We start from the raw sequence: 110,793 nt of genomic DNA on the forward strand, positions 1-110,793 counted from the left end.
GTTGTGCTATTTTGGTGGTTGCTTTAGGGTTTACCAATACATCTTTAACCTACCATAATCTGTCTTTAACTAGCATAGTGCTTCAGGGGTAGTTGATGAACCCTAGAACAGTGTATTTTCATTTCTTCTCTCCCATCCTTTCTGTTGTCATACATTTTTTCCTACATGTTATAAAACCCTTAATACCTTATTATTTTTGCTTTAAATAGTTATCTTTTAGAGACTTAAAACATACCACCACCCCCCTCAATTTTTATATTTACTCATGTAGTTACCATTTCTGATGTCTTTCATATTTTCCCCCCATCTCTCCTCCCTTTTCAGGGACTCTCATTACACACATCTCAGGCTGCATGGAGTTGTTCTTCAGTTTACTGATGCTCTCTTCCAATTTTTTCTCAGGCTTCTTTGTGTGGTTCATTTTGGGTCGTTCCTATTGCTATGTCTTCAAGTTCACTAATCTTCCTCTGAAGTGTATAATATTGTGTTAATCCGATACAGGATATTCTCATTTCAAACATTACAGTTCTCATCTCTAGTTTGATTTGGGTCTCTTCCATGCCTCTATTTAACATGTTCAGTCTTTTTTTTTTTAGCTTCTTAAACATATACAGTTTTAATAATGATTGAAAAATTCTCGGCCACTAATTTTATCATCTGGGTCACTTCTGGATTAGTTTCAATTGATTTTTCTCCTCATTACAGATATTTCTCTTTTTGCACACTTGGTAATTTTTGATTGGATGCTGGAAATTATGAAATTTATTTTGTTGGGTACTGGGTATTTTTGTATTCCTGTAAGTTTCTTGAGCTTAGTTCTGGGATCTTACTTGGAAACGATCTTATTCATTTGGGCTTTGCTTCTAAGCTTTGTTAGATAAGAGTAGCATTTTGTTATGACTGACTTTCCCCTACTACTGAAGTAAAACCCTTCTGAGTACTCTATCTAATGCTAAGTGAATAATGTGGTTTTCCACTTTGGTTGATAGGAACCAGCACTAGTTTATGCCCTAAAGTTCTTAGGATTTTGCCTCTAATCCTTTCATGTTGCTTTTTCTCCAGACATGGGATTTCCTCACATGCATGTGCTGATCAGTCCTTAGTACTTGAGACAGTCCCTCTGCAGAGTCCAGAGCTCTCTCTGTGCAGCCCTGTCCTCTCTGATACTTTGCTGTATGAACTCAGAAAGACCACTGGGCTCTACTTGGATGCTCCTTCCCAGTGCTGTGATCTGGAAGTGTTCCCTAGGCAGGAAACTAGGGCAATTGTAGGGCTCACCTCATTTGTTTCTTGAATCTCAGGGGTCACTGTTGTTTGCTGTTTGATGTCAACTGTTTTGAAAACTGACTGCTATTTTAGTTGTTTCAGAAAGAAGGTAAATCTGATACCTACTAACTCATCTTGCTGGAAACAAAGTTACATTACTTGGAAATAAAAGAATCTGTAGGCCAGTGTCACGCATTTCCACAATTTCTGGAGGAAAAGAACTCTGAAATAACCAAGAATTAGAGGGACTGATTTTTTTTTAAAGGTATTACTGCAGCAATTTCACAAGAACACAATGATCTACCAAAAGGAAAAACCACAGTAATCCTAAAATTTATGAATTCATCCGTAAGCAGCAACTGAAAACCATGACCAATTCAAGGCAATGCTGCTCGCTGAAAAAAATCTGGTCCTCCCCCAAACTGCAAGAATTCCCACCCTCTTGAAAGGCACTCATGCAGTGGACAGTTGCACGACAGCTAGACATCTCAACAGGGACCTAGAGTTCTCCGTAGACTTTCCCCATGCTTTCAACTTGTGAATACCTAATACGGGTAACCTTTTCTAACTCAGTAAGTCATTTTCCTTGCATGTGAAGGAAACCTAAGGAATTCTGTGTTGAAGAACAGACTTCCATTTTAGATCCATAGACCCTTCTAAAGGATGTTGCCTAGAGGCTTGGGCACTTGGTCCATAGCTCTGGTGTCAGTAGCCAAGATACAGATTGAAGGAGCTTTACTTTAAGGATGAGCAGTATAAATTTTGTCTTCCTCTCTAGCCCTCTGTCCTCTCTTACCTCTCCAATCTGATATTAGTGCTAGGAAATAAACAGGAGTCATTCACTATTTGATAGTATTAATAAACTTACAAATGGCAACAGATCACCATAACATAGGTTCCCATGGTCCTGTTTCCTGTTACTAGGCAGCTAAGTCAAGTATACTTTGACTATTCTATTTGTTCTTGACAGAAGTTTAGCTTTAAGATAAAATAAACATCTTTGATTAAGAATCCAATTGGAAATTAAATTGACTTTTGGATAGAATAACTCTATCTACTCAGGCAAGTTGCCCTCATGCCCTGATCAGCATTAAATGATGAGCAGAGCTGGGGCCCCTTCTCATTCCAGATACCCCAATCCAATCACTGTGACACAAAATACTCCTTTATAGGTAAGATGAGCCACTGGAAAGAAAAATGAGTTTGAGAGAAGCCCAAGGTACATTCTGATTTTATATCCAAGAGGCAGTGGATGGACACCATCATGAAAAGGCTCATCTGTACAATAAAAATCAGACTAGAAGCTTCTTCAAAGGCAGGGTTTTAATTTCTGTGTATGTGCAGGTTCCAGTTTCAGGCCCAGAGCATTTGGAGAGACCTCACTTTAACATGGATCACTGGAAAGTGAAATCTCACCTTCATGGGTGCCATTCCATTGGGGAAAATTGTGCAGACAGGCATTTAGGGACACCCAAGAGCGATGAGGGACAGCTCTGGGTGAACTGCCTAAAGTGGGAGGAGGCAGGGTCCACTGGTTTGTACCTTTGAGCAACAGGTACCTGTGGACAAGCCAAAGTCTCAAATGGACCACGTGTTCCTGCCACCCCTTAGTCCTTCAGAGACCACAGGGACCCACGTTATAGCTAGATTCCCATGACGCGACTTTTTAAAAAAATAAATTTATTTATTTTTAATTTTTGGCTGTGTTGGGTCTTCATTGCTGTGCGCAGGCTTTCTCTAGTTGCGGCGAGCGGGGGCTACTCTTTGTTGCGGTGTGCGGGCTTCTCATTGCAGTGGCTTCTCTTGTTGTGGAGCACAGGCTCTAGGCACACGGGCTTCAGTAGTTGTGGCACACGGGCTCAGTGGTTGTGGCTCGCGGGCTCTGGAGCACAGGCTCAGTAGTTGTGGTGCACGGACTTAGTTGCTCTGCGGCATGTGGGATCTTCCCGGACCAGGACTCGAACCCGTGTCCCCTGCATTGGCAGGCGGATTCTTAACCACTGCACCACCAGGGAAGTCTCGTGACTTTCAATAATTGATTTTTATTGCATGGCTGAAAACATGAAAATAAAATGTTCACCACAAGTTTAACTGTGGATACTTTTCTTATCCAGTGAACATCTATTGCACAAGCTGAACCATCATGTGTATCTTTAAGTTGTAATGCTCTGAGCAAGATTTTACCTTTGGACAGTTGAGCTCATTTGTTTTGGAGTATAAACAGCTAACAGAGCAAGCGACTCAGATCTTGCAGCAGACCCATTTTAGCTCTTTGATTACTGCCATTATACTGAGTGCAGTAAATGAGAAGTGGGTCAGGAATGGGGAACTCAGCCTTCTGCTCTCACTCTAATAAATGATGATGATGATAATAATAACACCAGCTTTATATATGTCTCATTTAATTGTCAACAAACTTAGACAAATATATTATCATTCCCCCTTTTTACAGATGATAAAACTGGGGCTCAGAGAGGTTAAGTGACTTGCCTTAAGTCACAAAGCTAGGATGGGATTCGAGCCCAGACACACACATGACCTTAACCAATAAACTCTACTTGCTGGACTGAGTCATTTTCTTCCCTTTTTTGGGTCTGAATTCCCTTCTGTATTGAGGATAGAATCGAACAGGATCATCTTCGGCCCCCAGATTCCGGCTTCTTTGATTCCCGCTTGGGCCAGCGGGAGCGGAGGTGGAGGGAGGCCGGGAAGAGCGATGAGCTGGACTTGCTGTGACCTGCGGCCCGGGCCCGCCCCGCGCCCCCATCACCACACTGACTCACTCTCTGCAGCTGGCAGGCTAGGGCCGCGAACGACGTGGAGAATCTCTGGCCAAGGCTGTGGAATGGACGGGACTCCACTCACGAGCAGAGAGGGGCGGAACAATGGAGTAACTGCCGCCTTGGTGGGTCTGTGGCCGACCGCCTGTGGGACTCCGGAAAGCCTCAAAACCAGAGCCCGGAGGAGACGGCGGAGGAAGGAGGGGCCTGGACAGCCAGAGGGCGTGGGGCCAGCTGCTTCATCCGGGGTCTGATCGCCTTCCTCCTCCGGAAGCGGACGCGAGCCCCCATCTGTACATGGTGTGCGCCAACGCTGGCGCCACAGACTCAGCCCTGCCCCCGTCCCGCCCCCCTAGGGTTGCGGTTCAGTCGGACGGTCACGCACAAGGTTGGAGCCTCAGAACGGCGGCAACCGACTACACAACCGGCAGCGCGTTTACCATGGTCCACACCCAATGTCAGCTCCTTTCCGTGGGGGTAGACACGACAGGCATGTGAGGGGCTCGGCAGTGTCCCTGGCACAACTGGGCAGGTACTGCCTCTAGAATGAATGACCACCTTGAGGGAGGGCAATCACGAGAGCCAGTGGTGGACGGCCAGGGCCCAGCCGAGGGCAGGCGGGTGCGGTGCGGGGCAGGGCAGCAGGACCTGCCCCGGTTCCTTCTGGCTCCACCGCTGCCCGGCTTAGGACTCAGCAAACTGCTTACTCTCTTGGTCTCACTCTCATCTGGAAGATGTTAAACGTGCAGACAGTAATCATTCAACGAACTATCACTACTATTATCACTGAATACGAGAGAGAGGAATGTGTATTGGAAACACAACCTGCAGGAAGTAAATAAGCTATGCTTTTGTCCAGCGACACCGACGATGAAGCAAGGATGAGTTTCAAGGAAGCTGGCTCCAGCGGAAAGGTTCCACGGTAAAAGTATTTGGGAAATGGCAGACTATTGCATCTTATTGATTTACAAAGCAAATTTGCATATTAAAGGCTCAAAAGAGTCCGATAAAAAGATGTGTTAAATGTCATTCTGTTCATTCTTTTCCCCAACTTATCTGACCGTGGAACCCTTCTTATTTTGGCTGAGTATACAAACGTTCCATAGGAAACATTCTGAAGACAGAGGAGGTTTGGGGGCTAAAACCATCTCAGTCTAATTGCTTTTTTGTCCTCCTGTGAGTGATGAAGGAACAGACAAATCAGAGAGAACCAGGGTAGGAGGAGGAAGAGGCTGATCCTGGAAGCCCGGGGCCGGGAGGTACACCTGCCCCTGCTGTCCGCCCAGCAGGTGACACCCAGAAGCAGCAGGAGTGCCGGCCAATGCCTGGGAGCACTGGGCAGGCGCTCTGTGCAGAAACCTAGTGGGAACCCACAAGTTGACGGAACTGAAGAGAAAAGGGAAGGGTGTCAGAGCCAAGCTCAGGGGGATGCAGGACACTGCCCCTCCCCCTCCAGTACTTTGTCTGAAGCATAATGCGGCGACCAGAGACGCGGGACTGAGTCGCATCGGGAGACAGGATGAGGTCAAGGAGGGGACCTCCTCCCACCCGTTAATCGGGGAGACCTCACAGAGGCGGCGTTCAGAAGCTGCCCGAACAGGAAGGCGCTGACAGCCCACCTGTGCTTTCGTATTTCCTTTTTGAGCAGGTGCCCAAAATGCAGCTGAAACTTAAACTCAGTGCCTCTCATCAACAGTTTCAGAAAGATCCCTTACCCTGGACTCGCGGCAAAATAAACACAGCCATGGGAGTGCGGGTCTCTTTCAGATGCTCCACAGGAAGAAGATATTTATAGTTATTGCCATTAAAAGGTTTCTCTAAATGTGGACCATGGACCATCTGCGTGGGAATCACCTGTGAAGCTTATCGAAAACACAGCTTGAAGGGACCAACTCAGCTCTGCTGAGGCAGAATCTCAGACTGAAGTGGAGGCCTCCTGCGCTAGAGCTTGGTTAAGCAGGCGCCCTCCCGGGCCCATCTGCGGTCACGCTCCCTTCTCACGGGGACATGACCCTCACACTCGCGGCTGGTCTCCGTTTGCCCCTATTTGGGGAAGGCGCAGCCCCGCCGTCTCCTCCCCGGGCAGGCTGGAGCCACCGTGCATTCCCTGCCCAGCATCCTGGGAGCTTGGGTTTCAGGGGACACATGCTGGCTGCGCTCTGAGATGACCCCTGTCACCCACCAGCGAAATCGACCCCAAAAAAGGAACTGAGAGGGGCTCCCACACCAGCCATACATTCCCTGGTGGCCGCCACCCGACAGTGAGTTTGGGGGCGTTATCTGGCCGAGCTCAGCTGATACGGCCTTAGGGAGAGATGTCACATGCCACCTCGATGGAGGATTACACAGAGAATTTGAGGTCAAGGGTTTAGGCCAAACCAGCTTCTATTTATAAAAAAGAGCCTCTGGGGGGAAACATAAGCGCAGGAGATGGCTGTGTCCGGTGCCGGGCAGGAGGAGGACGCGCCGAGGCAGCTCAGCTCTTGCCTTTCAGTCCCGTTGCTGCCTTGAAGCACGGCCCTCCACCGCGAGCGCCTCCCATCAATGCTCGAATTCCTTTGTCTCAAGATGGCCCTGTGTACAAACTAGGGAGGGCACACGTGGGAGGAATGAGCCCCGTGCCTGGCCGTGTGGACATCTGGGGACTGGCTCTGTGGCTGGGGGGCCTCATATGAGAACAGGTGGAGACGGGCTCTTCAGTTCCACAAAAACCAAAAAGGGTACCCGTTAAATGACTGAAGTCCAAGCTCTCTGGAGGAGGCAGACGCCCTGATTCATGCAACAGACGAACAGACTCTCACTCTCCTCTCATCAACTGCACAGAAAACAGCATAAGTCACCCAGGGGCCCAATTCCGGTTTGGGATTCCTGAAACCCAACGTGCCGCACTAGGAGACTCCTCTTCTGATGAGCGTAACAAACTACTGCCTTCAGCCCAAGGGCGTCCAGTACCAATTTCAGCCCTACTGAATCAGAACCTGCCAGACTGGGGCTTCTGAGTCTGTACTTTACACAGAGCCCCTAGCAGAGTGAGGATGGGCAGGGCAGGCTGTGGCCCAGGGTACCTCCCCGGGGTCTATCCTCTCAACAAGCCAACAGAACCAGCCAGGTCATACTGGCTGTAATGTGACAAATTCAATCACAAGGAAAACTTTTATTAACACCTTTCAAGATACAACTTTCCAATTTATAAAAATCTAAATAACTGTCCCTTTCCAACCCTCCCCTGCTAATGACCCAAGCCAAAGCACTGTCCTATTCTGAGCCTGAAAGATAACAGATTCTTATGCCTACGCTTTGGTGCAAGGCAGTCCTTGTTTACCAGCAACTGGCTTGGACATCACAGGCCTAAGAACTAAAATATGCCGAGACCTGAAGAACACTGCATTACAAGCACTTTAATGAGACCAAAGTCACGACCTCTAGGCTACCCTAGCCAACACGTGCCTGGTGGCATCGGGCAGTAGCAACATCTTCTCAACGCCTGGGTCTACCCAAGGGTTATGTGCACTGCGGTTCATAGACAGGAGCCAGGAGTGGTCTCCAATGTCACCGTCACCTACTGGAGATAAAAGCTGTTTCTCAATCAACTGTCCACCTTGCCGCCAGAGTATAAGAAATTAGCTGTGGGACACACAGCGCCCAAGAGCCAAACGGAGAGGATGAGCGGAGGTGTTCCAAGGGCAGCACACCTGTCATCAGCACCACTGGCAGGGTTTCCACGCCTGCCTCACAGCTCCCTGCACTCTGCGGTACTAATACCTCTTCTGAAACTCAGCTAACACCTGCATAAGCGAGTTGCCTTCCCTCTACTCAGTCACCAAGACGGCACCTTGAGGGGCCTCATACTCAATAGCAAAAAGGACGTGAAGAAAAGACACCGAGTTATGGCCTCAAAAAGGCGCTGGCCAGGGCTTCCCTGGTGGCGCAGTGGCTGAGAATCTGCCTGCCAATGCAGGGGACACGGGTTCGAGCCCTGGTGTGGGAGGATCCCACATGCCGCGGAGCAACTAAGCCCGTGAGCCATGGCCGCTGAGCCTGCGCGTCTGGAGCCTGTGCTCCGCAACAAGAGAGGCCACGACAGTGAGAGGCCCGCATACCGCGATGAAGGGTGGCCCCCGCTTGCCACAACTAGAAATAGCCCTCGCACAGAAACGAAGACCCAACACAGCAAAAATAAATAAATTAATTAATAAAAGAAAGCTGTTGTATGTAGAAAACTTAAAAAAAAAAAAAAAAAAAGGCGCTGGCCAGCACTCAACCTCTTCCCCCTGGGGAGGGCCCCAGTCCGAGGAGACCAGGGGAGACTGTCTGGGAGAAGTGCCTGCCTATCCGTATCCTATGCTGGATCCTTTTGGCAGCCGTCTTTGAAGACACATGCTGCTGGCTGATGGCAGGCTGTGCAGGTTTCTCAGAGCCACAGAAATGAGGAAACCTCTCTCCGTGGCTGTGACCTGAAAAAGCCCACATACATTCTGTATGGAATCAGGCCAAACAGTTTAATAGCGGGCGGGGCGGGGGGACAACCAACACAACATATAAAACAAAACAAGCAATCAAGGATCTCTGGAGTTTGGTTTCTGCTGTTTCTTTCGGGGTGTGTATTTCAATGAGAACGTCCAGTTCAAAGGCCTGCTCCAGGGTTTCTCGGTGAAGGGGAGCTGAGAACGCAGTTGGTCACAGGAACAGAGAGGGACACCGACACCCACTCAGCTTCTCCAGCCACCAAAGCCCTGGACAGACCTGCAAGGAAGCGCCGGGAGAGGCAGATCAGCTCCTGCTCTGAGGAGGGGCTTCGGGGCTTGTATCACTCCCTGTGTTCAAAGTTCAGGACCCTGAGTTTTTAATGTCATGCAGTTCTACACAGACGCATAGAGCGAGGATCAAAAAAATAAGACTTGGTGATCGGCTTGGAGCCCAGGAAGCTCCTGAGACACGAACAGCAAAATAAGCAAAGGCATCTCTCAAGTCCTGCCTTCCAGACTGCTCATCAGAAGGCACAATCTTCTCTCTCAGGCTCAGCCCTTGAGGAGAGGCCAAGCCGGGCACCTCCTGCCACATGCCCGAGATCAGCAAGTCCACAGAACCCAAAGCCTGCTGCCAGACCACCATGCTGCTAGGACAAGCTTTTAAACCAGGAAAAATGGGCACAAAATGTACAAACAGAGCAGAAGCTAGTATTTTCACGTACCACACACTCCCCCATCCTTCGTTAATGACTCAAAATAACTGAAGATAGATACTTACGAGCTGGATGATCCAAAGCTAAATCCTGAAAAAGAGGAAAAGGGTGCAGTTAAAACACACACACACATGGGACTTCCTGTGGCGCAGTGGTTAAGAATCTGCCTGACAATGCAGGAGACACGGGTTCGAGCCCTGGTCCAGGAAGATCCCACATGCCGCGGAGCAACTAAGCCTGTGTGCCACAACTACTAAGTCTGTGCTCTAGAGCCCTCGAGCCACAACTACTGAGCCTGCATGCTGCAACTACTGAAGCCCACACCCCTAGAGCCTGTGCTCCACAACAAGAGAAGCCACCACAATGAGAAGCCCCTGCACCGCAACAAACAGTAGTCCCTGCTCGCCGCAACTAGAGAAAGCCCATGTGCAGCAACGAAGACCCAAAGACCCAACGCAGCCAAAAAAACAAACAAACAAACAAAAAAAAACAAAAAAACACCACCACACACTTGAAAGACAAAGGTGGTCTCTAGGCCGCATTCTTTCCCTCCCTTTGTCTCCCTCCTCCTGCACTGCCTGCAGGTCCAGGCGGGCAGGAAGTGCCGTGGTCTTCTGGGTATTTCAGGGTTCTTCCCTCCTCCCCGGCGGGCACCGGCAGAGGGTCTTGGGTAGGCGCCCTCTCACTGCTGCACCATGCCACACAGATCCACTGCGTCGGGAAAATATGTTTTTTCTACTTCTCCCATCCACTTGCTTCCTCTTCTTGAGGCCAGAGCAGCAAGACACTCGGGCTCTAGGCCTGGCTCTGCTGCTCACCAGCTGGCCCTTTGGGTAAACTGGTTCCTTGGAGTTTTTGTGTCATTTGTAAAATAATAACGATGCCTAACTTCTGTGTCTAGTAAGTGTGGTGCAAGGATAAAAGCAGAATGCACACACTGTACTATGTGAAGAAGCGGAGTGTCAAACAAATGAAAGACATTTTGTAAAGTCTCTATGTCTTATTTTTATTTTTTTCTATATCTTATTTTTTGAGTCTGATTTTTAAATCAAGGTTTAGTAGAACCTGATTTTTTTTTTTTTTTGTGGTACGCGGGCCTCTCACTGCTGTGGCCTCTCCCGTTGCGGAGCACAGGCTTCAGATGTGCAGGCTCAGCAGCCATGGCTCACGGGCCCAGGCGCTCTGTGGCATGTGGGATCTTCCCAGACCGGGGCACAAACCCGTGTCCCCTGCATCAGCAGGCGGACCCTCAACCACTGCGCCACCAGGGAAGCCCCTAGAACCTGATTTTTAAATCAAGGTTATTTTGGGGGGTCCTCAAATCTTGAGAGAAAAATCAGGTCAGCCATTTCTTTACTTGGTAAGAAACAGCACAGCATTACAAATCTAATTAAAACCTAAAAAGAACATTTTGTCTTTCAAGCACTTTTGGCTTTTAAAATACTACACTGAACAGCCAGGTAAAACCACTCATTCTTTTTTTTGGGGCCGGGGGTGTCCAGGCAGTTACTGAGGAGATGAAAGGAGGGACCACGGTGAGGGAAGAGGTCTGGCTGCCTACCTCCGCTGCCCGATCCGAAGGCAGAGAATCCCCCGCTCTGGGTCCCGAACGCAGAAGACTGTTGGGACAGCGATCCGAAAGTCGGGGCGTTCTGACTGGCGAGGGTGCCAAAGGACGTGGTGTTGCTGCTGCTCCCAAACCTGGGTTCCGGCGAGAAATGAGGCTGCGGTTAAGCGTGGCCACGCGGTCACTCTGCTGCCCGATGGCCTCAGTCCCCCCTCCCGAGTCTCAGGAAGTGAGACTCGCATGATTCGAGGTGACTTGCTTGGTTTAAAGTGGCAGCCTCTCCGAACAAACAGGCTAGAGCCCAGAGCCAACCTTCACCTCAGCTTCGGGAAGAAAAATAAAGGGACGCCATATGAAGCCCCTCCTTGCCCAGTGTTTGAGTTCTCCTCCACTGTCTGGAAATTCTAGGCCACTAGTCCTACTCTAATCCCACTCCTGCCTCGGGTCTCTCATGTACACCTGTGGCAACTCCTCAGATGTCAGTGGGGGTCAGATACAGTTTCCTGGCCAGGGACCTGAAAAAAGGTGACAGGCTCTTTCAGAGATTTCATACCAAAGCTGGTACTCAGCTCTGCTGGACAAAATGGAACCAGCCAGTCAGGATTTATGTGGGAGAGCCCCCAGCCAAGGCAGAATCTGATCCTTTTTTTTACTAGTGAAGAAAATAGCTGGTTTCAAATAAATAAATAAAAACCTCAAGATTCCTAGTCAACCACGAACCTTCCACCAACTTTGCAGCATTATGTGCCGGGCGGTCACTGGCGAGAACATTGTCCGTCAGAACCTGCCAGAATACTGGCTTAAGTCGATCCCAACTCTCCTTTAAAAGCTTTTCTTAACTTTAAGTCTTGGGGTTTCCTGACTTCCTGGGAGAAACTTAAAAGACCCATTGGTCTCTGCATGAAATCTAAGAAGCAATACATCAACTTGCTCACTTTCCTTGAAATTCGCCAGCACTGCTGCACCAGCATCTTTCATGGAGAGGAAAGGGTATGAATAAGAAGTCCACTTGAGTTTATTTTCAAGATAAAGATGCTTTCACCTGGCCAACCCTCCGCCCATGTACCCTGACAGTTCTCCCAGACAAGTCCCTGGCTCCACTCCCCACCTCTTTAGCTTTACACATCCTGAGCCAGTGCTGAGGACAAGGACGGCGAGAGGCCTATAAGACATTCGTCTCAGACATCCATACCTCCTTTGAAGGAGACACTTTGTAGTCATCACCACATATATTTTACTGGGAATTTGTGGTGTGGTGAAGGCTATTTTTTCCATGGGGTTTTGGTAACCAGACTGAATTTCTGGGGCCCTTAAAAGCAGATCTCTAATATGGCATTTTCAAGTGAGGATATGCACAAGGGAGTGAGAGCCGCCTTGAAGGCTGAGCAGTCGTGGAGACTCTGAAACACGCACGGGGCCCAGGCAGTGCCTAAGGAAGCTGGCCCAGGGGACTGTGCACCGAAGACCCACTCTGGGGGTCTGGAGCGGAGCAGGGGACACAAGGAGTTGTTTGATCAAGGACAATGGGTCTTCTGCGCAACAATCCCAAGAGGAAAGAATCTGATTAAAACTATTCATTCAGAGTTTCCTAACAGAAGTCACCATACAAGGGGCAATCTTGGCTGTAAAGCAGCCAAGGTGAGACTGTTTTTCCTCCTTTAACCAATCTTTTAGCTCCACCAGGAGAACAGGGATCTGCCAGCCACTACTCCACGTATCAGGGGACAGCAACACAGCTGACGTCCACCATGTACTGGACAGAGTCTGCCTTGGAAGACATGAACCTTCCCCTGGAGACAACAGGAATCCTGGAGCGACTGGTTTGCTGATTTCGAGGGAGGGGCTTTCAGCTCAGTCGAGAGTAGGGGAAACAGAAGAACTTTCTTTTCAAAGCAGCAGTACTGGGCCCCAGTGCTTCTGCTGACCTGAGCCTGTGGGTTTGCCCAGGCCTCTCTGGGGGGCTTACCCGAATCCTCCCGCGCTGGCGGCCGCGGTACCCTCTCCGAACACTTTGCCTCCCGTCGAGCCCAGAGGGCTTGTAAAGGCTGGGGCTGAACCGAATGCTGGCACCCCTCCAAACCCAGGGGATCCCCCAAAAGTAGGAGGGCTGCCAAACACTGGAGCAGCACCGAAGCCACCTGAGCAAAACAGAGGCAAACAAACAGAAACGGGGAGAAAGAAAGAAGGAGACAGGAAGAGAAGACAATGAGCAGTGAGAAACCAAATCAAAAGAGGGAGGAGAAAGGGAAAAGTACGTTAGAAACCCAAATTCAAAACACTACAGCAGATGTATACGTATAACGGATTCACTTCGTTACAAAGCAGAAACTAATACACCATTGTGAAGCAGTTATACTCCAATAAAGTTGTAAAAACAAACAAACAAAAAAACGCTATAGCAAAGGGCAACACCCTTTCTATCAGCAAAATAACAAACCCAAACCCAAACCCAGACCCAACCAAACCCGCCACCCCCTCCATTTCTAGCAGAGGGGTCTGGGGTCCACGTAGGAGAGCCCCTTGGAGTTCTAAGAATCCAGCAGACTCTGTGTTTGTCTGCGAGCTCCCTGGTCCCTCCCAGAGGCAAGCTGGACTCATCAGCTCCAAGTCTCGTGAGATCCAACAGCCACCAAGAACCAACTCCACGCACGGCAGACCCCCGCCCAGACCCTCTGCCACGTTTTGAGACTCCTCACTGAAAAGTCATGCTCAAAAGCGCCGATCCCTACCCAGCTGTCAAAGTGGTCAGAGTTTATGACTTATCATCACATGGGCAAGGCATCTCGCTTCATGGAAACACAAATTATAAAATTAGAGGCTCAAATCCCCTCTCAGGGAGAATCTGCGAGCCGGGTTACAGAGGAGATGGAGAGGCTGATGCTCAGCCAGGTGCCTTTTACTTATTTAGAACCTGAGAGCTCTCACATCTCTCACAGGAGTCTTTCTCTCCCTGTACAGAAGAATTCTTTAAAAATGCTCTCTCTCTGCAGTCAGGAACTACCCCTCAATAAAAAAGCACACCGTTTCTTGTCTGGAGGAAGGCTGCTGCATCAATGTGATAAGGCAATCAATCAGCCGGGAGGAGAGCCCTGGGTCCATGGCCCCCTGGGCAGGCTCCCAGCGCTCTCACTCACGTGGACACAGGCCTGCAGGGGTGGCACGCACGCAGGTGACCACACAGGAAGGGCCAGGCGTGCCCAGGCCACCTCCCCTGATTGCTGGATGCCCATCAGGCACGGGAAGACAGAAGGTCCTTCCCTAACTGTTCCTTCTGCTCCCGAGGAGGGTTCCCAAACCCCAAGATACTGCATACATCACTCTAGGCTATTAGCAGAGACACCTGCTGAGTATCTATTGAGCAGAACAGAGCAAAACGGTACAAGAGGTGTGCTCTAAAGGGCAGCATTTCTTACAGTGCCCATCGGCCCAGGAGCTACGGGCTGAAGGGAGGAGTGGTGGCCCAGGCAGAGCCAGGAGGCGATTTGCCCAGGGAGACGGGGACCTCATTCTCGCCCCTTCAGAAAGTGAATCCCGGTGATAGAGGGATCACTCAGGCGTTCTTACTATGAGCGTAATCACAGCACAAGCTTCGGCCACCTGCAACAGGAAAGATCAACTGCTGGACACGAAAAGCTGTCAGCTGAACGCCTTAGTTAGCTGCTACTTTGTGGTTCAATCATTTGCTTATTTACCATGAACAGCAGAAGCACAACTGAGAAGGTGCTTTCTGTGCGGGCTCACGTTTGGGTTTACATTCTGTATTTTAAAACCTTGAGTGAAATTCCAAGCCATGATAATGGAGACTGTTGGGTTACAAATATAACAGACTGGAAAAAAAAAAAAGTGCTAAAAAACCCTTGCAGTTGAATTATTTAAGACTGATCACAGATCTGGTTACACTTTCTTCCTGGACACACAGGCCTTTATCTAGTGCCTGGTACTCAATAGTGTTCAGAGTTCTTGGTGGAAGGTGAGTGAAAAATGAGAAGTCACAATGATACAGAAAGTACACTGGACAGGGAGGGGAGGAGATTAAGTGCACGCACACACGCACACACGCGTGCACACACACACAGACACACACACACACAATGCCCCCAAAACAACAAATCCATGTCACAGATACGTGAAACAGAAGAGAATGGTCACTTGGGCTTTATTTCTGGAGACAGACAACTCACTCCTGATGCTAGGGGGTTCCAATTTTATTAGATGCTTATATTTTTTCTCCTCCAGAAGAGACAGAAATTTAGTAGTACTCAATGATAATAAGATTTCTGATTTACTGAGGGCCCTCCACGTGCCAGGTGCTGTACACCAGTTTGCTTCAATCCTCCCAACAAACCTGGGACTCCCTACTTTACAGGTGAGGACCCCAAGGCTCAGAGAACATGTCTCTCATCTACGCTGAGCCAGCTGGTGAGCGGTAGAGCTGGGATGGGAACAGGGCTGAGTGACTCACAAGACTACCTATCCCCTCACCACTACTACGTGCCACGCTGCCCCCTGCCACTGCCACCAAATCCAGCAACTCCACTGACAGAGCAGTGGGGTGACCCCAGTGGACTGGGGGTGGCAGGAGGTCATTTTCAGTCTGTCTCACTTCCTGTCCTCTCCTCAAATGATCTCCAGTGGTATTATTTTCTCCTGCAACTGTACTCAAGGGAGGAAGGGCACTTTTGGGACTCCAGAGACCCACCCACACCAGCAATCTAAAAATCCCTCGAGACCCCAATCTGGGTGGATTCATGGGGCAAGTCATCAAATAGGAAAAGTATTCTGAAACGTGGGAGGACACATTTTCTCTCAGACTGCAAAAATAAAAGGGGCAAATTCTCAGATCAACTGGGACATGATCCCAGGATACGGAACAACATAGAAGATAAACATGAGAATCGAAGAAAACATGATCAGGTTCCTGAAAAAGTAAATTTAAAAGTCTTGATGATGATTAATAAACTAAAATTTCTTAGTCAAATAATATTTGCCTTGTCAAGCAGGACCAAAACCTTTGTAGCCCTTTCATTTTTAAATCATTCACTGCAGGGAAAGGTGGCGGCAGAATAGAGCTGTGATGCTCATTTCTAGTCCATTTTAAATTCTAGGAAGGACTGTAAAAAAACTAGCACTCAGGGCTTCCCTGGTGGCGCAGTGGTTGAGAGTCCGCCTGCCAATGCAGGGGACATGGGTTCGTGCCCCGGTCCGGGAAGATCCCACATACCGCAGAGCGGCTGGGCCCGTGAGCCATGGCCGCTGAGCCTGTGCGTCCGGAGCCTGTGCTCCGCAACGGGAGAGGCCACAGCAGTGAGAGGCCCGCGTACCGCAAAAAACAAAAAAACAAACAAAAAACCCCCCAAAAAACAAAACTAGCACTCATAGACTAACCCAGCCCAGGCACGGGTCTGAGTGAAGGTGCACAGTGCATTCAGAAACCACAGCAATTTTGGTTCTAAAAGGTGGGATTCCAGGTACTAATTTGGGGCAGTTCTGCTCCTCAGTCAAAGCCACCCAGGCATCTGCTCCTTGGGTTGGGTCCTTCCTCTGCAACCCCCCCATAAATTCAGAGCATCCCATACACACAAGGGAGAAGTATCCTGCCCGCTCACCTGTGGGGCATTTGCTTTATTTTAAAAAACTGCTTGCTCAGCAAACATCCTCCCCCTTTGCCCCCTGCCTTAAAAAAGTCTTTTCACACAACCTTCCACACAACAGGGCAGGTATGCACAGATCCCCTCTGTAGATCTCAGAGACAGAAACAGGATAGAGGGGCAGCTGACAGAGATGAAGTATGGTTTTGCAGGTAAACATATACTGTTCTTTAAAATTTTAAATTATAAGTGTAATAATACACGATTGTAAGAAGCCACACAGTTTATAAATGTATACTTTAAAAGTAATGCTGGGATAAAAAGTAGCATTGTTAATGTTCTTTATTCCTGACTACATGGGTATATTCCAACTGTGAAAATTAATTGAGCTGCATAGTTATGATATGTGGATACTGTATATGTATGGGAATATCAATACATTTATGTATGGTACACTCAAAAGTAAAAAAAAAAAAAGTGATTTGGGAAGGAGGACAAATGACATAGACATAAGAAATTAAAGAAATAATCTGTTTTGCCCATCACAGGTAATGGGCATCCAAGCAAATCTGACTTAGGAGGCTTTCTTGTTTATATTTCAGTTATCATGGTCCTGTATGTTCCCTCACGTTGGTTGTTAAATGCAACTAAATATTTACAATGCTTTCTTCCTAAAGAAAACATGAAGTTCTCTTCAGGGCTGCATGCTATGCATTCTGTGCTTTTTAACATGTCTCAGGAGACCTAGAACAGCGTCAGAAACGTAGTAGATGCTCAATAATTAGAAAACGAATTTGGGGGGAAAAGATCCCTTCATCCATACTCCATACTCTCCCGAGACCACCCCAGAGAGCCCTCCTTCCAGAGGTCTATGCAATGTTAAATACGCATCTAACGATAACCACGGCTAACAGGCATAGGAGTACCTGTTTTACTTGGAGTGGAAAACCCAAAGCCTTGGGAGGCCACACTTCCTCCTCCAGAGCTAAAGGTGCCAGCAGGTTTCTGGTCTCCAAATGATGAGCTGGCAAAGCCGCCAAACGTCTTGGCTCCACTGTTTCCAAAAAGGTTAGAGGTATCTGAAGAGATGAAGAACACGTATGAGGGAGATCAGAGGGAGAAAAATGTCCTTATCTGATTCTCAGAACAGAGAAGGAAGGAACCTCACTAGGTGTCTGCGGAGAAGGGAATGATAGAGAAGTCAAGGATCCAAGGTCGCTGAGTGGCAGTGAAGCAGAAACCTTCTTTGATTTGCATGCATCTTTTTTTTTTTTTTTTTTGCGGTACGCGGGCCTCTCACTGTTGTGGCCTCTCCCGTTGCGGAGCACAGGCTCCGGACGCGCAGGCTCAGCGGCCATGGCCCACGGGCCCAGCCGCTCCGTGGCACGTGGGATCCTCCCAGACCGGGACACGTGAACCCGTGTCCCCTGCATCAGCAGGTGGACTCTCAACCACTGCGCCACCAGGGAAGCCCTGCATGCATCTTGATGACAAGTTTTTAATCATTCTGGTGCTCAGGCTCAGGATTTCCTGGCGTGATTCTACAGGCACAAAACAACGGGGCTGCAACAGGTCCCAGTGAAGAGGTTCTTCTGCAGAAAGGTACCTGCATGCCCACAGGTATCACAGGTTATGTTCAACACAGAACCAACCCCGCAGCTGCACACGAGACCCTTTGCTTCTGAAGAACAGGGCTGGTTTTCATGGACCTCCTCGTATGAAGACCAACTTCAAATTTTGTCAGACTAGAGAAAACAAAGAGCGAATCCAAACCGAGCGCGGTGGCTTCCCGCGTTCTGCTGGGCAAGCTTGCCACTGCCTGATCTGTGCAGAGAACGGCAGATGAAATAGGAAAAACCCTGCTGCTCCTACCTCTGATCTGATAGGAGTTAGGCATGCCCTGAAGAATGTTAAGGGGCCAGCAAGACTTCCAGTCTAATTTCCTCTTTCTAAGAGGTTCAGTTAAGCCCTTGACCTTTCAGATGCTTATCTAGTGGGTCACTCCCGCAGCTACACACTGAATCGGCTCCAAGACTTAAAGGAAAAACGGAAATGAGGGACTTTCCTGGTGGTCCAGTGGTTAAGAATCTGCCTTCCAATGCAGGGGACATAGGCTCGATCCCTGGTCGGGGAACTAAGATCCCATGTGCCACGGGGCAACTAAGCCCGTGTGCTGCCAACTACCGAGCCCACACACTCTAGAACCTGCGAGCCACAACTAGAGAGCCTGTGTGCTGCAACTACTGAGCCCGTGCACTGCAACTAGAGAGAAGCCCACGTGCTGCAACAAAAGACCCCACATGCCGCAACAAAAGACCCCACATGCTGCAACGAAGATCCCGCGTGCCGCAACTAAACCCCACTGGAGCCACATAAATTAATTTAAAAAAAAATAAGGAAGTGAACTACTAAAAACCAAGATGGGTGAGAAGTTTTTGTTACAAGAAATGCGAATCTGACAGGCAACATATAAACAGCCAAAGTCATATACACAGAAGTGCTTGGAGAGAGTACAAACAGCACACTAAATAACAGGAATTTTTCTTTAACCCTCTTCCCGGGGGAAGAGGGGAGGGATAACTCACATATCCCCACCATCTTTGGATGCGTGCTTTACTAAAATGAGATTGCACCCACAGTAAGGCAGCAAGAAGCTCTGCTGAAATGGGATCACTGCCCAAAGCCACAGGCATGGACAGGAGGCTGAAATGACATGCTCCGGGTGGCAATGGGGCATTGACTCCATGTCACCAAGCGAGGCCTACAAACACCTGCATAGGCCAGTCTTCCCCCAAGCCCATCAGGCGCTCACAGAGAAGGTGATGGAAAGGAGGAGAGTGGAGGGCGAATAACTCTGCAAGTCGAGCCGTCTGAAGAGGTGGTCCACCACGAGCCCGTCAGCACCAGGGTCTCTCATCTCGCTCTGCTGCCAGTCCCACCCCAGTGTGAGATGTAACTCCATTGCTACTTCCGCTTGCAATGCTCTTGATCTGCAGGCCAAGAAGTGAGGAGCCTCACCTCAGGGACACAAGCACCTCAGTGTCTAGGCACCGATAACACAGAGCCTCAGACCACCGCAGGGTCACCTGCTCTGTAAAACTATTGCTGAGGGCTTCCCTGGTTGCGCAGTGGTTGAGAGTCCACCTGCCAATGCAGGGGACACGGGTTCGTGCCCCGGTCTGGGAGGATCCCACATGCTGCGGAGCGGCTGGGCCCGTGAGCCATGGCCGCTGGGCCTGCATGTCCGGAGCCTGTGCTCTGCAACGGGAGAGGCCACAACAGTGAGAGGCCCGCGTACCGCAAAAACAAAACAAAACAAAACAAAAAACAAAAAAAACCCTATTGCTGACAGTTTGGGAGCTTGGCTGTGAGTAGACCAGGCGCTGAGAGCAGGAGTGGATAACAAGTTCCTTTTCACCACCTTCATGTACGGTCGCACGGGACTATATACCCTCCTGCAGAGTCTGCAAAATGCCCTCTTGAGCAGTCTGATTCTTCCCTTAGTGAGCCGGCTGAAGGTTACATCAGATTCCCCCAATGGCAGTACAAAACCAGGCTTCTCAGCCATTCCTTTTATTTGGTATTTCAAGAACAGAGGACTGCAATTTTCTGACTTTGTTAGTGCTAACAAGGCAAGAATTCCAAATAGCAAACAAATTCAAGTACAAGATTAGAGGCTAGATCTCCTCTTGGAGAAATCAGAAATACAGAGATGAAATGATTTTACTGGGACAGTGCTGGAAGACAAATTCTAGAGAAGTCAGAGAACATTTAGAAGTCTTCGGGCTTCTTTATCCCTTTATCTCTTTAAGACTCCTTTGTCTTTAAGATGTTCACAGATATGACAGTGGAATAAATGAGTTGTGCAGTCAGCCCTGGCTTCGAAAACCTAATAACTGTGGGGCAAGGACTTAACCTTCCCGAGTCCCAGTTTCCTCATACATATAATGGGACAGCACTGTGCCCAGGGAAGGCTGCTGGGAAGACTGAATGAATTAATGTATGGAAAGCCCCTAGTCAGGCATAAGGCAGGTCCTAGAAAACAGGACTTCCCTCTCTGTTTAACTTTCCTCCTGCCAATCATGTTTCCTATCCCAATCAAGTTCAATATAATAAAACAGAGCAGGTCAGCTGTAGAAAGTTAAACCCTTTTCATTTTGCAAAGATCACTAGAATCAAGCCATTCAAGTTGTAACAGTTGTCATTTGTAGTCTCAAAAGGAGCTCTGCATGTTGAAACGTTTTAGGATTTATTTAAGCTGCTCTGAAACAAAGTGGCATTAAGTGATGGGATGTCTGCTTCTCTCTGTCTCTATGGCCAACAATGTGCTTCTCGGTTTTCTCCTAGTGGCTCCAAAATAACAGTCTCTAGCTCTTGAAAATATGGTATCTTGGTTGTTGGAACAATATTTCATTGTGGAAGAGACTTCTTCACTTGTGAACTAGCCAGTAAGAAAGCTTGTCTCTGCAGAGCCACCAGATGACCTCCACTGGGGGTTCCAAGAACGGGTCACACTGGCATCCGCTTTGGGCTTCCCCCCACTGGTGCAACGTGGATCCTCCGTGGTCTTTTATTTGGCAAAAACACTAGCAAAATCCAACATCAGGGTCTGACCCAATTTAAATTAAATGATACTTGATATAAATTTGATATAAATAACATCACAGAGACCAGGTCCCATGTCATTCTGCAGGTCTAAAGTCACTAGACGAGAATTCAACACACACTGAGAAGGTGGTTCTCAGGAAGCCCTCGTCCAGGATACCTTCCCAAGACATTCTCTTAAAGAACAGCAGTAGAAGGAACCTTGTGGGACCAAAAGATTCTCATCAAATGACTCCTTCATCCTCATACAAACATGTCTTTCAAGCCCCTGTGCAGAAAGAATGTGCTGAGAATTGTTCTCACCAGTGTCTTTAGCACAAGACTCAAGGAGGCAATAGGGCCTTACAGGTAGCAATTTACAGGACCCCCAGGGGTTAACTGTATCTATGGTAGAGTCTTGGGGAAGAGAGAGAGAAGAAACCTTTCTAGTGTGAGCTTCTGGATACAGAACACGCCAACTCCAAGCACCAGTGTTCCTAGCTTGTCTTTCTTGATCAATGCATAGTTCCAATTACTTCTCAGGCCTAGAGAGGGCAGCTCCAGGACCAGGCAGCCTGGGGCCTAAATGTCACCAAGGGAAGTGCTGGCCGCCCAATCTGTGCTCAGATATCTATCTGCAGGGGAGCGTGTTCGATGCCATGCGGAGTGATCACAAGGGCTGTCAGACAAGGCGTATGGGGAGGCGTTCCACTCCATGGCGAGGCCAGAGGATCTCAGCAGGCAACGCGGTGGACCAGAGCTCTGCACACACGCCAGGATGAAACCCTCCTTACGCCACTTAATGGCTGTTACCACTGGAAGCCCACATTCCCACTCTGAACCTACTTCCTTATTGGTAAAATGGGGACAGCCACATCTGAAAATACTGTTGTGAGAGGTGATTAGACCGCACACACTGAACAACTGGCACACAGCAGGTGATCAGTAAAGATGAGTTCCCTTCTGCTGACGGCTCGTGAAAGAACAGAGCATAAGGGCTGCAGGATTCCAGAGAGGGAGAGATCACTGTGCATCCTCGTGACCTTTCGGCCACGCTGCACAGAGGAAGACGTACATTCATGCTGAAAGGAATGGTAGGTTCAGAGGAGCAGCGTGTGGGGAGCAGTGTGAACCCTGGCATGAAGCACAGAGAAGTGAGGGGGTGTGTGTGCGCGCGCACGTGTGCGCAGGCGAAGGAATTCAAAGTCAGAAAAGTGTGTCAGGGCTCATGGAGGGCCCTGCATTATAGCCTAAGGAGTTGGTCTGGACTTTGATCTATAGTTAGTGGGACATTGCCAAAGGGTTCTGAGTAGGGAGAGTGGCAAAATAAAAGAGTTTTAAGACATTCAATTTGGCACAGATTTCCAGACCACAGTGTAGGAGACAGCGGGCAGAGAGGGGAGTGTGGAGACTCCTGTGATAACCTGGATGATAATGGGGACACACCCCACAATGACAGGGAAAGAGGAGAGGGAAAGAGCAGGGAAGGAACTGTCTGGCAGGCAGGAAGAGAGCCAGGAGCCCATCCACACAGGGCAGGAAACAGTGCTGCTCAGACGATCACACGCCACAGGGTCGCCCGAGGAGAAAGAGGCCGCCCCTGTGACCTGCAGAAAACATTCTCAGTTCTGTGGTGAGGCCAGTGTCCTCCCCAGGGGCCTTCCAGCTCCTTCTCCACTGTTCCTTCCTCTCATCCGGCACTTGGTCCTCAGGGCTACAGAAGCTCTTGTCCATTTCACTAGCAAATCACGCAGTTAGTTTTAAAAACCAAAATAATGCTAAATCTTTCCTGCATACTTTCAAATTCACTTAAACTTCCCTTAAGCGTGAAAGTAAACTGCTGGTTTATAACAGCTGACGTTTAGGAGATGAAGACCCGCAGGTGTCTGGTATCAAGAACAGATATATGTTTAATTTAAACCAGAATTAAAGAATTAGAAACAATGGTGTGCCTATGAACAACAGGTCGGGGCCGGGCGGGGGTGTCTGTCCCCGATTCTGCAGCACTGTCCAGTTACTATGGTGTAAACAACTACCCCCTGATGTCACTGAACAGGGAGCTGGGGAGAAATGTGCAAGCTGGCTCTCCCGAGCTGGTACAGGCCAGCTCCAGCCCATCACTGAGAGAAGGCCATTTTCTGCCAGGTAAGAGCCACGGCATTAAAGGTGAATCTGACAGGAGGAAAGGATTTTTTACAAAGATATGACACACCCACGTTTTAACAAAATAGGCTAGTAACACCATCTTGCAGACAATAATCTACCCATGGGACAAACCCACGTTTCTCACTAGCATGTTTTATCAAATGCCTGTTCTGTGCTAGACGCTGTGTTTGGCACCTTATGCACGATCTAGCTGAGTTCTAGGTCTGCCACTTTCTGGCTTTGTAACTAAAAATCACCTAACCATTCTGGCCTTGTTCTTGATTGGAAAAGGGAGACTGACACCTGAGGATCACGTTTTCGAAGTACGTGCTGTGGAGCCCTGCAGCTGTGTGCTGACAGCTGGGGAAAAGATGGGGAACCCACCCAGGAGTATCGCTGGTTCTTGGCCCCTGCTTCTGAACACCCTGTTTTTCTCTGTTTTATATATCAGGATTCTGCGTAAGAGTTCATCTGCAGAAACGGCTTCTGAAAACTGTTCCTAGACTTGACTTCTCAGATCCCTTCATTCTAGGGTTCTAAATTCCTCCTAGCAGAACACAAATTTCTGATTATATAATTTCACAAGTTTAAAGCTATGTGTGTCTTCACTATAATCTCTCCTTATATATTACTAGATGAACAGTGACATCAAAATAACCGATCTGTGACTCCAGGAGTCTCAGCAAAGAGTTTTGCTTTTTAACTACATGAGCCTTAATATCAAGGAAACATCTGTCCTGTCTATGGAACGCGAGCTCTCGCATTAAGGTCGCGTGTAGCACAACAGATGAGAGAAGCTTCTGGTAGAGCGTATTAAACAAGAGAAGCTAAGATGAAGGTGACAGGTGCCCGACTTCCCATCTCAGTCTCCCCTGGCAGCAGGATATATTTTTTTAGAAGATTTAAACAAACAAATTTCTTTCATTTCCAACCATGAATAGACAGCTCAACAAGGAATTAGCTGGAGAAGAAGGTGCCAGCAGAAAGATGCAGCTTCATTTGAAAATAAGACAAAAATGTAAGAGATGAGAAATAATGACGGCTTCAACTTTTGTGTGACATTTCTCTACAGTAGCTGAATTCTAAAGCAAATTCAAAGAGAGTCCAACACAAATGAAAATCCAGATGCTCCTCCAAGCACACCCAGCTTGTTCTGCTGCTCTCTTTTATGCTTGTCTGCTTGCATTCATTTCAAGTCATTTCAACCCTAAGAAACAGAGCAATTTGGGCCTTGGGAGAGAAGAGGGGAGTAGCTCAATACACAGATCCTCTCTCCCTGCAGCTCTGATGTCTTTCCATGATTATATAGGACATCTCATTAGAAAACCAAAAATAAAAAAACAAAATCAAAACAGATCACACTGCTTTGGGGTAGATATTTTAAATGGGCCTTCTAGACTTTTTCGTTCCTTTCTACACTTGTCACTGAAGCTTTGATAACACCACGAGGATGACAATGACATCAGGGGACCAAGAGACTGGGAAAACTTTCTTGACTTACTTGGGGTGGCTGTAGATCCAAAGCCCCCGCTGGCCGAGCTGAATGGGTTTTTGTTGGCTGCATCTTGGCTGGGTTTCCCTCCAAGGCCACTGAAGAAACCTCCCCCTCTTCCAGTGTTTCCAGACCCAAACACGCTGCCACTGGAAGAGGATGACTGCTAAAAAACAAAAGGGACAGGAAGCAAGATAAGATGAGAGGTCACGGTAAAATGGCAGGCCACATCCACAGAGAGGAGGCACTCACAGCTGTACCAGTGGAAGAAGCAGGAGAACGTTGATTAGTTCTGGTGCAGATGCTCTAACACCCACAAAGGAAGCTGAGCTCTGGACAGGAACACTCTCTACAATCACAAGTTCTCAAGTTCTTCTATGTGCACAGTTCTCTGAAAACATCATTTATGGTAGGTGGGAGTCTTAACAGTTCATCTGCCCTGCTGCCTGCAGTCTCTGCTGGACATGACGCCAGGGGCAGGAAAACCAAGCCCTCAAAAGCACCCCCAAATGCGAAAGTTTAAAAACATGTCTAGGTTATGATGAGCACCAATTATTTTGATTCCTCTAGTGTTTGGCTGACCTCATCAGCAACCGACGGTAAGGGATTTACAGTGTCTTTTCTCCCAATTTGCGCGCTTTTATTTCGTAATGACTTCCCCAGTACTGCAGAAATGAGCTTAAATTAGGTCCACTGTTGAAACGATGACCGCAGCTGAATCCTGTCCAAGTTTGCAAATCTTATGCTCAGAGGATGCTGGGCACGTGCTGACACAAAGCTGTATCAGGCACCACACACTGTATTTTTGTTTAGAAACTGGTTCTTTAAGGAAGACCAGTGCTAGATTTGAGGGACCATTAATGATTAGTTAAGTATGATATCTCCCTGGCTGATAATGTAGAATACGATGGGCCATTAGAAATGGGTCGCTGTGCACAGGAACCTTACAGGAGCCCCTTCAAAGGGGAGGGGGTGGGAACCAGAGAAGTGTACAAGTCCCTCTTCTTTCTGGCAAAATAAACCACCCACCTCAAAACAGTGAGTGAAATATCAATAAATGAGCTAGGAAGGTAGTGTCCTTCAGAAAAGTGCCTAAAATGTAATTTACACGCTCAAAAAATGGCTGCTGTTCAGTATTTTGACAATGACGATAATGAACCAATGACCGAGCGCTTTCTCTGTGCTAGGCACTTTTCTGCGCACTTTACAAATAATTATTTAATCCCCACAACAGTCAAACCTCTAGCAGGCTGCACCTGAAACATGCCCCAGCACACCCCTGCTCTGAGCCCCCGGACCGTGACTTTGTGCCTGGACCATAAGACAACTTCATTGACGTTCTGCTTCCCCTACAATCTGTGTTCACACAGCAGCTAGATTAATCCTTGAAAATGGCAGTGAAAACATTTCACTCCTGCTTACAAATTCTGAAAGACACACATGACTCGGCCCCATCCATCTCTTGGCATCGTCTTCTATCATCCCCCCTGCACTTGGTACAGTCACACCAGTCTTTTGTGCTTTGGACACGACAAGCTAATTTTTACCTGAGGGCAACATACTTAATGTATTGCTTGTCTCTCTCCTTTTTTTTTTCCCCTTTAAACTTCTTTAAAAACAACAGTAACTGTTTACTACAACCATTTAATGATGAGTAACAGCTTTTTAAAACTTGGAATGAAATCCAACCATAAGAGCACAGGCTTTGATAACTAGTAAACTGACTTTCAAAGGAACGAAGACGTGACAACTATGCATGCATGCGGAAAACAGAAAATACCAGGTTTCTTGGCTGACTTCCACGCATCAGGCTGAAACATAGGAAACTGCCAATATACGGACATTTTTGCCCTACAAGGAAAAAACCAAAACAAAAACCCCACCAAACCCAGCAATTTCAGATGGCTCAACTTATTTTTAAAAACATGATTTGAAAAGTAATGGATATCTGCAGAAATGAATAGAAACGGGTAGCACTTCACTGAAGTGAATGTGAATCGACAGTTATTGCATCCTCAGAAGCGGGTTAGAGTATCCCATTCATTTTAACTACAATAAATAACAATAGTTTTTAAAACTTTAAATTATGGAAAATCTCAAAAGTATCGATGGAGGAGCATAAAGAACCCATGTACCCATCACCCAGTTTCACCCATTAACTCACAGCCAGTTGAGTGTTACCTAGAGCCCCATTTTCTTCCCCTCAGCCTTTATTAGCATGAAGTAAATCCCAGACATCTCACCATTTCATCCACGGATCTTCCAGTATAAAGCTCTAAAACATAAACCATAACCATAATAACATTATCGTGTCTAAAAAATTAATTCCTTTATATCATTGAATAGAGAGCTACTGTTCAAGATCCAGCCTAATAAAATTGCCAAAAAACCCTGTGAATCTCATCCAGCCTCCAGACCCAAGCACCATGTCACAGGAAGTAACAGAGGGGACAGAGAAACAAGTTAATCGGGCGCCACACTGCGGGGATCTCCAAAGGACTGACAATCTGCTCTGTTCATCAACTGTGCTGTGAGGGAAAATAAAAGAGGGGCGGTCCTGGGAGGGCAATTTATAGATACAGAGGCTGAAGAGAACTATCAGCCAATCTCAGGGAGTGAACCTGACTTGATCCTGATTCAAAGAAACAAATGCAAAAACAGACATTTAAGAGACTTCTTCAGAAAGGCATTTCCTGACTATCGAACCTAAATCAGCTTCCCTGATTACTGCCACATCATCCCGCTTTACTGTCTTCACAGTACTGAAATTAACTATCTGACATGAAACTGTTTTAATAAAGACTGACACCCCTCCCCACCCCCCCCCAAAATGTAAGCTCTATGGACATAGCCACTTTTGTCTGTCTTACTCATTACTGAATCCCGGCATGAATGTTAAATTAATTTTCACAGTCCTGGTTCTCTACTGCCATTTGAACAACATTAAATCTTCGGATCCATAAACACAGCATGTCCTTCCATTTATTTAGATCACCTTTAATTTCTTTAAACAATGTTTCATTGTATTCAGAGCACACGTTTTGCACTTCTGTTAAATTTATTTCTAAGTATTTTACTTCTTTTCATGATATTGAAAATGAATTGTTTTCTTAATTTCAATTTCATTTTCAGACGGTTTGTTGAAAATGTACAGAAATACAATTAATTTTTATATATTGATCTTGCACCCTGCAAACTTGCTGGCCCCATTCATTAGTTCTAGTTCTGTAGTGGATTCCTTTGGGATTTCTATATACATGATGTTACCTGCAGATGCATAGTTTTACTTCCTCCTTGCCAATCTGGATGCATTTCATTTCTTGCCTAAATGACCTGGCTAGACACAACATATGCTCTTGAGAGCCATCCCTATGGTCACATGCCATCAGCCGTCCTTCCCTTCTTATTGTTGAATAGTATTCCACTGTGTGAGGACGCCAGGGTCTACTGTTCCCCTGCCCATGAACATCTGGACTGTTTCCAGGTGTGGACTATCATCAACAAAGCTGCTATGAACATTCTGATAGAAGTCTGTCTGTGAGTATATATTTTCATTTCTTTTGGGTGAATACCTAGGACTAGAATTGCTAAACCACAAAATTAGTGTATATTTAACTTACTGAGAAATTGCCAAATGGTCTTCCAAAGTGACCGCACCATTTTACCTTCCCACCAACCAGCAACGCATTAAGAGATCTAGTCACTCTAGATATTTTCCACATTTGGTCTTGTTGGTTCTTAAATTTCAGTAATTCTACAGGTATGACATAGTATCTCATGGTTTTAATCTGCATTTCTCTGATGACTAACAATGCTGAGCAAGTTTTCATGTGCTTATTGGCCATTTGCATAGCCCCCTTTGTAAAGTATCTGTCCAAGTATTTTGCTTATTTTAAAATTGAGGTGTCTTTATTTTTGAGTCATAGGAGTTCTTTATATATTCTGGACAGAAGCCCTTTAATTTATGTATTGTAAATATTTTCTCCCAGTCTATACCCTGCCTTTTCATTTTCATAAAAAAGTCTTTTGATGAGCATAAGTTTGTAATTTTAATGAAATCCAGTTTTTCAATTTCTTCTTTTATGGTTAGTGCTTTTTTGTGTTCTAAGAAATCTTTGTCTTCCTAATGGTTTCTTCACAGTGGCATTATTGACACTTTGGGCCACATAATTCTTTGTTTTGGAGGCCTGTAGGATGTTTAGCCTCTACCCATGAGATGCCAGTAGCGTCTCCCACTCATGAGGATCAAACGTGTCTCCAGACGTTGTGATTGTGAAATTCCCCCGGGGGGGCAAAATCGATACCAGTTGAGAAGCCCTGATTTACTCCAAGGTAGCAAAGATGTTCTTTTTGCCTTTTGGCTACGGTTGTCATATATTTAATACCGTGTTATTAACCGCACAATACATTGTTTCTCTTTATGTCATCAATCTTTTTTCTTCAGCTGCTTTAAAAGTTTTCTTTTTGGGGCTTCCCTGGTGGCACAGTGGTTGAGAATCTGCCTGCCAATGCAGGGGACACCGGTTCGAGCCCTGCTCTGGGAAGATCCCACATGCCGCGGAGCAGCTGGGCCCGTGAGCCACAACTACTGAGCCTGCGCGTCTGGAGCCTGTGTTCCGCAACGAGAGGCCGCGACACTGAGAGGCCCGCGCAGCGCGATGAAGAGTGGCCCCCGCTTGCCACAACTAGAGAAAGCCCTCGCACAGAAATGAAAACCCAACACAGCCTAAAATAAATAAATTTATAAAAAAAAAAAAAAAAAAAAAAAAGTTTTCTTTTTGTATTTGGTTTTCAGAAGCTTAACTAGGTTGTGTCCAGGGCTGGTTTTCTGAGGTTCACAGAGTGTCTTGGATTTGTGGATTCCTGTTCAACAAATTTGAAAAAGCTTGGCCATTGTCTCTTCAAAAATTTTTTTTCTCACCAATTCTGTCTCCTCTCATTTTGGGACTCTGATTGCATTATGTTGAATTGCCTGATACTGCTGCACAGGTCACTGATGCTCTGTCCAATTGTTTTTCAGTCTCTCGGAGCTTCATTTTAGGTAATTTCTATGGACATATTTTCAAGTTCACTGTTCTTCTGTAGTATTCACTCTGCTGTTCCACCTGTCTAATCGTTTTTTATTTTGGATATTAAACTTCAGATACAGACTGACTTTCTATTTGTTTTTGTAATTCCCATTTCTCTTCTGAGATTCCTTATTCAACCATTCTTTTATTTTCCTGTAAATCCTTGAGCACAACAGTTATTATAAAGTCTCTGCCTGTTAGTTCTAATACTGGATCATCTGTAGGTTATTTTTTGTTGATTTCTAAAGTATGACCGTAGGTCCCCCTTTTCATTTTGCTTCTTCATATGTTACATACCTTTTTTTGTTTGTTAGGTATACTGGACTTTATACAGAGGAACGGTGGTGTGGTGACTGAGGAATGCTAGCGTGTTCCCCAGAGAGTGAGAGACCACTCTCGTCTGTGTCCTAAAGTGAGGAGGCAATTATTCAGATCTCACTAAGTGTCCAGTTGATCGGGAACTGGTTCACAGATTTAGACCGAACTCACCTCTGGTTAGCCAAACTCTGTCTTTGCTTAGGGCTTAGGTTATTTGTCGTATAAGTGTTGGAGCCTGGAGCCAGGAGGCAGTTAGGCTGCAGTGCTACCTTTGGATTCAACAGTTTCAGAGAACAGGAGGTTGCAAGACTGCAAGTTCTTTTTACTTTACTTTCTTTCTCTCAGCAAAATTGGGGGAGAGGTGAATAGAGGATTTTTATACTGAACTTGCAAGTCTTTCAGACTCCAATTTGTTGTTGTTGTTGTTTTTTTAAAAGCAGCTTTACTGGGATATAATTCATATACCATACAACTCACTGATTTAAAGTATAAAATTCAGGACTTCCCTGGTGGCACAGTGGTTAAGAATCCACCTGCCAATGCAGGGGACACTGCTTCGAGCCCTGGTCCAGGAAGATCCCACATGCTGCGGAGCAACTAAGCCCATGAGCCACAACTACTGAGCCTGCGCTCTAGAGCCCACGAGCCACAACTACTGAAGCCCGCGTGCCTAGAGCCCGTGCTCCTCAACAGGAGAAGCCATCACAATGAGAGGCCCACGCACCACAACAAAGAGAGGCCCCTGCTTGCCGCAGCTAGAGAAAGCCCGCGTGTGGCAACGAAGACCCAACGCAGCCAAAAATAAATAAATAAATAAATTTATAAAGTATAAAATTCAATGGTTTTGGTATATTACATCTTTAAGTTTTAAAAAGTGTGGTAAAATATGTATGACATAAAACTTGCCCTTTTAATCATCTTTTAGTATACAATTGAGTGGCATTAATTATATTCACAATGTTGTGCAACAATTACCACTATCTCCAAAATTTTTCATCACCAAAACCGAAATTCTGTAACCACTGAACAAGACTCCCTGGTCCCTCCTCCCCCCAGTGCCTGGTAGGCTCTAATCTACTTCCCGGCTCTATGGATTTACCTATTCTAAATATTCCATACAAGTGGAATCATACAATATTTGTCCTTTTATATCTGGCTCATTTTACTTAACATAATGTATTCACGATTTATCCATGTGTAATATGAATCACAACCCTATTCCTTTTGAAGGCTGAATAATATTCCTATGTATGAACAGACCACCTTTTGTTTATCCAATCCTCTGTTGATGAACACTGGGTTGTTTCCATCTTTTGGCCACTGTGAATAATGCGGCAATGAGCAGTGGTGAGCAAGTGTCTGAGTTCTACTGCTGGGTCATATGACAGTTCTATGTTTAGCTTTTCAAGGAACCTGTTTTCCACAATGGCTGTACCATTTTCCATTCCAACCAGCAATATACGAGGGTTCCAATCTCTCCAATCTTTGTCAATACTTGTTATTCTTTGTTGTTTTTTAAAAAAATTATAGCCCTCCTAGTGGTTGTGGAGTGGTATCTCATTATGGTTTTGATTTTCATTTTCCTAATGTTTATAATACTACTGATTATCTTTTCGTGTGTTTATCGGTCATTTGTTTGCCTTCATTGTTGCCAATAGCTTCCTTTGGCTTCTCCAGCCAGTAAATTTCCTTCGGCAAGGCCTCTCTTCCACTTCCTAAACCCAGACCTGACATTTGCCCCTAAAAGCTGCTGTAACATCAAGCTCACCTACGATTAACTCCCCTGTCTGGAAATCAATTCAACAAGGCTTTCTGCCATGTTTTGATGGTCTCATTGTGACAGATTATATTTTCCAAAGATGGTCACAGTAGTATTTCTAGACCTAAATGCTCTTCTAGAGCAAGAGGTGCAGTCTATTCCCCTCCCCTTGAACCTGGGTGGGGCTTTGTCACTGCCTTGAACAAGAAGATGCAGTATACATGATGCTCTGTGACTTCTGAGGACAGCCTCTGCCTGGCTCCCTCTCTTTCTTGGAATATTCTTCTGTGGAATCCAGCCACCATGTTGTAAGGAAGCCCAGGCCATACAGAGAAGCCTCATGTAGATGTTGTAGCCAAGAGTTCCAGTTAAGGTTGGAACTAACAGCCAAGCCAACCACTGGAGAATGCTACTGAGTTTTGGGGTAATTTGTTACACAGCACTAGATAATTCTAATATCCACAGAATTAGTGTGATTTTCACACCAGCTGGATTTTTCTTGGTATTATGATGAAAATGAAGTTCTTCTATATCCTGGCCAGAATCTACCTGTATCCTTAGATTTTTCTGAGAATACCCCTACTACCTGAAAATTCATTCATTTTTACAATGCTTATCCTGTGCTAGCCACAGTCCTAAGCACTGGGGATATAGCAACAAATATAACAGATAAAGCCCCTGCCATGATAGAAAAAAAATTCATTTGAAGTTCTAGCCCCTCCAGTTGCAAATATAATTTCTGTGAAGGAAGAACATGAGGTGCAGGGCCGTAACCAACATGGAGTTTATCACAGTAAGCTTTAACTCTCTTGGCTCAAATTATTCCTGCGAGAGAGAGAAAAAATTTATGTCTGTGAAAGTCAGGCATGTAGCTCTAATTTGTTCATTTCCACAATGTAGTAACGTTCTACTAAAGAATAATGTAAGTTCATCTACCCAGTGGAATGGCCATAACCGTCTGGGTTGCTTCTAGCCCTCAGTTATTATAACATTGTACCCTGGTGCACAGGTGCATCAGTTTCTCTAAAGAACAAACTAAGAGTGGAACCACAGGGCTTTACTAGATCACACCAGACTATTTTCCAAGGTGGTGTGCCAACCTACGCCCCAGCTAAGAGTGTACATGAGTTTCTGTGGCTCTGCATATCTGCCGACATTTGGTATTGTTGGGCTTTAAAATTTTTGCTGTGTTACAGGTGTGCATCTCTTAGTGGTTTTACTTTGTGTTACTAATTAAGTTGAATATGTTTATGGTCCTCTGGCTACCCGTTTTAAAAAATGTTTTCTTATTTCTCTCTTTTTCTAAATTGTGGTAAAATATACATGAAACTTGCCATTTTAAGCTTTTTATCCCCCATGCGTCTGGGGCATGAGCCAGGCATGGGCACAAACCAAAAGCCAAGCTGGGATAAACAAGGAGTTGCTTCGTCCCTGGCTGATATGAGACAGGCACCAGCAACTAGGTGCCACTCGACCCAGGTCAGGGGCAACATTTTAAGGATTTTAAGTGTATAATTCAGTGGCATTGAGTACATTCCACAATGCTGTGTAACCAACACTATCCTTTTTTATTTTTATTTATTTATTTATTTTTTTGTGGTACGCGGGCCTCTCACTGTTGTGGCCTCTCCCGTTGCGGAGCACAGGCTCCGGATGCACAGGCTCAGCAGCCATGGCTCACGGGCCCAGCCGCTCCGCGGTATATGGGATCCTCCCAGACCGGGGCACGAACCCGTATCCCCTGCATCGGCAGGCGGACTCTCAACCACTGCGCCACCAGGGAGGCCCTATCCTTTTTTATGAAGCCTCTTGTCCTTTTTCCTTCTGTTGTGTTTTCTATTAAGTTTTCTATATACAGAGCTCAATGAATTTTGACATATAACTGTTTATGATGTTCAACTTTTTTTTTTTTTTGGCTGCGTTGGGTCTTCATTGCTCCGCGCGGGGGCTTTCTCTAGTTGTGGTGAGTGGGGGCTACTCTTCGTTGCAGTGTGCGGGCTTCTCGTTGCGGTGCCTTCTCTTGTTGTGAAGCACAAGCTCTAGGCGCGCGGGCTCAGTAGTTGTGGCACACGGGCTTAGTTACTCCGCCGCATGTGGGCTCTTCCTGTACCTGGTATTTTCAAGTTTGTCTTATATTTCTTTACGGCACGTAAAACACAGCTGTTTTATAGTCTAGGAAGTCTCTGGAAACGTGTGTCTCATGTTTATTCTGGCTCTTGATCATAGTTCCTTGTTTCCTGTTGTGATGAATTTACGTGTGGGCATCAATGTCCTTAAAAATTATCTGAGGCCTACAGTTACTTTTCTTCAGAGTGGCCTGTGCTCTTCTGCCAGACATCTGGAGACACCACCATCCTCGGATCGGGTCAAGCCGCATTCTCAGGCCGAGACCGGTGAATCTGGAGTCACAGCTTATCGTGGGGAGGGTCTCTTTTAGCCCTCCCACTTTGTACACGTCTTGGTGAATGATGTCTGCCCCTCTGCCCTTTTGGGCTTGTTAACATAGGCAATTCAGGTGCTCTCAGATTAGCAGATGCTCTCAGGGCAGAACTGGCTTCTGTGCTCCACTCACTTCTACAGGTTCCCATTTTCCCTTTAATCTGGTTTGGTTAAATACCTTGCTAGTTTATAAGTGCTTTTGAAACTATGGTTTGTACGTTTTATGTAGCCATTTTTAGCTGTTTTCAGTGGGGAACTTGAGAACCAAAAGTCCTGTTTCTCGGTCAAGGATCACTGATTAGGGCAGGGCCCATCTTCTAAGGAAAAAAGTGATAAAGAAAATCTCCTACTGAACACTTGGAAGAAACATATAATATGGCTACCAGTTCCTTAACTACTGGACAAGTACCAACCCCACCTTTACAAAGTCACAATCGTTTCCAATATATCAGAGTACCTTATGAAGTTACTATGATCTAAAAGCAGCTAGCTTTTACAACAGTAAATTTAACCCCTCTGGGTCCTCCATATCCTCATCTGTCAAATGGGGATAATAACAGCATTACCTTATACAAGTATTAATGATTCCATGACTCAGTGTGTGTATAGCACTTAAAACCACACCCAGCACACAGATAACCACTAGCTAGACAAAGTGAAACGGCTCAGGTCACCGAAAGGTCCCTGGACTATATACTGCTTCCCACAGGCGCCATATACAATTTCCGTTGCATATTCTTCTTCATCTTATTTAAACAATGACTTAAAAAAAATAAAAACTCTTAGCTCAACGGCCTTTAAAAAAAAAAAAAAAGGCCAAGGACCAGATTTAACCCATGGGCCATAGTTTGCCAATCCCTGGCCTAACAACAGGCAGAAGATTGATGGAAATCAGGCAGTGTGCTCTAAAGTGCTTCCCGAGAGGACTTTCACACAAGGATCAAAACTGTAGTGATTCTCTGAAATCAGAGGCTGAGACTTCTGCGTCCCCAAGGGAGCTACAGAAGGCAGAGCTTGAGAACAACAGGGCTGTTTGCTGGGGCTGGTGACATCCTATAGGAACGTGACTGATTACATCCTACAGGACTGGTTACATCCTACGGGAACATGACTGATTGCATCCTATAGGAACGATGCAAATGGGTTTGATACATGTTGACACGAATAGAGGCAAACATCCATATTTACCTGGCCAAAGACTGTTCCACCAGTACTGGCTGCTTGACCAAACAAAGAACCAGTGTTACTAGACCCAAAACCTGTAAAATAAAAAGAAAACCAAAGTTTAATTTGGATGAACCTTCTATAATATCAAAGTTTTGTTTTTTCTTTTTTAAATGGCATTCAGGTGTGCTAAAGTGCCTCACAATAAATCAACTCACGAAGAAAATCTGTTTTCCTACCTAGGAAATGGAGAAAATTATGAGTAAATAACTTAAAAAAACCTTTTTTTTCATTGCTAGAATTTTATAATAGTAAAAAAAGTCCCGAAGTCCCAAGGACTGAATCCTTGTCTCCTACCAAACCCCAGGTGGGTGAGGACTCTGAGTAGTTCCCCTAGACTTACAGCTGCCAAGAAGTGCTTCCAGTGACTGACTTAAAATCATGAATATTCCTACTCCCCGGTTACCTCTAATCTCAAATACCAGATTCTTTCAGGGTAGTTTATCTTTCTTCTAGGTGGCATAACGTGGTTGAGGTGCTGAGTTAACAGGGCCTTGGAAAATCAAGCAGAACTATATTTTATAATAAAAGAGCCCCAGATGAGGAGTTGGAGGACAAGAGTTCCAGGCTCATTTCTGCTACTGGTCTAGGCAGGGGAGCTCAGGCAAGTCTCAGTTCCTCAACCAGCGCTGGAGGGGGCTGCTCGGGTTATCTTTCCACCTAGCTCCTGCAGGAAAGAAGGGTTTTTCAGAGGTTCTCGTTGTACTGAAATAGTTGTGATTATACTTGTGAACGAGGATTCTCAAGTTTTGGCTGCAGAACAAAAAGATGCACTAGTGACAGCATTAACTACCCTACTCTCTTTGACCCACAGGCCTCTTCCCTGCCCGTTCTCTAGACCAACTTATCACATCTCCCGTCACTCAAACAGGCGACCAGCCTCTTCACAGGGCATCAGATGGATCCCAAAACTGTCTTGCACCACTGTGTTCTTGAAGCGGAACATAGTGGGAGCTTCACAAACATTTGTTGAAGGCAGGAAGGAAATGACTTCCTTTCTAATAAATTATGAACCAGTTTCAAATAAATTTTCACCAAAGGAATGAACACCCAGTTACTTGTAATCCTGTCCACCAAGAAATCACTGATCCTTGATTCCGCCCCCATCCCCTGAGCCTGATGGCTGAAGAAATGCCTTTCATAAGATAACCATGGAGAAAGGAAAATTAGAAAAGATATTCGAGTTATCCTGTCTACTGGTTTTAGGAGCAAAAGCAGCTGCTAAGATTGGACATGCAATAGTGAGGATTACATTTTACTTTCAAAAATAGTAAAATTTAAAGATTTGGTTTTTTAGAAGAATTACACTGGGGCTTCCCCAGTGGCGCAGTGGTTGAGAGTCCGCCTGCCGACGCAGGGGACACAGGTTTGTGCCCCGGTCCGGGAGGATCCCACTTGCCGCAGAGCGGCTGGGCCCGTGAGCCATGGCCGCTGAGCCTGCGCGTCCAGAGCCTGTGCTCCGCAACGGGAGAGGCCACAACAGTGAGAGGTCCGCGTACCGCAAAAAAAAAAAAAAAGAATTACACTGAAAATAAAAAAAATATCCAACTTCTCAAATGTCACTATTTGCCCTTCTAGAAAGCAAGGTGGTTGTCAGAGTAAATACGAAATACCGGCAGCACAGAGGACTAGGATGAGGAGCTCTGGAGTCTAGTCCTGGCTCCACTACTGGCACTAAATGACATTAGATCAGTCACCTCGAGGCTTGACAGGTTTGGACATAATGACCTCTAAAGCACCTTGCAAATGTAAAATTTCATACTTATGAGTCATTCATTACTTGCCACGACTTTACACCTGTTTCTCTCCCCCCATGAAACTGGCACTCCGGTGGCTAGGAGAGTGGAGAACTTGCTGAGAAGCAAACTGGAGCTGCAGTGATTAGACCAAAGAAATGCCCGAGACTGCCAGTGGTCAGGCTCCCTTCCGGACTTTCCAGAGCCTCTTCTGTTTTCCTTTCCTTTCTTTTAATCACCAAACTAATGCAGATTTGCTGCAAATGTTTCAAATATACAGAGGACAACAAAGTAAAAATCTTCTATAAATTCTTACCTGAAGCTTGACAAAAGCTAAACCCAGAGGATGGCGCTGTCGTGGTGGTGGCTGAGGTGCCACCGAACACAGAGCCTCCCTGCCCAAAGCCAGGACTCTGGCCAAAAGCAGGAGGGCTGCTCTGGCCAAAGAGTCCCCCTCCAGTGTTGGCAGAAGACTGTCCAAATGAGAAGGAGCTGGAGCTACTGGCGTTTGAAGATGCACCGAAGACGTTCCCACTGGTGGACGCGGGCGTGGAGGATGCGGACTGACCAAAAGCTGGCACGGAGCTGAAGCCGGGCTGAGTGAAGGAAAAGCTGCTCGCGGGGCTGCTGGTCGGCTGCCCGAAGGCCGGGGCCTGCCCGAAGCTCGTCTGTCCAAAGACCGTCGGGGTGGAGGTGCCAAACGCTGGGCTGCCGAACCCCGAGCCGCTGACCTGTGGCGCGGCAGCCGCCGTGCTGGCGATGCTGCCCGCCTGCTGCCCGAACAGGCTAGGGGCGGTGCTGGCAGCCACCTGCCCGAACATGGGGGTCGCCGAGGGGGTGGTGGCTGTGTGGCCGGTGAGCTGGCTGAAAGCCGAGCTAGAGCTGGCGGCTGGTGGCTGAGTAAAGACAGGCGAGCCCGAAGTGACCGCCCCAAACACTGCGGGCTCTGTGGCTGGGCCTGGAGCATCACTGGAAACAGTGCTGGAGGTGGCGGGAGGCCTGGATGTTTCCGGGGCCACGGGGCTGGCACCTGGGACAGCAGGTGCTGCGACGGCGATCTGCCCAGGCGCGGCCGGGGTGGGGGCAGGGGACGGCGGTTCGGTCTTGGCGTCCGGGGCCCCGGTGGCTGCCGGAGTGGCCTCCGTGGACGGCGCTAGGATGGTGGCACTGGGCGCTGCCGTACCAGGGCTGCTGGCCGCAGGCTGGGAGAGAGCAGGCTCCTTCTTCACAGAGTCAGACGTTTGAGAAGGAGCCTGGGGAAGCTGGGCGGATGGCTGCTGCCCTAGGAGGGAGGCTGTTGACACCAAGGCCTCACTACCACCTGGCTTCTCAGGCAGAGCCAATGACGTGGCTGCCTCCGTGCTTTTACCGGAGGATGTGGGCAGGGTGGGAGCAGACGGTGAACTCAGGAGGCTGCCAAACGACAAGGCAGGGAGGGACGTAGGAAGGGGTGTGGCAGCGGCAGAGGACGGCGCTGTACTACTTGTCTGCTGGCCTCCGAACGGAAAACTGGTCTTACTACCGCTTAGCGATAGCCCCCCAAAACTGATTACGCTGGAGGGTCCCGCACTGGTGAGCGGCAGGCTGCCAAAGACGCCAGTCGAGGAACTGCCGGGGCTGGGGCCGGCCGCCGCCGCCAGGGTCACTGCAGTGGCAGCCGCAGAGGAGGTCACGGGAGGCTCCGCGGGCTTCCCCAGGACCACGGGGCCGGTGAAACTAAACCCGGAGGGGACGGCCGAAGTCTTGGTGGGCTGTGCACTAGCACCAGTCCCGCCTGGGGATGAAGCCTTACTGGCTGCCTTTGTAGAGTCATCTGCTTGGCCAACCCGCAGTCCTGAAAAACTTCCTAGAGTCTCTCCAGCCAGAGAACTTGGAAACAGAAGCTCTCCCAACTTGGACGGCGGAGCTTCCAGCTTGCCAGAGGGGGTGGAAAGAGCGATTCCAGAAGGTGCCACGGGCCTGCCGCCGGACGGAGCAGGCTCCCCAGGAGACGGACCAGCGGCTCCCGTGCTACTTGACGTCGTCATTCCCGAGGCAGGTGAGCTTTCAGGAACGGCCTCGTAGAAAGGTTTGCCTGTCCCGCCAAAGGAGAATGTGTCCAGCTGGTTTGACTCTTTGCCGGGGGGTGGTGCCCCTAGCAAGAAAAAGAAATTAGGAAATGGACTGGATTTCACAAAATATGACCTATCACAGTCTCACTGACTTTTCTAAGCCAAAGCCTCCCTCCTCCCTTGATACTGTCAGGGACAGCTTGTTCTGACAGCAGCAGACAGAACAAACGCTTCTCCGCAGGAACGTTAGCTCTGAGTCATCCCACTGAGGTGGGATGAACGAACGTTCTCTTTAGGACCATTAAATCACAACAAATACACCTCGATCTAGAGTACAGGAAATTAACCTAGTGGTCCAAAAGAGAAAGAAAAGGCATCTTCCCACATTTCCCCCGTGTGCGCGCCACAATAACATTCATGGCAACAGTACTAGCCTATGGACCTCCTGAGAGACCAGGAATTGATCCTTTGGTGTTTTTTTTTGGCCGCATCGTGCGGCTTGTGGGATCTTAGTTCCCCAAACAGGGACTGAATCCAGGCCCTTGACAGTGAGAGCACGGAGTCCTAATCACTGGACCACCAGGGAATTCCTCCTTTGGTTTTATGGACAGATAAAGTGTCAATCCACAGGCAATCATTTTTACCTATAATTAAGGGCTACTTCCTAGTGCTCTCCTCACTAAGTGCTTTCACGGTGGCAGTGTGGCCACATGGTCAAGGACATGGGTGGGCTCTGAGGCTGGGGGCTCTGCCACTTGCTGGCTGTGCAACTCTGGAAAAGTTAATTGACTTCTCTGGGCTTCAATTTCTCCATTTGGAAGAAAGCGGTAATAACAGTACGTACCTCACAGAGTTGTTACGAAGATTAAATGAAATACAGGTAAAGCACTCACAAGGCCTGGTAAAAAAAACTGATCAATAAAGACTAATTTGATACTTACAAACTGAAATTGGTCTATCCAAAGTGCTGGTTGATGTTTCTAACTCCATGCTGTTTTAAAAAGTCTGTCTAGGGGCTTCCCTGGTGGCGCAGTGGTTGGGGGTCCGCCTGCCGATGCAGGGGACACGGGTTTGTGCCCCGGTTTGGGAAGATCCCACATGCCACGGAGCAGCTAGACCCGTGAGCCATGGCCACTGAGCCTGCACGTCCAGAGCCTGTGCTCCGCAACGGGAGAGGCCACAACAGTGAGAGGCCCGCGTACCGCAAAAAAAAAAAAAAAAAAGTCTGTCTATCACAAACTCCTGAGAACACTGCAAAGCCCCTACTATACACAGGTAATTTCCAGAAACCCCTCTTTGTATCACTGGTGTTGTACTGAGTTGCTTATGATTTTGGATTGTTGTCTATTCTTGTATTAATGAAAATGTTTATGGAATTACTATTGTGTTTTATTACGAATTTATTTCATTTAGGATTTTTGACAATTATTCTGTTCCTCTCCAATCTTTTTATATCATTGAGTTGTTTTTCTTCTAGAAAGTGAGGCTGGGGAGAGGGTGGGCCTCAAGGGTATTCAGCCACATCTAAGTGGGCAGAACAGTTTAAGAATCACTATTCCAGAGAGAAAGGAATGAGATCAACAACCCTTTAAGTGCCACACACAGCTCAGGTTTAGGAAGTCTGCTGTGCTTTCAGCTCCCTAATCTCCCTCTAGGAGGTTTTAGGAGATCCCTTTTTTCACTAAAAAAAACTTCTACCACTTGGGTTGACACATAGAAAGCACTCATAAAAATATGTGTTGAATGAAGAGATGAAAGATGGTCATTGTCTTATTTATCATAGGGAAAACCTGGAAAGAGCCTAAATGTCCAAAAGGTGAATAGTTAAATAAATTATGGCATATCCACAAGATAGAAATTATGTAGCCATCAAAAATGACATTTACACAAGATTTTCAATAATACTGGAAAACTCACAAGAGACTGTGTTACATGAAATGAGTGGAAGCAAAAACCCCAGAAGGAAATATAACCGAATGGCAATGGTTAAGGGTACAATGTGTGGTTCTAGAACACATCACTTTTATAATAAAATATAACAATCACTTTTATAATAAAAGCTTTCTTTTTAAAATAAAAGTAAACTTAATTACTTAAACTGAGAACTGGAAGGCACTTAAAAAGTACATCTGGTTTCCTTATAGGTCTTCAAATTCTTTTAAACATTAAAAACATGCTGGTTGGTAGATCTGTAACAACATGCATGAGACCAGTGTGTTTTCTGATAGGTTATCAAGGAAAAAAGATGAGTTCAGTCTTTGATTTCTATAGTACTAAGTCTATCTCATCCTATAAATTGATACAATTTTAAATGACATAGGAAAAAGATGGAAAAAAATTTAATTCACATGTAAACATTCACATTTAAAGCACAGCCTTGCTTTTCTAGAAGCAAATCCTTTCCTTGTACTTAATTATGAAGAGTAGAAGTCCTTCCCCACAGTTCTGTAAATCTAGCCTATTTTTAATGCATAATATCAACCCCAGGTTAATTGCAGATACTTTAGGCAAAACGCAGCAGCAAGCAAAATGTCAACACATCTGCCCCCCAAAACCTGCACTTGTTTAGGGGGAAACACAAAAGTAATGCTATGCCATGCAGAGACTGTACCTTGTGTGGCAGTGAAATTAGAAGACGGTGTTGGTGTGACTATCCCAAAATTAAAGCCAGTCCTAGGGAGGGGAAGAAAAGAAGTTAAAAATGAACAAACCCAAGGCACAACATTGCCCTTTTAATAGTACATTTTATAATTCATTCGCACAAACTGCTCTCGAGGGACTTACAATCTAGAAGATAAACATCAACAAAGTGAAAGCACGCTATCTCTGAAGCAGCAGAGCCCTCGCAAGCTCTCTAAGCGGGGAGAGGCAAGTTGTAGGTGAGGTAAGACGGGAAAAGCAGGTGAGAAGACCTTGGAGGAACGGCTGGGCTTTCCATGGTGGAGGCTGGGGTGGGGACCTATTTCAAGGAAAGCAAAGGAGTAGGAGAAACGCACTGGGAATGCTTCTGTGGGGAGAGTGGCCAGAGCAGATGGCCCACCTAGTGAGGAAGACGAGACAGGCTGGAGGACCTCTATGACCCAGACCGAGACCAAACAGCGCATCAGGACAGTGCACGCCACAGGGAGGTGATGGACAGCACGGAACAGGAGCCACTGTCTCTGCTGTTCTGACAGAATGCTTAGTTCTGGGCTGGGAAATTTGGTTCAAAAGCTTTTCTTTTCTTTTTTTTAAATTTTGGCCGCACCTCACGGCTTGCGGGATCTCAGTTCCCCAACCAGGGACTGAAGCCGGGCCGTTGGCAGTGAAAGTGCCGAATCCTAACCACTAGACCACTAGGAAACTGACCTCAAAAACTTTTCTGACTCTTTTCATCACCTCCTCTCTTTCTGTACATTTTCTTTACACCGTGAATGAAGACACCATGGCCAAAGAAGAAAACTCAGCACAAGCTGAGCCAGAACAGACTATTCACTGTGAGAAAAGTTCAAATAGCAAATTTAAAACTATACAGCTTAAAATGTAAGGGACCAAGCATACCAAATATGGTAAGTAATGGTAAATACTTAGAGTTTTAAGTATTAAGTATACTTAATATTAAGTAAGTTTTAAGTATCTGGAGTTAGAGTTTTCTTTTTAACCCATCCTTGGCTTCGTCAAATGGACCAAGACCACCTAAGAAGATGTGTTAAACATTTCATCACATCAAAAAAGAAAACAATTCTCTTTCTTTGTCTCAAACTTGGTGAAGAAATTTTATCTAATAGAGGTAAGCCATTGACCCAATGACCCAAACCTTTTCAGGTTATTTTTAAAATGGCAAGAAGACTATCAGTACACAGAAGTAAAGATTAAAAGATGCAGTAACTCCAGGGTTTCCCTGGTGGTGAAGTGGTTAAGAATCTGCCTGCCAATTCAGGGGACTTGGGTTCGAGCCCTGGTCCGGGAAGATCCCACATGCTGCAGAGCAACTAAGCCTATGCGCCACAACTACTGAGCCTGCAGCCTGTGCTCTAGAGCCGTGAGCCACAACTACTGAGCCCGTGAGCCACAGCTACTGAAGACCGCGTGCCTAGAGCCCGTGCTCCGCAACAAGAGAAACCACCGCAGTGAGAAGCCCGTGCACCGCAACAAAGAGTAGCCCCCGCTCGCCGCAACTAGAGAAAGCCCGCGCGCAGCAATGAAGACCCAACGCAGCCAAAATTAAATAAATAAAATAAATAAATTTATTAAGAAAAAAAAAAGATGCAGTAACTCCTGGCACTGACCTACTCTTTGAAATTTGCTCCAAACTACCTTTGGGAGGTAGAAAACATAACGATTGACAGTAAAATATATGTAATTTCCTCCCCTCAAATTTTATTCTAACCACCTCCTTTCTCTTCTCTTAAGGGGTTAGGTTGAAGGATGCTCAAGAAACAAATTCACGTCAGGAAAAAGAGATTGTGGTCAATATGATTCCAGTTACAAAAGCATAAACTGAAAGAGCTTTAAGAGGCTTTTCTAATGGAACTGAACGTGCAACTCTTCACAGTAAAAACAATCTTTGGATGGGTTTTTATCTCAGCCACACAGAGCCTAACTCCACCCCTGAAGGGGAAGGACGCTTTGGCGACTCTCACAGGTTTCAAGATGAGTGCCTGCAGCACAGAGAAAAGGCACTCTTCTTCCAAGGTTAATAAAAGCTCCCTTTGGAATGAGGGTTAGAAGACACTTTTGTTTTTAAAGATGACTCAACTTGACAAGTATAGCCATCATTACTTTTTAAAAAATGAAACAGAAATGTATTTCCCCACATCGATATAAAACCCAAATTTTCAAATGGCTACTGCCTTGATCTCAGAAGTTGCATATAATGTGACCTCTCAGGGCAGCAAAGCCAACCCAAACTTCTCACCCAGCCCCCAGATGGTGTCAGGATGAAAACCCCTCAGTGTGATAAACCTGATCAACCACAGACTCACTACCCAAAGAAAATGAAGCTTATCCTAAAAATCAAAACAAATAAGCAAGTATGTAATAACACATGTATAAACTTGAATCAAAAAGGGGAAACAGATTTACATTAGGACACTAAGCTACTGTCACTATTATCAAACGCATCACTGCAGTGATAAGTAGGTATATAAGTATACCTACTGATTGTAGGATTTGGGACAGCTATCTGTAAGGTTGCTGGTGATATCACAAAATTTAGTTCACTACTGACCCTGATGGAGAAAATGAGAAAGACTTGCTGAACTGCCCAACAGATGGGGTACACGTCACAGCTGTCTCTATCTTGGTTGCCACTGGTCCTGAAATTATGGAAAAAAATGAGAACATTACAAAAAACCAGTTAGAATCACCATTTTAGTTTAATTCTCTGTGGCAGCGAATGCGTGGTGCCGTGCAGAGTGCAGCCCCAGGTCACGCACTTTCTAGGACAAGTCGGTGGCCGCAGTGCTGCCTGAGTCATGCTGCCTCAAGGTCTCTGAACTTGCTCTCTGGCTCAGTCACTGTCAATTCCAAACCAGGACATGCCACACTTGCCCCTTTCCAGGAAAGAGGTCAAAATAACTGGAGTGCAGTTCAAATTTAAGGCTTTAAAAGTAGCTTTTACAATTACCGAAAAGTAATATATACCAAAGGAAAAACAAAATTCCAAAGAGAAATAGGTTAACTAAATATCTCTGAGTAGTGACTTCATGGCTATTTGCTTTCTCTCCACATTTCTGTATTTTCCATAGGCTTTTTGTATTTAAATAATAGTTCTTTTTTTTTTTAATTACAGAGGTAACATATGATTGCTGTAATATAGAGAAGTATAGAGAGTTAAAAGTGCAATCCACCATCCTCCCCACATTCAATACACTGTAACTACTTATTAATAGTCTGGGGTATTACCTACAATCTTTCCCCTATTGCTCTACTTTTAAAAGGAGGAGGGGAATGGGGGAATTACATTTAAAAAGCCCAAATCAAACCAAACCAAACAATAAGAAAAAGCACCTCCCTTTAAGTAAGTATGGGATAAATATTTGTAAAGTTATCTAACAAACCACTATAATACCATGTAATGTGTACAAGGCTGTCCAAGGCAGCCTGACTTATAATCTTGAAAAGTTAAAAACAGTCTAAACTATCTGCAGAGTACTATTAAAACTTAACAGGGTACAACTGTACAGTGAAGTCTTAGGCTACCATTAAAATGAGTGAGGTAGAGTTTTATCAGATCTGGAAAGATGAACACGATATTTACTTTAGGGGGGGCGGGGAAACAGATTACATATCAATATATACAGGATATGACTGTTTTTGTTTAAAAAACCAATACACATCAAACCCCAAGAGATACACATCAAATCGTTGAGGGCTGTTATCTCTGGAACAGGGAACTTATGGGGCAGCTTTCGTTTTCTACGTTATATAGCTCTACACCATAGACTTTTTGTGGACTTGTAATAGTTCTATAATCAGAAAAACAATGAAGGTATTTCCATTATTAAGTAATAAGGGAATTATTCTATAGAGGTTTCAGAAATGAATTTTTTTTTTTAAAGAAAGTTTTTACAAACTCTTGAATAGTACTTTTCAGGGAAATTTTCCTACTCAAAAAAAGTCTGTTTCCAGAAAGTGAGGACAGATGGAAACGCATAGCAAGGACAGAGAATATTTCACGATCATCACTGAATGATGAATCTTAGAAATTTCTTTGCAAGTCATGCTAACTGCCTAGACATGCACAAAACAAAGCCCCTTAGATGTCCTTGACTCTTAACTTCAGGAGTGACAAAAAACTCTCCAACAAAATCCTTGAAAGGGGTTAAGATACATAATCTTTCAAAAATTTTTTCTAAAATATTAGCTAGAAATGGAAACAGATTTCTTAATTTGAATCCTAAATGATTCAAAAGTCTTTGACAAATTCCACTGAAATTTCCCTTCTAACATAAAGTTTTAGCTGCTAGTTAAGAAGTGCTATATACCTCCTTCTCATGGAAGGCTTATATGATAAAAACTGTGCTCCTCCATTAATCCGAATTCTAGAATACAACTTGGGCTTACACAATGATGGTTTTCTTCTGAGTGCAAGGAATACTTCTGAAGATAAACCCAATATCCAATGAGAAAGATTTGACTACAGAGAAGTTGGGATGATGGTATGATTGTGTAGAGATTACGGAAGGCAGGCTGCTAAAGTGTGAAGTTCAGCATCTCGAGCAGAATTTATTAGCTTGAAGACCCACTGGAGAGCGTGAATCAGAATAAAAGCTAGAGTCCAGAGCATGGTGAGAACGCTGGACTGCGGGCAGCACAATCTAGCATTTTCTGGACTGTAGCAAAAAGTAACACATGTCAAATGAAGTGGACTCTAACACAGAGTCAACAAAAGGGGCTGCTGAGGAAGAGCCCACATTAAACTAGGCACTACGTGTAAGCACACTTTTATGTCAAGTGGGCTAGGGCGGCGTGGATGCCTGGTCAGAGCACTTCATGGTGACTGTAAAAACTAATTTCGGTTAAGAGTAATTACGCCTGAGTCAGTGTTGGAAGCATGTGAAGTCACAGTCTTTTAATACTGAATTTTATCTACTCTGAGATCTTATATTGTAACAGATCCATTTTACTTTCTGTGTTTTACCAGCTTTTGAATTGTCCTCGTAAACTCAGAGAGTTTTTCTTTCCTTTGTAGTAGAAGAAATAGAGTTCAATGTTCTGATCCACTCCTCTCTAAACTTTGATTATCCAGCAAGGCAGGTGCTCCTTTTTAGGAAAAACATTTAAAGGCAGGCTTTCTCCTATTGCTCTCATATTTCAGAAGTCTACAGAGCTGCTGAAGGGCTCACTAATTTCCTGGATATTCTACATCAACTGAGGCCTTTCAAATATGTCTTTACTGTACTTGATTTCACATCAAGCTGCCTTTGTGATCTACAACAATAAACTCTACTGTGGAGCATATCTTTCACCTTTATTTTCACTAAAACAAAACTGCAAACTTACCTGAAGCTTTATCACCAGATGACAATTGACTGGACACTGGTGTGGGCCCAGACGGCTTTAAGGCGTTTATCAGAGATCCCTATAACAGGAGCAAGACATTTATGTGAAACCACAAACGAGCCTTTGGAATAAAGGAACATGTAAAAGGATAACATAATTTAAAATAAGCAAGCACAAACACTTTTATTTAGTTTAATTTTGTTTTTTCCGTTTCAATTTAAGTCAGTATTTTTAAACGCTTACCACATGTAAGATCGTATCAGAGATGGGAATATTCCACAAGCACCAAGAAAACAGAGTCAAGCCTGTTTAGCTTGTGGCTATTTCCTCAGCGCCTAACACAACACTTGGCATGTAAAAGGCACTGGGATATTTGATACACAAATGAAAGAAGAAGTTAATGAATGAAATAGGTCCTGGCTCTCAATAAAACTTATAATAAGGTTAGAAAGCAAAACTGTTAAACTTTTCCATCTCCGGTCAATGTTCCTTTCCTCTTGGTAAGGCAAGAGGATTTGTGCCTTACCATGTGTCCTCCAAGGTGAACATGGAAACCTCCAGAAGGAAGACCAAATGCTAACTGCTTAAGTGTCATGTTAAGTCACGGCAAGCTAAGGAGTAGACAGCCACGTCTGAGAACTCACAATAGGCAAGTCCTGATGTTCAATCTCAAACACAATCTACAATTATTTCTAGAGGCAGAGATGAGTAGCAGAGAAACCAGGTTTTCTTAGGGAAAGTTTCAGAGACAGCTTGATCTACCTCTCAGCCATCTCCTATTATTTTCTTCTGGATTGTTTAACTGTTTATAATATAACGTATTTTTGTAAGAGACAATGTTTATCAGGCAAAAGGCTGAAAGTAGACATAACAAACATCACTGAAGATGCAAGGTCTGAAAAACAGGGATTGCAAGAGAAAGCAAGAGAAACTATCCCCTGGATGCTGATACTGAAAGGTACAATGAACAAAGCAGTGGACAGGAAGAAGTCGGAAGACTTGGGTTCCAGCTCTGGTTCCATCATTTAATAAAAACCGTGGAAGCCTGTGTTAGTCACTTGAGCCCCGGCTTCTTCATTAGTGAAACATAGCTGAACACCTGTCTTGTCTATAAGGTTGTTGTATGGGTTAACTAAGACGATGTTAAATGAAAGTAAATTTCAACTCCATACAGACACCCCATACAAATACAGAATTATGACCCAAGATTGCTAGGTGCAGAATGTCACATGGCTACAAAGACAGTATCAGGGCCTAACTGACCTACTAGGTCAGGACCGGCACAAATTGTGGGGAAAGGATCACAGGTCTCTGTCAGACTTATAGTTCATTTAAACAACATGAGGACTTAGTACAGTATTGTCTTCAGTTACAAAGACAGTCACTGCATGTCACGTCAGCAAAGCCAAAATCAGCAATTTACCTGCTTAGCTTGGTTAGCAGCCGCTGGGGTCAACATCGGGTGAGGTGTTTTGGCTGCAGAGTACGGCACTGAAGAACTGAAAAACACAAAGCAAATGCTCAAGAGAAGGGCATGACTGGGTGTAAATCACATTCATCCCTGAGCCAACCTTCTGTCCAAAAAATAATATCAATTTTGGGGTAGAATATAGATGTCTGGGACCCTAATCAAAGTCATTCGACATTTTTCGGATTGAAGACTAAATTCTTTAAATGAAAGTTGGGTCTTTAGCATAAAAGTCAAAGCAGTGACCTGCAATCCTAGGAAAAAATTATGACTATTCAGAAGTAGATCCTTTTCTTATCTGGAGACTCAGCCTTTGGCACCTCCTCCCCAACACCCACCGCCATTCCGGACCACGTGGGGAATTCCTGATTCTGTTTTCCAAGCCTGAGAAAATGTTCAACAGCATCCGTGGGATGTATATGATCTGTGGCTCAAAGAAGAGATCTCAGCTTCTCACGGCAACCAGCCCTGGGAGCCCAGCGCTCACGATGTCAGCACACAAGAGAGTCAAACATCCCACGGTTCCCTTCCCGACCTGCACTTCTGCTATGGTATGAAAAGTGCACCCAGTGTGTGTAGAAAGAGTTCTCACCATCTTTTGTTACCCCTGAACACAGTAAGCAGGGAACTGTTATTTCAATAATTACTTAGTGTTAATATGTGATGGAAAAAAATCACCCGTTTAACGCAAAGCTCTATCCTTGGCTCCTGGGAGCAATTCTTTCCATCAATCTATCTGTCCTCAGTGAACAGCTACTCTGACTAGTATATGCAGAGGAACAGCGATTGTACGACTTGGTTTTAGTTTTCAGAACTCTCCTTTAGGGAGAATTAATAATTTTCCATCGAAAGATTAACTTGGAAGAGGAAAGACAAAAATAAGCCCATGCCTCATAGAAAAAAATTATCAAACATTTTAATAATCTTACAGTCACCTCAGGAGACTCTCCTGAAATAATACAGGAACCTTCCAAACAAACTTTGTTAGATTCAGAGAGAAGAAAAAAGGCAGTTATTTTCAATGAAACAGAACCTCTTTATTTTCCTACTGAAGAGAGAAGGAGCTGTAAATGTGCGCCTCTCTGAAGAGACACACCCCTGTTCCCCTGAGATGTTCTACCAAACAGGTACGCAGGGACACTGCTCCCCTCATCTGCTGACTCTCCAACGAGAAAAGGAATGTGTGAGCGAGATGCTGGGACTGAGAAATCCCTGGGCGGACACAGCTGACTTAGGTGGAAAAATGGCGGCAGCTCAGGCAAGTCACGAGGGCAATGAAAATATTTCATGCTTTCTTAAAGATAAGCAAAAAAAAGAAACTACAAATAAAAAGAAAAGCAGCAATTCACCCAATTTTAGCATATTTTTTGCACCCTAAACTTAGTTATGACATGACGGTAAATTAAAGCATGCATGAAGCAGACTGAGTGTAATTATTGTTCTATTTACTTGTGATAATGCTATAAATCTCTTGGGTGTCCTAAATCCCCAAACACACAAAATTAGGATTCACAGTACTTACACACTGGGCCATATGACAACCCTGCAGAGAAATGCTGCTCAGTGCAATCAGTTAACAAACCTACTGACTAAATCGGACCCACCATGATCCAAGAGCACAAGCAGAAAAGAACAGTGTACTACCAAACAAGTGTGTTCAAAGACTTGTGCGTGATTGTGAACCAAAACAATGGAAATCAACAGCTAGAAATGTTCAAGAGAAGATGGAAATACTAAACTTGGAATTATCATATTTTGGATGACTGTATTCCACTTTCTAGCAGTATGGACCTGAAAAGAGATCACTGGAAATTCATTTGAAATGTTCTGTTCCACAGCTGAAAACAGAGATCAAAGGACCACAGGCAGAAAATGGCACTGTCACATATATTTACTACATGAGTCTACAAATGACATTTATACTACTGCCAACACTAGGGCACTGCTTTAGAAAGGAGAAATGGAGCTACACAGGTCACTAAGAGTAGTAAAATTAGGTTCTTGGAGAAAAACAACTGCAACAGAACTTAAGTTCTCCGACTCTCCATTACCCAGACCATCCTGATAAAAGTTAATATACAAGTGGAGGTGAACATATCAAGTATGATAAACATCAAAAAATGTCACAACAAAACCTCGTTCAAACACTGCCTTGAACACAGCAAAGCCATTTTTTTGTTTTTTTGCCACGCCCTATCAGCACTGCCTGCTGACATAGTCAGGCTAATGCACACACATTCTAGGGCTGTGTACTCTACACACAATGATAAAATTGAGTTGTTAAGATTGTGAAGCATTAAAATGTTGCCTAGGCCCTTTCTTAGTGGTCCCTTAAACTTTAATGAACTTTAACAGGGCAAATATTCATACTATTGTTGTGAAAGGGGCCAACTACTCATTCTTTTACCTATTTCAACATTTTAAAGAGCTTAAAAAACAACAGACCTGGTTATGTTTTATTTTGGTAAGTCTTAATCATTATCATGTATATCTTTTTATAAACTCACATATGACACAGTGGATCTAAACTGTGAAAGCTGCTAAAGTTAACTATTTAATGAACTATGAATTTTTTGTAATTATTTAAAGGTGAAGCAAGTAAGGAGATAGGACTACTTAACAAAAGCAACTGAAGAAATAAATCAGGAGAGAAAAAGAAAATAATAGAAGATATTGAAAACAAAATCTCTCAGTTCATTTTTTCACCTATCAGACTGTAGTAATTGTAAAGTTTGATAATCTTGGCAAAGATATGGGGAACCAGATTGTCATACACTGCCTGTGGGAAGGAGAAATTGGTATAAGCTCTACTGAGAGAAAGTTGACAACAATTATAAAAATTATATGTATGTACATACACTCACATATATGGATATCTCCTTTGCCTCAGCAGTCCTACAACTGAGAATTTATCCAACAGATATGGCTGCAAGCATGCAAAATTATCTAAGTGTCAAATTATTTTAACATTGTTGGTAACAACGTAAGAAGCACATCCCTGAATATCAGTCAGTAGAGAAAAAAAAAGTTCACTTTTAGGGGTTTCTTATGTCTTGTTACCACCAACTGTTGTCCCCTATTGGTAAATTTTATGTCTTTGAAGACTCAAATGCTTTCCAAAATATCATCTAAAAGCCTGCTAAATCAAACTGTAGTTTTTGCACGCATGTCTAGGTGTCAAGTAACTTAAATAATGCAAGTTGGAACTGTATTAGAGCTTTAAAAAAGACCTATATTAAATATGAAAACAGGATTGTTAAGAATTTATAATGACATGGAAAAATGTTAACAATTAAGTTTATTTGCCCACGCTGTGCAGCTTGCGGTATCTCAGTTCCCTGACCAGGGATTGAACCGGGCCACGGCAGTCAAAATGAGGAATCCTAGCCACTAGAGCACCAGGGAACTCCCCCCAAATTTTACTTTAAAAAACTAAATTTTCGGGCTTCCCTGGTGGCACAGTGGTTGAGAGTCCACCTGCTGGTGCAGGGGACACGGGTTCATGCCCCGGTCCGGGAAGATCCCACATGCCACGGAGCGGCTGGGCCCGTGAGCCATGGCTGCTGACCCTGCGCATCCGGAGCCTGTGCTCCGCAATGGGAGAGGCGACAACAGTGAGAGGCCCGCATACCGGAAAAAAAAAAAAAAAAATCTGTGGGATGTAGCCAAAGCAATTCTTAGAGGGAAATTTATAGCACTAAAATGCCTGTATTAGAAAAGAACAGTCTCAAATCAATGACATTAGCTTCTACCTTAAGAAACTAGAAAAAAAGAGTAAATAAAACCCAAAGTAAGTAGGAAAATGAAATAATAAAGGCCAAGTAAAAAAGTAATAGGAAAAAAATCAATGAAACCAAAAGCTGGTTCCTTTGAGATCAATAAAATTGATAAACCTCTAGCTAGACTGATGAGGTAAAAAAAGACACAAATCACCACTAACAGGAAAGAGGGAAGTGAAATCATTATGAATTCTATCCCCATTAAAAGGATGATTATCAGTGACTATTACAAAAAACGTCATGCCAATAAATTCGATAACTCAAATGAAATGAACAAATTTCTTGGAAGGCACAAACTACCAAAGTTCACTCAAGAAGTGGATAAGCTGAATAGTCCTATATCTACTAAAGAAACTGAAATTTCCAAGCCAAAATGGCTTCAGTGGTGAATTCTACCAAACACTTAAGGATGAAATAATAACAAATCTACATAAACTCTTCCAGAAAACTGAAAAGGAAGGAACACTCCCCAACTCATTCTGTAAGGCCGGCATTACTCTGATACCAGAATGAAACAATGATATTACAAAAAACCAAAATCTACAGACCAATATTGCTCATTAAGACATGAAAAAATTCTTAACAAAATTTTAGCAAATTGAATCCAACCATATATAAAAAAAGGACAATACATCATTACCAACAATTGGTTTAACATTAGAAAACCGATCAATCTGACAAGGGCACCAAGGCAATTCAAAGGGGGAAAAAAAAAGAGTCTTTTCTGCAAATGGTGCTGGGACAACTGAATATCCACATGCAAAATAAAGATGTTGAACCACAGAGTCACACTATTTACAAAAATTAACTCAGAACAGATCAAAGACCTAAATGTGAGAGCTCAAACAATAAAAGTTAGAAGAAAACACAGGAGTAAATCTTTATGATCTTGGATTAAGCAATGGTTTCTTAAACACATACCTATATGTAAGACACCTATAGCACAAGCAACAAAAGAAAAAAATAAACTGAATTTCATCAAAATTAAAAATTTTGTTGTTCCAAAGGACACTATCAAGAAAGTGAAAACTATTCAAAGAATGGGAAAACATATTCACAAATCATGTATCTGATAAGGGACTTGAATGTAGATTACATAAAGAATATGACACCTCAACAATTAAGATAAATAACCCAATTAAAAAACAGGCAAAGGATCTAAATAGACATGTCTTTAAGGAAGATACAAATGGCCAATAAGCATATGAATAGACTCCCAATTATCATTCATTAGTCATAAGGGAAATGCATATCAAAACCACAAGGAGATACCATGTAACACCCATTAGGATAGCTGTAATCAAAAAGTTGGACGATAACAAATATTAGTGAGGATGTGGAGAAATTGGAACCTCATACGTTGCTACTGGGAATCTAAAATGGTGCAGCTGCTTTGGAAAACAGTTTGAACTACATTTAGCTCAAAAAGCTAAATGCAGAATTACCATATGATCTAGCAATTCCACTCCTAAAACATTACCCCAAATAACTGAAAGCAAGGACTCCAACAGATACTTGTACAAGAAGAGGGGAAACACCGAAGTGTCAACTTACAGATGAATGGATAAGTAAAATAGGACATACGCGCACAATGGAATATTATTCAGCCATAAAAAGAATGAAATTCTGACATGCGCTACAACATGGATAAATCTCGAAAATTTGAGCGAAATAAGCCAGACACAAAAGGACAAATACTGTATGATTCTACTTATATGATGTACCTAGAACAGACAAATTCTTAGAGACAGAAAGTAGAATAAAGGCTACCAGACACTAGAGGGAAGGGGGAGTGAAGAGTTACTATTTAATGGCTACAGTTTCTGAATGAGATAATGAAAAAGTTCTGGAAACAGATAGTGGTGAAGGTTACACAACACTGTAAATGTACTTAATGTCACTATACACTTAAAATGGTTAAATTAATAAATTTTGTTATACATATATTTTACAATTAAAAAAAAATAAAGCTTCCTAACTGTTCTCCCTGTTTCTACCATTCCTCACTCCAGCCCTTTTCATCTATTCTCAATATAAGAACCAGAAGCTTCCTGCTAAAACCATAGGTCAAGAGAACTATCTGCATTTATCAAACCTCATGGACTTTTACACCAAAAAAAGGTGAATTTTACTGTGTTAATTATGCCCCAATATTTTAAAAAATTGCTAAATTGCTTTTAATAAAGGAAACATAAATCAGATCAGTTTGCTCAACATCCATTGGTCAGCCAGGTCCTGACCGAGGCTTACTAGATGTTACAAGACCTGTATCCCGGGCCCCGGCCCCGCTATCCCTCTCCCTCCAGCCACCAGTGGTTGTCTGGCTCCTTCCTGAACCTGCCAGATATGCTCTCACTACAGGCCTGGTGCTTGGGGCTTTCTTCCTTAGGATATTCATGCGACCTGCTCTCTGGTCTTCGGTCTTTATTCAAATGTTAAGTGTCAAAAGACACTGCAAGGCAAAATATTACATAAGACGGGAGAATCCAGTTTAATGGTGAAAGAAATATGGTCCGATATTTCTGAGATATTTTAGTCATTAGCCATGTATGAATAGCACCTTCCTTGTTCCTATTTAAAATTGCAACCCATGTCCACACAACAGTCCCTAAACCCCTTCTCTGCTTTAATTTTCTCCATCATACCTATCGCCACCTAAAATACTATATATTTTACGTACCATTTGTCTCTCTGTGACAAGGGCAGGGTTTGGGGGTTTTGGGGAATCTGTTTTGTTAACTGCTTTATCCCTGGCACCTAGAACAGTGTGTGGCATATAGGAAATGCTCATAAAGTATTTGTAGAAAGAATGAATAAATGAACGCCAAAATTCCTGAAAGGAATGATCTATCCGGTGTGCTTTGGAAAAAAACCCAACCAACCAAAAATCCCACCGTATTTCTAACCTCATTCGGCCCTGCTTTCTTCATCCTCCATTTCCTGCCAGGTCTCTAGACATACTGGCCTTCGTTCACCTTCACCTCAAACATGCTCTGTCCTTTCCCAGGTCTGGGCGTTTACACATCCTGCACCCTCTGTTTATAACAATCTTCTCTCCACTCTGCCTGGCAGCTTCTGGTCACTGCTCAACTTTCAGCTAAAACACCTTTTCCTTCCCAGCCTCATCAGCCCCAGATTCAACCAGATGGCCTCACTGTGTGCCTTCTTAGCACCTTGTACGTCTCCTTCATCCAACTCATACTGCAGTTAGAGAACTGTTGATGTAATGGGTCGTCTAGTGGCTAAGATCTTCTTGCTAAGATCTAAGTGCCAGGAAAGCGGGGACCTGGTATGTCTTACTCACTACTGGATCCCAAATACCCAGGGTGTTATCATGTTCATGGCAGACACCCCTTAAGAACCTGCTGAATCACGTGACTGAGCACTGGAGAGGAGTCTAGATAGCCAAGGGTTTGCTCCAGATGAACCCTCTTCCTGAAAACAGGAGATGAATATAAGGGATGAGGCCAATGAACATAAGATATACCAACGGCAGAAATGTGTAAGCTCATTTTTTTTGTTTGTTTGCTTTTGTTTTAAAATTTTTATTGGAGTACAGTTGATTTACAATGTTGTGTTAGTTTCAGGTGTAGAGGAAAGTGAATCCGTTATACATACACATACATCCACTCCTCTTTTTTTTTTTTAGATTCTTTTCCCATATAGGCCATTCCAGAGTATTGAGTAGAGTTCCCTGTGCTAGACAGCAGGTTCTTATTAGTTATCTGTTTTATATATAGTAGCGTGTATATGTCAGTCCTAGTCTCCCAATTTATCGCTCCCCCCCTTATCCCTTGGTAACCATAAGTTTTTCTACCTCCATGACTCTACTTCTGTCTTGTTAAGTTCATTTGTACCCCTTTTTTTTTAGATTCCACATATAAGTGATATCATATGATATTTGCCTTTCTGTTTCTGACTTACTTCACTCAGTATGACAATCTCTAGGTCCACCCACATTGCTACAAATGGCATTATTTTGTTCTTTTTTATGGCTGAGTAATATCCCACTGTATATATGTACCACATCTTCTTTATCCATTCCTCTGTTGATGGACATTTAGATTGCTTCCATGTCTTGGCTATTGTAAATAGTGCTTCAGTCAACACTGGGATGCATGTATCTTTTGGAATTATGGTTTTCTCCGGGTATATGCCCAGTAGTGGGATTGCTGGGTCATATGGTAGTTCTGTTTTTTAGTTTTTTAAGGAGCCTCCATACTGTTCTCCATAGTGGCTGTAACCAATTTACATTCCCACCCACAGTGTAGGAGAGTTTCCTTTTCTGCACACCCTCTCCAGCATTTATTGTTTGTAGATTTTTTGATGATGGCCATTCTGACCGTGTGAGGTGATACTTCACCGTAGTTTTGATTTGCAAGAAATGTGTAAGCTCATCTTATAATAAATCTCTTTAAGATATTACTCAGAAAAAGTTAAATGCAAAATTAAATATTTAAAATACACTTACCAAACTACTGCTTAAGAGAATCTGAAAGTAATTTTATAATGAATGTAATTCCCTCTCAAGCTTTCTTATTGGGGGAGGTGGTAAATACCAATTTCCACTTGTCAATTATGCTTAGATTCACCTATTATTCAACAAGTGGTTATTAAAAAGGAACTGCATTCCAGGCACCACTCTGGGCTTACAAGTTAAATAAGTGCACCAGAGTCTATACTCTGTGGGGAAAGGAAGAGAGTTTCTTCGATTCCTTTTTAACTTTTTTTTTTTTTTGGTGGTACGCGCGGGCCTCTCACTGTTGTGGTCTCTCCTGTTACGGAGCACAGGCTCCAGACGTGCAGGCTCAGCAGCCATGGCTCACGGGCCCAGCCGCTCCACGGCATGTGGGATCTTCCCGGACCGGGGCATGAACCCGTGTCCCCTGCATCGGCAGGCGGACTCTCAACCACTGTGCCACTAGGGAAGCCCCCTTTTTAACTCTTGTGTCTATTTTTCTTAGTCAGAAAAAAGGGAAAACTCAGCATTGCTCCTTTAACAAAGCCCTTAACAATGATTAGCTCAGATGAACCTTGGAGGGAAACAAAGCCTGAGATAAGATAAAGGAAATCACCAATAGGTGCTTCTCACACATGGTTAACAGCTAAAATACCTCAGAAATACCAGACCATATTTCTTTCACCATTAAGCTGGATTTTCCTGTCTTATGTAATATTCTGCCTTGCAGTGGCTTTTCTTTGCCTACCCTACACTAGGAATCTGGCTATAACTCCCAAACTCTAATGCATAGTTCTTTCCCTTGAGAAGTTCACAACGACCACAAATGCCATCTTGGTCTAAACAGCATACCAAAGCTTCAAGGTCACTACAAGATAGGAAAGCAAGTAGGCTTGTTTTTGGCTGTTAGTATGGCCCTGAGATAACTAAGAAATTCCTGGCAGTGTTGATAAATGGACCAATGTGGAAAGAAGAGGCCAGTGGACTAGTGCAGCAGGGCCACTCGATAAAGCCAAAACAGAATAGTGAGCAGACCTGGGGGCAGGGGAGTAGGAGAAAGCTAATGTAAACCGGAAAAAACACAGGGTCTGTGGCTGTTCTTCTCACCGCTGGGCTAGTAATGGGCACCAGACTCTAAATGCCTGAATGACACTGGTCCTCACGATCCCTACATTCAGACTGAGGAAACAGCCCTCAAGTCTTCCCTCTTCAGCCACACTGAAGAGCTCCTGGCTACAAAATACACAGGGCAACAGGGCACAAGCATATTCTATGAACCGTGCTGCCCAGAACAGTGACACGGAGTCAATGCCTTGAATTCTAAACACAGATTCAGACTTAAGAAAAGTCAGCTCTGGCAGCAATGATCTGGCCCTCAGATATGGCATGAAGACAAGCTAGAAGTCTCCAAACAGAGCTGGTGCCTTTTAAAAGATTGTTTTTTCATACAAAAGGTATGAGAAACTTGAAAGAAGAGGAACGCCTGGAGACAGGAAGGAAGGAAGGAGAGACCGTCAATCTCAGGATCATCACTGGGTTTTCAGAATCAACAGTCTGCATTAGAGTCGAAGTGCCAACTCAGGAGCCTCAAGGGTATTAAAAAACAAAAAAAATCAAAAATCAAACCGTACACCTTACCTGACTTAGTAACCGTAATGTGTATCATACGTAGACTTACACATGACAAACAGCATACTGAGTATATATCACCAAGACTCTGAAGGTTTATGAGGCAACTGTTACTGCCAGTTGAAGAGGACAATCTCCTGAAAACCCAGTTGTGTACCCAAGATTAGCTGTCCACTCCACCCCTCTTATAACCTAAAGTTCTGCAGGAAAAACAGTCACACTCTGACAATGGCAATGCTGCTCCCTGCAGGCAGTTCACCACTATTACAGAATAATTCACGGGCTTAAACACACTGAAAAGTAGTAACATACCCCATCGCTGCAGAGGGGGCTGTAGGATTATTCTTCAGTTCCTGCACATTTACCACTTGAGGGACATTCTTCAAGGTTGATTCGGTCAAAGTACTGACAGCTATTTAAATAGAGAAGAGAAAGGCACATTAATTGCAGTAAAGGATCAAAAATTCTAGCCAGCTATAAACTAGGACACAAACTCAAGCAGAATGCAAACTTATTATATACAGGAAATTTAGGTTGCTCTGCAGCACTGTGTTCAGTGGAGTGCCTGGCCTACCCCGTTCATAAAAATTATGTGGTGAAGCTTTATGCAATTTAATCAAATATACTAGTTTAGAAAAAAGGAATTCCCTAGCCAGCTTTTATACAGCAGAGATGAGATACCTGCCATATTGTTGGCTCGCCCTGCAAAAGGGCAGAAAGAGCTAGAGGATTAGCAGTGTTCGGACTAAGGGCTTCTGCCATCCATCATGCATTCATTCTTTCAATTGTTCTTTCGCATGAGCTTATTATTGTCAGACTCAGGTGCTGGGAATACAAAAAAATGTCTAAAACATAGTTCCTTGTCTAAAGAAGCTCACGCCTTAGTGAGACAGACACGATGAATAAAACGTGAAAAATGAGGCCAAGAGGGCTGAATTAAGGAACGGCAACAGGGATTGACCTGACACCTACTTAACTATCTTAGGCTTGTCAGCTTTCATATCTCCTTTTTTGTGTTTTATAATTTAAAGCTGTGGCCCAAGACAATGATATTTCATAATTAACTATTAAGAAGGCCTAAGCAAAGCTCTTAGATCTCTTCCAACTATACTTTGGGCAAAGTTGAAAGCTGTAGCCCAGGTAGGACGGTGGGTCCATGGCAGCTCACTTCACTCCCTCGTCCAGAGAGGTAACCAGGGACATCTTGCCCATGACCGCATGTATTTCATCCTTCATATTCAGAGGTGCCTACACCTTAGACATATTTGCTTCCAAAATGATAACAGATATCACACCACCTCCTGCTGAGAGTGGAATAATCCTAAATCCTGACAGACTTTAAGTTTATAAAAAACCAACTCAATCAGGTTGATTTTGGGCCTGTTCAGCACAATGCTAAGATTCTGCTTGGTCCAACCAATATTTAAAACATCAAAGGTTTCTTATTTTTTCAGACGGCTCAAAAGTGCCTTAAAAAGTTATCTGGTTTTTGCTCTTTCATATCTATTTTAGATGGCTTAATAAGGGTTTTAATATTTGAACTTTTCCTAGAAATCTTTTATTATTATATAATGGTAATTCTTTTTTGTCTAAATAAAACCATCATGTCTTTTTAGTCTTTTAAAATTTTAGTCTAAATTGGTATGTGTTCTAAGCAGTTACAGAACTAAAAAATAATTTTATTCAGCTAAAACAAAAATATTTGATTTATAGCCGAGTTTCTCAACCTTGGCACTATTGACATTTTGGGGCTGGATAATTCTTTGTTGTGGGGTTGTCTTGTGCATTTAGGATTTTTTTTGCAGCATTCCTGGCCTCTACCCACTAAATGCCAGCAACACTGCCAACTGTTGGAGGGGAGATGGGCAGGGCAAAATAGCCTCTGGCTGAGAACCACTGGCTTGTAAACATTGATAGCTAGTGATAACTGAGGTCCCGAGGCGAACTACCTATAAATCTTAAGGTAGAAAATCACGGATAGCCACAAACCACTGACAAAATGCAAAAGCTGATTAGCTTCTTAGAGTTTTCATCTGTCAAGTTTCCATCTTAAATTTGCAGTCTTAAGAGAAAAAGCTGTACTACAATACAAAGAACACAGGGTTGGAGTCTGGGTTTTGTTACGTATTGGTCAGGTGACCTTCACCTCTCCAAACCCTACATTACTCAAAAGCAAAATGGGCACACTTATACCCACCTCAGAGGGTGGCTGGGATCCTTAAGATACCATCAGACAACTCTAATGTTATTAGGTGATCTAACTGTGAAGATTAGTTTTGGGCTTAAAGAAGACATTATTCAAAACTAGGGATTAACAACTCCATCAAAAAACCCCACTGATCTCCCACTTAACTGAATGTGGCAGATAATACTGCCCCTTAAAGGGAAAGTTCCCGACTAAGTCTCTGCCTTCGCAGAACTCTCTCCCGCAAAAGGTGAAGACCTATCACATCAGCCCTCTCTTCTGAAGGGCAGCAAGGAGAGCCCGCCGTTTCCTGGCACCTGTGTCCTGGCCCGGGGCTCAGACAGCTCACCATCAGCCCCAGCAGAGATGTTCTTACCTGGCGCCTGACTGGCCATCTGCCGTCTCAGGGCTGCCGCAGCGGCCGCCTGGGGAGCAGAGATGGGGTGGGAAGGGCCAGGGGCGCCATGCTTCACGGTTTTTGTTGCAAGCATTGTGCTATCAGCCCCTTGGGGAATAATTTTGCTAGCAGGTGTAGACACTGAGGAAAAAAGATAAATTAAGTGAGACAGTGGGTCACAGAAGAAGAAAACACAAAAATTAAAATGGTAAATTCTCCATGTGTGGCTGCAGGGAAAATGTTAAGATTAAAAATCCTGAAGCATTAACATAGAAAAGTACTGGCAAACTGACAGGCTGGCGCTTTTATCTTTCAAAGATGCTGCAGGCAATTTGCCTGCCCACTTCTATTAGTGAAAATACTTCACATGATCATTTCCTCTGACACTGAGCAAGACATAACTTTTGTGCCAAAACAGAGCAATGTCCTGCTCTCCTCTCATAAAATCTCTCCATTCTGGTACCTCATGCCCGGCTCTGTCCTCTTAGAAGTCACTGTAATACAAAGTCCTGCTGCTCTGAAATGAAGGTGTGACAGCACAATACAGGTCCCATCAGCGAGCCAACACAGACAATGAGCATTCTGGCTGGTGAACTCTGAGGCACAACATGGCTACAATGGAGGGGCTGAAATGAGGTGGGACGTGAAAGGCACAAGCTGTGCTCCACAGTGAAGCAGTAACTGTGAACCCTGCAGGGTATTCTCTTCCTCAGGTCCTACCAACCACTTTCAAGGGGAACACACCTCTTGAATCTGTCCTGTAATTTCTACAATATTAACAGAAATGGGCTGGAACCCATAACTTATGGGTGTGATAATATAAAACCCAGTTACAGTTCCTCCAGGAGTTAGAGATCTCTTAGGGAAAAAAGATCATTTCCTGTCTCATTGTTTACTTACCTGAAGTTCCCATCACACCTGGCGAACCATGAATCAGGTGAGATTTAGCAAAAGGAGTCGCCTGGGGCAAAAGACTGGGCTGGATGGAAGGCGTCCGAACCACGGGAGCATGCCGGGGAACCTGGACCACTGCGTCATCATCCTTACAGGATGCCCGTGTGTCTTCACCTTCCAGAGACTGGGAAATGGATGACGTTGAGCTGACTTCATCCAAGTCTTCATAATACCTCTGAGACAGGAAAGCTGACCGAGACAGGTTGGCTACAAAGCCCAAAACAAAACGCAAAAACAAAACGCAACTTAGACGATTCAAGTCCAAAAGACAATTCAAGTCCAAAAGCTATGTAATTTTCACTGCCGCTAGAGAAATATCCAATTTATAAATCGACTTAATTATTACTTATTTTAAGTGGAAGCAGCTGCTGCTGAATGCGAACAAAGATACTTTTTGCTCAAATGGGCTTTGCAAAACCGAGCTGTGTAGGACAAGAACATTTTGACTGTTAAACAAAAAAAAAAAAAGTGAGGTGAGAGACGGGATGCATGCTGGTGTAAAAGCAGGAAGTTCACAGGCAATAACACCTTCTCAGAAAAGCAACAGACAAGCTTCCAGAGCAGAGTAAACAGTCCCCGTGCTGCCGCTGCTTTCCAACAATAAACTTCTGAGAACAGGCCTAACGCAAACTGGAAAAGACATCATGTCCTCAATGTGAGGGTCTCAAACACTGCCACATAAATCTGATCATTCTTCTGAATCAATTAGGTTAAAACAAAAAAATCACTGAAATCAATCTTCACCTTCCCTGTTTTTTTCCTTCCCTGAACTATGGGGTAATATGCCATGTTACTTTCTACCGTGAATTTCAGGAGTCATGTTACTGTCTGTATATTGGAAAAAAACCAAAACCAAACAAAAAACAGCCCTCTCTCCTCCTCAAGTTATGTAAAAGTATTGCTAATATTTACTGACTTATTTGCCCCATAGGCACATCACTCTGAAAGATTTTAGTTGTCATAATGGAACCGGAACATAAATAAATGCAAGTGAAAACCAACGCTGCGTGCTAGCACTGCTGCTAGGCTGCACTGTCAATTTGGTAGCCACCAGCCATGCGTGGCTAGATTAAAAGTAATGTAAAGTAAATAAATGAAAATTTGGAATCCTAAGTCACACCAGCCCCCTTTGAAGTGCTCAACAGCCACAGCTGAGCTGCTGTACTGGAGAGCACAGATCCAGAACACCGTCACCACTGCAGGAGGTCCTACGGGACAGCACTGTACCCAAGTGTTTTGATGCAGGTCAATGTGCAGCAGGGTCACTTAGCAAGCCCCTCCATAACCACCAGCACCACCAGTAAAACTGCAGCTAACATTTATTGAGTACTTACCTGGTACCAGGTACTGCTCAAAGCATCTAAATGAGAAATTCCTGTTATCTGTCTTTATGGTTAATGCCTAGAAAGGCTGAGTAATTTGCCCAAGGTCACGAAGTTGGTAAGTGGTAGAGCCGGAATTCAAACCTGGCGTGTATCCGACTCGAAAGACCATGTTCTTAACAATACTCTGTTATATATAAAATACCCTGTGCTAGGTAGAATTTTGACCCCACGACCCTTGCCCCCAGTGCCACACCCATGGTTATGTTCTGTTAGATGGTTATATTACATGGCCAAAGGGATTTTGCAGACACGATTAAGGTTACTAGTCAGTTGACCTTAAAACAGAGAGGTAAGCCTGGATTTTCCAGGTGGGCCCAGTATAAAATCTCAAGAGCCCTTAAAGGTAGAGAAAAGAAGCACAAGAGGAAGCAGAGAGAGTTGGCAGAAGTGGGGGCACAGAAGCATTCAATGTGCTGTTGCTGGACTGCAGACGAAGGGGGCCAGGGGCACATGCAAAGCAAAGGAGGACCTCAGTCTTATAGCTGCAAGGAACCGAATTCTGCCAACAACTCAGAAGCGGGATCTTCCCCAGAGCCTTCAGATGAGAGCTCAGACCAGGCAACACTGACTTCAGCCTGTGAGCCCCGAGCAGAGGACCCAGCAGGGCCATGCTGCACCTGGACTTCTGACACACACAACTGTGAGATCATCAACAGGTGGTGTTATAAGCCACTACATCTGTGATAATTTGTTACACAGCATCCACAGAAAACTAATATAAACTGCACACTCTCTTAGGGCCACACGGCTCACACTAATTTCTCTAAAATCCCACTTCCTGAGAGTTAATAGCAACAAGAGATGACTCAGACTCATCACCTTCAGGAACTGGATAGAAAACGGAAATAACTTTCACTCCCAAGGTCTGATACCACCTGGGGGTTCTCTCAGTTTCCTTCCTTCATCTTTCTGATGCCATTCATTGGATTTGGGTGGAGGGACACCCACCAACTGAAAAATGCAATGGCCATGCTCACTTGCAGAGGCCAGGAGCCTGGTCTGTTCAACTGTCTCAATGATGCTGCCTCCGCAGCTGACACATGCTGCTTCCTGCTGTGATCAAGGATGCAGCTACCTTCCTGGCACTAGAAAGGGGGCCCCACTGAAACCTGAAGAAACTTACTCTGCTTAAATGCTAGCTCAGATCAGGACAGGCAGAAAGCCACATTAACAGGAAGGAGAAGAGGTAGAAATCATGATCATATCAGTAGACACAGCAAACCTCATATCTTATGAGGAACTACAGAAAGTGTTCCCTTTGAGATAAAGGCAAGGATGCCTACTCGCCCCTTTTATTGGACTCTGCATTGGAGGTCCTAGCCAGTGAAATAAGGTAAGAAAATTAAATAAAAAGCAGAAACAAAAGTGTTCATATCCATGGAAGGTATAATTGTTTCCATAGAAAGTCCAAGAAATAGCTACAGACATATTATTTGAAATGAGTTAGCCAAGATGCTAGATTCAGTCAACATACCAAAAAATCTAGTACATTTCTATATACTATATCTAACATAAAATCAAACATAAAGTGAAATTTAAGGAAAAAAACCCCATCATTATAAAAGCATCAAAAATATCAAACTTAGGAATAAATCTAACAAAAGATGTGCACATCCTCCATGCAGAAAACATCTAGAAAAATTAAAGACCCAAATAAACATACGCCATGTCTAGGAAATGAAAGATCAACACTGTACAAATGTCAATTCTTTTAAGTCAATTTAGAGATTCAATACAATCCCAATCAAAATCTCAACTCTTTGAGGGCTGAGGGTGGTAGAACTTAACAAGACAATTATAATATTAATATGGAAATGGAAAGCACCAAGAAGAGCCAAAACATTCTAGATCACGGGTCAGCAAACGACAGCCATGAGCTAGCTGCTTGCTTTTATAAATAAAGTTTTACTGAAGCACAGGCATGCCCATCTGTTTACATACAGTCTGTGGTTGCTTTCCTATTACAAGGGCAGAGTTCACTAGGTACCACAGAAACTACATATTTACTACATATTTACTATCCAGCTCTTTAAGAAACAGTTTGCCAACCCCTACTCTAGACTGTACAACTTTCTGTGATGATGAAATGTTCTATGCCTGCGTTTCCCATTACAGTAGCCACTAGTCACATGTACCTAGTGAGCACTTGAAATGTGGCTGCTGGGATTAACTGAATTCTTTTTTTTTTTTTTTTTTGCGGTACGCGGGCCTCTCACTGTTGTGGCCTCTCCCGTTGCGGAGCACAGGCTCCGGACGCGCAGGCTCAGCGGCCATGGCTCACGGGCCCAGCCGCTCCGCGGCACATGGGATCCCCCCAGACCGGGGCACGAACCCGTATCCCCTGCATCGGCAGGTGGACTCTCAACCACTGCGCCACCAGGGAGGCCCTGAATTCTTTATTTAATTTTTATTAATTTAAATTTGAATAGGCTACCATATTGAACAGCATAGCTTTAGGATCTAGAAAAAAAACCAGTATGAGACTTATTTTAGCACCAGTTAATTGAGGCAGTGTGGTGGCAGTGGTTTCTAATCAGTGTAGAGACCATCAGACCTACGAGTATAAGGAAACCCGATTTACAACAAAGGTGGCCACTAAGTAGGGAGGAAGAATCTTCACTAAACAGTGTTGGGACAATCAGATATCTAAATACAAAAAAATGACATGAGAGCCATACTTTGTATCATACACAAAAATCAATTCCAGATAGTATAAACAAGATATGGTCTACCCATACAATGGAATACCATTCAGCAATAAAAAGGAATGAACTACTAATACATGATACACATCATGGGTAAACCTTAAAGTTATATTAAGGGAAAGAAGCCAAAGCAAAAGACTACATATGATTCCATTTATACGCAGTTTCTAAAAAAGGCAGTTCCACAGAGAAAGAAAATGGATCAGTGGTTGCTGGGAGCAGAATAGGAACTGATTACAAACAGCATGACGCAACTTCTTAAGTGATGGAAATGTTTTAAAACTGGAATGTGGTGATGGTTATACAATTCTGTAAATTTACCAAAAATCGTCAAACTTTACACTTACAACAGGTGAATTTTATGATACACAAATTACACCTCAATAAAGTTGTTTTAAAAAAATCAATTTCAGGTAGATAGCAGATCTAAATTTGAAAGGCAAAGCATTAACATTTCTAGACCATAATAAAGGTGCATACATACTCTTGTTACCTAGAGGTAGAGAAAGATTTCTTCAACAGAACAACAGGAACTGACCATAAAAGAAAAGGCTGAAAAATCTGTTTTAAAATTAAGAACTTCTCTTTGCCGAAAGATACTAAGAGGCTAAAAAGCAACAAAGTGAATAACTATAATCTCATATAACCAACAGAAGGCTGGTATCAAGAACTGATAAAAACTTTTACAAATCAGCAGGACAGATTATCCAACAGACAGATGAGCAAAGGATTTAATCAGGCACTTCACAAAAGAAGATACCCAAATGGTAATTAAACATATAAAAAGGTGACACCAGCAGAGTTAAAAGGAAAAAGATTGATAATATCAAGCTTGGCAAGGCTGTGGAACAGCTGGAATATTCATACACTGATGGCCAAGTGTGACCTGCTACAAGAGAATTGCACGCAGAATCTGACACTGAGCACAGGGACAGAGTACGAGACACAATTCCACTCGGAGCCACACGACCACATAAAAGACATACACGTGTACCCCAAGGGACAAGCACAAGAATGTTCAGAGCAACATTCTACTATGTTACAGCTAAAAACTGCAAACAGTGAATGCCCACCAAAAGGAGAACGGATAAACAAATGCAGTATATTCATACACGAAGCAACAAAACAAACAGCTATATGCAGCAACATGGATGACTCTTAGAAACCTGATGTGGAGTAAGAGAAACCCATCCAGAGAATAAATAAATGGACTTCCGCAGTATCCAAAGCCCAAAAAACAGGCAAAACCAAATTACGGTATTTGGGGAGGCAAGCTTAAGTAGTAAAACTGTCAAAAATGAAAAATAAAGGAGACTAAAGAGGACAGCGGCTTAATGCGATGTACAATCCTGAACTGGATCCTGATTTTCCAAAAAGCTTGGCTACGCGTGCTGAAACTACCCCAGCCCGCGCCTAGAGCCCGTGCTCCGCAACAGGAGAAGCCACTGCAATGAGAAGCCCGCGCACCACAATGAAGAGTAGCCCCCACTCGCCACAACTAGAGAAAGCCCGCGCGCAGCAATGAAGACCCAATGCAGCCAAAAAAAAAAAAATTTCAACTCAAAACATAATTTCAAAGAAAAAAGCAGTTACAGGCACTAGAGCAAAGCAGGGTTATGCCTAAAGTTGCATCTAACAAATATTTCTTTAAAAGCAAATTCAGGTAATTATATAGATAATTTCATGACAAAATATTTTTTATCAGGTATGTGGCTTCTTTTCAGCAAGTGTTTTTAGCCATCATTCCCTAATCTGTAGTTCTTTTTTCTTCTTTCTTAGAACATCTTTTTTTCAAATGTAGCCTTACTCAAAACCCCATACCAATCAGAAAAGTAAAGCTTCTCTAGCTAAAGCAGAGGCTAGGACCCCTGGAGCCAGCCCAGCTTCCCTCAAAACCCTTGAGAACCACTGCCACAGAACCTAAGGACTGCAGAAAACACAGTGTAAAAGCCAGAATAACTACCTTGAACTGTTTCATTGACCATGTATAAGCTGCTTCTGGATGACAGATTCCGGGGACATTTTCTCTATCTCCCATTAAGAACCAAAAGAACAGACACAGACACACACACACTCTATCTCCCATTAAGAACCAAAGGAAAACACACACACACACACACACACACACACACACACACACGCACCCCCTACCCCTACCCCTACCCCCTACCCCTACCCGTACCCCTACCCCTACCCCCACATCCTAAATTCAGGACCAGTTTCCTCTACCTGGAGCAGTAGATCTCACCGGTGGGGTCTTCCTCTTGGCCAAGAAGTTTCTCAGCTGTGCCTGTTTCACGGGGGACAGTTTAGCTGCAAGAAATTCATGAACCCATAAATGCATAAGACTCGGTTTTTAAGATGTCAGTAGATGAAAGAGAACAAAGAGAGTTTAAAGATTGGGAAGAACTCATTTACCTGGGACTTTGGGCAAGGGTTTGACTTGCAAGTCTATGGTTGTTTTCAACAAAGCATTGCGCAGGCTTTCGAGGTCACTGTCAAAACTGAAATAGGACAGTGTTACATATGAACCAACTACGACCTGAGAAGTCGGGGGTGGTGGTGGTGGTGGTACATTATCCTCCTAAATATAAAGGCAAGATATGAGAGCATCCCAATACAGAAATGGAAAATCTGACCAATCAAGGAAATTAATCCAAGAGGAAAGAGATCACAGTCTCAATATTATATCCGAACCCCAGAGCAAACACAACACCAACGGGGCTCCAGCAGGAAGGGCAATTAAAATCTACACATTCAGCCTAAAGGCAGAAACACAAGACCACCTTGGTAACTTCAGGGGTAAACTGTCTAACTGCAGGGTCTGAAATCTCCACACTCTTGCAAAATGGTAAATCTGAGCTTCAAGACAAATTGGTCAACCTAATCCTGAGAGTTAATTTTCAATTAAACAATAAAACTGTGAATATAGTATCTGTTATGATCTATTGAGCATCTGTTTCATCAGGCACACTACTAGGTGCTTTAAAGACTTAGTTTTAAACTCTCTAGTAATCCCATGAGTCATGTATTGTTAGCCCTACTTTTTGGCAAAGGAACAAAGGATCAGAGAAGGTGAGGAAGCTGACCAGGCTCACACAGGTGAAAGACGGCAGAGTCACTTTCAAAGCCACATGGGAACCATTCTAAGACTACTCCACCTAACTCTATTTATTCGTTCATCCAACCACATTTATTGAGCGCATGTGGCATTAACGCCCATTCTCCTGCACACCTGTGAGGGCTGCTCTGCGAGGGAACATCCAAGGGAAGGCCCCACTGGGAGGTTTGGTTATAAAGACGGAGCTGCTGGAGACTATCCACCAGGTGATTCAGCCTCTTCCTCTGTTGGTTGATGATTTCCCGGTTGTTGGCAAGGGTGTTAAACAGCGTCTCTCGCTCTGGCACAAGTAGGCGCCTGTTGAGAGCAAGGAGGAAAGAATTAAATGTGAATGGTTCAAGTAAAGGAACTCCCCACCGAATGGAAAAAAAAAAGACTACAACTGTAACAGTGAGAAGACTAAACTGGAGAACCACTAGTCGGAAAGAAACATCAAGAAATTACTCGAACATAAAAAGGGGATGAGGGCTTCCCTGGTGGCGCAGTGGTTGAGAGTCCGCCTGCCGATGCAGGGGACACAGGTTCATGCCCCGGTCCGGGAGGATCCCACATGCCGCGGAGTGGCTGGGCCCGTGAGCCATGGCCGCTGAGCCTGCACGTCCAGAGCCTGTGCTCCACGACGGGAGAGGCCACAACAGTGAGAGGCCCGCGTACCGCAAAAAAAAAAAAAAAGGGGGGGGGACGAAAGCCTAACGAGGATAAAGTGTAAGGAGGAAAGAGCAGCTTAGGATGTGCAGGACCGGGCCTGCAGCAGAGGACAGCACGGCCAGACAGAACCTCAGATGGGTTCCAGGGAAGAAATGGGGGAAAATTCATCCAGCTATATATTAGGATACGCATATTTCTCTGTATGTAAATTATATGAAATAAAAAGAAAAAGCCCAAGGGTACAGGGAAATCTAGGGAGTCAGTCATTTCTTCAGAGTGCTGTCAAGAAACAGAGGAACAGCACACGATTTAGCAGCAGGGGGGGTCACCCACCCAAAAGAATTACAAGACGACAGGGACAACTGTCCCTTTCTTTCTGGTGACAAGGTAGTTAGTTCAACATATATTTTGAACAGGCATTTCAATAGGGTACAAGGTAATATTTAGAGAAGGGCCCAAAACAGAGAAGTGCTAGAAAATTGTACAGATTTAAGACTCTGAACTCTAAAGAAAGGGAACTTAAAAAAAGCACATTAAGGGACTGCCCTGGCAGTGCAGTGGTTAAGAATCTGCCTGCCAATGCAGGGGACATGGGTTGAGCCCTGGTCCAGGAAGATCCCACATGCCGGGGAGCAACTAAGCCCACGAGCCACAACTACTGAAGCCCATGTGCCTAGATAGAGCCCGTGCTCTGCAACGAGAAGCCACCGCAATGAGAAGCCTGCGCACTGCAACGAACGAAGAGTGGCCCCTGCTCGCCGCAACTAGAGAAAGCCCAAGTGCAGAGGAAAAAAATAAAAAATAAAAAGCACGTTAAGTAGAAAATCCATGGGGTTGTTTAAAGGAGAACAAAGAAGCTGGCTTCTCTGTTAGCATCATGCACTTTTTATTGTTTATTTTCATTTTTAAATTTTTTATTATTTTATTTTATTTTATTGGCCATGCAGCTTGTTGGATCTTAGTTCCCCAACCAGGGATGGAACCAGTGCCCCCCTGCAGTGGAAGCGCGGAGTCTCAACAACTGGATCGGTAGGGAATTCCCCATCATGCACTTTTTAAAAAGCCAAGTTATTAATTAGCAAAGAGAAATCCAACTGTCAAGCAGAGCAGAATGTTCTCACTGTCAGGTCAAGCCATTCTCTCACATGGGGAGGAACATGAATTCAGAATCAGGGGAGTAAGCTCTGAAACCTCTAAAGGGGCCCAACTGCCCACGGGGACAAGTGCTCCAGGCCACAGAACCTTCCCTCTGTCAGTGTCTGGAGGATCAATGTTCACCTCTGTCTTCCCATATCTATGCTCCTCATGTCGGGCACAAAGCCTTTCTCCACATTGTGGAATATAATGTATTAAATTCTGTTTACTGAATTTTAAACACCTTCCAGCCCTGCCCCTGACACAACACCCAGGTTGCCCCACTTAAAAGTCTGTGACCTCACAGCTTTGTAAACAGTGAATAGATCATTTCCTGGTTTGTTTCCTTACAAGGCTAATCACATTAATCAAGTATAGGTGTTTCAGAAATCTAGCATTTTGAGGGCTGACCTGGTTTTCACATTTCTTGTGGGCACCTTACTGCTTTCACAATGTACTGCATTCTATTCCTTCTGGAAAACACGAGGCATAAAACCAAATATCCACGGATGGAAGATCAGGATAGAAGGTTTTCCTCTACCTCTGTTACCACTCCTCTCATCCTTTTAGTGATCCATACTAATTAGGAATGTTTCCTCCAAAGGAAAATTTGGAATATACAGAAAAGTATAAAAGAAACATTCCTCTTAATCTCGTCTTGCAGGTATAACTATGAGTATTTTGACAGATTTATTTCCAGCCTTTTCTACATTAGACCTCCACAATGAGGTCACCTAGTATGATTTTATGTCTTACCTTTTTCATATTTTATATCTAATAATGAGTTACAGAATTATATATTTTGTATAGTTCATGTAACACAAAATATATTTAATATGATTTTTTTGAGAATATGAGATTCAACGGCTACACAGTATTCTGCATTAAGAAAAAAATGTGACCAGATTTATTAGCCACTCCTCTAACTTTTGGGTAACTAGGTTGAATCCAATTTTTCACTCTCATAAATTGCACTATAATATAAATTGTTCTATGTAAATTATTGTGAATATTGCTATAGTTTCTGTAGAACAAATTTCTAGATGTATAATGACTGGGTCAAAGAGAATGAACCTTTGTAGGGTTTTTAATAAATCCTCCTAAGTGATCTTTTAAAAGGGCTACAGCAATTATCTACACAGTGGATGAGAGACCTCGCTCACTTTTGTTTTTTCTTTTGTTCCAGATGCCGATCCCACTCCAAGTCTAGAACATCATTCACATCTTGGACAGCAAATTTCACATACTGATGAAGGCGCCGAATTTCCTACAAGAAAAAAATGAAACGTCAAACTGACTCAGTTGTCCAGTAGCTTGCAGGAAGGTGTATCAAAACAGTTAAAATGACTTTGAAGTCTTTTTATAACTGAGAACCATAATGAACAAGGAAAATGTAATAGGCTTTAATACAATCATTAGAATGTTATAATTCAAATGAAAAACAGCAACTCAACCTTTTAAAGTGTGTGACAGAGAGGTGGTGTGAAGAAAAGGGAAACAGAAAGGGTGTATCGGCCTAGGGCCTCTAGGGAACCAATGTTCTTGCTTAGTTCTCATTTTCAGCTCCTGTAAAGTATCTCCACATGGCCTAGGAATTTTCCACTGCACTCTGTTACTCCGACAGGGCACCCATTTAGATTTTGCTCTCCCACCCATGAAATTAACTGTAACACAGACAAAATTATTCTACAAAACAGTGCTGAAAATAATTCTTCACCTATCTATTCATAGAGTAGAACACATAAGTCATCTCACCAGTGGGGAAAAACTCATTTCTCAAAAACAAAGAATAGTATCAGCACTAGAAACTGAATTTACCATTATTAGAAGTCTTACCTATTAATTTATTTTAGGTCTGCAATAATTTTCTTTAAATATTGGTCCAGTGTTAACGTTCATGGCTATACCATTTGACTCTCAAAAATTAAAAAAATATAGCATTCCATTAATGCAAATGAAGCATTCCATTAAACATGTATACAAATGAAGACAATGTACTTTACAGTGGAAAACACTCTCTACATCTGTAAAAAGATCTTAATGTGTTTAACTGTATTTTCAAAATTATTTTCGGACAAGGGTATGTGTCCTAACTGAAGAAGAAAATGTCATGTAAAGAGAGCCAGGCTGATTCTAGGAAGCAGCAGTAACCTTAGCATCAAATACAAATTTCAACTCAGTGCTCCATGACTACAGGGAGGCCCTTTACTGTGGACACTTCAAATGTGACCATACCTCTGTGCATTAACTGATCTTGCTTCTTCTAAATGCCCTCCCAACTTTGTCTGCCAGGAAAAAAAACTTTTCTTTTAAGGCCTATCACAAATATTTTTCTGTGGCTTAGCTGCTCCCCCATCTGCAATCCCATAGCAACACACCCCACGTTATATTTACAAGTCAATCTTTCTGCTGCTACTTATCCAGCTGTAGTGTAGTGTTGAACACCATAGGCTCTGAGCCAGACTGCCCAGGCTCCAGGGTCCAGCATTTATTAGTGGTTAAGACTTGGGTAGTTCCTGCGTCTCTGATTCCTTATCTTTCTTTTGTATATGGTATGCATTCAATAAACGCTAGCTATTATTATCTACTTAGCACTGTGGAAAAGAGAAAATTATTTCCCTTGAATGGGGAAAGTGGTTCACCCAAAGCTGAATTCTTTTAGTTTGCACACAGAGCAAGGGGTGAAAAGGCACATAGGAAGAAAGAGTGACCAGATTCAATGTGGAGGCCTGTAATTTGATGAGCGGTAGGCAAGTGGTCGGCACTCTCTGCACTCTGGGGTTACCATCCCCAGGAGAAGGACACACCTAGGAATACCTCAAGGGCAGCAGGACACAGCAGGGGTTCCTCAACCTTTCTGGGAGGCCTCCACTTCTTTCATTTTCCTACTGTCAGTATGCTTACCAAGTGTGGGGTGGAAATGACAGCAACAGTAGAGTCTGCAGCCTCAAATCCTCTGAGGCAGGAGGGGGTTCACCATACTCACAGACTCAGGTCCCAGGTGAGGAAGGCCAGTGCTGCCACCCCTGCACCCTTTCCTACCTGATTCTACGGAAATGCAAGGTGGTGGGAGATGACCCCTACTAAAGCTGTGATGCAACAATTTTGAATAAATTGAAAGAAGGAAACAAAACTCAGATTTAGCTCAAAGAGAATATAGGAATAATTAAGAATGAGAAGAGTAACTTTGCTAACAGTTACAGGAAGGAGCCCCGGCAGGTAGAAGTTTCGATTCTGGTCCCACTCTTACTAGTATCAACATTACCTTGGGCAAGCTCCTTAGCCTATGATATTCCAGTTCCTTATCTGTACAATGGGATCAGTAACTCTCACCTTGCAGAGCAGCAGGTTTTGAAGACTAGAAATAATGTATTAAAAAACACCTCACAGGGCTTCCCTGGTGGCGCAGTGGTTAAGAATCTGCCTGCCAATGCAGGGGACACGGGTTCGAGCCCTGGTCTGGGAAGATCCCACATGCCACAGAGCAACTAAGCCCATGCGCTACAACTACTGAGCCTGTGCTCTAGAGCCCATGAGCCACAACTACTGAGCCCATGTGCCACAACTACTGAGCCCATGTGCCACAACTACTGAAACCCGCGCACCTAGAGCCCATGCTCTGCAACAAGAGAAGCCACCACAATGAGAAGCCCATGCACCGCAATGAAGAGTAGTCCCTGCTCGCTACAACTAGAGAAAGCCTGTGTGCAGCAAAGACCCAATGCAGCCAAAAATAAATAAATAAATAAATAAATACATTTATATTAAAAAAAAACAAAAAAAACCCACCTCACAGAGTACTTGGTGCCCAATGAACAGTTGCTAGTTTAGTAATTATTATTCCTGATTTGATTTCTAAATATATCTTTTTCAACAGCTACTCTCTACCAATCTTAAGGTTCAATTAAGAATTATGTTTTTGTTTAATCCAAAAAACCTTAAGTGGGAAAGTGCCATTTTCTTTGTGACAGTGAAGGGAGTCTACGCCAAGTGGGTCAACACTCACAGGAAATGAACAACTTTGTACAAGCAGTTGGGCAAGCCTGTATCTCCCAAAGGAGCGCCTGTCTGGGAGACTGTTCTCAGCAGCTCTGGCGGGGTTCTCCTACCTGGAGCTGAGCCTCACTCCTGGGGTCCAGCGGCCTCTTATAGAGCAAGTGCAGATACCCAGAGTCACGGTTTCTCTCATTTTGTTCTCTGGCTTCTTCAACACCAGCAAAGCCCTCAAGTAAAGTTGTTTTCAGGGTACTTATATCTCCATGAAGAGACTAGAAAAGATACGAGGATGAATTGATACAAAAGTGGTATTTCCAAGAAACAAACCTTTCTTTCTAGATCAAGGAAGGTGGTATTTCTCAAATATTTAACATGATGAACATATGAATATAGCAAAAAGTGAATTTCACTGCTTGGAAAGAAAGATATTAACGTTCATTTTTTTTTCCTTCCTCACTAAAAAAAATACATACTCTAATGATCAGAAACTCAGGAAATAAGACAAGTACTGGTAATCCTGCCATCTAAAGATGATCACTGTTAAAACCGTGGAGAACTTTCCTCTTTCTTTTTTTTTTTTTAATTTTAAAAAATTTTATTGAAGTATCGTTGATATACAATGTTTCAAGTGTACAGCAAAGTGATTCGGTTATATATACATATATATATATATATTCTTTTTCAGATTCTTTTCCATTATGGGTTATTTCAAGATATTGAATATAGTTCCCTGTACCATACAGTAGGTCCTTGTTGTCTATCTACTTTACATATAGTAGTATCTATTAATCCCAAATTCCCAATTTATCCCTTCTCCACCCTTGAGAACTTTCCTCTTTCCAAGTGTGTTATTTAAGACCAGAGCTCTGGAGTCAGGCAGTCTGAACTGGGATCCTGGCTCTATAACTCAGTAACTGGGTGGCTTTGGGCAAATTACTTCATCTCTCTAAGCCTTGGTTTCCTGTTCTTGCAAAACAAAAAGAATAATAGTGCCTACCACACAGAAAAGCTGTGAGGATTCAATGAGATAATATAGATATGCCTGGCACATAGTAAGTAGTAATAATTGTAACACAGTAAATAAACAGTTAACAACAAATATTTGTTATTTTTATACTGTATATGCTCTTAAGTATCCTGCTTTTACTTTAAACCTAACCCTTTATAATCTAACAATTTACTATAAAAGACAGTAAATTTTCTCCTGTAAATGACCCATAGTATCTTCATTAAAGTCTGCTTTTATACCAAGAAAAAAAACTTAGTAAATTTTCAAATATATCTTAACTAAATGAACAGCTAGAATAAACTTTTATGGAGTGCCTTGTAAGTGTCAATGGGGTAGAAAGTACTTATTATTCCATTTTCCACATGAGAAAACTAAAACATAGAATAGCTGGAATAATTTGCCCAAAGTCACATAATTTATTAAGTGCTAAAGGTAGGATGTGAAGTCAGGCATTCCTAGGTAAACCACTCATCCACATAAAAAACAACACTGGTGGTTCTTGAAAAGGGAAAATATATACATCCATGGAGTATCAGGACAACAATTTGCAAATGTGCAATTCAACTTAGGAAGAATATCAAAAACACAGACCTCTGTGGTCTCTTTAATCTCCAAAAGGAAGGTGTGCAGGTCATCGGATTCTGTTCGCAGCATCCTCATCTCCTCAGAAGTGCCCACTTGGAAACAGGCTTTGGAAGTTCGGGCTTTCAACTCTTCCAACTCCTTCTGAAAGTGAGTGATCTGTAGAGGCCACAAATGAGGAGACGGCTCAGTCTGATGGCACTGCTCCCGGGCCCGCTAACAGCACAGACTCCCAGGACAAGCCATGGCTCAGTGGCAGAATAAAACAGTCACGTAGGAGTCCACACTCAGAGCCAGTCAAGTCTCACTATCAGAGCTACTTCTGGAAAAATCTGCAGGAACAAATTTACCTCCTCCCCGATTCCAGCCATCACAGGATCTGACTCTTTCCACTGATGTCCCTGCTTTTCGGTAACAGGAGGCTGAAGTGATTTTGCCTGAAATGAAAGGCAAAGGTTTTAAGGTGCATCCCACCCCCCAGGTGATGGCTTCCTGGAGCAGGCGGCTCAGCGTCTATTGCAGGCTCGGCGCTCTCACAATACCATCACGGTTCCACCATTCACTCTTTTGAACCCGTATTTACTGGGTACCTTCTTCCTGGTATAAGATATGCTCTAGATAGAGGTAAACAAGGTAGATGAGGTCCCTCCTCTCATGGAACTCACATTCTACTGGGACAAGACATATAATAAGAGGTAAACAACTCAGGTAATTTCAGCTAGTGATAAGTGATATGAAAAAAGTAAACAGGAACATATAGAGAGAATAAAAGTGGGCACTGCTTGACATGAGACGGCCCAAAAGCCCTCACGGAGCACTGCCTCTGCACTGAGACCTGAAGAAAGGGAGAAAGCTATGGAAAGCTCTAGGGGAAGCACCTCCAGCAGCGAGAAGAGCAAGTGCAAAGAATCTGAGGCAGGAAAGACTTCGGCAAGTTTGAGGCAAAGATATAAGGTGAATGTGGGCACCTCAAGTCAGGGAGGGAGCTGGGGGCAGGCAGAGGCAGGTGGTGTAAAGCTATTCCAAGGAGTCTGGATTTTATTCTAAGTGTGTTGGAAAAGTACTAGTGGAGTTTTAGGAGAGTTTAAACTATTCTCTGATTTATGATATTAAAAGATCCCTCTACTGCTGAATAGAGCATGGATGACAGTGACAGGCAGGAAAAGAAATAGGAAGAGGAGTCAGGAGGCTAATGAGGGAAGAGATGATAATGGCCTGAAATACGATGTTAGCAGGGGACAGAGATGTGGATATATGATATACGACACATCACAGAGCAGAGCTGGCAAGACCTTTGCTAGTATGGACTCGGGGAGGTGCTATTAAAGAGAGGAATCTAGGATGACTTCTGGACTGGGGGTAGAGCAAAGTACCTGGTTAGTGCTGCTTACTGAGATGGCGATACTAGAAAAGGAACAGCTTCTGGGGAAGACGGAAATCAAGAATTCTGCTTTAGAGATGTTATAACTTGAGATGGCTTTCAGATTATTTGATACCTACAGCAATTGACACATGGAGAGTTTTTAGACTGCATAAGCATTCATTAAAACAGCTTTACTCAATAAATGCCATGTGTCATGCTTTATGCCCAAAGCTCCACCTGTAAACTGGCCATTTACTGTGGAGCCTGTACAGGTGTGTGCTGGGGGCAGGAAGGAGGTTGACTGGGAGAGGGGCAGAAGGAAAAGACAGGACTCCTGTTCTGGGGACACTCAAGTAATCAAGTGGGAAACGGACGGAAAACGCTCTTTAAGTTAAACCATAAAAATAAATGGAGATGACAGACTGCAGATCTAAATATGAAAAGTAAAATAATCAAACTTTCAGAAAACATAGGAAAACATCTTTTTGACCTTGGAATAAGAAATGATTTCTAAAACAGAACACAAAAAGCACTCATTATAAAAGAAAAATTGATATAGTGAATTATACTAAAATTAAGAACTGTAGTCATCAAAAGACACCACAAAGAGAATGTAAAGGCAATTCAGAGAGTGAGAAAGTATTCGTATTTGCATTATATGTATGTGTTTGCACATGCATGTGCATATCCAACAAGGAACGAACTCTTACAGATCAGTAAGAAAAAGACAACCCAAAAGACACCCTGTAAGAGAAGACAGTCAAATGGCTAATAGTCATATGAAAAAAAAAGCTGAATTTTACTAGTCATCAGGGAAATACTAATCAAAAGCACAAAATACAACAACAATAAACCATGAAAAATACAAAGACTGGTGAGGATGTGGAGCAGCTGAACTCATATGCTCCTAGTAGGAATGTACTGAAGAGGAATATATGAATATTCTATGACTCAACAATTCCACTCCTAGGTATCTGCCCAACAAAAACGCATACACATATTAACCCAAAGACGTCAACTAGCATGGTCATAACAACACTATTCACAATGACTTAAACCCGGAAGCTACTCAAATGCCTGTCAAGGATGGAATGAAACTTGTAATAGAGTCACCCAGTGAATTCCATACAGCAACAATGATACAGAAAAATCTCACAAACAGGCTAAACTAAGCTATGCTGTTAGAAATCATAATAGTGAGACCCGTTTGGCAAGAGTTGTGACCAGAAAGGTGAACATGAGGGGAACTCTGGGACCCCAGTATGTTCTATTTCTTGATCTGGGTGTTAGTTACCAAGGTGTATTCAGCTGGTGACAATTCACTGAGGTGGACATGTGTCATATGTATCCTTTTTTACCTCCATGTGTATTCTATGTTAGTAAAAAACTAAGTAACTAAAATAAACTGAGTTGTTATGGAAAGAAAAAGAAGGCAGTAGGTAGATTTCTTGGTTACTTTGCGAATGACAGAAAAAAATCAGGTGCTACACCACAGTCTTCAGACATAAAGAGAATTCAACAAACGGAACATAACATGGATAAGCTCAGGAACCAGCAGAGAAAACAATTCTAAGACTCTAGGGTTAAGATAAGTGGCTTTTATGAGCTCACATTACAAATATTCAAAGATCATACTTTGGTATTTCCTATCACATAATCCTATATACTATTTCAAAGGTGTGAATTCTAAAACACAAAAACCCATTTATACACATGTATGTTTGGGGCAGTAACTTAGTAAACACAGCATTGTAGGTTGAGTTTAAACATACCTGGGGAGAGCCCGACTTGGCCATGGGAGAGGTTATCCTAGGTGATTTCTGTACCATTGACGGCACTGGACTTGGACTACCCTGAGCACATCGCCCTGTTAGAACAAGAAGTCAGTTAAAACAAACAGTATTTATTCCCATTATTTCTCCTCATTTGTCCTTTCCTCAAATCTAAAAAAAAAAGTTTCTCATTGTCCCTAGCCCCCATTTATGATTTTTGTTACCAAGAGTGACACCCACAGTTCCCAAATAACTAAAAAACACATATTACATTTTAAAACAGGAAACTCCTTTGTAAAGCAGGTAGAACTGGAGTGTCTCTGATAATAGGTGTGTGGATGGTGTGCAGGCCCAGGAGGCTGTCCACTTGACCCATCCTTACTCCCCACAGAGGCTCCTGATGCACCTCTGGGAACTGGGGGCAAAGTTTAAAGACCACCAGAAGAGTAATCCCCATCACCCTGTAAGAACTCACAAGGTCTTCAGGACCCTCCTGGAAGCCTCTAGGACAAGTCTCACCCTGTTGTGCATTAGAATCACCTAAGAGTTCTTTAAAAAAAAAAACACACTAAAACTCATACCCAAGCCTCATCTCCAGAGAGCCTGATTAAACGGTTAGGGAGGGGATCCCCCACTGCGTCCAGGGTACAACTGGGATTGCAATCCAATAATCCAAGACCCACCAAACTGTAAGAATTAAATATGTCAATGGGGGTAGGGAGATCTGGGTGGTAAGCGGTGGAAACGGAGAAAATGTACGTGTGTTATGGTACATCTCCTCTCTCCCAAACTGTAAAGACATGGGAAAAGACTAAAGGAAGGCTTGTTAATTTTTTGGGTCACAGACAGGTGCTTTTCAGAATTTGATGACAAGTCCCAGAAGGAGGTGACTTTGGCGAACGCCACAAGGCAGCCCTTTCTCTTGAGTAATAGGTAAGAGAGAAGATTTCAGGAATTTCACAGCTCAATGCTTGCTCAATATCTATCAAGATAAAATTATTCCTGACGGCTCAAACACCAAATGGCTACCCAAGTATGTCTGGCTAGGTATTATCACTGGAATTCATAGAAGCAACCAACTTAAAAACTGAGACAGATCTGACAAACACCATCCCAACCATGTGAGCAAACTGACATCACTTACGTCAGGACAAAAAGAAATCATGTGATGTGATGCACATCACCTATGTGGTATTACTGCTCAAAATGTTTCATGTGACTCTCGCCACGTGGAAACTCTCAAATCCAAATCGAGGGCCTGTCCACAGAACTACCTGGCCTGACCTCTTCACGAATGTCAATGCTGAGAAAGACAAAAAAGGTGAGAAACTGGTTGAGACTAACGAGACAAAATCGGAATATAACGTGTGGTCCTTGAGTGGCTCCTGGATTGGAGGGGGGGAAAAACGACTACAAAGAACATTAAAAGGACAGCTGTGGAAATGTGAATACCGGCTGTAGACTGGATTACTGTTAAATTTCCTCAGTGTGACAATGTATTGAGTGCCCTTATTTTTAGGAAACATACTGAAGTTCCTAAGGGTGAAGTGTTTCATGTCTGCAATTAACTTTCAAATGTTTAAAAAAAATTACATTAAAAAGGAAAGACATAAAGCAAATGGTGCAAAATGTTAGCAAGTGTTGACTCTCAGGGAAGGGCATGGTATTCAGAATATAATTTATGCAACCTTTCTGTAGGTTTGAAGGAAGAAAGAGATAGGCTGGGTACATTTACTCATGGGGTTTTTTGGTTTTTTTTTTTGCATTTCCGGGTAGCGGTTTTTTTTTTTTTTTTTTGATTTCTTTTTTTTTTTTTTTTTTAATTACTTTCTGCTTTATAACAAAGTGAATCAGTCATACATATACATCTGTTCCCACATCCCTTCCCTCATGCATCTCCCTCCCTCCCACCCTCCCCATCCCACCCCTCCAGGCGGTCACAAAGCACCGAGCTGATCTCCCTGTGCTCTGCGGCTGCTTCCCACTATCTATCTACCTTACGTTTGGTAGTGTATATATGTCCATGCCTCTCTTTCCCTTTGTCACAGCTTACCCTTCCCCTTCCCCATATCCTCAAGTCCATTCTCAAGTAGGTCTGTGTCTTTATTCCCGTTTTACCCCTAGGTTCTTCATGACATTTTTTTTTTTAAATTCCATATATATGTGTTAGCATACGGTATTTGTCTTTCTCTTTCTGACTTACTTCACTCTGTATGACAGACTCTAGGTCTATCCACCTCATTACAAATAGCTCAGTTTCGTTTCTTTTTATGGCTGAGTAATATTCCATTGTATATATGTGCCACATCTTCTTTATCCATTCATCCGATGATGGACACTTAGGTTGTTTCCAGCTCCGGGCTATTGTGAATAGAGCTGCAATGAACATTTTGGTACATGTCTCTTTTTGAATTATGGTTTTCTCAGGGTATATGCCTAGTAGTGGGATTGCTGGGTCATATGGTAGTTCTATTTTTAGTTTTTTAAGGAACCTCCATACTGTTCTCCATAGTGGCTGTACCAATTCACATTCCCACCAGCAGTGCAAGAGTGTTCCCTTTTCTCCACACCCTCTCCAGCATTTATTGTTTCTAGATTTCTTGATGATGGCCATTCTGACTGGTGTGAGATGATATCTCATTGTAGTTTTGATTTGCATTTCTCTAATGATTAATGATGTTGAGCATTCTTTCATGTGTTTGTTGGCAGTCTGTATATCTTCTTTGGAGAAATGCCTATTTTAAGTCTTCTGCCCATTTTTGGATTGGGTTGTTTGTTTTTTTGCTATTGAGCTGCATGAGCTGTTTATAAATTTTGGAGATTAATCCTTTGTCAGTTGCTTCATTTGCAAATATTTTCTCCCATTCTGAGGGTTGTCTTTTGGTCTTGTTTATGGTTTCCTTTGCTGTGCAAAAGCTTTGAAGTTTCATTAGGTCCCATTTGTTTATCCTTGTTTTTAGTTCCATTTCTCTAGGAGGTGGGTCCAAAAGGATCTTGCTGTGATTTATGTCATAGAGTGTTCTACCTATGTTTTCCTCTAAGAGTTTGATAGTTTCTGGCCTTACATTTAGGTCTTTAATCCATTTTGAGCTTATTTTTGTGTATGGTGTTAGGGAATGATCTAATCTCATACTTTTACATGTCCCTGTCCAGTTTTCCCAGCACCACTTATTGAAGAGGCTGTCCTTTCTCCACTGTACATTCCTGCCTCCTTTATCAAAGATAAGTTGGCCATATGTGCGTGGGTTTATCTCTGGGCTTTCTATCCTGATCCACTGATCTATCTTTCTGTTTTTATGCCAGTACCACACTGTCTTAATTACTGTAGCTTTGTAGTATAGTCTGAAGTCAGGGAGCCTGATTCCTCCAGCTCCGTTTTTCGTTCTCAAGATTGCTTTGGCTATTCGGGGTCTTTTGTTTTTCCAAACAAATTTTGAAATTTTTTGTTCTAGTTCTGTGAAAAATGCCAGTGGTAGTTTGATAGGGATTGCATTGAATCTGTAGATTGCTTTGGGTAGTAGAGTCATTTTCACAATATTGATTCTTCCAATCCAGGAGCATGGTATATCTCTCCATCTATTTGTATCATCTTTAATTTCTTTCATCAGTGTCCTATAATTTTCTGCATACAGGTCTTTTGTCTCCTTAGGTAGGTTTATTCCTAGATATTTTATTCTTTTTGTTGCAATGGTAAATGGGAGTGTTTTCTTGATTTCATTTTCAGATTTTTCATCATTAGTGTACAGGAATGCCAGAGATTTCTGTGCATTAATTTTGTATCCTGCTACTTTACCAAATTCATTGATTAGCTCTAGTAGTTTTTCGGTAGCATCTTTAGGATTCTCTATGTATAGTATCATGTCATCTGCAAACAGTGACAGCTTTACTTCTTCTTTTCCAATTTGGATTCCTTTTATTTCCTTTTCTTCTCTGATTGCTGTGGCTAAAACTTCCAAAACTAGGTTGAATAAGAGTGGTGAGAGTGGGCAGCCTTGTCTTGTTCCTGATCTTAGTGGAAATGGTTTCAGTTTTTCACCATTGAGGACAATGTTGGCTGTGGGTTTGTCATATATGGCCTTTATTATGTTGAGGAAAGTTCCCTCTATGCCTACTTTCTGCAGGGTTTTTATCGTAAATGGGTGTTGAATTTTGTCGAAAGCTTTCTCTGCATCTATTGAGATGATCATATGGTTTTTCTCCTTCAACTTGTTAATATGGTGTATCACATTGATTGATTTGCGTATATTGAAGAATCCTTGCATTCCTGGAATAAACCCCACTTGATCATGGTGTATGATCCTTTTAATGTGCTGTTGGATTCTGTTTGCTAGTATTTTGTTGAGGATTTTTGCATCTATGTTCATCAGTGATATTGGCCTGTAGTTTTCTTTCTTTGTGACATCCTTGCCTGGTTTTGGTATCAAGGTGATGGTGGCCTCGTAGAATGAGTTTGGGAGTGTTCCTTCCTCTGATATTGTTTGGAAGAGTTTGAGAAGGATGGGTGTTAGCTCTTCTCTAAATGTTTGATAGAATTTGCCTGTGAAGCCATCTGGTCCTGGGCTTTTGTTTGATGGAAGATTTTTAATCACAGTTTCAATTTCAGTGCTTGTGATTGGTCTATTCATATTTTCTATTTCTTCCTGAGTCAGTCTTGGTAGGTTGTGCATTTCTAAGAATTTGTCCATTTCTTCCAGGTTGTCCATTTTATTGGCATAGAGGTGCTTATAGTAATCTCTCATGATCTTTTGTATTTCTGCAGTGTCAGTTGTTACTTCTCCTTTTTCATTTCTAATTCTACTGATTTGAGTCTTCTCCCTTCTTTTCTTGATGAGTCTGGCTAATGGTTTGTCAATTTTGTTTATCTTCTCAAAGAACCAGCTTTTAGTTTGGTTGATCTTTGCTATCGTTTCCTTCATTTCTTTTTCATTTATTTCTGATCTGATCTTTATGATTTCTTTCCTTCTGCTAACTTTGGGGGTTTTTTGTTCTTCTTTCTCTAATTGCTTTAGGTGCAGGGTCAGGTTGTTTACTCGAAATGTTTCCTGTTTCTTAAGGTGGGATTGTATTGCTATAAACTTCCCCCTTAGAACTGCTTTTGCTGCGTCCCATAGGTTTTGGGTCGTCGTGTCTCCATTGTCATTTGTTTCTAAGTATTTCTTAATTTCCTCTTTGATTTCTTCAGTGATCACTTCGTTATTGAGTAGTGTATTGTTTAGCCTCCATGTGTTTGTATTTTTTACACATCTTTTCCTGTAATTGATGTCTAGTCTCATAGCATTGTGGTCGGAAAAGATACTTGATACAATTTCAATTTTCTTAAATTTACCAAGGCTTGATTTGTGACCCAAGATATGATTTATCCTGGAGAATGTTCCAACTCATGGGGTTTTATAACGCACTTCAACTTGGCTATAATCATTATTCCCATTTATGATCTTTATTTAATAAATTTGCTTGCAGTAGGGCTGAGTGTGAAAACCCAAAGACAGTCATCAGAGGAAATAAGCATAAAGCCACCGGAGGCTCCTTCTCATCTATGTGGCTTAAAGACTTGCTCTGTGACTGACCTTCACGTAGGGCAGGCTCTGCGTGAAGATAAATGTCCCACAACAAGATGGAGACAGCATGGCAGCACTGAGGCCACTGTGAACCTTCCCAATCCAGAGTACAAAAGCCACAGGACTTCAGTGTGAGTTACAGGAAGCAAGAAAAAGGATTTAAACAACAGTCCTTAAAAGTAAGGATTTTTTAAACAACTTGGAAAAAATTTTTTTGGCCGTGCCGTGCAGCTTACAGGATCTTAGTTCCCCGAACAGGGATTGAATCTGCGCCCCTGGGAGTGAAAGCGCGGAGTCCTGACCACTGGGCCGCCAGGGAAGTCCCACAACTTGGAAAAATATTCATCTGGGAATTCAGGATTGAGCTCTAAAGCAGTTTGCTTAAAATCATACCTGATACTGAGGAAGAGACTGAGGACTTGGATGACAAGGAATTGGATGATGCCAAGAGAGGTGCAGGGTGGCTGAGAGGTCCAGAGGATGCTGGCTTGGAGGCCGAGGAAAATGGCAGCATTGAGGGTGTGCTCTGTGAGTTGTGAACAGGAGCAGAGGTGGCCGCGGCCGTGAACCTGAAAATGGAAGCCCGAATGGATCAAAATAGCCTGCTGCTGTGAGATCCTTTCACACTGGTCATGAGCGATCATCAAAGGATAACTTACTATCCATACTTTTTCGCCTTCAGGAGATGCAAACATTTAGCTATTTCTTATAAAAGGTGAAAGCTCCATGAAAGCATTTATCATCTGCTTATTTGGAATGAGAAATTCAGTGAAAATATCTAATAAGTACTTAACGTGAGGATGAAACTAAGTTTATCATGGCCTAAAACATTTATTGTCGATTCTATCTAGCTGAGTAAAGAAAGAGGGTGGGACTCTACTGGACTTAGGAGAGTTTAGGGCTCTCCCTTTGCCAAGGAAATTACTGAGAACTCGTTGTGGGGTGATCATCTCTGGGGAATGAGGCAGGAAGAGGAGAGCAGGTCACCATCTTTGGGATGCTGACCATCTACTGGGCAGGGGAGGTTAAGTTTCGCCTAAAGAGCAAACGTCTGTGAACAATCTAAACAACCAGCATCAGATGACTGGTCAAATAAATTATGGTGTGGCCACAAAATGGAATACTAGGCAACCTTTAGAATGAAGTGGCTGCATGGTAAATTTAATATTAACAATGACAGCGGCCAGCAGCCCCTACATAGTAATGAGAGATACTACAGAAGAGTGGGGGGGAACTGGTAGTGTTTACACTCAATGGCTATCTTAGGAAGGGTTACAAGGTATAAGGGATTACTTCTCTCAAGAAGCTTACATGCTAGTGGTGAGAACAAAACAAGCAGATAAAGCATTAAAAAATAAGATGTGAGTGAGTTAGTAGGACCCAGGTCTGGAGGAAAGTGGAACACCACGCTGAAGTGCGTGGACTGGACTCAGAGCAATGAAAAGCTGCTGGGGACCGTCATCTGGTGTATTTACAATTTCACAAGATCACTCAGTGGCTATGTGGAAAACAGTTCAGAGAGTCAAGAGTGGACACAAGGGAGAAAAAGGACTAGAGAGATCCTTTTTCCTTAAGGGCTATGTAGTCTGTATTGCTCCATTTTTTTAAAGTAAGGAATATCTCCTACATTTGAAACCTGAAAAAGCAAAGCAAGCATTTAAATATAAACTTCTAATAGTTAAAAAAAAAAAATTCTAAGAGGCATCTCTGGACTCTGTCCACTGATGAAAGGCAAACCTTTATGTTGTTTGAATTTTTACCATTTGCAAGTATTACTATGGGAAAAAGGAAAAGAAAATCTATTCAGTAACTCCACTCACAGCGACTTTATTTCTAGTGAATAACAAGCGATATTTCTACCCGTCAAACTTTAAGTGTTACCTACTTTTCGCTAAGGTTGACCTTGACTGTAGTGGCTGGTGGTGGGAAGGTGGGCTTCATTCCTGTGTTTGGAGCCGACACGCTTGGCATTGGCGTGCTTTCCAGGGTAGGCTTAAAACCCGATGATCCAAAGGAGAATGAGGCAGCTGAGGGTGCCATGGGAGAGGCCGCAGGGGTGAGTACGAGGGAGGCTTGAGAAGGAGGAACGAAAGAGAAGGAGGATGCTCCAGGGCCCAAGGCTGCTTTGGAATTGTCAGAGGCACTGGAACACGGAGGGGCCTCCCCAGTGACAGAACCAGATGCCTTCAAGGATGAAGAACCAAAGGAGAACACAGCAGGGGCTCCAACGGCGGAAGGCAACGAGAAGGTGGAGGTGGGAGCCGTCGGTGACGAAGGCAGAACAGAGGCAGGAGCTACAGCTGCTGCCGTGTCGAGCTTCTGCGGGGCCTGAGAGGAGGTGGGGGTAGAAGGAGTACTTCCTGCAATGAGAAACATGGAGACAAAGGAAGGGAGGAGTTAACCCCGTAACAGCGGAGGTCCACATCACAGAGAGCAAGTGGGTTGGTGGAAGAACGAAGCCAGGAATAACGGTTCTCGTTCCACAAGGGAAAAAAAAAAGGGAAATGGAGTTGATGTTGGACGTTCCATAGCAAACATTCCATACGGTAAGATGTCTAAAACTCTGAAGGAAAAAGGAAATGCAAAAAGACATTAGACGAATAGGACTTCATGAACACCCACTTGGGTAATGTAGAAAAAATACACTTCTCGATGTTACAGTGAAACATAAGTTATTCTGCAATGTTTTATTATCAGGAAAAAACTTTAATTCAGACTTACACCTCATAACAGTCACTAAAACAACTCCAGGTTAATTAAAGACACACACATATACAAAAGCATATATATAACTGTATCTCAAAACAAAGGAGGCAAAAAGTGAGTTGTCTCTTGAGAGTCTATCAACTTGATAAACCTAAAAGTGACCCAAAAAAACCCCCAAAAACCGCAAAAGATAAAGATTTGACTATGTACAGAAATAGTTATACAACCAAAAGGTAAATGAAAAAAAATTTGCAGCAAATGACAAGTAATATGTTTTATTTTTTTTAAAGCTCATACAAATTGAGATTTAAAAAATGTTGAGACTTTAATAGATATAAGCTGGGAATCTAATTCACAAAAAGAAAATATATTCAATGTCTCTAATCAAAGAAATACAAATTTAAATGAGGCACATTTTTGGTTGTCCTCTAAATTATCAAAATAAAAATACATATAATCCCCTATGTTTGAAAGGGTAAAACAAACCTGAAACTTTTTATCACTAGTAGGTACCTTTTTAGCACAGTCTCTTAGAAAGCATTTTAGCATTATGTCTCAAAAATCACAGAACATGTACCTAGTAATCCCAATTTTAAGAATAAAGACTACGGAAATAACCTAAAAAATGAAAAAGATATTTAATACAACCCAAATGGTAAAATATATTCAATAGAGTGTTAAACACTCCTAAATGAATCATAAAAATTATTTAAGAACCTGGAAAACACTTAAAATTTAAATAAAAGATCAGCATACCAATTATGTATACAATATAATCACAACTATGAAGAAAGATGTTTATGAAAAAAACACTGAAAGAGAATACCATAAAAGGCAAGTTTAAAATTTTTTCTCTTTTCCAAACTTTCTATAAAGTAAACATGTTAATTCTCCAAATTAAATAACTAACTAAGAAAGCAGTATTTTTTTTTTTTGATGTTGGGGGTAGGAGTTTATTAATTAACTAATTTATTTTTGCTGTGTTGGGTCTTCGTTCCTGTGGGAGGGCTTTCTCTAGTTGTGGCAAGTGGGGGCCACTCTTCATCGCGGTGCGCAGGCCTCTCACTATCGCGGCCTCTCTTGTTGCGGAGCACAGGCTCCAGACGTGCAGGCTCAGTAGCTGTGGCTCACGGGCCTAGTTGCTCCGCGGCATGTGGGATCATCCCAGATCAGGGCTCGAACCCGTGTCCCCTGCATTAGCAGGCAGATTCTCAACCACTGCGCCACCAGGGAAGCCCGAAAGCAGTATTTTTTTATCAATACATTTATGGGTCTTGGTTCTTCCAAATTGTCAGAGATGACAGTTTATCTTCACTATGTCTAAAGCAAGGAAATGCTTAGGATACAACTAGGAAAATGCCACTTTCTGAAAACAACGACCCCCAGGTAAATTGTCACTTCTATGACAGTATATAATGCAAGCCTATCTATTCTGTTAATACTTCCTTTACACAATAAATATGGAAACAACAACAGCTTACCTCTTTAGAGACCCAAGCATATGTGTTAATCACTTCCATGCATTTAGTAGACCAATACAAAAAGCATATGCCAAACCCAAAAGAAATCATAGGCATCTTCCCCACTGAAAATGGAACTAAATATCTGAAAACCATCATGCTGCTATTTGTGATCATTCAACCCAGCATCCTTGGCGCTGGAGTGTGGAAGCAAGCAGAACCACTGATGTCCTCTGAACCCATGAGCCAGCTTCAGCTAGAGTTGGTGAACTGGTGGGACACCTCCTCCCCCTTCAGTGGCTCTCTTCCTCTCATCTAAATATGGCTGTTACCTCTGGGCTAAGCATGAGGGAACATGGGGTTTCTCTAGGAGAGGCAAACAGTAAAACTGGTCTTTCCTCGTGCTCAGGGAATAAGGGGCTTGTAGCAAGTCCCTCACACTGAACTGTGCTCCGAAACAAACATCGTCCCACAGGCTCCCGACCTCACAGGGTACACTGCTTGTTACAGACAGACCCAGCAACTGAGTGTAGGTAGTTCATGGGACTCAGGACCACTTAAAGGGGAAAAAATAACTCAGAGTACACACTGCAGATAAGGAGATATCCCAACACAACAATACTGATTCAGTCTATGTAAGGCACCCGGTATATTACTTGGGGTCACACTGCCAGCTGATAGGAGCCCGAGTATCTGAGTGGCTCTATTTATGAAGTACAACTCACTCTGCATTGGGAAGCAGTGAGAAAAGATCCCCTAAGTGTTCTCCACCACATCCAACCCAACTGGTCAACATTGCTTCCTAGATATAGAATTGGTGGCAGTATGAGCTTTTTTAGCTATATTAGAAGAGAAAAAACTTACTAGTTATATACTCACAGAATTCAAAAAGAGAAATATTAGTAAAATTCCAAAATATGAAACAATGCCCTTCTAAAAAGTTCATTTTGTTCTCACAAGTGATGCACTGCCATTGTGAAAATTTTGAAAATGCAGATTGGCATTTATATGCATGCATTTATGTATGTGAAGTATATGTACCACAATGCTGACTGGCTGTATTGCTTGATGGGTTCTGAAGTGATTCTGTCTTTGTATTTTCTAATTTTTCTCCAGTAAACATATATTACTTAAGTGATATCTTCAATGAGAAGGGGAAAAAAAACTAAAGAAAATTAAATACAAAGAGAAAATTCCCATGTTCTCATCACCCAGCAATACCCACTATTTAGATTTTAACATCTTTCAAGTATTTTTTCTATGTACGTATTTTTCTCATAAAAAAGGAATCAGAGTATACAGTGCTCTTTTACGATATGTTCTGTCCTTTCCTTGTCAATAAATATAACATTTTTAATAGTTACATGGCATTTCACTGTATGGATGTACAATCATTTATTTAACCAACCTCTCATGATTAAACGTGTTAGGTTTCAGACCATATAATATAGGGTCTTATAATAGGATACTGTCAGTAAATTACCTAATGGGATCCATCGGGCTGAGATTCCTTTTTCTCTAAAGTAAAGGTAGGAGAATAAAGCTTGGGGGTGAAAGAAGGCAAGTATGTGCCTGTGTCTGAGGAAAAGATTAGTCCTGCCTCGAAAAGACAGACCGGCTGATAAAGATAACCACCGTGTGTCCTCACAGTATCCATCCCAGCAAATACTCCTGTACGAGCCCTCAGTATCCCCTCTCAGCCAAAATGGAGGGAGGCACGCACCTGATGACTTGGGTTGTCGCTCTCCTTCCAGTGAGAGCCGCTCTGGTGTCCTGAGGAGGGACCTAACACCAGGATTTTGATTGATCATGTAAAATGGACAAAGCACACCATCTGTTGAAAGCAACATAAGAACTGGAGCAGGAGGAAGAGTCTTCTCATCATCTGTTAAAAAAGAAAACAAAGGTGATAAAAGGGCCAAGTCGATTGAAGGGCCTGGGCCCCGAAGCAGAAGACTGCCGGAAGCAAGACGCTTCACAGGACTCATCTCTACAGTAGCTCGAGTTGGTTTGTTCTGATTTGGATCTGAACAGCCTTTTATGAAACAGCTCCTTAAAGAAAAGCTACTGTCATGATCAGATGGCCACCATCCCGCCAGCCCTACAGGGAAGCCCTAGCAGTCCTGCAGTGGCTCTGACTCCCAAACCTCCGATTTTTACGTGTGTCCTGGTGTTTGGGAGGTAGGTTTAGCATTCCCCTGACCAAGACAGGGGTCGCCAGGAAGCAACTCCTTTAGTAAAAAAAAAAAAAAAATGACAGATGAGCCACTTTGGAAAACACACGGTAGGGCACAGAGAAGTGAGTCCCACTACTTTATATTCATTCACAGTTGAATCATAAGCATGCATTTTGTCAATTAAGTCTTTACGAGAATCAGAGTAAAGGAGCTAATCAGACCAAACAGCCTGACCAGGGAAAGGACAAGGAACTTAGTGGTGTCTGACGGGTACACCTTTCTAAAATGAAGCACAGGGCGCAAAGAATATGGCTTTTTGTAAACAAATATTTTTTCCCAGTTTTATTGGGATAAAACTGACAAACATCGTACGTATTTACGGTATATACAACATGATGATCTGATGGATGTATACACTGTGAAATGGTCACCACAACCAGGCTAATTAACACATCCACCACCTCACGTACTTTACCATTTTGTGTGTGTGGTGAAAACTTTTTTTAAAAAAATTTTTTATTGGAGTATAGTTGATTTACAATGTTGTGTTAGTTTCTGCTATACTGAATCAGTTATACACACACATATATCCACTCTTTTTTAGATTCTTTTTCCATATAGGTCATTACAGAGTATTAAGTAGAGTTCCCTGTGCTATAGGGTAGGTCCTTATTAGTTACCTATTTTATATATAGTAGTGTGTCTGTTAAGATCTATGCCCTTAGTAAATTTCAAGTATGGATTCCCAGACCTTATTCATAATATAACTGAAAGTTTCTACCCTCTGACCAACACCTCCCCATTTCCTCCACCCTCTAGTCCCTGGCCACCACCATTCTTGCTCTCTGCTTCTCTGAGTGTGACTTTTTTAGATTCCACATGTAACTGAGATCATGCAGTATTTGTCTTTCTGTGTCTGGCTTATTTCACTCAAGGTCCATCCATGTTGTTGCAAATGGCAGGATTTCCTTTTTAGGGCTGAACAGTCCATTGTATATATAACACATTTCCTCGACCCATTCATCCACTGATGGACACTTTGGCTGTTTCCATATCTTGCCTGCGGTAGTAACATTGCAATGAATACAGAAGTGCAGCTATTTCTTCAAAATCCTGATTTCACTTCCTTTGGAAAGGGAAGTGGAACTGCTGGCTCACATGGGAGTTCTATTTTTATTTATTTATTTATTTTTTTGCGATACGTGGGCCTCTCACTGTTGTGGCCTCCCCCGTTGCAGAGCACAGGCTCCGGACGCACAGGCTCAGCGGCCATGGCTCACGGGCCCAGCCGCTCCGCGGCATGTGGGATCCTCCTGGACCGGGGCACGAACCCGTGTCCCCTGCATCGGCAGGCAGACTCTCAGCCACTGCGCCACCAGGGAAGCCCTATTTTTAATTTTTTGAGGAGCCTCCATGCTCTATTTCATACTGGCTGCACCAGTTTACATTCCCACCAGCAGTGTATACAAGGATTCCCTTTTCTCCACATCTTTGCTAACACTTGGTATCACTTAGCTTTTTGATAACAGCCGTCCTAACAGGTGTGAGGTGATAACTCATTATGGTTTTGATTTGCATTTCCCTGGTACTTAGTGACGTTGAGCATCTTTTCAAATACCTGTTGGCCATTTGTACATCTTCTCTGGAAAAATGTCTATTCAGGTCCTCTGCCCATTTTCTAATCAGGTTGTTTACTTTGTTTTATTTTGCTATTGAGTTGTATGAGTCCCTTATGTATTTTGGATGTTAGCCCCTTATCAGATATATGGTTTGTAATTTTCTTTTCCCATTCCACAGGCTGCCTTTTCGTTATGTTGTTGGTTATGCTGTTTCCTTTGCTCTTTTTTGTTATTCTCTTACTTTATTTTTTATACAATTTTTAAAGGTCACACTCCACTTATAGTTATTATAAAACATTGGCTGTATTCCCCTGTTGTAAAGTACACCCTTGTAGCCTGTCTTACACCCAACAGTCTGTACCTCCCACTCCCCCACCTCGATATCGCCCAGCTCTTCCCTCTCCCCACTGGTAACCACTCATTTGTCCTCTAGATATGAGAGAAAACATATGTCTTGTCTCACTTTCACATTTCAGGGGACTGCAGCCCTGCCGAGCCTCAGCAGACTCAAAGCATGTGCTCAGGCCCCATCTGGAAGCCTGTGCCTGAGAACTCCATTTTCTAACCAGGCCTTCAAACCAAGTATTGGTATGTAGCACCCACATGCCGTGGGGTGCTGTCCCCTTGGGAGGCACTGGGAACCTGGAAGGGGCACAGAGACAAAGCTATGAAATCAGCACTGTGTATTTTAGCCGTATTCTGAAGCACACACAGACACGCCAACACTCAGATACTCAGACACACAGAGTATGTGACCTCGGTCAATGAATATCCATTCAAATTAGATGAGCGTTGTACAACACACTCTCTCACTCTTTAAGTAGAAACATGGTACAACAAGTTAAAAGTGCACAGCAGAGTAGATTCTATCATGAAAACATAGAGCTGGATTTGAATATTAACCATGATGGGAAGAAGACTACTTCTGCACTAAGCTATGTCAGACTATACTTACTGATGGTGATTTCCACTTGGTTGGTGTAATCTATGGCAACTCCCATGGGCAAGGAATCATCACTCTTCTCTGTCACAGGCAGTTCAGCTCGGCTAGAATCCTCCAGCAGCCAAGATTCCCAATTATTCTGGACAAAACAAGGAGAAGAAGAAAATGCCATGTCGGTTAGAGCTTTCTCCAGCACTGCTCAACAGGAGAGAAGAAAAAAGACAGCTCATGTGGTTTAGAGTTATATGTTGACCGAGACTCTGAAATCTGGAAAAACAGTCTAAAAGCTATGAGTCCCCCAGCAAGCGAGGGGTTACTTTTCCAAGTCAACCTCTCTGTCTATTCCTGGCATATGAAGTTCCTGCCTTGTGAATAGATAACCACTACTGTGAACACTCTCTGAAGTATTGTCCACCACAACTAGGTAGACTCCTGAACACAGAGGGTAAATCTAATAGCTGCACTAAGCCAGGCAGTAGCTGCTCCTAGAAATCTGGGACGGGAACCAGGATCTCCAGGGGATCCCTAGTGAGGTCCGGAGCAAAGCAGCTTATAAAGCTGGCCAGAGGCCCTGGGCTCACTCGACCACAGAGACAGAGGTAACCTTAGTCCTTGCCTTCCTAGCTCCTGGTGTCAGTTCCTCACACTGGCCAATCTTCCTGCCACTGGATTCCTTGAGAAACCACCACATCTTTCCAATAAACTCCCCTTTCGTTCAAGTTTGCTTGAGTGGGATCTGTTCTCTGCAACAAATGAGTCCTGGTTTTTAAAAATCTAACCCTTTAACGTTGACCAAAACTGGGCAGCATGAATCAAAGGGGAATAATGCTCAATGAGAAACAGAAAAACAAAAACCTGCTCAGGAAAGGGAACATAATCACGCTCCGTGACTTAGCTATGGAGTGAATAGTCACGTTCATAATAATGTAAACAAAATGGATTCCAACTTGGAAAAACAATCTACAGACAAAATAAAGAAGGCTTGCTAATCACTACAGAACAGAATACCAACAGTATCAGCTTTGATTTTGCAGAAGACGAGACACAGATGACAACAGCTTACAGGTGGGAGTGGGAAAGGTGTGCTCAAGGTAAGGGTGGGACGCTGAGACGTTCTTCTCACAGCTCGGAAGATCAAGAGAGATGGTGTATGGGAATACCATAAGAAATGAAGGTAAAAATGATTACTTAAAGGTCAAAGATAACCAATAGAAGAAACTAAAACAGTGCTATAACCCTACTGAAAGGAAGGAGGGAGGGTTTGAAGGCCACATGTGAGCTAAATCCTCATTTGCCCTAACAGCCAATAGTTTAACATTAATAATCAACAACTAGTGATAAAGCAAATTATTATTTACGGATAAGGAGGTAACCATTAAAAGAAAAAGTCTGTAAGTTAAAAGTGGTCCCCTTTCGAGAACAGGACAGATCAGGACAGGATGGGCAGGGGTGATTTTTCACTTATAAGCCTTTCTCCACTATTTGATTCTTCAATCGTGAACATAATTATTTCGATAAAAAGCAAAAATAAAAGTGTTTTTCAATGTGTGAATACATAAAATATTTGTGCTACTAAGAAATTGTTACTGAAGTTAATCCAAGAGCAGCAAATCAGACTGCTGAACTCTGGCCTGTGACCCTGAGGACTATGAACTTATGGTTGGCCACCTTGCTGCCCAGAGAAGGATGGATAAATGTTGAATGACTGAAGAGGCATATGTACCTGTGCATGGGGTGCACAAAACATTTTTAAACTCAAGGTAGACTTTTAAAAAGAAAAGTTTCTGGCTGAGGAGTTGTGAGAAATGGTCAGAATGCAGGTGCATTTTGCAAGTAGACCAAACATTACCTTTTGATAGATGTGAAATGTGAGAGAAAGAGAGTCAGAGGTGACACCATAATTTTTGCTTGAGCAATTGATGGAATAAGATTAACCTACAAAGAAGGGAAAAACTTGAAGGAGGAGCAGGTATTGGGAGAAAAACAAGAGTTTAGTTACAGACAGTATTAGTTTAAAATGCCTCTTAAAAATACAAGAGGAGTTGCCACTTAGACATTTACATATGAGATAGAAAAATACCCCTGGAATAAACTCCACTTGCTTATTGCATATGATTCTTTTGCTTAATGCCTTATTTAATGTAGTGGTATTTAATTTGCAATGTCAAATTCTGATATAGATACTACTTCATCTGTATTTTATTGGTCCATGTATTATTTTGTTTCTTTTTGCCTAGTTCACTATTTAGGGTATACCAACACCCTGTAACAAATATAGATCCAAATATGTACTAGCCAACATTACAGAAGATTTTTGGAGTTTGACCGGGTATTCAAGTTGGTAGAGTGGTTGTCCTACCAGCTTTATTCAGGGATCCAAGCTCCTCATTTGTGGCTACACAAGCCATTATTTTAGTTCTTAACCAACTTTGTATCCAGGTGACAAAGAGAAGAGCAAATGGAGGAGGCCCATAGTTCCTGGGGGCCAGGCCTAGAATTAGCACAGAAACTGCTGCTCCCATTGGAATAGGTAGAACTCAGTCACGTGGCCACACCTAACACCAAGACAGCGGCAGAAAAATAGTTCATCATTTTAATGTTCAGAAGTGAAAGAAATTTTAGGTCATTCTCCTGGTTTTCTTAGCAATAAGAAAAAATATTTAAAATTAGCAGAATTCTGTACTCACTTTGATTAGGTGAACAGGTAACTGACCCATATTCAAAGTTCTCTGCATCCTTTTCTTATAATCCTTTACAAAATGCAGCAGAGGCACTAAAATTTGGCTCACATTTTAAATAAAACATTTTATTGATTTGGTCTTCTGTAGCTTATTGAGTTTTCATTCTCTCTTATTCTTTAAGAACAGCTCCGTATGTTTTTATGTTTGTCTCTGCCATTATTTCTAAGTAGTCTGCAACTGTAGCTCTGAGCTTCTCTTTGACCTGAGTTATTTCAGTTAGTGACTTCATACACGTGTATATATATTTGCCAGTATTTTGCAGTTTTGTTTTGATTGTTTAAAACTATATCATTATCCAGCTTTATTACAATGTCAGAAACAGTGCAATGTCATTTCTACATCTGACTTGATATGATCAATTTTTCAAAATGTTTTGTGGCTTCTGAAAAAAAAAAGTTTATTCTTGATGTGTACCCAAATTTAATACAACCATTACCTGGCCTTTACTAATTATATAATTAAAAAAAGAAAGAAAGAAAGAAAAGCTTCCCTTTCATTGTCTCTCCTGTGTAGTCGCTGTGCATAATCTACCAGAGCTCAGGAGAGCTTACCACGACAACCTCAGCCCACCCTGGCCTGCAAGGAGCACAAAGGGGAAGAAGGGAGATGGGTGCTTATCTGCACAGGTGCTTTTAGCTTTCTGGCAGTTTTTCAAAGTCAAACAGAAAGTATTTCTGATGAGTCACAATTTGGGTTGATTTGCATGTCTCTCTTCCATAGTCAAGGATGGGTTATAGTTAACCAAATAGAAGAGGCAGCTTCAAGTAATAGGAAGAAAATAAAGACGGTTGAACAGAACAAGGCAGAAAAAACCTCCTACACATCCAGGTACACTCCTATTGGAGGCTGATTACTAGTATGTTTCCACACACAGTGGATACATCCTAACCTAACAGAAGGGCTTTTGATGACATTGAAGGAACGGCTAAATCTGACACCCATGTTTGTCCAATGCAATATCCAAGCCATTTGATCCAAGGCTCTTGGTCATTTAAGCTGTGCTCTCATCCAGAAACTCATTAAAAGGGATGTGACTTCATCTAAATCTTAACCTCTGTTAAACCCCTCCAAAATCTTTCTCAGAAAAGTATCACATAAAAGTGACAAAAGAGAGACATTTACCTGGCTGCTTTGTCGAGCGAGGATACTAACTTCTGTTGAAGCCGCAGATGCTGCCAGCACTAAATCCCTTCAAAGAATAAAACCAGAAGACCATTAAATTCACACAGCAACAGTTGTACCTTGACTTGAGTCACTGGTAGCATCTACAAAGCTTTCATTGGGATGTGAAGGAGAAAAGCAAGGTTTTCTACCTGGCTGAAGATAGGTAAGAAGAGTTTGGATGTAAAGCTTTATTTTTTAGTTCATAGGCTAGAGCCCTGGAGACTCAAGCCAACTGCCTCCCTACTTAAGACAAAGGAGAGACATAACAGAGTCAAGTCAGAATTCCCAATAAATATAATACCCCCATGTAGAAAGAATAATCTAATTTGAGGAACAGAAGCTTTGCTTCAAGTCATCTATCTTTCAAAGGGACACTTCTGCTCAGAGGGAAACTTTAGTATGTTTTTTAAATATCAGTATTTTCTTAAGTCATCACCGGAGTTAATGAGAAAATGGGATTTCTAAGTTTAGTATGTATTTGAGCTAAATAATTCAAGACTGGGAAAACAGAAGTAGTAGTCAGAAAGGCATTATCTAGCATGAGCTGAAAATATGTTCGGGGTATCTCCAGCCTCTATTCTCCTCCCTTACAGAAAGGAAACAAAACAGAACAAGCAGGACCGAGTGACTCAGGCGTGACCTGACAGTGAGGGCAGGTTGTACCCTCCCTGGGTACGTGGCTCACCATTCTTCAACGTAGTTGAGGTAGTAATGATGCTGCCTCTCTGTACAGTTGCCGTAGCAGGGCTCCATAAAGTTCACAAACACTTCTGGGTGCTTTTCTTCTTTTTTCTACAATGAACAGAATGAGAAAAAAAAAATCTCATGGGCGATTTTTCTTGAATCCTACACAGTTAAGAATCTCAAAAGATAAAATCATTTAAGTTTTATGAGAAAATTCATTCAAAATATATAGACCCTATATAAAGGCAGCATTGAGCAGTACAAAGAACAGAAGCATTGGTCACTGACCAAACTGAATTCAAAGCTTTCGGTCACTTTAGCCTGGACAGATTACTCAACCTCTCTGATAATGTTTTCTCTCATGTATGATGGACCTAAAAAACCTACATCAAAGGCTGCTGTGAGATATGAAAGGATACATATAAAGCATCTAACCCAGTCTAACGTGGAACATAAGTAGTATTCAATAAATGCTAGTGTTAATATTATCCCTGGGAAAAGAAAATCTTAATGATATCTTGAAATAAGGTATCTTAATAAACTTCTTTTTTAAATTCAATATTGTCAGGAACCCAAAAGAGTTAATAAAAACAAGGCACTTTTTTCTCATATCAGATTGGCAAAGATTAAAAATGGTACCACTGCATATTGACACATATATTGAGAAACCGGTAGTTCCATCCGTGGTAGGAGTATAAACTGATACAACTTTTCTAAAAGATACTTCGGCAGTGTTTTCAAAAGCCTATGTCAAAACAGCATATACTGCTTGACCTAGCAAATTCATTTCTAGGTATTTATCCCAAAAAATAAACATAATTCCATTAAGTGTACATAAAAGAGTGTTAGTATTCTTTAAAACAGGGAAAAGCTGAAAGCAACCTGAGTATCCCAACAGTAGAGGAAGCACTAAATAAATTATCTGCCCAAAAGCAAAATTCAGATTTACTGAAGTAGAAAGATAGTTGCAATTTACTAAGTAAAACAAGGTTGCAAAACAGAATGACTAGTGCCACTCCCACTTTTGTTATATTTAGACTTTTATGTATGTATTTAATGTTTTTCTAGACTTTGAAAGCTAACATGATTTGGAAATATAAGCCCTGCCTCATTTGCTGTTTTTTAATGCCACTGCAATTTAGTAAGAGAGCGTAGATCTTATTATTCAGGTCCTTCTTTGTCCTTCAAAATGACTCACTCCCTCACTCAAATGGCTCTTCCTCAGAGGCCTTCCTTGACCACCCAAGCTAAATCACACCCCAGTCATCATCCACCCCTTACCCTGCTTTATTTCCTCCATCACCCCTATCACTCCTTGATCCAACACTTGTTTGTGGACTAGCACGTTCATCCGAATGCAAGATCCACAAAACCAAGGACTTTGCCTTGGTCGCAGCTATATTCTCAGCTTTAAAGCACACTGTGTAGGCATTCGATAAATATCTGATGAATAAATAAGTGAACGAATTTTGAAAATCAAGGTACTTTCTTGCTTCTCTAAGATGTCTTTATCATGTTAACATCTACCACAACTCAGAGTTTGCAACGTAAGCAAAGTAAGTTTTAGGGCTTTTTTCACCTTGTGGCTCAACAGTAGAACGTGCCCTAAGGGGACACCACCGTTGTGGTCCCTAGGCTTTCGGTGCAGCATTAAAATCTTACACCTCAAGTTGCACGACCACTGCCGGCAAGAAAAGGAAACTGAAGCCTAACTGCAGACTTTATGAGAAGACTTCTAAAATTCTCAGATAACAGAGACACCCCTTTCCGTAGACATACCGGAAGGAGAGCCATCACCACATCTGGAGCAGTTTCCAAGGTCCCGTCTGCAGCAGCATATACTATTGCGAATTCATATGTACCGATCCACAGCACATCCAGAACTGAAAGACACACATCCTAATAAACCATCTGTGCTTGCAATAACCCCCGTACATTATATTACCATCTCATGGATAAAAAAAAAAAATCCGACTCCTATACCTTTTAAAAAGGTCCAGAGTTCACTAACTAAATACAATTCACGAAGACTCAAGAAGCCCAAATTCATCCCAAAGTGGTATTGTTTTTTTCTGGTGGATTATAATCAAGGCCAATAATGAAGAATTCTAATTAAAAAATCAGGATCCATTTAATGTCATTTACCAAGAGACACAGGTGTCTACCAGAGGATTATTGTTACAGCAACTTAATTAGCTAAGTGAAATAATGGGAGTTTTCATACGGGAGGCACTAACACTTCCCTGATCAGGTATGCAGGTATAGCACATGATCTGAAATTTCTGCAATACGGACAGCACCTCATTAGAGGTCAGCCCAATAAGAAAAGCAGATGTGTTACCTCTGACAGGATGATCTGCCTCATAAAATGGAGGACAAGGAATGACTTTTTTTTCCTGCAAAGTCTGAAAGAGATTTGGAAGAAAAAAAAAAAAAAAACAGAGTCAAATGAAACAATCCCCAAACCAATGAAACTGTCAAATCCAATAAGTTCCCCTAGAAACCACCTAAGTCTCATCTCCCCAGCCAGGAGAGAATGAATACAGAGACGAGTGGATGCCTACTTCTAGAATCCTACCCTATGGAAACACTCACAGCAACGTGATCAGTGTAGGTAATGAGGATGCTCAATGCAATATCACTTAGAGTAGCAAAACCACTCACACTGATACAGATAACCATCAATAATGGAACAGAGATATTCACATAGTGGAGTCCTATGCAGCCACTCAAAAGAATGAAGTAGCTCTACATGTAATAAGCTGGAAAAAAAAGACTCCAATACACTTTTTTCTTTTCTTTTCTTTTTTTTTTTTTTTTTTTTTGGGCCACAGTGTGCAGCATGAGGAATCTTAATTCCCCGATCAGGGATGGAACTTATGCCCCCTGCAGTGGAAGAGCGGAGTCCTGACCACTGGACCACCAGGGAAGTCCCTCCAATACACTATTAAGTTCAAAAAAAAAAAAACCCAATAAAATTGAACCAACTGTATTAACCTTTTACAGGCTAATGCCCTAAAAGAATATGTACCAAATGTCACATAACAACTTTTTGTGATGACAAAGAAGAAACAAAACCTTAACCTCAAACCTATTCCACCACATTCACCACTTTGCAGCCCCTCAGAGAACAGGAGGAATACACAACAGCACAGGCCTTGGCATTGCCTGTGAACCCCTCCTTCCCATTCGGATGTGGCCAGATATATATGGATTCTTTGTCGATTTATATTGAAGAATATTCATGAATATTACCTCTGGAAGACCACAGTGGGAAGTTGACAGAGTGGACATGCAACAACTCTTTCCTGCATTCACTTGCATACTGATAGATTTGTTGCAATGAGCATAAATTACATTTTAATAGAAAAAAACAGCAAAGATACTCCCAAACCACCCCCAAAACAGTGGGTAACTTAAGTTAAAAAGTTCTGAAGTCCAAGGCAAGACTTACAGGAAGATACTGGACCACAGTTCCATTCTGTTTCCCCACTGCCAGCTGCTTTCCTTTGGGGCTCCAGCAGACTGGGTAAAGAAGAGAATGTTACCAATTAAAAACTGAATAAGATGGAGCAAACCAATGAGATCTGTACCAAAACAGCTACATAATAACCACTTCTTGTTCCTCTGTCAGTCCATGGAAGACTGTGGGATCATCCTTACTTGGCACAGTGAAAACAGAAAGATCATTTTGATGATACAAGCCAATTGTGATTTACCACTGGGCCACTGAATCAGCTGTTAAAAATGCTTTTTCAATGGAGTATTGCCCAGAAAGCTGTAAAGTACAGAAAACTCTGTAGTCTTTAGATAAAACAAGAATACAGAAGGTTCTCAAATATCAAGATACCATTCTCTTGCTCCTATTTGATATTTTCTAATGCTTTTCCTCAAAGGTACAAATGACTGTTTCAGAGTACGACCCTTTTAGATCAAAACAATTATTCTCAACAACACAGTTCTAAACCAACTATACCAAAATATTTCTTTCTCCAGAAAACCCAAGCACATTCAAGTTAAATCATGTATGCTATTTGGCTTCAAGGACATTAACTATGGAAATAAAAAACACTCTCTCCACTTCTACCAAAGAACAACAAATATGACAAAAAACCCCATTTGCTTTTTTTCCAGAAATTAAATTTTAACTAGATTACCATTACCGTATGTTACAGAGGAGACTTTATTACTCACCAGAGGTTACTCCTACTGTGGAAGGAAGAGTGGCACACACTTTCACTGTCTCTGTGATTTGTAGGACAGCAATGCTGCCGTCAGCCAGACAAACTGCCACCATGGAGGAAACAGTAGGGTTCCACTTCATATCGATCACCATGCCTCCTGCATCTTTCAGGAGCTTATGATATGCAAACGGGCGTTTCTGCTGTTTGGCCTTTTAAAACAAATGCCCAGAAGCAAAAATAAATTAGTAAATTAATAAGTACAGAGACATTTCATAGTCAAAGAAAATTACTGAATCTGCAAGTTTTCTCGAATTACAGTTCACCTTTCGCCATGACCATGAAAAAAAAAATGTAGCTCTGCACAACAGTCTATTTGTTACAGACAATTTTAACACAACTTTGAAAATGGCAATCAATTGTTATAGCACACTCAGAGGGACTCGCAACAAAGGAATGCACAAATGCAAAATAATCCATAAAGAGCAGACACTAAATAAAAATCTGGGCTCTGCTTCTTAATAGTGTTGGGCTCTTGAATTTTAGAGAGCTCTCATCTTAAAATATTATGCCTGTTTTAACTGGTATGCAGAAACCACCAAAGGCTTCAAAATTCCAAAAGAGCTTCACTGAAGATTTGTCGTAGAAGGTTAATGAAAGATTATTGATATAAAAGGAACCCCAAACAAACAAACACACAAGAACCCCAAATACTTAAACTCTTTGGGCCTGTTTCTCTACCTATGAAATGAAGACGACAGTACCTACTGCATCAGGCCATGAGAGGTAGGCATGAATGAGAACGAGGCATGTAAAGCACTAGTACAGGGCCTGGCACACAGTCAGTATAAACACTCAATATTATTGACTATTATCATTACTAAACAGCCTGGAATGGAAGAACACTATATTAGGAGGCCAGAGATCCAGGATTAGGAACTTCTGACATTAACTACTAACTCTGTGGTCTTGGGCAAGTCACCTAAGGGTCCCTGGGCTCTGGCTGTCTCATATATAAATGAGAAATGATAACATCTTGGGGCAGGTGGTATTATGAAACAATTTATTGAAGTCACCTCTGTCTCCAAAGATCTATCATTCTGTAATTAAGGACCTTTTAAAAACCCATATTTTAATCTAGAAAAAGAATTCAAAGGTCAACCAAGAACTTCTAGGTTATGATTCAATACCAGGAAATCTTCTTAGGTCCCTACAGTTTGCCAGCAGCTTACCTCATTTGAGAAAGTGCGAACGTCGAAAAAAGCAATAATGGAACCATATTCACTGGACATCATGCACACGGAAAGTGTGAGGTTATCACAGCTCAGGGCCAGGTGATGTATCGGGAATTTCATAGGAACTAGCAAGCTCTGAACTTTATCAACTATGAAAACATAAAAAAACACAAAGCAGAAAATGGAATGTTCTAAGCATAAGCCACAAACTCTCTATTCAGGTCTATGTGAAACAATTTTTGCATCTACATAAAAATATGCACACACCCTGATAACAAGTTGTACAGATAAATCGTAGCTTTCTTACAGATGTATCATGTTGCATTAAGTATCACAGGGACTCTTCCTCATCTGACCTGAGAAAACTAACTGTGGCTGTAGCCCTTCTTGAAAACAGTGCCCTGTACCGTATTTTTGCAACAATGCTCCAAATAGCACACATTCCCATTTGTTTGGATGGCGCTGTTGCGACAACTAAAAAGCCATGCAATGAAACTCTTCTCCCAGGGAGCTGGAACCCAAGTTCAACTGAGCATGGCACAATGGTAAGCTGTTCTTCCCTCTGAGCTCAGAGGGACAGCTCATCAGAAGAGAAACACAAAGGACCACAGAGAACACCCAGGAGGGCTTCCAGAAGCCTACCTAGAACTTCCTCTTCTTTGGGGTCAATCTCAGGACTAACAGCAGTTTTACTACTAGAATGATTTCTTGTAACTCAAATGACATTAGCACTTCACTCCTCTATCACGCAACACAAACCAAGGAACTTACCTATCTCATTGGGATCATCTCCAGGTTCATTCTGAATAAGAAGGTTTTTAGTAGGAAAAATCTGCAACCCACTGGCTCCACCAGCGAAGACCAGGCCATACTTGTTGGACACGGCAAGCAGATTCGAGCGTTCCTTGGGCAACTCCTCAGGGGAGTCAAAGATTCTCACCTTCTGCAGTGCTCTAAACTGAAAATCCTGTGGTGCGGGGTCAAAACAAGATCAATAAAGGGAAGACAGGAAATTACATCACATCTGTCATTATACTTCAGTACACCCAATTCCAGTACAACAAAATATACATCACCCTGAGGGTAAGGGCTGTGTGGCTCAGTCATTTTTAAGCTTCCTGTGATATTGTGGCACCCGGTATAGTGCTTATTAGTATTTACTGAATAAATTAAATTAAAAAAATTCTTTCATGAAGCCTTCCTTGATTAACCCAGATAGCACTGATCTTTTCCTTTTCTGAATTCCTAGCTTATTTATTGTCTGAACCACCACACAAGCTGCACCTTTTTATTTACAATATTGTCCTATTTCATGGTATGTCTTATGATAGAGTAGTGTTTAATAAATTGTTGTTAAATATTGAAAGCATCACTCAACTACCCTGTAAGCTCAAACTACCAGTGCAGTACTCAACAGAGATACATGGAAATAATGACCACTGAACGGTAACCAAATCCCAAGAACTGGCTTACCTGCATCAGACACTAAACAAAACTCCCACCACAGAAGAGGTCAATCTCTTGGTGTTCAAGGCCTATAAACATACCTAGATGCTATGAGGACATCTAAAATCAAGTCCAAACCCCTTAACACAGGTTATAAGGCCAACATGGCTTGACTCGTCCACTTCCAGAGCCTCACCTCACAATACTCTGTTTCCCTCCCACAACTGTGACATCACCTCTGCCACATTCAGTGCCACCTCCACCCCCCACCTATTTCCAGTTTTCATTTCCTCCCATTTTCATGCTCCTTAGCCCCTCAGGGCCTGGGAGCCTTCCCCAACCTCCTGTCTATGTCTGATTCATCCAGTCTTCCATGAATTTATTGATCTGCTTTCAAAGAATTTTCAGTGTGTACCACTTCTTGGTAAAAAGAGTTCCATACGTTTACCAAGCATTATGTTAAGTTGTGTTTTATATATATATATTTTTGTTTGTTTGTTTGTTTCTTCAATTCTAAACCTATCTTTAAGTCAACGTTTTGGTGAAAAGAATATGAATCTCCTTTTGCTTACACTCTAAAAAGTGTAAAAGCCAAAGACAGCCTTTCTCAGTCTTCATTTGGGTCCATTTACGGTGTTTCATACAGGATCCCTAACACACCCCACATACTAATTTCCTTGGATTCAATGTTTAATACATATTTGCTAAAAGATTAACTGAAGTACTCTTAATTCCAACTGAGTATGGTGATCAGAAATCCACACAGCTTTCCAGGTCAGACCACAAAATTTTCAACCTTTTTTGTTAATTCTCATCGTGATAATCCCAAATATCCAACTTGGGTCTTGTAATGAGAAACTCAAAGGGAGGCCATCATTTTCTAAGTCTGTGGTTCTAAAACCTTTTTATCCTTCTGTTCCAGCATATGAAATATGGCACACTCTCACTGGGTTGCTCACCCTTGGCGGTGATTCTCAAGAAGAACGAGAGCGTCACTATTCTAAACATGGTGTGGATTATTACTCCCTAATGCATTTCAGTGATTTGCTGTTCAAACGCCTAAAATATTCCTACAACTTATTTCCTTTCGGGTGTTTACAACCATCATTTGGATCACCTGGCCCTCTCAAGTTTCCTGACTTCAGGCTGATTTCCAGTACCGAAACAGCCCTCCGATCCTAGTTAACTAAGCTCTTATAGGATAAGTGATGAACCCTGGCTCTGCATTAGGCAAGCGTGGACCGCCTTACTAGTACAGCGAGAGAGGAGAGTCTTAAAAACAGTAACAACAATCTGGTTTTCAGCCCGCATGTCAAATGCGGCTTTGGGTAAGTTACTTTCCGAGCCTCAATTTGCTCCTCTACATTAACAAGTACTTCGTAGGGTTGCTGTGATAATTATCAGTGCCTGGCACAGTAAACGCTCAATAAACAGTAGTTAGAACCACTACTCCAATCACCACATTAAACTGGCTAGGATAACTCAAGAGGCTCGCGTAAGACCAACAGGGGACGCGGAAACCGCATTCGGTGGGGCTTTCACGCCGATTGCACTGCAGAGCGCTACAGGACGCGGTAATGAGAACTCTGAAAGCGGCAAATTGTTCAAGCAGGAGGCGCGGGGGCGGGGGGGGAGTCGGGTCGGGTCAGCGGACATCCGAGCTTCCCGGGTCAGCGGGGCTCCAAGGCAACACCAAAACTAAGGAAGGGAGGGAGGCCCCGGCCAGTCTCTGACCTTCATCTCCCGCTCGGGGATCACGGCATCCATTTCGTCTCCCATCGCGCCGCCCTCAACTGGTCAAAGCAGCTACCGCAGCTGCCCGCGTCCTTGCAGACACAGCCCAGGCGGCTGCCAGGCCAACTTCCTTCCCTCAGCTCTAGCGGCACGCAGGCATGACGCACTTCCGACACGCTTTTGTGACATCACACGATTCGGGCCGAGGGAGGCGGAGGGACCATCTAAAGTCGCGAGCCCTTCTGGCCGCCGCCTCCCATTGGCCAGCTCTGTCAGAGTATGGGGCGTGGCCTGGAGTCTGTGCGCCTGCGCCCGGGAGCGTCCAGGTGCCGCCCCCGCGTTTTCAGTTGGAGTGGTTTCTCACACTGGGACGTGCAGGCGGGAGTCCTCCACGTTCGTTTCGTTGAAACTTCGCAGTAGTCTTTGGATGTAGGTGGTTATTAATAGTTCCGATTTCAGAGGAGTTGGGAACTTGACAAATATTTCCAAGGGGCTGTAGCTTCTGAGAAAGGCTTTAGAGGAGTGTGGAGGAAAAAGGTTCTCAGAAAGTTGGGGGGCCGGATTCTCGCCACGGAGACCCTTACGTGTCTGAAGGCTGAAAGGGGATATTAAAGGGCCCCAGCGATCGGCTTTGTTTACTCGTTGGAGTAACAAGCCTGGAAACTGCGCAAAACACTGCGCAAAGACATCCTAGTCACCTAGTGGTTATCATTGCCATTTAATTGCTGAGGCAACTGGAAGCACAGAGAAGTTAAGAAAATTCCCCAATGCTCCTCAGTCAGAAAGTGGTGAAGGCTGGATTAGAATTCAGCCTTGCTGATTGCTGGCTATTACACAGTCCTACGTAGAGATTTTTGTAGTTGAATTATATTATAAATGCTCTAGGTCAGAGATTCTTAACTTGGAGCCCATGGATCAGCTCCGGGAGCGGGGGTGTATTCTGCCACTTACTATTTAGTTTTCAGCAAACTGCTTATCTGCTCCAAGCCTGCTTCTCATTTATCAAACTAGGATGATATAATAGAACCTTACTCATGGGGTTGCTGTGAGGAGTAAAGGCACACAGGACACATTCAGTCGTGTCACTGTATCAGCTAGCTCTTCTGAATTTGCTGACCCCGGAACCACCCCCCCAAATACACCAGTCAAGACGTTGATAAGTTTGTCTGTTTTATTTCCAGTCCAGTACCACACATACTCAACACGCACACGCACACACATACTGCATCCACGTGAACTTGCCCGACACACTTCTTCCTTTTGAATGGCAGGGACAGAGCCGTACTCGGCAGCCCCCAAGCTGCTGGTTACATTAGTTAGATTTGGTCTTTCAGAAAGAAGACAGCTGAACTCCTAGAAGCTGAGCCCTTAGCCAGAGAAGTAAGAGTCCTAGAGCTAATAGCCACAACCTGAAATACAGGCAGACCACCCCCCCTTTCCAGGGACCACTCTTGAGACCCTCTCCCTCTGGAAGTTGAATTCCAAATGATGAAGGAGCTGGTAAAGTTTCCCCAGGACACTCCCCATCCAATGAGAGAACTCTTTCCTGCCCTTTCTAGAAGCTGGGGACACACCCACTTGCTCTCCTCCCTTAAGAAGGTTTCCTGCAGTCTTGTAAAGTGTGTAACCCGCTGAAATAAGCCTGGTTGGTTCTGTCCTCCTGTCTGAGTGAGGTACAGATACACTGACTATGATAGGTAGTCAAGGAAGGCATTACCTTGCTCAAAGGTCTCAGCCAGTCCCAGAAAGGAGAGGCAGTGGGAAGGGGTGGAGACAGGCAGTTGCTCATCTAAGGATCTCAGGGGGAAAAAAAAGAAAAGGCAGGGGAGGGAGTGGAGGTGAGATTTTACATTTACAGGGTGGAATGTTTTGCTGGGGTTTAAACTTCAACTAGGCTTATGCATTTTAAGTACCTTCTTAGGCTGAAGATCAGCCTGTCATGGCCAAATAGTCTTGTTCCTGAACTGGTTGAGACCAGTGGATTAACCCAACCTGGCCGTTTCCCCATCCCCTACCTGCTCCACTCTCTCCAGCTGCTGTAAAGTCAGCTCCTTGGCCTCGATTACGGGTCAGAGGAGCCACAGGGGGCTACCAGGGGCTCCAGCGCCCCCCACAGCTCTCTGCTTCAGGTTTGTGAAGGCTTCTGCAAGACCCTTGCCCAGTGTTGGGCCCAGTTAGGCCCCCAGGATTGCCCGGCAGTCACCACGTATCCTCCTCTTCCCTAACTTTCATCACCTGGGTCAGACTTCCCCACTAGACTCTAAATTCCATGAGTCTGTCCATTTCGCTACTGGGTTCTTAGCTCTTGGCCCATAACAGGTGGTTAATAAACATGTTCGGTGGATGAGTGCATCTAAGACCTGAGTGGGCAGGGGAAGGGACTCCAGAATACAGGTAGGGTCAAGGCTGGGGTCCCTGCTGATGCTGCCTCGGAGGCACTGGGAAGGGTGAATCCTGGTGCAGGGCCTTGCCCAAGGGTTGACCTAAGAGACTGCCCCTCTCCGCCCCTTCCCTTGTTTTCATCACTGACTGAGACAGCACAGAGCCGAGATGAGGCATGGGCAGGGCATCTGAACACCTGGGCCCCGGTCCGGATCTTCCATCTCCAGATTGACCCCTGCCCTTGGGCAAGGCACTTAATCCCTGTGGGTCACCACAGTTTTCTCACCTGTGAACTGAGAGGCCTGGCCCAGCTAACCTACAGGGTGGATCAGGGCTCTAAAACCCTAGTCCATAATAAAAAAACACAGGTGACCCCAATCTAATCCCCAAGCTCAAGGTTTTGAGTGATCTGGAAACAGAATGATGAATTAGAGAGACATTGGACATGGCACATGTCAGGACAAAGTGGGGGGACTTAAAGCTTATAATAGGTTGTAAATAAATACCTGTTGAATGACGGAGTGAGTGAATGAATGAATGAATGAATGGTGTAAGGAACGTGTGAAGGCAAATGGGGAAGCAGAGTCAGGTTTCAAGCAGATTGGGATCAGAAAGGCAACCTATTTCTCAGCTCCTGGCTTAACAGTGGTGCTGCCTCTCTTTGCCATGAGCATGTAAGTCCTCATCCTCCTATCCTGTTGCCCTCAACATCCTCCCTAAACGGTGGGACTAGACTGAGCTGAATCCCCTCCCCCAAGGCCCCTGGATTCCCCTCTGCCTCTGAAGCCCCAGCAAGGGTCAGGGGGAGCTGCACCCTTCCTCTGAGCTGCCTGTAAAGGTGTAGCCAGGGGGCAAGGCTAGAGGATTCCTCTGGAACCTTCCTGAAGGGCTCCAATTGCCAAGTCCCTCTCCTTCTCTCCTGTCACCTCACTAAGGATAAGACGAAGTGTGGACTGAGAGGGGACCAGCTGAGGAGGTGGGACATTGTGTG

At 43.2% G+C, this 110,793-nt stretch overlaps 1 protein-coding gene across 3 annotated transcripts; it reads right to left on the reverse strand.

Annotated features, from left to right (window-relative positions):
* Positions 1–8,526: 8,526 nt before the first annotated feature.
* On the reverse strand, positions 8,527–107,465 carry NUP214 (nucleoporin 214; the record flags this gene model as incomplete). Of its 3 annotated transcripts, none has more annotated exons than XM_079705673.1 (36): positions 8,527–8,789; positions 9,294–9,318; positions 10,790–10,929; positions 12,762–12,933; positions 17,310–17,462; positions 24,614–24,770; positions 35,378–35,448; positions 37,466–39,283; positions 41,812–41,873; positions 44,410–44,491; positions 47,187–47,265; positions 48,610–48,685; positions 58,834–58,933; positions 61,083–61,244; positions 62,004–62,264; positions 68,377–68,460; positions 68,566–68,651; positions 69,383–69,565; positions 72,214–72,317; positions 75,160–75,318; positions 76,647–76,796; positions 76,988–77,074; positions 79,773–79,867; positions 85,724–85,899; positions 87,216–87,690; positions 91,220–91,381; positions 94,248–94,374; positions 98,099–98,165; positions 98,826–98,932; positions 100,604–100,707; positions 101,166–101,229; positions 102,279–102,349; positions 103,019–103,217; positions 104,238–104,389; positions 105,012–105,207; positions 107,421–107,465. In XM_079705673.1, the coding sequence occupies 36 exons, from the start codon at positions 107,463–107,465 to the stop codon at positions 8,756–8,758; spliced, it is 6,285 nt and encodes a 2,094-aa protein (XP_079561799.1). In that variant the 3' UTR covers positions 8,527–8,755. The 3 variants fall into 3 exon arrangements, with proteins under 3 accessions (XP_079561799.1, XP_079561800.1, XP_079561798.1); XM_079705674.1 differs by having other exon boundaries at positions 24,614–24,767; positions 44,410–44,497; XM_079705672.1 differs by having other exon boundaries at positions 44,410–44,497.
* Positions 107,466–110,793: the final 3,328 nt, after the last annotated feature.

The sequence above is a fragment of the Hyperoodon ampullatus genome, assembly GCF_949752795.1.
Source record: "Hyperoodon ampullatus genome assembly, chromosome: 6".
Classification (NCBI taxonomy): Eukaryota; Metazoa; Chordata; class Mammalia; order Artiodactyla; family Ziphiidae; genus Hyperoodon; species Hyperoodon ampullatus.